The sequence below is a fragment of the Bombus pyrosoma genome, linkage group LG8 (genome assembly GCF_014825855.1).
Source record: "Bombus pyrosoma isolate SC7728 linkage group LG8, ASM1482585v1, whole genome shotgun sequence".
Classification (NCBI taxonomy): domain Eukaryota; kingdom Metazoa; phylum Arthropoda; class Insecta; order Hymenoptera; family Apidae; genus Bombus; species Bombus pyrosoma.
Window position 1 is genome coordinate 1,986,000 of NC_057777.1, and position 130,786 is coordinate 2,116,785.

At 35.9% G+C, this 130,786-nt stretch overlaps 8 protein-coding genes across 19 annotated transcripts; 4 read left to right on the forward strand and 4 right to left on the reverse strand.

The window, feature by feature from the left end:
- The first annotated feature begins 679 nt into the window (after positions 1-679).
- LOC122570349 lies at positions 680-25,516 on the forward strand. 3 transcript variants are annotated; one of them, XM_043732539.1, is made up of 6 exons: positions 680-1,083; positions 3,103-4,191; positions 20,747-20,890; positions 22,992-23,293; positions 23,599-23,855; positions 24,459-25,516. In XM_043732539.1, exons 2-6 carry the CDS (start codon positions 3,879-3,881, stop codon positions 25,207-25,209), a joined length of 1,767 nt encoding a protein of 588 aa, XP_043588474.1. In that variant the 5' UTR covers positions 680-1,083; positions 3,103-3,878; the 3' UTR covers positions 25,210-25,516. The 3 variants fall into 3 exon arrangements, with proteins under 3 accessions (XP_043588474.1, XP_043588475.1, XP_043588473.1); XM_043732540.1 differs by having other exon boundaries at positions 680-1,040; XM_043732538.1 differs by lacking the exon at positions 680-1,083 and having other exon boundaries at positions 1,879-4,191.
- Positions 25,517-25,570: 54 nt separating this feature from the next.
- Positions 25,571-28,975, reverse strand: LOC122570345 (ATP-dependent RNA helicase DDX24). 3 transcript variants are annotated; one of them, XM_043732528.1, is made up of 10 exons: positions 28,844-28,975; positions 28,476-28,681; positions 27,600-28,358; positions 27,370-27,515; positions 26,998-27,290; positions 26,704-26,926; positions 26,538-26,649; positions 26,275-26,392; positions 26,019-26,196; positions 25,571-25,935 (listed from the first exon to the last, which is right to left on the reverse strand). In XM_043732528.1, the coding sequence occupies exons 2-10, from the start codon at positions 28,659-28,661 to the stop codon at positions 25,638-25,640; spliced, it is 2,313 nt and encodes a 770-aa protein (XP_043588463.1). In that variant the 5' UTR covers positions 28,662-28,681; positions 28,844-28,975; the 3' UTR covers positions 25,571-25,637. The 3 variants fall into 3 exon arrangements, with proteins under 3 accessions (XP_043588463.1, XP_043588465.1, XP_043588464.1); XM_043732530.1 differs by having other exon boundaries at positions 28,840-28,936; XM_043732529.1 differs by having other exon boundaries at positions 28,768-28,898.
- A 741-nt stretch (positions 28,976-29,716) lies between these two features.
- LOC122570347 (conserved oligomeric Golgi complex subunit 8) lies at positions 29,717-32,810 on the reverse strand. Its single transcript, XM_043732531.1, has 10 exons — positions 32,484-32,810; positions 32,289-32,360; positions 32,094-32,218; positions 31,738-32,013; positions 31,460-31,673; positions 31,231-31,391; positions 30,888-31,163; positions 30,523-30,711; positions 30,281-30,436; positions 29,717-30,187 (listed from the first exon to the last, which is right to left on the reverse strand). The coding sequence occupies exons 1-10, from the start codon at positions 32,536-32,538 to the stop codon at positions 29,870-29,872; spliced, it is 1,842 nt and encodes a 613-aa protein (XP_043588466.1). The 5' UTR covers positions 32,539-32,810; the 3' UTR covers positions 29,717-29,869.
- Positions 32,811-32,925: 115 nt separating this feature from the next.
- LOC122570350 (39S ribosomal protein L48, mitochondrial) lies at positions 32,926-34,090 on the forward strand. Of its 2 annotated transcripts, none has more exons than XM_043732542.1 (4): positions 32,926-33,236; positions 33,321-33,372; positions 33,494-33,627; positions 33,709-34,090. In XM_043732542.1, the coding sequence occupies exons 2-4, from the start codon at positions 33,370-33,372 to the stop codon at positions 33,998-34,000; spliced, it is 429 nt and encodes a 142-aa protein (XP_043588477.1). In that variant the 5' UTR covers positions 32,926-33,236; positions 33,321-33,369; the 3' UTR covers positions 34,001-34,090. The 2 variants fall into 2 exon arrangements, with proteins under 2 accessions (XP_043588477.1, XP_043588476.1); XM_043732541.1 differs by having other exon boundaries at positions 32,927-33,236; positions 33,321-33,398.
- Positions 34,091-34,177: 87 nt separating this feature from the next.
- Positions 34,178-39,525, reverse strand: LOC122570351 (WD repeat-containing and planar cell polarity effector protein fritz). Of its 4 annotated transcripts, none has more exons than XM_043732543.1 (16): positions 39,395-39,525; positions 39,157-39,317; positions 38,837-38,966; positions 38,571-38,748; positions 38,298-38,491; positions 38,083-38,183; positions 37,834-37,948; positions 37,561-37,770; positions 37,308-37,471; positions 37,110-37,217; positions 36,828-37,036; positions 36,628-36,751; positions 36,392-36,561; positions 34,623-36,322; positions 34,414-34,546; positions 34,178-34,353 (listed from the first exon to the last, which is right to left on the reverse strand). In XM_043732543.1, the coding sequence occupies exons 2-16, from the start codon at positions 39,237-39,239 to the stop codon at positions 34,268-34,270; spliced, it is 3,705 nt and encodes a 1,234-aa protein (XP_043588478.1). In that variant the 5' UTR covers positions 39,240-39,317; positions 39,395-39,525; the 3' UTR covers positions 34,178-34,267. The 4 variants fall into 4 exon arrangements, with proteins under 4 accessions (XP_043588478.1, XP_043588479.1, XP_043588480.1 ...); XM_043732544.1 differs by having other exon boundaries at positions 39,407-39,497; XM_043732545.1 differs by having other exon boundaries at positions 39,430-39,448.
- Positions 39,526-42,600: 3,075 nt separating this feature from the next.
- Positions 42,601-58,083, forward strand: LOC122569895. Its single transcript, XM_043731530.1, has 3 exons — positions 42,601-42,860; positions 56,523-56,791; positions 57,652-58,083. Exons 1-3 carry the CDS (start codon positions 42,761-42,763, stop codon positions 57,703-57,705), a joined length of 423 nt encoding a protein of 140 aa, XP_043587465.1. The 5' UTR covers positions 42,601-42,760; the 3' UTR covers positions 57,706-58,083.
- Positions 58,084-59,017: 934 nt separating this feature from the next.
- LOC122570443 lies at positions 59,018-70,300 on the reverse strand. 2 transcript variants are annotated; one of them, XM_043732764.1, is made up of 6 exons: positions 70,147-70,300; positions 68,927-69,029; positions 60,577-60,612; positions 59,897-60,146; positions 59,290-59,432; positions 59,018-59,140 (listed from the first exon to the last, which is right to left on the reverse strand). In XM_043732764.1, the coding sequence occupies exons 2-6, from the start codon at positions 69,012-69,014 to the stop codon at positions 59,136-59,138; spliced, it is 522 nt and encodes a 173-aa protein (XP_043588699.1). In that variant the 5' UTR covers positions 69,015-69,029; positions 70,147-70,300; the 3' UTR covers positions 59,018-59,135. The 2 variants fall into 2 exon arrangements, with proteins under 2 accessions (XP_043588699.1, XP_043588698.1); XM_043732763.1 differs by having other exon boundaries at positions 59,252-59,432.
- Positions 70,301-85,557: 15,257 nt separating this feature from the next.
- On the forward strand, positions 85,558-129,730 carry LOC122570146 (calexcitin-2). Of its 3 annotated transcripts, none has more exons than XM_043732087.1 (7): positions 85,558-85,825; positions 122,820-122,886; positions 126,253-126,305; positions 126,503-126,622; positions 126,863-126,977; positions 127,832-127,929; positions 128,019-129,730. In XM_043732087.1, exons 2-7 carry the CDS (start codon positions 122,829-122,831, stop codon positions 128,124-128,126), a joined length of 552 nt encoding a protein of 183 aa, XP_043588022.1. In that variant the 5' UTR covers positions 85,558-85,825; positions 122,820-122,828; the 3' UTR covers positions 128,127-129,730. The 3 variants fall into 3 exon arrangements, with proteins under 3 accessions (XP_043588022.1, XP_043588024.1, XP_043588023.1); XM_043732089.1 differs by lacking the exon at positions 85,558-85,825 and adding an exon at positions 121,677-121,738; XM_043732088.1 differs by lacking the exon at positions 85,558-85,825 and adding an exon at positions 122,097-122,130.
- Positions 129,731-130,786: the final 1,056 nt, after the last annotated feature.

Consider the following 130,786-nt stretch of genomic DNA (forward strand, 5'->3'; position numbering starts at 1 on the left):
GTCGCTGCGTCGTTATCCGCTAGATTTGTAAACTAACCGTTCAATTAGCGCTCAAGCACTTGCCAACGGCACTGAATAAAATTCTATAATTTCTCGCCGTGCAACGTGCTCTCCCAAGTAAGACACGCGCTCCATGCCAAACTGCAAAGTGGAATAAAAGCGAAACGAAATCAAACAAGTAACACGCGGTAGACGCGCGTTACGAATACTCGCCAAATTTGGAGCTCGCTAGCACAGATTCAACCGTACGTACAACGTACGCTACACCTTGTTGCGCATGATGTCATCTGGAAATCGTAAAAAACCGAAAAAAGTAAAATCCCTGGTTGAAATGTTTTGTACTTTTTGCCCGCGGTGTCGTAATCAAGAAAGACGCTGCGTTTTGTCGCGCACTTTGGTTCGCACAATCTTTGGCGACGATCTGCGAGTCCGACTTAAACCTCTAATACCCCATTGTGAAACATCCAGCGAGATTACGTTTCAACCGGATTCTAACAATAAGCAAGTTCAATCAAAGAATTCATAAATTCGCGTGGATGTGACAACAGCCTCTAATGTGTTCCTATTACACAACCGTTCTTATCTGGCTGCTCCACGGTATTACAATTTCCTCCCTGTCCGTCAAGCAGAGAGAAGCGGTAGTGTAAGCACACGCACGACACCAGCAGGATATCTCGTTGCTCGGTGTGGCAACGATCTCTCGCTGTACTGTACGTCGTCGTTAGTCGTTACACGTCACGGCGCGCGCAATCGGCGAACAAAAGAGTGTGATTCTCCGTGATGGAGAGAGGAAGAAACTGAAAAAGACAGCGACGTAAAGAAAAAGATGGGAAAGGAGAGAAAAGAGGCATCGCGAAACGATCGTGCGAACTCATATCACTAGACGTGATGCAACGTGTACAAGCTTGTTATTCTTTCGCGAGGAGATTCGTTCGACAATGAAACTCAAGGTCGTTCCACTTTCCAAGCTTCCCAGGAACCATAGCCGTTCCATCGTGATTTTTATTATCTGTGGCGCGCATCGTTGAGCAACGAACGAGGTGAATAAAATGATATAATTAAATATACATCCACCGAGACCAGGTATGTATCATTTCCCTTTAGTGTCGGAGATAACTGTATAAGGAAAGGTATTACGGGTACGAGTTTACGGGCGAACGTAAAGTTTTACTTTGGACGATCTTTTATAAGGATCGGGCTGCCTCGCGTATATATTTGCTAGTGAGATTGCTTTTTAAGGCGTCGCAGTTAGAAACATCACAGTTGCAACGAGCCTGAGATTCCAATTAAAATAGATCAAAGTACTAATATTTCTCGAACGATGAAAAATCATATATGTACAATACAGCTTATTGGAGTGTAGCCAGAAAGTTACTCTACTCCAGAACGTTAATTTCTCGTCGCTTGTTCAAATACAATTCCATATCGTTGCTACAATTAAGTATCTAAAACCGAGATTAGAAAGATCGGAAGCTACGAATATTTATAAATAATTAACTTATTATAGATATTATAAATATCGTATAAGTTTTACGTAACCAAATTACATTACCGTTAAAACCTTGTGTCAGAGATATCTGGCGCAAATTTAGCATGGAATCTCTAGATAAGTAGTTATGTAACGCGTCCAACGTATCCAGGAAAATATCAATAGAAATCAAAGGAACGTTCTTACGATAACGGTACCAGTCAACCAGTACGTTACGCGGATAGAAACGTGAAAGAACAAAAAACAAATTGCGCCTAATCCACTTCTCTACTGACTAGTCGTCTTGACAGACCCCACGCAACGTTAATAAAACCATCGATTTCAACTGGAAATCAAACCGCTTGGTGAAGCACATCGAACCTCGGATCGGCGATCGGTACCAGCACGAAGTAATCCGGATCGATTCCGCTACGATGATTCGCTAGTAACGAATATCATCGTCTTGCTCGTACCCTGTCAAACTATTGATACTCGTACACGGAGACGCATACACGCAGCAACTCCACTTACCACGGCCGATTACGTTTCTAGAGAAACTATTAAGGGGCGGTTCGCTTCTGTCGGAGCGCAACAGTTCAGCTTCGATACAATAGAGGACCCCTATTGAATAAGCCCAGATCCTTCGTAGGTTGGCCGTGGTATAGCGTTCGTGGTATAGCGTCCGTGAGCCTGTGGTATAGCCATGTATTCTGTTAACCTGCACTTCCACCGAGACGACTTAGAGCGAAGTTCGCAAAGCGCTGCTGGTAGTACGGCCACTGACAGTGCTGCGTGTATTAGAGGCGGTACGACGAATCGTACGATACAACCAGTTGCGAGCGTGTTAGTGTCAGTGGGCCTCTTACGCTGGGCCTCAGTCACGCCGGGCGTCAGTGACTTCGCGTCCGCCGGTTCGATCGGTTCTTCTTCCTCCGAGGCTTGGGCAACGTCGCCTCGTCCCACCGTGAAAAGCGTCCAACGAATTTCGCGCTCGCGACATCCTCCATGATTCTTCCTTCGTCCTTAGGATGCGAGAAACTTTTTCAACAAGAAATAAAATTGAAGAAAAGCAGCGTGAATCTTTGCCGATCGTTGTGAATCGAACGGAGAAGGAAAGTTTGCACGTGCTCCTTGAAACGTTCTGCTCCAAGTATTCGATGGAGATTTGAATTTTGAGACTTTATCAAGCTGGTTTCTTGCCATCTTCCTTCGACGATAGATTCTCCTAAAGGCTACCAGGATGCGGTAGTTGAGCCTCGGTGATAGAGGAATCCGAGGGTGAGGATCGCCGAGGCTGCGATGCGATAAAACTAAAATACATGTTCCGAGGCACGTGAGAAGTTCCATTAAATCGTAAACGCGACGGGAATCGAGCCACAGGAGATGCGATTGCTCCAACGCAGCCGGAAAGAGTGGACAGCGGTTGACACGTCGGTCGATCGATCGGTTGATCTGTATCAACGTTTCGCGATTAGTAAATGGAGCGGAATTTTCGAAGCGAAGGAATGCCAATTCCGCGGGGCGAATGGCGTTTCCTGTGATCAGTGAGCTTTCAAGGAAATCGTGAAACCGATCCACGATCGATCGGACGACTCATCAGCTGTTTGGAAGAATGACGCAACGTTTTTTCCTAGCGATTGTCGTCGTCGTCGTTGAAAAGGAAGGGATCGTCAACCTTGGTGAGCAGTGCGATGTCGAAGATGGGTCATTCGCGAAGGACACGAAGGCATTCGAGAAGAGAATTTACACGGTGCTGAGTCAAGGGATCGGTAACGCGAAGGATTAAACGAATTATCCCCGGGTTTTGCAACAACGACCATCGGACCGTGATCGTTAATCTCACTGCGTGCTGTTGCTTGCGGTAACAGTTAGTGTCCAGTGAATGAATTCTCGGTCGCGCTCGATGACTGCAACGATCGGCTTTCAGCTTGATCGAGATCGATTCTGAAATCTTGCCCCGCCCGTTCACGAACCGTCTATCGTCGATCGTGGAAATAATTATCCGCTAGCGTCTCCGCGACGTTGAAGTGAAAAGTGACAGTGACGTCCAGATCCAAGTGACATAACCGAAGAAAGTGCCTGCTGAACCTGTTGCCGATTGACAGCCAGTTTCCGTCGACGTTCTCGAACTGACCAGATGACGCGGGGATAAAAATGCTGCCAAAAGTAAACGCGGGATTCGTTCTTTCACGACTACGATTCGATGACGTGCCGCTCTGGAAAGTTCTAAAGAAACGTCTCAAAGATTTTCTTCGTTGCCGATACGCGAATCTCTCGTGAAATTCCTAACTCTGTTCATGTTGTAACGATGCAGAATCGTGTCACCGATTGGCGAAGAACGAACGGAACCTAGTGTCTGCGCGATCGAGTTGAACGAGATCAGTGAAAAAATAATATATAGTGCGGAACAATGTCGTCGAACGGTGAGTTTTCCACGATGTCCAGCGAGGAGGTACCTTCGCTGCCAAAGTCCCTGCCTAGTTCGAGGGAAGCGACGGCCGAGGGTAGTTCCGGTTCCAGCGGCGGCTACATGCCCCTTCGAGAGTTCCTTGATCGATTCTCGTTACCGAGAGTGGTGAGGCTCGAAGGTACCGGCGGCAGGCCAGTGTTGCTGTACAAACAGCAACAGAGATCGCTTCGGGTTAGTGCAACCCTATTGATCCATCGTTATCGGCACGACGTTAAAGTAGGGCCGGAAATAGTCATTCCAGAGGGATATCCGGGTAAGTTTCACGTTCGTGAAAGTAGAGTACGTATCATCTTCGTGATAACACACGAATATCGTTGATTTCGTAGAAGAGATACTTATACGCGTTAATGCAGCAATTGCGATTTCATCACGTATCGTTTTTAATTTAGTCGATTCTATAGACACAATCGATCGTCTTTGACCTCCTTTACCTGTTTAGGATACCTAACGAGCATACTGCACACTCCCTCGTAATTAGACTCGAGGAGATTCGTTTGAACGTTGCGTCGGTTTCTTTCGCAAGAGGTTTGATTGCTCTCAGTTCCTTTTTTTTCTTTTTTTTTTTTTTTTTATTGAACGCAATTACTGTCATTTATGTTTGCATAATATATAATCAACATCTTGCATACTCTAAACTCGAAATGAAACTAATAAAGTATAGAAGCTCGGGATTACATCTATGCCCTTTTATTTCTCCTATCGTGCGTCACGTATTTTTCATGAATCTCTATTTCGTTCGCAAGATTCGACGCGATATAAGTTTCACTAACTTCCCATTCATCGTTTAACAATGTAAAATCAACGCCACTCTCCTTTCTGATTTTTCACCCGGGCAAATGAGTCAGAGCTCATGAAACCTGTTCAATGGTGAACGATCGAAAAAAAGAACAAACTATCAGAGAAAAGGAAAGAAAGGAAGGATGGAAAAATAAAAATGAAAGAAGACATCAGGGTTGGTTATAATTGATAGTGAACCATAATCGTCGGCAGCCAGCGGTTAGCTCTTAATGGGCCCGGTATCCGGTAGACATTTTCAGGAAAACGTAAATTATGCCCGGTAAAGCAAACGGGAACGGTTGTGATAACCAGCTTAGATCACTGAAACAGGTTATACTGTATGCTCCGCGAATGCGTCGACAACGTTTGAAAGAGGTCGCTAATGCTTCGCGGCGAGAACCCGGTTGCTCGCTATCAGAAGTACCAGAACTTGTCCTCTCCTCCTTTTCAATCGTAAACCACTTTGTAGCAATAAGTTTGCAAAACGGGCACAGAGACCACGACCACGATCACGACCATGGTCTCGACCTCTACAAGGTAGATTTCTTCCCCCGAGCCTTCTCCATATTGGTTTTCTGACATTTGCAACGGAAATTACGAGGTAATAAACCGGAGTAACGCGAACCTATTAGTTTCAACCGATAAGAATAAAGCAAGCAAAGTTTAAGATCAGGGTGGTTGCTTCTTCCAACCACTGTCCCCGTAACGACGTCGGGTTTCTCGAAAAAAAAAAAGAAAAAAAAAAATGATCGTGAAATAAATCGATTCTTTACCCTGCTGTTTCTTTTTCCTTGTTGCTTTAATCGCGCGTAGAGTTGCAAGTATATTTATCGGGTCGTACCATAAATAATACGTCTCTCTTATTTTCTACATTTACCCGTAAATAAAAACATTTTTACAAAAATGTCGAGATAACGCGTTTATTAGAATAATCATGTACGCGTACGTCCAAACGATTTCAAGCCTATTTTAACCCCAGTCGAAAGCGATTATCCGTCCTCGACCTCTTCGGACGATCTAATGAAAACGTCACGAGTGGGCAGTGGGCATGGTGGTTAGCATACCTGCCTTGTTACTCGATAGTTGCAACACGACAGAGTTATTGAAGCGACGCCTAACGGATTAACCTGTCGATTGCTGGTCGCGACGAAAGGAGGTTGCAGCGACGGTGACGTCAAGCGTCGAAGAAACCAGCTACGAATTTCGTTTTTATGTACGTGCGTCGCGTGCGGAGATCGTTGATTCATCGGGGAAAATTGCTACGCCGATTGCCACACTTTTACTATTGACGCCGACCGTGTTCGGCCCACGTTTCCAACGATCCGTCAATGAATCACTGTTTCCAGTTCTTTAAAACATAATCGAGAAATTACGCTTGGCTCTACACTGACCTTTCCATCTGGAGTAAACGTTGACGCATATGTATAACCAGAAGCACAAAACGTCGTTCGCTAATGAGACGATGGAAGAGCACAATTTGAAGCATTCGTCCCATATTATGAACCGAACGCTGACGTCTAAAATCCAGTTCGATCTGACGGATTGGAATTTGTACATTATACTTAATAATATATCGCATTTCGTACGAAGTAATTGCGATTTATTATACAGCATAATTGTTACGTGATATTATCGAGCTTAATCGTTGATTAGAATAGCAGACGCTTACAGAATTTTAATACAGAACCGAATCACGTTGCCTGATCTTCTAACGACACGTTAAATTGAAAATTTCAACGTACACGTACGAGATACGCTGCAAAAGACGTAATACATTTTCTCAAAAACAATAAGTCATCGCTGTAGACGCGTGCCACGAGAGGAAAAACGACCTTCCATATTGTCTGGGGACTTCTATACCGATACGGTAAATTATTTCAACGAAGGATCGTTATCGTCGACAATAAGGATGATCATTCCGTGGAACCGAGAGTTCGAAACAAATTGGTCTGCTCCAATTTATCGTAACAAATAGCGTAACGCACACGCCTAAGCGAGCTTTACAGTCCGATCGTAAATATGCGGTTCGTGCTGGCCAGCGCAGCTTATATCGAACAGGCACTAACAATAAATTGACTAAGGAAACATTATTTAACGCCTACGAATTCGCTATAAGTGCGGCACAATTCACGATGAGCCCCGTGAGCATGATAAAAACTCGACCTATGCCCACGTGACAACCATGCTTCCATTCGTCCTTCTCCGATCGTTTAACACGGTACTGTACACGGTGCAGTTCATAGTATTGCGATGTCGTGACATTATGTAACTGAATGGTTTGTCAAATGGAAAGTACGAACCATTTACTTAAAAAAAAAAAAGAAAGAAACAGATATTTCTTTATTCTATAAAAAGAAAATTCCTGTGGATAGCATTAGCTAAGTATTTTTATCGAATTTAATCGAAGAGGACGTTTATATTAATTTACGATATATTGAAATTGCTCGACGAAATTGATTTCTCTCCATAGAGAACTGAAGAAGACGGATCTCTTTAAATGGGAGAATCGGAATCGCGTTTCGTTCTAACCAGGTGGCTTCATTAGGCGAATCGATCTCGCGTCAGGTCAATCAGCCAGCAAAGACTCTTTGTGATTCGCGTGCAGCAAGAAATTCTCAGGTGCCATGGCGAACAGAGCTGTGCTCGCGGTCCCAGCTAACTGTTCCACCGGCCACCACTTTTCCTTCTGCGTCATCGTGGAATTTCAAGCGGCACGATCGGTTCCGTTCCGAGCGGACACTTTCGTCACCCGACTAATCCCATTTGTCCAACGCACGTGCATGAAATGCACGATCGGTACACGCTGCTACGGCAATCGAATCGAATTACAGTATTTACAGTCAGTTATGCGTTACTCGCTCGGACGATCCTTCGAAACCTTGTTACTGAAACGGTACGAATCGATTTTTCCACGTCAAGGTTGCTCGGTAACGATCCTTACCGAACAGGATAGTTTGATTATTACGGTGGAGTACCCCGCGATGACCGCGGAGAAATTTTCCCATTCTGCCTTAATTAGTTTAAAGTGAAACGTAAACCTTAACGAATCTATTGATCTTGTTTTAAGAGAATCCCGTTCCTGATGAAAAAATGGCGAGATGACGCTAGAAAATGATGAAACATAGAAGGTCGAATGCCACAACCGTAGAAAGTTACAAATGAAACTCTAGGGAAAACTGACTCACTGGGGCGACTCGACTGACAGCCCACGCGGTTTGCAATTTATGTTGAATTTTTTTTCATTATTAGCTAGGTAGCTATCAGATTATAAATTATTATAGCATATAGTTAGGTTAAACGTTATAAAAATACCATTATGTAAATACTATTCACGTGCTATTTAACGATGCGTTTGAAGGTAGTAATTCCTCACGCTTAATGATACACTAGGGTGTCGTTATATTAGAACGTGTATTTCAGTTAGTCTCATTGCTGCTGCGGGATCTTTTTGAACAAGTTTTTCGTCTGGTTTACGATATTAGTTAAATAAACCAGTTGTACCAGTTGTTTCATACAGCTAAATATTTAACATACATCAAGAAGAGATGCATTTAAACGATGTCAAATATTTAATAAGTTGCTAGTCGATGAACTCGGACTACGTTTGATCCAAAATCTTAATCGATAGTTAAAATACCGATAATGTACGCTGATGTATCGTTCGATCTTAAAATCGCTTTCTTATCAAAAAGAACGTTATATGTATACCGTGTCTTTTACGATCTATATCGTACGTTAGTTTACGCGTTTACCGTAAAAATGCAAATTGAATGAAATTCGATTTAGCCGTTAAAAATAGATTATAGGAGAAGAAAATTGAATAATGCAAAAACGCGTTAGCATTCATTGACCAATTATTAAAATTAGCTTCGTCCTATTCCCTATTTTATACTTTCTTTATAGGATCTATTTTACTTTCATTCGCGAGCAAGTTGAAAAAAAGAACGAGCGTAAAGCTGAATCTTAAATGCGTTACAACTTTTATCTAACGATGCTAGTAAAATAACAGAGGCCGTTCATAAGAAACGAATGGCTGCTAATTAGGAATATGGTTGTGAAGAAAGTTTATTATTTTGCGCGTTGTGTCATAAAACGACGGAGAATGTAGCCAAGATAAAACCTGAAAAGTAGTTTATGGCAGTAGAATGAGATGACTCGTAAAATAATTAGAAGTCAATATACAAGCTTTTTGCATACTACCATTTGTAAAACGCGTATAAACGCCAATCATGTCCAATTAAAGCAAGTGAAAATAATTGAGTCTTCAAATTTTACTGCAAGTTTATAAAACTCCTATCGTTAATACGATTCGATATTTGCCGCTTTAATTCATTTTATAGAACATTTATAAATTATCATTAGCCTTCCCGATAATTTCTAAAAGAAACGCAACTTTATCTTTATATCTATTGTCTTCGATGACATCGATTTCCTTCTAATCGTAATTATGATCATGATCGTCTCGATACTTTGATCGATGTCGCGGAAAACATTTCAGAAGGGTATTCGTTATAAAAAAATTTCCTTTCTACGCTTTTTACCGATATATGTTTATCATCGATAAAATATGTCACAATACGATGAAAGCTGTCCAAATTTTCCTGCAAAAATAAACGAATTACGAAACGTCCACCTGACGGTCCAATATAGACCGCAAAGTGCTGACGAGAAAGCAACAGGGAGGGAAAAAGTTGGGGATTGGATGCAAGAAATAATCCACTACGAAGCCTGCACCGAAAGCATGCTTCGCGTTCACCATAAATCATCGTAATCAGCTTACGACAGCGTGCAAAAAGCGGCGAGGATTTTTTCTAGGTTTTTCCTATGGACAGGCGGCGTAACCAGGGGAACGAAATGAAGACATTTGAGACGGACAAAAAGGGGCGTCGCGGTCTCCGGAACGTATCTCAAGTCCGGGAGGGTGCATCAAACTCCGATGAGAGTAGGAATATCCTGGTACACCGGTGCTGCCTCTCTACCCGTGGAAGCTGCTTATGAAATTGTAATGGCGCGCGCGGTCTCGAAGCTCCACGCCGATCAACAAGGACGAACGGTGTATCGATTTTAATTTCAGCAGATGGGAAAAACGACAATGCATCGATGCACCGAGGCAATTCCAACCCTACCCCTCCCCTCTCCTGCACTATCGAACGAAGCCTCCGTCCCATAGATTCCATAGACTATAGACGACCGTTGCCTCGATCCTCGCTTCGGAATCGGTAGTAAGGGGGAAATGGAATCTACGTCGAGGGAACTTGAACCTTCAACCGGGATAAAATTACTAGGGAAGATTCAACCGTGCATCCGATTCCAGGGGCTGATAGCGACGATGGACGATATCGCACAAATCACCGGCTCACTTAACTACTATTCGTGCAAACCCTCGGCTACGACTCCAGGCTCCAGTTTACAGTAATTTATTAGGCGTGTAAACCTCCAGCTCTGCACCGGGGTCGACGGCCTCGTCCCTCTCATCAGGAGACCTTCGGCTCCTTCCATTTTTTCCCCCCCTTGTGCTCGCGACGCTGCTCAAATGCTTCTCCACCAAGAATGCTTTAACTCCCCTTCGTGCTCCACGCTTTTTGCAACATCGAAAATCATCGGCCGCGCTCCTGTCATGAAATTTACATTCCACGGATATGGGGAAACCATGTGGATGGTAAGAATAACCATCCGTTGGACAACCTGTTCCTATACGGATCTTTCAACAGATTCCATGTACAAGCGGAAAGCAAAATTGAAATCCAACGGAAAAAGTTGCATCGGTATTTTTAGTTAAAGAAGAACAACATGTGCCTTAAATTCCTCATACCGTCGCTTAATACACGCCGCCTCTAAGAATTCTGTAGCCTCGAGTCACGCTGATTTAACGTTTTCATTAATAAACCGCTTCGCAAATGTGCTCCATTTGCGAACATTATAAATGATACAGCAACAGGTTCAATAAACTACAACAATGGGACTTTCGAATGACCCCTGGCCTGGAAATTTCTGGCGAATTAAATATGATTATGGAAGGTCGTTGCGAGTCTCCTCCATTCTCGTTTGTTCCTGCGCTAACGTTTTCTCAAACGTCTTATGATCGTTTCGCCTGAACAATACACGTTTTCCCACGTGGTTAATACACGAATCTAGGATTATATAAGGAGTTAAAAATCTACCGAATCGTACATTCCCATCGCATAAGATACTCGATATTATTTTAGAGGTTTAATGGGAAAGTGGCACGAGTCTATACTCTTTCTCGGCAATCTCTTCTTACTTACTTTGATACGTCCGCTTAAATTCATACGCGAACAACGTGCGTAAGAAATGGACTGTAAGCATTTTGAAAACAGCCACGAAAAGGGTTACGATAATCACAAGCCATTATCGCATTTAACCGCTATCCTTAATTACAAGTTAATTCTAACCGGAGTAACTCGGGAAAAAAATGAAACGCCTAAGGGATATATCTCGTTACGGCTATCTGTTCTACCTTCGTTAATCGAGAAGCGTAGATAAAATGCATAAAAATCGCAGGAGAAGCTTCCTACATAAATCGAAACTCGTTTTTCGGAACATGTTCGGTCAAAGGATGAATTGCAGAGGCGTATAAAATTTGATGTTCTTTCGATTGAGAGTAATCAACTTTAGTAATTCAACAGTTGCGGAAATTACGTTGATTTTAAGTAGGAAAAAAGCGAAACTAAAATCGACCAGCGATAATTTGTTGTTATAATCCTTCTCTTTTATCATTAACATAGCAGATAGTTATCGAGACTCGAATACTCGCTTGATCAAGATATTAAAGGAAGTAATCTAAGTTTTTGTCGTATAAAACAGCGGTACAATATAATATTTATACGTTAAAATGTGAAAAGGGGGAAACTTTAAATTGATAAGCCATTGATCGACGTTCGGTTTTAACGATACACGTTATTTACACATTTATTATATGTATTTACATATTTATCGGCAAATGATACTAGTAACACACAGGTTAACGAACCGAGATTACGTGCTCTCAGCTTGATCTTTCCTCGTTGTAGGAATTCTGGCCTCGCGCGTATATTTAAAAAAGAAAAACTATCTTATTTCCGAATAAATATCACAATTGACATTAGGTTCGTTGAATAGTCCAGAGAAAGGTAACTGAACGTGATACAAATGAAACTGTAAGCCGATGATAAGGATCAAGTTACTTTGTTGTACCGTTTCGCGGGCGTAAAACGCGTGTCTTACTAGTTCTGGTTGTTTGCGAAAGTAGCAGATCTTCGAGAACCGTGCGGTGAGACGTGGAAAAATTTGTATTTGAACCTTTGTCGAAAGGCAGACCTTCGAAACAGGCTAAAGCGCGAAGGGAAGAATTCTGCGACCACAAGTCACGCCAATTTAACCTGTCCACTGCAAGGTCTACGCTCTACGGCTTTGTTCGCTTGACTGCAAATCAAGCTAGTTTTCTCTACTACAATGGGCCTAGCCATTCAACACAATCGAGAATCGAAAAGCGAGCACAAGTTAGCTGATTAGAAATGAATTCTCCGTTACTTATCTTGGAATAGAAAACCGGATAGGAACAACACGAGAAAATAGTTTACAAACTGCTTGTAGAACTCACCGGATACGTGCTAATTCTAAACGAAATATTCATTAAGACAGTATTATAATAATATTTTAAAACTTTTTGAAAAAAAGAATTATAATTATAGCAATTATATGAATTATTGATTCCTTCCCATAGCATAATCGTGGCTTGATCGGTCAATGACCATTATATTTATCAAAAAGTTTGCCTCGATAGAGGAATTTACTGCACTGATCGAAACGTAAATTTATTTGTTATTTTGCAGTTTGTCGTACATGCTTCTAGAACACAAAGCGATCTTGGAAAAACATGTTTCATATTTCTGAATATCAAAGCTCGAATATCCTGTCGGCTACGTGCATTTATCGAAGCCGTTGCACAGGTTAGAACAAAGCCTTGGCCAGAAAAATATCCAATACGTTATTACGGTCTCTTGTAGGTTTTCTAAACATCGTTCTATACGAGCAAAGTTATTTTACCGATCGTGGCTTCGACGATAGCTATTCCCTGGATTTTTAAATAACAGTCATTATACCCTAGACATAGCCGTATATGGATTTCGTGAACCCACAGAAATGAACGACGATGAAGGAGCAAGGAACCATTCTCTTTCTTTCGATTCGTCTGTCTACGGTGAACCGTCCAATTTCTTTGAAAGGGTAGAATCTAGAAAAGGTAAGCTTCGAACGAATAAAGGCTGCTAGGATCGAATCATTGTTTGCGTATATCATTCCCTTCTCTAATCATTGGAACGATCACAATGTTACTGCCATTACGATTGCATATTTCCTGCTGAAATTATCGACTTATTTCTTATTCGTAGAAAAATACCTTTTATTTTGAAAGGCTCGTAATGCCATGTTCACGCCGACAAGAGATCGTTGCTCACTGACCATAACATTGCGAAATATAAAGTGTTCCGTACCTTGAAATAACGAGTAACATTATCGGTCGATCGAAATAATTATCATCGTCGATGTTTTACAATCGTTTCACGAAATTGCGTGTGAAAGCGTAATCGAGATCCCACATAATTAAAAAGTTATTCGATGAGGAAGTACTAACTCGTTTGCCCCATGTAAAAGACGTTTAGTCGCGCCACCTTCCCATATGTGTGTAATTATCATCTCAGGCTTATTCACTGGTTTAAGCACTTTCTGCCGTGATTAATGCGTAAACTACGTGTAGTATATAAACCAGTATGTTGTTGCATCGCCGATCAATTTTTTTTTTCCAACCGCCGGAGAAAATATTCGACCGTGATGAGCCAAGTTATTTACAACAACGATAATAAAATTTACGTATCTTGGATCGATTTCATCCGACCTATATCGTTATTTGTTTTAAGATACTACTAGGAAATGCTTAAGGATAGAAAAAACTGCGATAATATTGTTGTGCAAGGTTATTCCATAACGGTAAGAGCGTGCAACGATCACTGTCGCTGGCGTAAAAGAGGCCTAACGTTCTCTGGAAATCTATCAGCGACGGGGATGTAGAAATGGTTTCGAAGAAACTATTTCGAATTACAACCGGCATTCTGCTGAAACACAATGGTCCTTTGACAAGAAGTAAATGACAGGCGTTGAAAGGTAAGCAGGGCAAATATGAAATATCACGAGGATCCGGTTGAATATCGTGAAATTACGAAAAATCGGTAACATTATGAAATCAGGAAGACACGTAACGTATCAAGATGTATCGATTTTACGGCGCATCTTACGTATCATGAAGTACGAATCTTACGGTACTGTGCACCAAGAAATATAGATCTTACGGTGCATTGATGATTAACGACGATGATATGGGTTTTAATTGCAGGATGTTTCGATTCCACCGCATTGGTATCGAGTTGCTCGTAAATAAATGTTTATTTTCTCCCTATTTAAGTTTGAGAACGTTTCTGAAATTTCAAATGGACGATTTTCTTAAACGCGATAATACGTACGTATCGAATTCAGTCTTTCTAAAACTAACGTAGCTTGTACGGTAATTTATTCTCTCTGAGGCAAAATTGAATTTAGAGATATAAAACTTTGGGCCAAACATTTACAGGACGAACAGTTGCAAATACAATCAACGTGTTTGAACAACGTTGTCTCGACAATTTCTACGAGCTTCTCCCGATAAGCGGATATCTGGAGGCCGAATATCGCAAAAAGGGAGCGACGCTAATCGCTAGAACCGAAGGCAAACTCGGCGTGAAAGCATTCCTCCAGTGCATGGGCATACCGAGACGTTTAAAAGTATCCGATCGCAAAGAGAAGATAGCATCTGGAATCGCGTGGACCATTGTCGATTTCATTGAAAAGGCAGGGCTCCTCTCACGAGCCGAGGAAAAATCCCAATCAGAATTAATTCCTGAAGAGCGTTACAATGTGACGTGGACCTTGTAGGCGCACCTGGATCACGCGAACATCTGGTTCCTCGAGGGGTAACAACCTTAAGCATGGTTCCTTCGCTATTCTCCAGTCCACTCGCTACTTCAGTCCAGTTCCTAGAAAAGGGGAGGTTGCACGACACATAGCTTTATTCAACACCCGCGTTTTGAAAGTTGAACCTCGACACGTGCTGTAAATGGTTCTGCAATGCGCACTGTTTTGCAATGCATCGCCTCGTACCACGCGTGGACCGCTAATGTGTCACTTCTGATTACTCGAGCGAACGTGCAATAAAAATGTGGACAAAATGAGTCAGTTAGACTTACGATCTTTCGTGCAATGTTTTTAATTTATTGCAGAAACGAGAGTGAATCGTGTTACGCGTTATAAAACTGTTCGTTTACTCCTTAAAAATCATACTTACATTACTTTATCACCAATCATCGAATTATTCAGCAATTAAAATTAAAATACATACGTGTGTATTCGCGTCACTTATTATTATTGGCCATTAAAAATTTCCTTTCGTACTAACTTTTACTTTGACCGACGCTATCGATCTTCGTAGACGTCAAATCGTCGCTACTTATCCACACGACCTTCCAAACATTCGGAACAGTTTAATAGCCGTATAAACAGCTTTGTATAGAAATGTAAAAGTTCCGGAAACGATCTGCCCGATTAACGAATGCGGAATCGCCGAACAAAAAGCGAAGCATTATCTTGGGCTACGCTGACAATGACTTTGACACGGCTGTTCCGAGTGCTTTCTCAGAGGGAACATTATTCCCCTTGAATAATTAATCGAAAAGCTATGTAATTACACCATTAATTGCGTAACCGCGTGATAGCGTAGCATAATTAAGAAGTCAAGGAAGTCGATGCGAACGAAAGGAACTGCTACCGGGTTCGTGCGACTCCTCTTTTCCTCCTCGTTCGAGTTGGCTTTCCATTGGATTTTTCCAACGGATACAACGATCTCTTCGATAGTAATCTGAATGCAACACAAACGGCCAAGTCGCGTTAACTATGTCGGATGCGGGCGTGGAAATGGAAAGTGGAGGAAGCTCGCTTGTGCAATTCTCCGTTGATTACGAGAAGTACGCGTTTGCAATGTTTCTTTTCCGGAGTGAACACTCCCGAGTTTAGTATTATTCCGTGCTGACTGTGCACACTCGAGAACGATCACGCTCGATTTCTATCCGTTGAAATTTCCTTCAACCTATTTTACCTAGAGAATATTTTCTCTGCAGAAGAAATGAATTAGTCAGCAAGGCGAGTAGTCGCGCGCTTACTACTCCACCCGAACTATCGCCAATATCGAAGGAAACCTTTATCCTTGAATTCATTTACCTCGATAAATAATCTCGACTCGCAGCGCGTGTCTCTGATTCCGAAAAGGACCGCACTGTCCAAATGCGTTCTTCGTGTTCGCGTAGTCGTATCAAAAACAAACTCCACAGCAATTACAAGGGAAGAAAGAAGGAAGAAGAAGATGGGCCAAAGATTCAGATCTCCCCGTGGCTAGGGATAGCCGTGGTGGCATTCCAGGACGAACGATCAGCGAACGAAGGCAGTGCAGTGGCGCGCTACGCTGCGCTGGTGCGCTCACTCGCGAGCACACGGTCCTTAAAGGCCGGATTCGACGCGCAGCATGCGTGCATTCGCATCGTAGCGGCATTCTTAAATCAATTAGCGACGACCAAAAGAACCAGCCGACCTTCGATCAGCCGACCACTCGGCTACCGTGTCCCCGTTGCTGCGGATCGCTGCTATTACCGCCGCGGGGCGCGCGTCTATTCTATCGTCGTCCAACTTTCGAACGCTTTTTGCCGCCAAACCGAAACACGCCGCCGTGTATTTCCTTCCTACTAAATGGCTACATCCTTTCGTCCTTCTTCGGAAGACCACCGACCGCGAACACGACGGAACGCGAATCCCCGATTTATTTCAAGTCTCTAGGCCAGCTTTTTCCCCGCCTCCACCGGGGACTCCAACAGGTAACCTACGTTTCTAAGTAGGCTTGGATAAGGGGATATTGGGATACCTTCTACTCGATGATATTATTACGACTCGAATCAAAGGAAGATATCTCCGCTGTCTGGCGTTGATATCGAACGATACCTCGACGATTGGAAATATTTCAGTTTTGGTAAAAATTGACAGAGAATTTTTAGTTCCGTAGCTGATATAACGTACGTAAGACGGAGTAAACGGAGTAAAACGATTTAATTTACAACGTAACCCCATAACGAGTCAAAGGTTTGTGTCAACGTGATTCCGAACGAACGACGACACGGAACTCTCGTTAGAATTTAGAGGGTCGTAATTTTATTTTACAGGCCGAATGGCGCACGGTTCCACGTAATTCCTCCATCGAAGCGGAGTACGTTACTCCCCGTGGAAGTTCGTAAATTAACAACGATACTAGAAAGGTGTATTACGCGTGTTACTTACGATCCACAAAACGAAATGGAAAATACGAAACGCGGAAAGCGTAAAATTGCCGTTTGCCTGTAAATCGTACGTAAGTTGCGCACACCCACCGATTCGAACGTTGCTAACGTCGCGCGAGCACCAGTTCCCGAAGACGTAGCATGGAAGCCCGTTACGAATGACATAACGGCAACTTCGATCTTGCGCCAAGACGGAGAAAACGAGGCAAAACACGGATAATGCCGTGGACCGCGGCAATACCAGGAAGGGCAGTCGATATTTCGTTTCTTTGTCGGATCGTTGCGGTCGATTCCTAGATCAGCCAAGGGGACAAATCGAAACGAGAAACAAAACAAACGGTGCTGAGCATCAGGTAAAAGGCCTGAAGAGAAGGAACGGTCGCAATCGAGTCACAGTCACAGGAAAACAATCCTGCCCAACAAGGAAGAAACGCGGTGAAGAAACACGCAAACCCAAGTTACTTCGACGACGCATCGAGTAAACGGGGAAAAATGTTTATTACTTTAGGAATAAAATTGTTTTGCGTTCCGTTACACCGCTCCCCTGTCCAAACGATCGTTGCATATATATGTGTGGGTATCTACTTTTATAGATACTATAAAATATTATGTATTTCCACAAAGATAATTAACACTATGTATAAATATGTACATCCATAAGTCTGATTGTATGCCATATTCTTGCTAATTATTGGTTTCCGCGGTCTTACTTTACAAGCTATAAACGTCAATTGCGAACGCATTACGAAAGCCAATATTATACGCAATATTAAATACCTCTTCCACAATTGAAATCACTTAAATAGACCGTGTATACCCATCGATCTGGTAACCGTTTGTTAAATATGTATCTCTACGACTGTTTTAAGAACGAAGGATTCTATTACGTCGATCAGACGTAAAGCAGACTAAAAATTTGTCTTTCACGAACTTTGAAGGACGTCCTCTCTCTATTCAAAATGCCTGTCTATGCAAATGCGACGAGGGTTAGCTTAAAACTGACGTTCGAACTATTCGAACGCGTTAAACTTTAGCACGTCAGTTGGTAATAGAAAAAAAAAAAGGTAGAAGAAAGTGTATTGTCCCAAAGAATAAATGAAAAGAAAACGCAATAATCTGTCACATTCCGTGGTCGGCGGCTCTCGTAAGTGCAGCACCAAGGAATGCGACCAATTATAGCTAGAAGAAAACCGAACGGTTTCCGGCGTGTTCCATTGGAAATTACGCGAGGCATTCGCTAATTGCCGAGCAGAAGCGCGCGCGCGCATCGATTCCTTTCCCCCAAGTTGAACGCCGGCAGAAATCAAAAGACAGCGATCTCTCTGGCAACATTTTAGGTTCGGTTAAACTGTATCATAATTACCCGAATCGACGGCGTAACTCGCAGCGGCTGTAATAACAACGCGAGATAATTTTATATGCATAACGCATATCGGTTAGCGGATGATACGAGGCCACACACCGTATTCACCAACGCGGTTAACTATAATTTAAAAGCGTCTTGTTATATTTCTTCTCACGTTTCTCCTTACCCATCCTACAGTACACCGGGGCCGTTTTATACCCGTGCACAGTTCGGTATACAGCGACAGGGTAGTAGAAATCCTCGTGTGGTACACGTTCACGCGCTATCGCGAACCGAAGAAGAGCGTGCTCGCGCGCATGAGGGTGTAATATAATTCAGTGCCTCCATGGCGATGGCGTCTTTTCGTTCGACCGATATAACGCGCGAATTACTTGCACGTAATATACTGCGAAACAAAGCCCGTTAACGTCACGAAACGGTGAGCTGCAAGATATTTTGTTTAGTGTCCCGTAACTTATACTGTCCACGCACGACTTTGTAAGAGGCAGGGTAATTGAGTACTCGTACGAAACGACTGCTAATACGGCCGGCCGTTTTTACGCGCGCCAAACCTGAACGTAAATCTGTTCGTCCAGGGCGATATCTGAAAATGCCCTGGCTGATTTATGGGCCGGATCAGCTGCGCGAATATATCAGCCCAAGCAGCCAACAACGTACCGACCACCGCTAAACATAACGTGAAAACTCAATTTTTGCCAGACATTTTGTGTCCCGCCAGTATGTAATACATACTTGCCCGTACAAGTAGATGGAAAACGTTCGACTCGTGTAATTCCACCGATTAAGCTTGTTCGATCAGCGTGCTACTTTGCTTCTATTTGCAATCATCGTTATACGTATACTTGCAAGGATATTCAAATGGAGCGTGACTATCTTATTTTGTCAATGCTTTTCGTTGTAAAAATTGGAGCAATTGTACGATACGGAGAGAACGAAGAAAATTTGTCTAATAAGAAATATAATCAAAACTGAGGAAATAGTACATTCAACGTTGTTTACAAAATCGATAGTTAACGTGTCGCTATGGGTATACATTTTGCAAACTCTGCCATTATCAATAAAATATTATTATTTCTTTAGTTTGTTACGTTTCCATTTATCCGCTAGTCGTAGTTATATCAACTTTGATCGAATGTTATTTACATCAATATTTACTTCAACATTCTCTTTGTGCTTGAAATTATACGCTCGTAATTTAAGCTGCATCACCGAGCCAGATTGCCTCATTTCATTAGCATAATCTTCATAAATCTTGGATAATGCTTTTATCGCGCATGTACGTAAATGCTGATTCTCTACGTTTCACACATTTCTGTTTCATCCAACTATTATACGGAAAAAAACGAATATCGAAAAAAATCAGTTAACTTTAAAAGAAATAAACCCTCTCTAAATACTTTGTTCCATTGAATGAATAAAATAAACGTGCCTATGATTTTGTATAAATGTTATGTACAATTTCTAATTTTCTCGTGTCATTTTTACCAATACTCCTAGTTTTTATCCATAATTATTTGAATATTCGTTCACAATTTGCAGTTACTTTGACTCGATAATTTTATGTAAAATATATGTTGCAGAGTAGGATGATTCCTCTACTTTGTAGAAACTAATTTAGTCTACTATTTCATTACTGACATTATTGCTACCCGCTGCATCATCCATTATTCATAATGCAGCCCGGTGGACGATATATTTAACAAATTTTTCCAAGGAAAAAAGTTCCGCCACTCAACCTCGAAACATTTTTTATAGCGACGATAGAAGAGCTACGATTTAAGCGATCTGAATATTAAAGTGAAATGCAAAGGAAAATATCAAAGTTTGGTATCTCTATAAGACATAGAAGAATTAATCTGCAAGCGTATGGAAAAAATATCCAAGAATAATGAAACGTAAATGTCAGTTCTCTTATTAATAAATTACATTGGCACATTACGAACCATCATCAATGGTCGTTCCCGTGTCTGAATATCATTACTCTCGAAGCAATTGAGCAGTGAAATTTGCATTCAATCGTAGAAAGTATTATCCTACACGCCTAATGCTTCTACACAAACCTCTCCCCTGAAATATTATCATAGGAAGTATACGGTCTGACGACATTCCCCTTGCAATTCTCTTCGCAATTTTCAGTTTTTTTCAAACGAATATGATTAAGTATAAGATAGTTTTGTCGAAAGGCAACGAATGTAAGATTTATTATTTTCACAACTATACAAACACGTACAAAAATCAACTTCCATTCTCTTCGATTTCAGGATGGTTTTCTGTGATATCTGGCAACAATACAACGGGTAGTGCAAGAGTCTACAGAAGAGTGGATTCCTTAGTACGAGCAGGGGTACCAGCGTTTCTTTTGGCTGCACCTTTAAGGGCATATATTCTGACCCACTCGAAAATGGGTAAGTGAAAATATTGTGAATATGAAATACGCACTAAGCTCTAAATTCGTTCTTCTATTACACATACGCATCATTCTTTGAGGTAACTCGTTAATTGTATAAATTAACTACTTGGAATGTCGCGTTCGTATCCGTTCATTAGTATTATCTCTTTGGAAATTTAACTAAGCGTGTGAAGCGAGAGTACGAAAATATGAAAGAAAAAAACGAAGAAAATAGCGATAAGAGTGTTAAATAACAATACGTTGAAAACGTAAAAAAAGTCTATTAAATATTTAAGACAAAAGAGCAAAAGATTCAGAGTCTAACAGGATATAAAATGTAGCATAAATGGAGAAGAAAATAGGAGATAATCTTAGTACAGAAAGAAAGAAAGAAGTTAAACGCGAACGAAGAGAGTAAAGTGAATCAATAGCGTACAAAAAAGTGACAGAGAAGACAAAGAAAGCAAAACACAGAGAAAGGAGGAAAAAAAAGAGAAATAATAACACACATGAGTGTAATATCGTAATGACAAGCAGCAACGTTCTTGACCTAAATGCATATAAATATCAATGTTCGTACCCTGATCTGGTAAAAAGAGAAATATGGGGAATACGCAAATTATACGTTCCAAACGGTAGCAGAAAGTTAAATGCGGTAAATAGAATACATATATATGTGTGTGTGCGCGCGCGTGTGTGTGTATATAACGGCGGAAATACGCAAAGCAGTGATATAAGAGGCATACCGCGTGAGCATTAAAGTCTCTGTCTTTGACATACACTTAAAATTGTTGACATTATTTCTCAGAGGTACTCTATTATATTTTCTATTAAACAAGAAATTATATTGTCATCGAAAATTAATAGGTAGGTCAACAATATTCTTAACGTTAGTACCTCTGATAGTACTTTTCAAGACAAATTCAACAATCTTTCATGTGTATCACCGTTTTCAATTATTTATTGAGATAATGAACTTACTCTGGTGGCTTTTGAAGAAACTCCACTGGATTAGGAAAGAGGAACGATGGTCTTGCTCACGCCTGAAAAAAGAACGCGTGAGAGGTTATTTCATATTGTAATAATATTCAATAATATTAATAAATGAACGTATGTTAATTAGACAAACCTGAAGTAGCATAGGAAGACGATAAAATAGCAGAATATGTAAATGGGAATAATACACATAATAAATCACGCGAAATAAATTGATACGTCTTAACACTACAATTGTTGATATCTGAATATCGCTCCGCGCGGCAACTTCGTCTTACACGTTCCGTAGTGGTGGGGATGTCAACACGGCGGCAAGTCGAGCACGCTTGAATCGACGAATTCAGCAGTAAACACACCATATTTCATACAAAAAAAGGAAATACATTTAAGAGGTGGATATACAAGATGAATGTATTAGAAAAGAAATATTCGTTCACTACTTTAATTTAGTTAAATATATAAAACTCATTGATGAATAAAAGATGTATATGTGTATAATTAAATACAATGTCTTTTAGCATGAAATAAAGCTGTATTTGACGATATAATATAGAAATATATATTATCTATATGCTTATTTTTTATGAACTATTGCTTTTTATGATAATACTGACATGTATATACATATTATATACGCTAAAATTAATCATTATAACTCGTAGATTACATTGAATCACATTACTATGGTTATTATTATATATTATTTAATTATACATATTGTTATTAATAATTTCTATCAATAAAAATTTTGTTCAATTAAAAGAGCATTGTAGAGGAGATTGTTTTATATTTCAAAAGTTGACACGTATTGTAATTAATAGAAAAGGAATGAACAAAGTAATAATTGACGATTAATATGATTATTAACTTGATAATAATTAACTACTTTTAAAAAATTGTTTTTAAGGCTTATGTATATAAAATCATATCGAATCACTAACCATCGTAAAAATTATTTCTTTTATTATTTTTATAGTTTTATTTTGCACTTATATTTCCATATTTTCTTTTATTCGCATTAAATTAATGATTATGTACTTTTTATGTATCTCAATTTCGTCTCTGTAATATTTCTTAAGCACCAAAAACTTTGTAATTAAAAGTTCTTTATTTATTTGCAGAAAATGGCAATCTACGAGCTCACTACACAAAAACCACGATCAGAGCTGGGGAAATTCTACGATTAATAGCTGTTTTTCAAGACACAAGGAAATGTAGTACGGTTTCCTTCGGAATTTCCGGCAGCTCTTCCGAAAAGGATCAGTACGCTCAGTGTTTGGATCCACACGGTCGGGAAGTGTTTGCTCCCTTATCCGCAAGAGGCGAATTTTATGCTATATGTCAGAATGGAAGTATCGATACCGGAAGCGATGCAGTATTATACAAAGTGCATCACCTTGCGAGAAGACCATTGCCTCTCAGGGTAAGTTTATTCCATTGTTTTCTTCTATTCGTGTTTCTTTTCATCGTTGCTTTCCTTTCATAATGTTTTGTCCCCCGTATCTACTATGAGATCTTGTATATTTGAATATTTACAGAAATTTGTAAACTTATAAAAAATATAATGCTTGAAGTATATAAATAATCAGCGGGTAAGTACTATAACACAAACAATACCATTAATATTAATATAGAGACCAATGAATTGATAATGATATTAAAATTAAATTCGTCTTACCATTGCCGCTTGTTACTGAATTACATAATTAAAGATTTTGCCATTTTCAGGTCCGTTTGATAGCCGGTCCACTACCTGTACCATTGCCAAGGGAATATGGTGGCTTAATGCAACTGGAAAGTTCGACTCGAGGGCCAATTGTTTTAGGATGCATCGTACCGGAAAGACCAGTTCACAATCCTGAAATGCTTGAATTAGTTGTAACCGGAAATGGGGCGCCAAGAGTAAGAAGGGCTCGACTAGGTTATCCGTCAGAAGCTAGACTTTTGGCATCGCCGAAAATGCAACGATTATTATCTGCCTGCAGGTAAATTAATTTTACATTGATTATCGATTATTTATACTATGCATGTTTATGGTATATTATTTTTTCAAACTGCTAAGAATCAGATGCACGAGAAATTAAGCGCATTCTCATTATTAATTAATCGGATATAAAATTATTTGAATCATTCAAAGAATAAATACATGTTAACACAGAATATAAATGTGTCATGTTCGCACAATTTGATTTATGATATTACTATTTCCGTTGTTTGAACCTAGTTGTTTGCAATTTAATTGATTGGCCAAAGACTCAAGCAGAATATTAATTATGGACTATTATTAATGTACATCTGCTTAATGAATTTTTTTATTGTAATGTAATTAACTTTATATTTTATTTTATTCATAGTTTGCAATATCAATTTTTTATAGATCGATTGTTTCTAGACCGATGTATCAAGCGAAGATCGATTTCATGTACAATATGCGCACGTATATGTACTGATAGGTAAAAATACAATATATGCAATCACTGTTAGAAAATAATATACCGTACAACGTCCCGTATTACCGCGATATTCAAAGGATGCAAAACATTTGTAAATATATATTCTATGTGGCTTAACCTGTTCTTCCACTTTAGCCGGGCTGTCGGAGATCGTGCAACGGAACCAAGAGTGGCACCTCTGAAACTGCTTCCAGTCGGTGAAAATCTTAAAGAGATGCATTTGAAGAAAATCAAGCCGAAACCGGAAACGAAGCCAATTCTACAAAGCTTGAAAGACGGACTGGAACAGTTGAAGAAGAGCACCGTTAGGGAGAAAAGTCAAACTAGACAAAATTGTCGGAATGGATTTCTAGATCGAATTTCAAAATTCGCCCAAGGTGGTCGTAGCAGAAATCCTGCAAAAAAATCGGCTTCGTTTACGTTTGCAGTGAAACCAGAAATTGCGATGAGGTGTCAAGAGCGTTACTCCAGTTTGGAGCCAGAAACTACCTCCCATCCGAGTCATTCGAACTCTTCCAAGCAACCTGTACAAAGATCAGCGTCCACCAGTGTTTTAGAAATGCCGGCAAATGTTGAATTACAGCCCAATTATTCTCGTGTTAGAGATAGTCTTACACCAGTGCCATCCCTTCCCAAGTTAACCAGGACCAAAGCTGATGACATTTATGCAGAAATTTGTGAGAATGCGGCTGCACAGGTCGAGAAGTGTCCCGGAAGTCATGTGATGGCTAGGATCAAAATTATTGTTAAAGGTCGCGATTCGTCCACAGCTCTGCCAAACAAGATTGGCGATGACAGTAGATACGCAAACTCTATGGTAACGAACAATCAAATTGATTCGATTATCAGCACGGAAGACGAAGTTATTTACAACACGATATTCTGAAAATGAAGAATTTTACTATTATAAGCTAACCGGCTGTGTTTCATGATCGAGAACCCGTTGATTATTTTCATCAACGTACCATTAGAAATTGAAACTGTATCATATTATACAAAAAGCACTACGAAATAATATGTATGTAATATTAAAAAAATCGTAATAATTGCAGGTACATATGTTTGCCATACGTACTAACACTAATAACGAAAACGAATAAAATTTTAAGAATAAAAAGCTCATCTTTTTTCTAAGAAGAAAAGAAATTAATCGAACCGATGTAACATGTGCAGAAAAATACCTGACCAATTTTTCTTAAAATTTGTTTTACTGCAAGAAAGATAAGATGTACAAAATAAAACAAATATATGAGAAAAGTGTATGACATCTTTATTTACAATTCATTCCCTTTTATTTTAATAAAATAATTCATATTATACTTTATTTCTAATTTTTTTTCTTAGAACCTTGGTTTTAAAAGAACCTTTTTTTATATGAGGCTTTTTATTTTTTTCTTTCTTCTTCTTTGGAATTTCTTCTATAACCTTCTTCATTATATCAATGGCTTTCTGATTGTCATTGTTTAATTTAAGCTCAATATTCACATCAGGATACTTTCCAGAAAATCCTTTTGGAAATAGCGTTTTCGACATAAGCGATGCCAATTGATGCCTCTTTTTTTTTAACTGATACCTCAGGCTTGCCTTTTCTTCCATTTCCACTGCTAAATTTCTGAGAAATAAGATCGTTTTTGTCATAGAATAAAACATATAGTAACAATCATTATTGATGCTTTTAACTAAGTTATATCTTACTCTTCGTCCTCCTCTAAAACCAAATCCATTTCTTCAACTGCTTTACGTAACCAACCTTTTTTTGAATTATCTCTACGACATTTTAATTCCAACTTATCAATTTCTCGAGCAATCTCAACTCTCTCTTTAATTGCAATTAGCAATCTATCTACTACAGGAAACATAGGTATATCTTCCGCTAAATATAAAAAGATTGTATTCATATTAAAAGTTCAAATTATCAAACAGTATATCATTGTTTAGTTTATTCACTTACTACGACCAAGTGTTTTACACAATTTGCTATAATATTCCTTTTCAGATGGTTCCATCATAAGAACTGTTATACCATCTTTTTGTGCTCTTGCTGTTCTTCCACTTCTGTGTACATAACTCTAAATAATAATTACAAAATTAAGAGAAAAACTTGTATTTTAATCAGATATATTATAATGCGATGCAAGCGATTATTTCATCTATATTGCGCCGTAATGTTGCGTTTAATTAACGCTAATTTACTTCATATCCATTGACACATACCTCACTTGTTCTAGGAACTTGATAATGTATTACATGCTCAACATTTGGAATATCCAAACCTCTTGCAGCTACATCAGTAGCTATTAACAATCCGTTTTCATCAGCCTGAAATCTGATTTTCCTTATTATGTATCTCAAAGTTATATATGTGTTAAAGAAAATTTACCTTTCTAAATTTTTTAATCGCTGTCTCTGCTGCATACTTGCATGTAATGGTAAAGGTTTACAATCAAGTATCCCTAAAAGAGTAGCTAAGCGTTTTACACAACCAATACTATTGCAGAATACCAATGTTCTACCAGCATATCTTTTTAGGAAGTAATAAAGATAGTAATCTTTATGATCTATTGTACATGCTATTCTACATTCTGTCAAATTAGTTGCGGTACCTGATGAATAATTTTAGTTATATTATGCTAAATTCATTATCTTTCAGATACTTAACAAAAAAATTTGCAACCTGATTTTTTTGTAACATCAATAATTTTTGGGTTCTTTATTCCTACTAGTTCCATAATCTTTTGTAATTTTTGAGCAGGTGTAAGCTTTTGTATCTTGCTTTTAGTATTCTTCCTTTTTTTCTTTTCCAAATACTCTGGAATATCATGCACCATAGTTAATGTAGCAGAAAATACAAATGTTTGTCTTTCTTCCACTTTTTTTTCATTCATATTTATTTTTTCCAGTAGTTGCTGCAATTCTTGGAAATGTCCCTTCTCTAACATTCTATCTGTTTCGTCAATAGCCAAATACCTATTTTATATTGCATAATATGTATAAAGTAACATTGCAGATAATTATGAAACTACTTAATAAAGAGGAAAAAACTTACTTAATAGAATCCACTTTACTAAGATGTGGATTACCTTGTTGTATCAATTCCCATAATCTACCAGGTGTTGCAATTACAATCTCAGGTCCTTTACTTAATATTCTTTCTTGTTTAACTGCAGCCATTCCTCCTAATACTACAGCTACCTAAATAATATCAGTACTTAATATAATGAGTATTTAAACAATTCTCAAGACTTACTAATTAATAGTACTTATCAAAACAGTTACTTTAATGTCTGTATATTTGATTGCTTTAGTTAGGTGATCCTTAATTTGAATAGCTAATTCACGAGTTGGTGTCAATATTAATGCATACAGTGGCTTCGTACAATTCTGTGTTTTGCTCATTTTTACATTATTAATTACACGTACACAACCTATACCATTTTCATTAAGACCTTCAATATGTTCTTCACAATCAGATTCAGATGAGCTGTTATCATTTTCTACCATTTTATTTTCAGAACAAATCCAGCCTTTGTTCTTAATAATTCCAGTTATTTCTTTCCCAAATTCCATGTCTGACTGTTGGGATTGCTTATTTTTTAAATCCAAAATACCATTTATAATTGGAATTCCAAACGCCAATGTTTTTCCACTGCCTGTTTCAGCTGCACCTAGTATATCTCTATGTCCCAATATTGCTGGTGGCAAAGTTAATGCTTGAATAGGAGTTGGTTCATGAAATTGTTGATCTTTTAATGCCTTTATTACAGGCGTGGGTACACCTAACATATACCATCGTTGGGCATCAATGTCATATGCATCATTTTTATCCTCATTGCATTCATTAGAAAATTGATCATTATTATTAGGATTAATATCTAAACCATTTTTTGAAGACAGACATTTTGGTATCTTTTTAGCATTTCTTCCTTCTAACTTCTTTTCTGGAGATTTTATCTTCTTAGCTTTTTTTAATAATGGTTCATTAGCAACTATGTCATTTTTTGCCCATACATGGGAACGTTTACGCTTTGGTGATACCTAGAGATTAAATAATAAAATACAGAAATATACCAAAGTTTTGCTTTTAATGATAATGAGTATTATCATATTAATTTAAAATGGCAATATTATTGGAAAATATAATTTATAATTTACCTTAACTTCTTTGCTATTAGTTTCCACATTGTGGATTAAAATCTTTGTCTTGTTATTTTCTTTTGTTAATTTGTAATCAGTTAGTTCCTCAATGCCAATCAAATCTTCTACATTACCAGCAAATACAGAACCTTCCAATTCCAATGGTTTCCACCCACTTAAATTATCGTGTCTCTTTTTTGGCATAGCTATGATACTAACGCTCTCTATAATTAATAAATAATAATTAATGAATGGTAGCAATACTATTCTCAAATGTACATAACCATAAAACACGTGGAGAGTAACTCACTAGACACAACAATACTATATCCATATATGTATACAGTACATACTATCTGATACTATGTATATAGGTACATACATACATGTGTATAATGATCGTTCTCTATTCTGGATACTGGTTCTGGCTGAACACTTTTGGCGGCAGACAACAGAAAGGGTGACAGAGCAATAGAGCTTGCATCCTGCACTCAGAAGATGGCGCGGCGCACATAAGCACCTGTTTCTTAAGTCAACTACTACATCCGTTCTGGTCCGTCCGCTCATTGCTCATTCTTGCGGCTGGACCGCTAGTCGTCACATCGTATTGTAGTTAAGAAATCAGTATTTAATATTAATAAAATATTTAAATATTTTAAAACAATATACAACTTGACATAATTAGTCCCGTAACTAACAAATTAATTGTAGGACTCCAATAAGTATAAAGTAAAATGTTTTTAAGCGTACACAAACATCTGCAGAAAGAATACAATATCTATATGCCAAAGCAAAACGAGACTGTCATATGTTAAGGATGCGTTTGAAAGCACTACGAGAAAGACATTTACGGGAAAAAGAGGAGATAAAAAGATTACAAATTTATTTACAATGTTATTGCAAAAATTTCGAAGGTTATATTAATGAAATGTTTGAAGAATATTAAAAAAAAAAAAGTAAATTGCTTACGTTTTTAGTGGATGTAGAAAAAAGAAAGATGAAGAATATGAAAAATTACTTTTAGAAAAATTACTATTAGGAACATAAAAACAATTAAAGATGTATTGGATAATATTATATTATTTTAATTTCTGAAGATTGTTATGACATAATTTTGACAGATACGTGATGAATAAAAAGAATAATTCTAAAGGAGTTTCGAGTTTTCTATACAACATATGATATAGATATATGTTTAATACATAACTAAAAATTGATATGTTGTAAATACTTTGTAAAATATTATTTTCGTAATGTTATAATTTGGATATAAAAACGTCAATTATATAAAATGCACAACATTTACCACAACAGGAAATTGTTTTTACATTCATACAGTTAATCTAAAAAATTATTTTTTTATTTACAATATTTTTGTATACAATAATATGCAATGAAACAAAAATTTACAATTATCTATTTTGATTTTCACCATTACCAGTTGAATTATTTGTAAGAATGTTACTGTCTTCAATCGAATGTGTATTTCTTTCTTGTGAATCAGTAGATACAGTTTTCTGTTCTAAAAATAAATGTGACTGTGACATTTTTAATTTCTCCAATTGTGAAACAGTTCTATCTATTTCTGCAGTTTCAGGTAATGATGATATTTCAGAGGAAGTTCTTTGTAACAGTAGTGATTGTACGTCAGACACTGGCAAATTTTTCGAAATTGGTAATAAAGGAGCCAAAGGTTCCAAAATAACGTCTCTGTTTAAGTATGTTATTCCCTATAAAAAATGAAGATTATTCATTATATATACATATATATATATAGTGCTACTATGTGATTCATTTAAAAATAAATTTGCACATTTTCTTACCTCTGCTTGTAACAAATTTTCTGAAATGCCTAAGTGAATTGCACTTTGATTTGGTGGAAAAATAACATGAATGCAGTACTGTACATAAGGAACTAATTGTTCACTCAAACATTCTATAAATTTGAGCATGTTCTCCCTTTCTGAAGCTGCAAAAGCCTGAAAAAAAAATATGAATTGTATTAGATATATATCTATTTAATTTTAAACAATTGGTAAGATACAAGTTAAAAATATTAATTTACCTGCTGTTCTTGTTTATAAAAAAGTAATATTGATTTTGCTACATTATGTAAAGACTCTTGTAAAATCTTTGTACAAAAGACAGAAAGTGCTACTGGTGGACAAAGTCGTATTTCATTAAAAGCTGATATAAGTCCATTACAATATTCAGCTAACGGATAAAATTCAACCAATTGTTCTGGTGGATTCTCCTGCAAAATATGGTTTTCATTTGTATTATAAAGTGTAAATATGATACATAGATCCATTTCATTAGTTGAAGAGAATATGGAGTGTCACTGACTTATTTTTTCATATAGATTTACCTTCTTTTGACTTGTACCACCAATTCGGTGATACTCTGTATAATAAAAAGACAATTACTTACTGATTTAATTGTAGTAGTTATTTTAATAGTAGTCTTTTGTATTTTATTAATTAAGGTAAATGATTCCATATCATTCTCAAACTTTTTTGTTGTCTTGCGAATACTAGACTCAAATTTTTCCCCAATAACACGTACAAATATATCAGACATTCGACCTGTAAAATCAGCACCTACTCTACCAAATGATAAACCAAAATATGTACATTGACCCAAAATAGAATCTATTGATGTCACACCAGGTAAATCTTGTTCTAAAGTCGTTAAAAATTGGGATATCTAGAAAAAAATTAATTATACTGTATTGAAGATATATTGTCAAAAAATACATAAATATCCAATATACCTTTTCTTCAACCCAATGGTAAAATATAGCACACTCGTTTACAGTTAGATCTCTTCCTGGTGTTATTAGTTCATCATCATTAAACATAGCTTTATATTGTGTTATTATATTGAATAAATGTATTCTGGATAATTCTATAGTTTTTGTGATATGAAGATTAGCTAAATGGAAATAATATACATTATTAAATTGTCTATTTGATATAATGTATTATACGAAATCAACCTACGGTCTTCTTTGGGAATAGCATTCAGAAGACTTTGAAGCCAGCTATCACGTGCTTGTAGAAATTTAATACGTAATTCAGGTTCTGTAAAAGCATCCATTGATCGTAATAATCCAACAAGTTGTAGACATCTTGCGAGTGGTAAATCACCTCTTAGTGAACCAACAACTTGTCCCACCATGCCAGACCAACTGTTTTCAATTTCTGTCACTATGGACTAAATCATTAATAAACAACTTGGAATATATTTTGTTATATTCTGTAAGTATGTTAAATTATACCGATATAATTGGAATATCTCCATGTTTAGTTCCCAACTGACGTGCATATTGAGATAATTCTAATGCTTCATTATATTGATTACTCCTTAAACAAGATTCCATCAACTGAGGCATTTCAAGTACTTCAAGTAATTCTGCATTTCTTGTTAGTGTTAAACTGTTTATTCTTCTATGTGTATTTATGTCTTTTGATGTATCACAAAATGATTGGCACTTTTCCACAAATTTAGGTATCTCTTGTACAAGTCCATCAAGTCGATTTTCAGTCTCATTGAACTTGAAATTAAATAATATATTTTTATTAATGGATAGACCAATGAAACTATAAAAATTACTAAAGTCTGGAACATTATTACTTGTTTAAATATTTCTCTAGAACTTTCTGCTGTCTGAATAAATGTCTTATAATTTGCAAACACCAACTCTTGTGTAGTTTGCAATACTGAAGTTTTCTCATCATTCAAATGACCAGGCTCTTTATCTAAAAAGAAATAGATACTTTATAATCTGTTTTAAATTAAAGAATTACACATTAGGAAAAATTGCCTTACTGAGCTGATCAACATCGTAACCACCAAGTTTTGATAAGTATTGATAAAAATCTGGATTTTCCTTCCATAATTCTGTAAGAACGTATAACAATGTATAATTATAATTAAAGATTTACTTCAAACAGGTAGTTTAAATGCGATATATCAATATTGAGAAGTGAGTTTATTTCTACTGTAGAAGTAAAGATAAGTTACCTGGTATGCCACTTGGAAATACGAGATTTATTACATTTTCAGTTTCGATATCCATTGTTTATTTAAATAATACATTTGTACATACGACTGAAATACTTAAACTATTATTACGTACTGCATGTTGTATATATATCTATAGGTTACACGTCTAGAATATCGTTTCGTATCTTGACAGAATATCTCGATTGTAACAGTACAATTATTGGCTGTTCGTTGAATGAATAGTATACAGGTCCTACAAGGAAGATCCAATGAATTTAATTCTTGACTGGATTACTATTTGATGTATTAGTCCCAACTGTATGAAAGACTAAATTGTAACAAAAATAATTTATTCCAGAAATAAGAATGTATAAATAAAATATATTTAGAAACAGAGAGTTAAAATAAATTGAAATAGCTATATTAAAATAGAAATTTTATAAAGAGTTTCGATAAAATTTAATGATTATGTACCAATGTTACCGTTTATTTTTTATGCTTTTCAATAATAAATGACAATTTTAATAGATTTTATAAGATATTTTAATGTGAAGTAATGTTAAGTATATATATCATACAATAGTGTAATAGTACCACAGACATACTATTGTGTGGACATGTGTAATATCTGATATTATCTAGTTATTAGCTATGATACAATTTAGTTGAAATAAGTGATTATAGCTAAAATTATTTATACTGAAACATTACACAGTAACTTTCAATAATTTTTTCATTTAATACAAAATGATATTAAATGTTCTCAAACAGGTAAATACATCTCTTTTTCACTCAAAATAAGGTTATATAAATCTACCGTATTTGTAAAAATAATTATTTAATCAAATTATACAGGTTACAACATACTGTCGACGTCCTTTATTTAATGAGACAGTGAGATTATATGGTATATATGAACCGCCGTATTTAAAGGTTTTCTATGAATAGTTTATATTTATTCAATTATACTTTATATTAAATTTGTACTATGATTATGTTTAATATCTAATTTATTTGTACTATTATAGCAAAAAGAATATGAGATACCAATTTGTCCTGTTTTAAACATACAAATTAGAGGATACAATTATCCTATAATTGAGAGTTATCAAAGCTTTGTTCACAAAATATCAAGGGTATTTAATTTTACTATTGATCAAAGGTAATATTATAGCCATATTTTTTAATATAAAGAATTATTTGGTATTATACTATGTCATAATGATGTGTTCTGTTTTCATAGCTTTCCTTTACCACATAGAGAATATAAGATAAAAAGATATAAGAAAGGAGGTACTATAGTCGACGCTGAATATGATTTAAAAATTTATGAGAGAGATATACAAATATCAAATGTGTCATCTATAAAATATCCTATTCTTATTAGAATATTAGAAGCAACTTTACCGGAAGGTGTTTCATTACATGTTGATAAATATGATCCATCATTAGAAAGGAAACGTTTTATACCAAATAGGGACTTGATTGATACCAAGAAAGAATTAGAAGAATTAAATGAAAACAGAGGAAAATAAGAGTAATAATTATTAAAATATTATTAATTTATAAAAGAATAAAAAATTAATTTTGTGTTGTAACTGGAAAAAATATTGAAGCAAGTTTTATAATTTATATAGCAATAAATAAATAATTCGGTTATGTAATTTGAAAATAACTTTTATTGTGTAAAAATTATGTACAATATAAAAGTATACATGTGCTTATACAAGTTTTATATATATGTAAATATAGAAAATATATATACATATATATATTTTCGTATTTAAATTGAAATCTTCTTTTTATAATAGTCCAAAGTGTACAACTTTTATTTTTGAACCTTCTTCTTGTCTTGAAGATTCCTTTTCTTTGTCATTAATAGTTTCTTCTATAAAATATAATATTACATATTTGAACATTATTATAATTATTAAACTATATCACTTACTCGGTAATGGTTGAAAATCTTTAAGATAATCTTCATTTCCGAGGCACAATGGAAGACTTTCTGCTAACTCCCGTTTAGGATCAGTTAAATGTACTTGAGTAATTGTGGAACGTTTTTGTTTATGTGATTGACCCTAGAAATATAATAAAAAAAGCGAATACCACATATTTTTGATATCTGTAATACCTTACTTACGTTTATATACTTACTGTACCAGGTACTAAAATATGTGTAACAGTATCTGAAAATTTAACCTTTGGTTTTTCATTTGTTGTTAATGTTGTATCTGTGAAGGTAGGAAAGGAAGAACAGGACGTAGAACTAGAAGTAGATGGTGATATGATAGGCAGAGGTGGAATGTTGGAAGATATCTTAGATTCTTTACTAATATTAGTATTTGTACTGTTTTGTGATGATACTAATTTTGAATGTCTATCAAATCTGTTTTGTGCACCATAAGTAGAAGAAAATTGCGAATTACCCAGTCTCGTATTATTAGTAGAGGAATGCATATCAATGTTATCACAACTTCCATGAAGTGAAATGCAATCAAAGTCATAATTAAATCTGTACCTAGATTTAATATTGGTATATTTAGGTTGATCTTGTAAAATATTGGATGCAGAATTTTGTCTTTGTAATAAATGCGAGTTGACGTTTCTTGTTCTAATAGATGAAAATTTTTTAACAGATTCATCAATATCAGCTAATCCTGATGTACTTCTAGATAAAGGAAGATTTTTTTTTGGAAGACTTTGAAAATAATTCGTAAATGAATTTGTTAAAGAAGGTGGTGGTGGAATATTGAAATCTACTTGCTTTTTTCCCAGGAAAGGTTGCTGTAATTTCATAATACTAGGATTATCATCATTATTAAAATTATTTGAACTGCCATTGCATGAATCTTTTACTTGATTTTCAAGAAAACTAAATGAAGTAGATGCAAGATTACTGTGATTGTTATGTAAATTGCATGTTAATTTATTTGTTACAACAGAATCAGAAAGCGTTTTAGACACAAAATTACTGATTGTGACAGATGGCTTAATATTTTTTAAAGGAGATGAAACAGTATTTGAGTCAGATTTAGTAGTTACTAAATCATTAAAAGATTTATCATATGGATTTGAAATATCTGTACCAAGTGTACTAAATGATGTAGACATAATATTATTATCTATGTTATCTAATGAAGATTTTAATAGATTAGAAGAAACATCTGATGTAACTGATTCATGTGTCAGACTATTAAAAGGAGTAGACATAAAACTATTTTCTTGTACTAGATTCGTTGTTATTGTATCATTAGGTATATTATCAAGAGGCAACTGCATTTCACCACGTAGGACTTTCTTCAGTGTGGTATCTACAGAGTTCTCATTAATTCGATTAGATATTCCTGTTTTTCTTTCATTTAAAGACAGACTCCCAAATGAAGTTGTCATTAAATCATCAGAAATGTTATTTAAAGATTGTGAATTACTGGTAGAAGACATTGTAGATACTGATGTTGGATGTGCATGAATTTTATACAGTGGTTTGTTGAATGATGTTGATGTAAAAAATGTATTTGGAGGTGAAAGGTGAGATGAATGGTGGAAGGAGGTTGTGGTAAGAGTATTATTAGATATACTGAAAGATTTTGTTTCTAGATTACAGTCAGTTTTTTCATTAGGTGATATGTCGGTAAATGAAGTAGATAATAAATTTTTATGAAGATTATGTGGATGGAGAACTGGTAAGGGTGGAATTTGGTTGCTAGACTCTTTCTTATAATTGTGACTTTTTGATTTTATGTCAGTTTGATTCTCCTTTGAAAAATTGTCACTTTCGTCACTATAAGATACTTCTCCTTTATCACTTATTGAATCAGAACACAGTGAACAGGATGCTCTAGAGCATGTAGAATCTGAAAATTGTCTTTTATAGTATACTCCTTGAACTAAAATGTATAATAGGATATTTCATTTATTCTTACGTGAACTACTGCAACTATTTGATCTACTTAATATGCGTTCAGCATTTTCTTTTGCAGCAGTTGCCATTGCTGTATCATTTACAACTATTGCATAAAAGTGTATATCCATAAAAAGATCATGATCATTCAAGTCTATAGCAAGCCTAAAAGCCTTTTCAAACATATGATACCTACAATATCTAGAATTAGTTTTATGTGTTACACAAACGTTTTTGTAAAGTAAATATGTGTAATACCTTAATAAGTGATGGAAGAAACGTCTTGTTAAATCTCTTATTTCGTCTCCATATTCTTCTTCAATAGCCTGACTTATTGGTTTAATAGGTACATGAAAGCTGCCTAATGCATTTTGTATAAGATCTAGAGAGTCAAATTATATTATGTTTACATTATATTATCCATTACAAATCAATTAAACTACAGAAGTATATCTTACTTTCCCGTTCTGTCGTCAATGGTAGTTTAAACAAATAATTTACAATCTGATTTAATGCATGCATACATGCACGAGAATGAGTATCCCAATTCATAGCTAATAGTAAAGAAGTTGCTTGTTCAACTTGTGATAAAGATAAATATCTCTTGACTAATACATCACCAGTAAAAGAATTTCCTTCCAACATTTTAAGAACACCAAGGGGTCCTCTATAAATTTATTATATTAATACCAATTTTACTTGTTACTTATATTATAAAAAGAGCTTATATAACGTTATACCGTTGAAAAATTAACAATAATAAAGAATTTCCGTGATTATGTAAATTAATATAACAATTTAAATCAGTTTTTTTATTCCATTCCATGCGAAGTAATGCTGGTTGAATTCTACAATGTAAATAGATATTTTGTATTGTATTATATGTGTAGCAAGTGCTGCTATTATATCTTGGTAAGAAAGTAAAGTTAAAGTAATACCTGAAATACGAAGATAAGTCAAGTATATTGGCTTGTGCTGCTTCTTCGGTCAATGTTTGACTTTTAATACAGGATAAAGCAATGTCAAAATGTTGAAATTGACCTTTGTCATTTCCAACAACAAATATTATTCCATCACTATGCCACGATGCCAATGTAGGTATCTTAAATATATATACATATATATATATCATTTTGAGCATTTTAGAAATCATTGTTTTAGTACTGGACTTTACACATATGCATAGCTTACAAAAGCTGCTTTTACACTAGCAGTAGTAGCTCTAGTCTGGTCATAAATTATGATAGAACCATCTATACAACATAATAACAATAATTCTTGAGTTGGTGAAAATTTTACACAACTTGTATGTGTAGGCAATGATACAGAAACCATTGCTATTCTTTGAAGTTTATCTTGTTGAGAAACTTCATATGTACGCCACTCTATAGTTACTTCGCCCTATAAAGTACTCAATTGTATCTATTGTAACATTATAGGATATGAATGATACAATATTATTACCTTTCTTGAAACTTTTTGTTCTACAGAATGAATAATATTATCATTACATGCATCAAACATTATACATAAGGGATCAAATTCACTACGTATATAACAAATTAATTCTAATTTTACTCTGAAAATAAAAATACATTATCTATAAATTAAATTTGGAAGAAATTAATATTTTTATTAAACAGTGGATAGAGATAAAAGGACAGAATTAAAACAAATAAAATTAAAAACAAGGAAGAATCTCTTTTTGAATACCCTATTAAACGATAAAGATGTATGTTAGCACGATCATGTTCTTTTACAGCAGGACTCCAAGGATAAACTTCATTTATAGTAGATTTCCACCAAATTAAAATCTATAATTTTTAAAAGTTCATTACAAATTCAAGAAAAGATAACTGAGAAGTTATTAGTTACAATATAAAGATAAAAGATCTTAATTCGATAAAATTTTTTACAAATATATTTACCAGATCACCACATTTATTGGTCTGTACTTTTTTGTCCAATCTGCGGCCATTAGGGCCAAAGAGATCAATCGTAGATAATTTTGGTTCAAGTTTATTAATTTTATCGAAGACATGTCTTTTCGATCTTGTAAAATGTACAACAGAAACTTGATTGTCGTTATAGATGCAAAGAATATAATTTTTTGTGATTATCACTATAAATATAAATAATAAAATGTCTACAACTCTTTGAATAAACATATAAATGTAAATCATATAAAAGTATACAATTACCATCTGATATATGTTCCAACAGTTTTCCTATGAGATACTTATCAAAAGTTATTTTACATACATCACCAGTGGCAATATTAACTTGTATTTGTATTAATAACGCATTGTTTAACATTAATTGTAAAACACAGTCATCATACCACTGACAATGTACAATAGTATTATCCTTCAATTGTTCCTATAAGGATATAATTGTTCTTATATTATTCAATATATAGAACGCAAAACTAATTATATTTGCTCTTAGTATTTGATCAGAAGTTTACCTCTAAGTATTTGATAGAATCCTTTAATTTATTTCCTTTTTTATTTGTTGGTACATATATCATACCTCGTTTCTGACAATAAGATTTTTTTGCTTCTTCATGTAAATGATCAATACGTTTATCATGGTATCTATAATAGTAATATAAAATTTGTTCTCGTTATAATAATAAAAAGTATTGTATAAAAAAATTATTTATTTGTAAAACTATTACAATATTTTAGAATGCAAACGTTTTATACTACTATTTTGTACACAGTTTTATTTAACATGTTTCTTTATTAGTATAATTTATAATACGAATGAATTAATTTGTCTCACCGAAATGCACCAAAGTCTGTACTCTTTATATTAATATTGTCGTCAAAAGTCCATAAGTTTACTTCACCCAACAATGTAAACATTATAAAACATAAAACACTGCTACTCTAAAAGCATTGAATATTCATATCAAACTGTATATAAACAAAGTCACGTTGGATCTAAAAGGGTTATGTTGTGTTACATTAGAATCAAATATAGTTCATTCAAATATATATGATAAACACAAAAGGCACACTATTTTATTTACTATTACTGGAACTTGTTCTTCACCATTTTGTTATAGAGTACTGTATTACCGGTATGTCACTTTGACTGCAATTGCAATGTCATTCATAAATCATATGTATCACAAGTATAGGATCATAGACTTATAATATAAGTCCATGTATAGGATGGACTTAATGCACTTTTATGTCGAGAACTTTAGAGCCCGTTTACCATTTTAGTATCATTCTCAACGTTACCGATTCAGCATGCGTCAGGTGACCCTCTCAGCATTTCTGTATCACATGCGACATTATCGATTCATTATAGTACTGTGAATTAAAGCTACATGAATTTCCTATGAAATTCTATACTTGTAGAACATTTATTTATTTATTTTTATTATGAAATAATTGGCGATTCCGAATAGGCTCTATTATAGAATACAGTTGTTGAACATAATAGAAATTATTTTGACGAATAAAATCATATTTAGTAGAGAAGTAACATCATTTCATTGCATATTGTCAAAATTATTCCACCAGATCTGATACGATTTCACAAATGAAGCTTCAATCTAACTACGAGTCTCGAAATTAAGACTTAAAACTAAAAGTAAATTTTGCATCGTCCCACGTCGTCGGTCGATTGATAAACTTATTGTTCTTGAAGTTAGAACTTGAAATAGGGAGCATAAATTAAAGGAGCATAAAATAAATTTCAAAGAAACGATATATAGGGTGATTTTAACGATAATTGTTTAAATTACACTTCGTTTCGAGCTTGGAAACGAATCGAATTATGTATTAGGTAGTACTGTTTCGTGATTGCTGACGCAACTGATAAACCGATGATCTATCCAATAAATTGTGAGAATACACCATATGTCCAATAATAATACTTCGATTCGACACGGATAGTATACATATGATTACACTTGTTGCTACCATATCACGTAACAATATTAGATCTCGCATTTGCAGAAATAGAAAATTATATTTCAGTCATTTCGTTTTAAATTTCACTTCAGTTATATCTTCGTAAGTACATTTGGTGATTACTCGTAACGAATCAAAAATATTATCAAATGAAATTCTATATTACTTTCATTGCAATAAATAAATTAAATGTCGGAGAGTATTACAGTACGTAAAATGGTAAATCAGTTGTTAATTTTATAGAAACTGGAAATTAACGCGAGTAAAGTGCCCTTTTCAAATTTATATAATATTTACGCATGCCTCTATAGTTTTAATTTATATATATAATAATCACATGTAAAATTATTAATCCTTTTTTAAATACATGCCGTTCTCAATCTGTCGATAATATTTATACAATTCTATCTTTAGTGCGCCAAATAAAAAGAAAGTCAATAAATGCGATTAACGCAATAGTCGTTATAATAATAGAAAAACTACGACGACGTTTGACGCGGAAGATTCATCAGGCATCGAACTTGCTTTCGCAAGACTGATTTCTTGTTATCAGTTGTGTTTCATTTGCAAATAATCAGGCGAAAATATAGATTTCATCGATAAACTTTGTCTTATTTAGGCGAATAAATGCTATCGATACGCTAGTGAAATTATATCATTGTATAGATACTGATGCGAGGATTTGAATTGTTGTTGCGCGTGTTTAGACTGATTTATATATTATTTTCTTTATATGTTATTTTCCATTGTGAGTAGAATAGAACAGGGACAATGAGGATCATTTCCTGCGGGTGTACGATTAGAATTTCGATTTACCGAACCATTATTCATTGCATAATGAATAAGCTCTTTACATGAAACGTTTGTGTGCGACGAAACTTGTTTCGATACCATGTACATACATTTAAACTTCTTAGAAGTAAGTATTCTTGGCTAGGTACCAAAGATTTATCGTTTTAATTATTTACCGTTTCAGTTTCTACATCCATTGGAACAAAATATATTGCTTTTAACTCATATCGCGTTAAGTTGTAATTAAATTCTTAAAAATGTATAGAATTATCGTATCTCCGTCGTTAATTGCAAGTGTTGGGTAAAAAAGTAAACGAAGCTGTTGAATCCTTTAATTTGGAATTGAAAGTTGTATAAAGGAGGAGACTTACAATATTAGAAATTTTTGTATTAGAAATCTAGATTCCTTTGAAGTGATTTAAACGATGTAGAATTTTTATTTCGCAAACAGAGAAAGAGACAAAGGGATAATCAAATAGAAGTTACGCTCGTTTACATATTGCACTTTAGTCTATAGATCGATAGATATATAGAAAAAAGGTCATACAAACGATCGAAATTATAGAAAAATCTTACTTTTTCTTAGAACAGATTATTGGTTTTTGGAAAGTATATTTTTCGTTTTTTTTCACATATCTCTACAGAAAAAAAATTATATTTGTTCAGGATAGGCATCAAGATTAGTGATCAGCTTACACCTTCTTTTGTTGGTAACAAAGAGGGTTAATGTTCTTGCCGTAATAGCTTGATTATGAAAACTATATCCAAAGTCGTTGAATATCAGCTAAATAATATTCTTCTCTGCTCAAATACTTTCAAAATACATTTTTTATTTACTCTAGTTTCTAAATATAATAGAAAGTATACCATAGAAATATAGTCGTATGAAGATAATCAGTAGGTTACGTGGAATTACAGAAGTGCAAAAACACAAAATAAATTCTGTATTCGGTCGAAATTTGCAATGTAAAAGCAATTCCTGATAGTTGTATTAACCCTTGGAAATACGTTATTTATAGAGACAATAATAAAAAATCGGTATTGTATTAAAAGGTAGTTTTACGAAAAGGTTGAACAATTTCTTCGCAAAAATTTGAAGAGCTCTACTCGGCAGATTACACAAATACAAACGTGTAGTAAAAGTATAAGCAAACTATAAAGTAAAACTATAAGCAAAATCAACAAATTTTCAAGCTTAAACCCATGACATACGCTTAGAATCAAAATTGAGATCTGTACACCCTTTCTAACGAGTTCCATCAACCTTCAAAGTTACACGACCATATGTATATGCAACATGTATATGCGTACGAAGTACAAAGGAGTTCACTAACGAACGAGTTAAATGTCTCTGCGATTCGTGTCTCTCTCAATGAGTTTTATCAACCAGCATGTTCACGACATATCAACACCCTGTATATAACCAGTATTATATACCACCCACAGTGTCTGCGTAGTCAGCGTGCTCGACTCAGCAATGTTCGACTGCGCCACTCTGGTTTCCGCTCTCGTAAAAGAAGGACCGCGTAACGTCTCCTTCGTTCATTCACAACCACCTGCTCGTCGAGGAAGCATCGGATCTTTTGGTTCGTCTGCCAGTTGCCGATCAAGACATCGGGCCAGTCAACAGGAACGGCTTCCAGAGATACAACTTGCACAAGAAGAGAATGAAGAGCAACGCGACTTCCGGTCTTCCGCTGTCCATCTGTGTTTCGGTCTGCACTCTAGTGGTTCTACTGTCTGTCAGCGAGACAGCTTACGCTAAGCGTGAGTAATTGTTTATTTTACATTTGCGGCTGTTTTAGAAATTTCTTATTCGACGAAATACATTGTCGAAGAGTACCTTTCCCTCGTCGTTTCTTTGCGTTTATCGAAGATACAAAAAGTATCGCGATTCTTCTCTGTACGAGTACCTATCGGTCATTTTCGTATTAAATATTTCTTACTACGATTCGTAACATTCTTTTGTAGGCTATGTACCGCTGGTCGTCGCGTTTGTCAATTATAATTCTGTTTTATAAAACGATCATATGTTTTCCTGTTGCTTCCAACTTTCTTTTATTCGTCATTCCATGATCTTTTAAAGAGGAGGGTGAGTTACGAAATAGAAGATTTCGATTAGAACGATCTCGACGTTTACTTTGAGAGTTTAGATATTATCGGCAAACGTGTATCGTTCACCTTCGTAAATTTCTTTTCTCTTTTTTTTAACTCTGTCAAAGAAGAGAGCGAGGAGCTAGTGGTTTAAAGCGAAGCGAACGTTGTGGAACAAGATGCTCTCATGCGAATGGTTCAGACACTTTTGTTTTTGTAATGGAAGTACTCGGGTATTATTAAAGAATAAAACTTTCTTCTTCCATAAATTTCCTTGAATTCTGCGTTATACGAGAGTTTCAGGGGAGGGCTAAAGATTTTCTCATTTTAGAGAGTAAAGGTGATCATAAAATAAGGTACATCGATATTTATCGCTTGTTTCGAGTAGATAATTTGTTTTTTTAGACTAAACGAAGGAATGTTTTAAGCGAAGTATTTCGAGGATAGTAAGTTTAAGCTTAATGTTTTTATTGAAACGTAACGTAAAGGAATATTAAGACTTCGAGAGCGAAATACGAGAACGGAATATTATTTATTTTCCTAAAAATATAAAAGCAGGAAATTTCGGATCTACTCGAACAATTTTATCATCCATTTTATTAATAATATTAATTCCCATCGCGCACGCTATCAGGTACATTTTCATTTCGTACATCTCCCTCCTTATAACCTCCTAATTTTCCATCTTTACACCGCATATTATAATTAGACCTTGGCGAGTGTAATTCAATTTGTTCCGATCGAAGTTTAATAAAGATCTCGGTGGTTTCATGTTTCGTATCGTTTAACTCCCCGTTTCGCGAAGGATCGTGGCGTGAAACGGAGAAAAGAACGTTCTCTCGTTTTTTAAAAGAACGCGTCTGCCAGTAGGCAAACGTACAAGAAATATGACAGCAGCTGTTACAATTGTGAATGAGAATCTTTGATATTCGCTCTTTGTTGTTCGCAGAGAACCAACTTTATTTAAGAGGAACTTTACTCCGCGTTGTACCGCAGAAAAGCTACAGTGTTGTAGTTTAAGAGCAATCGAACGAATACTTAATTCTCGGTCGTTCGGCGTAACGTGAACTTAAATTAGTTTCATCGTGATAGCAAACAATGATTATTGGCTCAATGTTACGCGTTAATCCGAATGTTTCATTATAAACGAATTACTTTTTCCTTTAGTTTGTCGATACTTCATCCCCGTGATCGTTTCATTGCGTTAAGATGTGGAAAGAAAACTTTCATACGGCATGCCATACGCATAATCTTTCGATTTAACTTTAACGTTTATATCTCCAAACTAAATTGTACTCGGTAAATTAAGCGAAGATACACCGGATTATATGGTACGATAAAATTGCGAAGCAAATTGAATCGAATATTTATTTTTCTTGAAAATTTCCGCAAAACGTCTACAGAAAGATGATCAAAGAATAACGTAAGAATAATCACAGTTATATCCAATGTATTAGAGTTTTTCTTTTCTTTCTTTTTACGTATAACGCGAAGATTCGACCTAACATTATGAAACTTGTACGTTTTTTCTTTTTAATTGCAATGTTAGTAATCCTCTTTCAACTTCCTAATTGTTCAACGTTTTCTTTAATCCAGTAGTCGCAACTCCGTTGAATCTATGTCCGTTCGTCATTTTGTAAAATACTGAACATTTTGTAACATACTGAAAACACAGTTTAAGCTTACGTAACAATTGATCCGAGCGGTAAAGACACGAACGAGCGTGCACAGTTTCACATTATGCCTTGGTGTTCGCGCGTAATTGGATTTGTTCATATTTGTCGATACTTCCGTTGCTAATTAATCGTGCACTCCCTTCGATCAACTCGATTCTACATTTAAGTGAATCGCAACTAATGATCGCTTTAATCGACGTGACGCGAAACGGCTGCAAGGAAGTAAATATCTCGCGTTGCTGTGAATAAAACGATTTTTTTTTGTGACAAACTCCCCTCCCTTCGTAGGGGATAATTATGTAAACGGAGTAGAAAATATGGTTATAGAGAATCTTTCAAATTTTCTACTGATCGTGCGAATTATCGGAAGTTGGTATAGAAATTAGATCAATTTGCTGAAAAGCGATTTGTTTTCCGTCGAACGCTTGTTGAAACGGTTATCAGTTCTCGATGATCCTCTTGATAAAATAAGTTACGGTTAATTGTGAACGTGCTGTTGATTTTGATCTTTAGACCAGTCGAACACTTTTGTGTTTTTATAAGCAATTATGTGGCGTTACTCCTTTCAGTGAAAATGAAGAATATTTCACTGAATGGATTCAGGATACATCGAATTTACTTTGAAGTTGTAGTTTATTTGCTCGATATCCCTTTAATATTTTAAAACGAGACTTACGTTCCGATGAAATTAGACTTGATCCTGTAATCTTCGCAATTCTTTTTCGAACGAAGGAGCTTTTTCATACGTGACTGATTACACATCGGAAAATGATAATTATTATTATCGTTGCTTTTAATGGTGTCGTCGGATAGATTCCGTGAATTCACCGTAAATTATTTTGTAGACGGGCTATGCGAAATTGAACGATCGATTCTCCATTATTATGCAAAATCCCCTAACTCGCAGGTATTCGTACTCATCTGTTTAGTACACGTTTTCGTTTCTCAGTCACGCAATTGTTAGATCATTCGTCAGTTTCCATTGATAGCAGAAATCGAATTATATTCTTGAACGTTTCTTACCTGTTATTATCATAGGTGTAACTAGTACAATTACTAACATAACATACGACGAAACAGCGTTAGGCAGGCAAAGTAATATCCAAATAAGTAAATGTAATATGTAAATGTATCCAAAGTAAATGTTTTGCGACGTTTTACTTACGAGATGTAAATGCAAGCAAGAGAGATGGAAATTCGAACGTGTATAAAATGTCTAGACAAATGAATAGAGTTGCTTTTGTTAAATAATAAACATAAATAATAAACAATATAAATTCTATAAGGTTTATTTGTTTCACAAAAGTAAATCGTAGAAAATTTAACGAACGTAATTGTAAATCGAGTTTATTCACGATTTATTCGTGCAATTGTTTGAAATCTGTGGAATTAACGTATGCCGGAGAGTAAATACGAAACTGTAGATACAGATAAATTATTTTATTGCAAGGGTATGTAAATTATTTCGTAATTATTAGTTACAAGCTTTCAATGTTTCTTTGTCCCACTTTTTCTACTTGTTTTATCATATTTAATCGGTAGCTAACGAATCTGTTTAATTAGTTTTTAAATACATTCTTCGCAGTAGGTTAACGACAAAAGAATACAATCGAAAGCTTTAAAGACAATTCTCTTATATTTTTGTTTCGTAATAGCAAAAACCGATACACACATATAACTGAAATGTTAACATCTGACAGATGTACGGTGAGCGTATCGTGTCCGTACCGTATGACCGACCCACGTTTTATTTATCTTGTTTAGTTTTTTTGCAAGTACGTAGTCGAGATTGTAGTTGTTACATCACTTGGTTATCGGTGGCTAAAGAATAGTAGAAATTCTGATCTATCCTTTCAAAACAATTTTTTTTCTATGACGTGTAACACGATTTCTATGGTTAAAGTTAATCGAGTGTAATTTAAAGTGCCGTGCTCGATTCGTAAAATATCGTAACACGAAACGTAAAACCATCGAAGCTCCGTCGATCAGAATTTGTCCGATGATTCTAGAAAATGCTAGGTAATAAAATTTTACGGCGATTTGTTCAATTAGATCGCTCTAAATTGGCCGTAAATATACTTTATATTAAAAAGTTGACAAAAATAAAACTCTCACGACGTCAAGGGAGATACACGTATAATATGCTAACTAGTTTCTCGTAACTTTATGCTGTTATCGAGATGTGGAGATTGGTTTGGAATTTTTAAAACTGGTTCGGAATTTTTTGAATGCGACGTTCGACGTTCTCTTCTGGATATAAAACGGTATACGAAGTCGTGCAAGATGCTCGTATAGGAAACATGTAACATGTTTTACTTGTTATTAACAACGCGTCCAGAAATCCATAAATTTGTAAATCATTAATTCGTAAATGTAAACGTTATTCGTCGAGTTATCGCATTCTCTGACCGGTTTACTCGTCAAATTTAACGTTACTTAAATGGAGCTAAAGAGTTACTTCAAAACTTCGTAGATGGATAGGAAATTGGAAATTACTTAAGCATCTTGTATATTGGTAAAGTAATTTATAAATATTTAATAACAAATACTGCCAGCATTTTTCTTTTCAATGGAAAAGAATAGCTTAGTGGGAGTGGTTCTTACGTTCATAAGTACGTAGTTGCGTGATCCTGGTTTTAGTTCACTGAAGATGCACAGGATATTTTATAATACACGAGACATAAATAACAAAAGGCAGAGAAGTGATAAAAGTTCATGCAAGTACGAGTTCTATTCGTAATCATTTTCGCGTTCGAACAATACGCAGCTGCTTATCGCATTGCAGCGATTGGTCTAATGAGCATTATGATTTCAATGTAAACCTGTGGTTTTCGTATTATAAGCGTGTCATACGTTAAAAAAATCCCAAGTATTCCATTTATATCCTAAATAATAGCGAGTAATTTTCTAGAAATTATGTTATACTTCGTACCACTCTGAACAAGAAGGTTTTAATTAATTTTTAACGAAGAAATTACATTTCTAAAGAAACAAAAAGTTATTAACGTAGAAAATGTGTTTCAATTATATTTCCATTAAACTTTACGATTCTTTTATCGAAAGGAAATATATATCCTAAAATTGAAAAACATTTATATTTTATGCATATTCTTATTTCTAAGTACGCTCGAGTACAGGAATATTTTATCGCAATTATAAAGAATTTTACCTCCTTACATTGGTTCTATTATTATGTACCTTTAATCGTCTTACTCGTTGCAGTTCCATCCGATCTAAATCTTATTACTCACGATAATTCGATGTATGGAAAATATGATGGGTATGGATTTTACTTACCAAGAACTCAAAAGTATCGTGTACCACCTCAATAACGTCGATGATATATCGGCTTATAATACATATCTATATATATAATCTAGCCCTTTACCACAGTATGGAAAAGTATCAATATCTGATTAAGTATGAATCGATTCAAATAAGAAAAGTAAAAGAACTATCTTTGAATACAATCTTCTTTTTTTCTTCGTCTATAATCGTAATAAATACGATTACGATTTAACGACACGATTTATCAAGATAAATACGTGTAATATTGCATAAATATTGTACAAATAAATGAGTGAGTAGTATTCCATTGAAAGTGAATTAACAGAGTACGCGATTATATCAAATGATTTTTTACGAGTTAGCATAAAGATCGATCAACGAAGGCAGGCAGGCATTCTTCTACAAAGATTTTCACGAATCGACAGCTATTTTACTCGAACGAGTTAATCTTGTCCCATCTGTGTATAGCATAAAGTATATTGTCCGCGTAAAACGATTTTCACAAATGAGAAATTCGTTGTTAAGTCTATCTATAATCCTACATTTTCTATAATTTTAAACCAAAGACGTTTCAAAGAAGATCGATTAATTATGTCATTCCGGAACTTCCGATTCATTCGCCAATCGTATCTTTAATTTAGGAATTATTTTAAACAGACGTTCATAAATTATGCCAGGAGATGCATTGTTTGGACGCGTTTCTCCAAATTTCAAAAATCAATGGATGCAATAGGCTTTTCCTTTTATGGTTCTTCTATTTAGAAATCTTAACCAACGGATTAAAGCACGTTTCTCGTTACTTCGGATGTACTGTTATCCCCCGAGCATCTGGTTCATTAACAATCGCTTTTGTTAGTAGTTCGTGAGTAACTAACGCGAAAGCATTGTTGCAGCCAGGTGCGGTACGATCGAACTTTCATTTGCCCTCTACCTTTAATTGGGTGAGCGTTACGTCTTTCGTTAGAACGATTAGGATTGTATCGAAGGTAACCTACGATTCAATTTTTCCAACAATTGGCTTATTAGTAGAGCTCTGAACATACCGAGACGCGATTATCCGAACAATATCTGGCGTCGCGTAATTTCGATAAAACCTGCATATTTTTTTACAAATAAATGGAGGCTCTAACAATATATATATATGTATATATGTATTTAATATTGAATACAAGCGGATATAATATCGTAAAAATAATTAGCGTGATAAAAGATTATTCAGTAGGGTGGAGAATGTATGCTTCGTTTGATTCATTTTCTAACTAGTTAGTTTGCAAACGGTAAACTAAGGGGAATTTGTAAAATATTTATAAAACATTAATAACACACGGGTATATGGGCAAAAACGGCGGTGTAAATCGATATTCGACAAAGTATAGTGATTAACAAGAATTTGATTTTATTTACATACGTAAGTCGATTATAAGTATTTTCTTGATATAATTACTACGAGAAAGATCAATTATCTATCGACTAATTTTCTGTTTTATTATTACACGTAATTTTCACGTGTATTAACAGAATTATAAAATGATTAGCAAATATATAATAAAGTCAACGAAGTTACGGCTTAATTACGTTAACGGTACTCGTTCCCCATCAATTGAAGTTCAAAGTAATTTATAATGTATGCATGGGTAATATGAAAGAATCTACGTAAATCGACCATTCAAGAAACAAAGGAAGAATGAAATCGTTTTAACGAAACAGTTTTTCATGCGGTGAATTACATTCGAAAGAAAAATTACCTACTTTCTCGGTTACATTAAAAGGCTTACCAAACGATTTCCAACGAAACGTAAAAATAACATATATGCATCGTCTTGTATCGTCTCCATTATATTTTCCAACCTCGATTATTTATTCAAACGGACGAGCATCGATGTCGGACAGCGGGGCATTCTCGCGATGAGGAAGAGACGGTTTCCGCGAACTTGCAAGAATTTTGAAATTTCGCGAAATTCTGGAAAGCAACGTAATACACTCTCGTTGCGCAATAAACGATAACAACCATTAGATCTCTAGAAGAATGCGAATGCTCTGCATCAGCGTGTTCGTTATCATCGTTATTTAGTAACGTGATATTGTTTCACTCATTACAAACTGACAATGAGTACTTACGGTCGATCGTAAAATTAATGAACAAGTGCGTCGTGTTTTTCCAATAACGTCGTTGCGTAACGTACGTGTAGGTAAGATGATTTTTTTTTTTTAGCGAAGGTATGTACTTGTTTTTTGATTTGATATTTTAGAAAGAAAAAAGAAAAAAAGGCAGATTAAAAGGAGAATGCACGCAGCTAAAACAGCTTTGGAAAGTCAAATAGTGGACGACACGTATAAATATAGCAGGACACAGTTGTAAAATTAAACAAAAGTAGGTAATAGAATATTCCTTTTGATCGTTCCGATGTAGCGATTCGAAAATGTATAAAAATTGGATAAAATACAAAGTATTCAGCGTGCTTTAAACGCGAAAGGCAGATTTCTACGGAGACGAATCGCTTTTATTAAATCACTTGATCCTAGAAATAACGACGTTTCTACCTACAACGAGGTCGGCAAGTTGCTCCTCTTTTACTGTTGCCTTTCAAGAACGATGTTTCATCTTACCTGCGTTGACACTGTGACTCTGGGAGGTGAAGATCACTTTGAAAATTCAGTACGCGTCATGGAAATGTTTCGCATTGTTATTCGGGACAATATTATCCTCGACTGCCCAATTATTTTTGGAGATAAGGAACGAATCTCGCGCTCGTTTCACGAAAAAGAATCGAACGCGTTTTTATGTCGATAAATCGTCATGCCTGCATTTTGCAAAAGTATTTTACAGCGATTTTCCTTTTTAATGAATGCACGAATTTTATTATTTATAGAGAACCGAAGCGGATTTTATTTTGTTTGAGTGCAATTTAAGTTAAAATTTGCGTTACACGCGAACGAAGCAAATAGTATTGAGCCAATTTCGATTTTTATCCTATGTAGCGTCGTGGTATTTGTAAAAATTTGTAGGCAGTTTTGTAAATATTTGGGGAACTTTATTTTGCAAATATTCATAACGAACGAGCTAGTGTTTGCTTCGTTTTTCCCTTAATCTGTGGATTAAAGTTGGAGCGAAGTTAAAATGAAAGAAACCGAATCGATTCAAGTTTCGTTCTGTATAAAGACTCGCGGTATTTGTTTTACTTGCTACATAACGATCGGAGACTACGGTTTAAAGTTGAAATTAATCGCACGATCGAAAGGTACAGCTACGTTAGACGTATTCTATGAAATTCAGCTACGAACGAGATCAATTTGTTTCGTTCAAATTGATGTAACTTTTTTATATCGTAAAGAAGTTTCGAAAATTTGTACATTTACGGGCGAACCAAAATTCGTTGACATTCGTTGTATAAAATGCAATCAAGTTTTCACCAATTGTTTCCGCTAGAAAATGTTCACGGTTAATATAATTGTTTTCCTTTTGTCATCCATTCGTATGATACCGCATGCGCGCGCTCGCGTGTGTGTGTATGTATGTGTAAATCTATAAAATTTCTATCATTCTGGCTGTCACAGTATTTCAGTTGTTGGCTTTAGCATCTAAGTAGGAGCAGCTTTTGATGGACTTCAACGTTTCGTTTCGTTTCAAAATTTGATAGAAATTCATAGAAAATAATCCTCTTCCTTCGACAAATACAGAACAGAATAATCGTTTGTTAAAGACTGGAGACTCGTCGATCGATTCAATAATACTTAATACGAAAAACATGGTAAAAATACGCCAACCTTTTCTAAAAGTTAAACATTCGTACGATCGCTCGAACGCCGATGTTTGGTTACAGAGCACTTTCCAACACATTCAACTGCATTAAAAGCGAACATTAACAGTGCTTGGAAAACAGCGGAACAAGCTTTAACAGCATGGCGATTTTATCACGAATAAATACTGCCACGATAAATCAAGGTACAAATAGTAATAAAAACAGGCTACCACGTGTCATTACATTTTGACGCATCCGTAACCGGAGACAATGAAATCATGCAGGCTGCCAACCTCGTTTACGCTCGTGTTCGTACGTGCAATTGCAGTTGCAGTCAGCAGAATAGGCTGTCCAGTCGTAGAATGCATTTTCTCGACGATCGTAAACACAAAGTGCGAATGAATCGTTCGTCGAGATCGCGTCGCCCGCAAATATTTCTATTTTCCTCGGCTCCAGTAAAAGCGATTTATCGCGAGAATGTACATATACGCGAGATATATTTGTACAGAACTCGAAAGGACGTTGTTCGTGCCTCTCGTTTTCGACTTTTCAACGGCCTGCTTTTGCTCACCGATGTTCAAAAAAGAATACGTCGTACGATGTACATTAGAAATATAAGCAAACGACTTTTACTTTTTTCTTTTTTTTTTTTTTTTTGAGAAGTCAGTAGCGTGAAAAAGATTTTGAAAAAATGGCAGCTGATCGGAATTTGCGAAGGAAATAGTAAAGGTCGCTTCCCGCAACTCTTTCATGTGAAGTAAAAATTTAAAAAATACGCTCTGTAGATTTGCGCGATCTGAAAATTTTGTCGAAATCGGTTAACGCGGCTATTAGTTACGAACGATTAAAAATGATAAAAGTCGCAGTTTTCTACGGCTTTCGGCCTACAACTGTAACAAACCTATATATTTCTATATATTTCATTTTCGATGCCTGTTGCCTGTTTCTGTAACCGATTCCGATGCAATTTTAACGTAGATCTACAGAGTGTACTTTTAAAATTTTCATTACAGATAAATGATTTTTACGTAAAAAGTGACCTTTACCATTTTCTTCGTGTTTCCGACCAACTGCAAAACATTTCAACTTCTTCCTTCACACGTCCATCCAGTAAACTAATCCTTTTAACTCGTCAGAAAAATTCAAGTCGTTTAGTCCAATTCTAAAAAGCTTTTTCCATTTTGAAGATACTTATTCTTCTAACTGTACATGTACAGTATGTATTTGTCTGTTTGATTTTTTGAAGGATTCATGCTCTTCGTCAGAATAAAACGTCTTGGTCGATGATCGTAAGAATGTTTGCCATACGACCGCGATGGGGGACCCAAATGTCTATAAAATGTCGCTGTCCCTTTCCTGTTCTTTCTTTCTGAAAAGATATTTTTACGTGTGCGTAGGTAAGCTAAATTAAAAGACATACGTGGTGATGCTCGCCTCGCTACACTTGCTCAGTTTATCTAGACACGCATTTACGTAGATAAAAGCTGTTCTTCGATAATTTTATGACTTTGCTGTATCTCCTCCACGAATAGCAAGCGCGCACAAGTTTAAACATACGGCTGCCTCTGATGTCCAGTATCATGGCGCAGTTCCAGCTATATCAAATACAAAAATTTTCCAGTTGTTGGACATAAAAAGGTGGGCGTGTTGAATTTTCATTCACATCATCCGATCTAATACGTGTAGGTTGTTTCTTCTCTTATCGAGGATACTTAGAAAAGCGAAGTTTATCAAGAAGAATGTTCAAAATGTGTTAATCAACCCTTTCCACAAATATTCGTGTGAACAGCTTGAACTTTATCTATTCCTTATCGAAAACTTTGATATATGTTAGCAATAGGAACTGTCAGAAGCGTAGTTAAATTAATCTAGCGAGAAACTGAATATCTCCCTTATTAATTTCACCGGTTTTATAACGAAACAACCGGTTGACGTTGTACTCTGTTTCCTAAAAAATGAGTAATTTCTGTAAATTTAATGTAAATTTAAATTTAATGTAAAGGAGCTAACTACGCAAGCCATAATTGCATATAACAGTTACTGCACTTTATGTATTATCAATTTTTAATATCCACTCGATGTACTTTTATTCCTTACCTCGTTATCAACGTTATCTCATCGTTTATTTTCTTCTAAACCCTCTCACAGCCTTCATATTCATATTTTCATTTTTAAACGAGAATTTTATTTCATTTAAATTCTTATAATTTCAATCTATATAATAGTAGATATTATGTTCTTCGTGAAAATGGAATGTCTAAAATCTAAATTAACCTTCCATCCTACTTCAACTAATATCTTTTTTTTTGGAACATTTTATTATTTAGCGCGTCTGTAACGCACGTTTAGCAACAACGAAAAGAAACGAGCGTTAGTGAACCATCGCTTGCCGCTACAGACAGTACAGTCTTGTTTGTATGATCGAAGAAGAGAATTCCAATTACTTTCGCGTTTTCGTTTGAATCTACTCGACTTTCAACGCTCTATTCGATCCCTCGACTCTTTCACGTTGTTTAAAAAAAGTATTCATATTTTATATCATACACTATATGTAGCTATTAAAAAAGCTACGAGCCAAACGATAAACGATCGAGCTTTTTTTATATAGAAGAACGTAGATGCCCTCTTACAAAAATAATTCCTATATAATTTTTCTATTCGCCTTCCCTTTTGTTGTAGCTAACTAAAAACGAAGGAAAAGCAAGAGGAATCATTTTTGCGATCCGTGTAGTTTGCCATTCACAGAGTAACCTTTGTGCAGGAAAAAAAGAAAATCCTTGTTGGCAACGAGCTCTCTGGCGATCGAGTCCCTTTAAAGAGCTTTCGAAGCTTTTAAAACGCGCGAACAGGACGCGGTAGGGGAAAGAAGCTCGAAACCGTTGATCGATTAGAGCCAGCCTTCATTTAAGATAATAATTGAGTGAACAAGTTCGAGCCCTCGTTCGATTCGTTTGATTTTTCACTTCTTCTGCGGATCACGTACGGCCAATCACGTCTCGTGTCACGCTTTTTAGTTTGTCATTTAGTTTGCTCTCTCGCGCGATACATTCTTTTTTCTTTCTTTTCTGTTCTCCTCCTTTTCCTATTCCGCTCGATTTATGATTTACTTTCAGGAGATTCGATTGATTCATGCCGCGTAGGTACATTCAACTTTAAATTATTTAAGGACCACGTTTTATTTCGTCGTAACATGGAATACGTTTTATATTCGTGAATAGGTTGCGAACGGCAGAAACGAGCGTGTAAATGGTGATACAATTTCGTTTATGATTTCTTATTCCTGTTTTAGTTTTGTTCCTGTTTTGTATTTATATTAAAATTGGTAAACTTTATAAGGCAAATTAAATAAGAATATACTATACGACGTGTGAAATACACTGGTTTACGACTGAAATATTGAGAGTAAATTTCACTCATTATGTAATCAGAAAACGAAAAACTTAAGTAGCATGCAAATTTTGGCTTGGTTAAGGGGCAATAGATTGCTCAAAATATTTTAATGATTCGTGTAATTGTTAATTAAATTGTACAACCTATTGACAGATTCTCTGCGTTTAAATCGAGGTGTATATTGTAATAATACAAGATGTACGTACACATATACATGTATGCACATATTCGCGTATATCACATTTTATATCGCGAAATCGTTCGGTCTTTGCTAAAACGTTTATCTCAGAATAGCATTTTTCTAGTTCTTCGTGTAACATTTTTTGCTTACGGGTTGAAAACGTGTTATTCATCTCGTTCCCTTTCTCTTAATGGTCGATCTGCTTAAAAGATGGCACTGCACATTCGAATTTATGGGATTATGTCTCTTGCAGAGCCATTATTTTTCAAATTTTACATCGTCTAAGAAATATTAATTACTAAAATGGATCATATAGCTATATACGTTCTATAAAGTATAAAATCTTTCCTGTTCTACGTTCTATAGAATCAATTTCGAGGGTTCCATATTACGAATTCCCGTTCGTGATCCGTTAAAAGCATTTATTTTTTCCACTTCGTATCACGAAAGGGGAAAAGTAAATTTGAAAGTGAAATTAGATTTTACGCTTCCGTTTATCAGCCTCTAATAGTTTGACATTCCGTACGATATGCGTTTTCTTTTATTTTGCGAATGAGTTGCCTTAAATTTAACGAAATTTTTATATCGGAAAATAAGCCGAGATACAAATTATGTTTCTATGATGCTTGTCGATGGTTTGACACATTGTCTAATAAAAAGTTTGCTCTTGTTAGCGAAAGATATAAACCTGGATACCAGAGATATAAACCTGGATATCCGAAATAGTTATAAAATAGTAAAATACGGCCGAGTATTTTCAAATTGAACGATAGTTAAATGGTCTGTTACGGGTTAGAGAAGTACCGCAGCTATTTTCTACCGTTAAATCGAACGAACGTACGTTAGAATTCTAGTAACTGTATATCATACTCTAAAAGTAACGTTTATATTTCTATACATTTATGAAAACTACAAGGAGTAGACTGTAATGGTAAGCAATATTTTATGACGAATGTCTTTCATTATAAATGTATTTGATTTAATCATTTCTTCTCTTAGATTGGTTCAATTGTTGTTAAATGCCATAATTCTAAAACTAATCTCGTTTCTATTTTAACAGGTGGTTGTTCCGCGTTCGGACATTCCTGTTTCGGTGGACACGGCAAGAGGTTCGATCCTCATATGCAGGGCAACGTTCTTCAAGAGAATCAAATAGACGCGGCTACCAGTGACAAGCATCAAGAAATGGAACCTCTACGCCTGCGTAACGAGTTCGTTATTCCTGGGAGGAAGTTCGAAGGACAAGAAGAGATGCTTCTTCCTCAGACGCGTAGGCAGGATTCTACGAGATTCGACCCTTTCACTTTGTCGTTCATCGTTCGGCAATGGGTATGCAAATATTTGATTTCATGAAAAAGCAAAAACGAATGAATAGAATCGTCTATCAGTAACTTCAACAATGCAGGTACTATCGAGTTGCGGAACTTGGTTAAAACGCGAATCTTTTATCTCAAGATCTTCCGTTGTAAAACTATACCTTCACCTGTACCCATCAGTAACTTAAGTATTTTAAGTTCTATCGTTATGCGAAACCTCATTAAAAAGTTAACTTTCTTCGGCACCTTCCTTTGTAACTTTCATACCGTCTATAGTGGTTTTGTATGCTAATTAGGCGCAGGATTGGATCAGAGTATCAAGCTTCTCCCTAAGTCACACTTCTATTTCCGTTTATGTCCTTCCTTCCTTCCTTGTTCGTCTTTCTCTCTTTTTCTCATTTAAATTACAAACGTTCTTTATATAAACGTTAGTTTCGCGTTATTCTAGTAAATACTACTAAAGGTACTGTTTCTTAGAATAATTAAACGAACGAATTATGGGTTCGACGGATAAATGGAGAAGCATAATAAGCTGAATTCTTCGTTGTCCGAAAATCTATTTATGTAAAACGTCTTGCCATGCATGCGGTATATTTCTTTCATTATTTGGTATGAAATTAGCGCACGCATTAGTAATCTTGTATAACGACGATAGGGAATATAATGACCAACGCATAATGCATATAATATCAATTTCATATCGTAACTATCGTAACTTAAGCGTAGGATGAACTTGTTAAAAGATGAATTGTTAGATGTTACGAAAGTATCAAGTTTATAGAACGAATCGTTCATTCGTTTTCACGCTTTATTCGTAAGGAACTAAGGAACTCGATTAATCGGTGATACTAACGATTCAATTAATAATTGCAGTTGACGTCGCAACATCGCCTTCATCAGCCGGACGTGGAGCTTAATAACAAATAAACGGATAGGCGTTTCTATTATACTTTGAATTCGAAACGAAGAATTTGGAAAATATTAGATATCAAAAATATGTGAAATTGACAAGTGAAAATATTTTAACGAAGTATCTTGGCTGTTATCGTATTATAATTTTACCAATTATTTATGTTACGTCTTTTTATATTTCACAAGTAAGATGAATTTTATTTAAACGATTCGTTAATATGTAGCATGTGTGTATTTTATTTTTGTTTGCATCGAACGAAAATAATAAATAGAAACTATTGTACGTTAGTATTTCCACGTATATTCGCAGATTTTTCTTTTAACATTAAATTATTTAATATAATTGTTGACGTTCGAATTGAATTATATGTAAGCATAAAGTAGAACGAATAAAATGTTATTCCTTAAAATGATTGTTTATTTTATTCAATGTATTCTAAGGCGATGTGAATCTCAAATCTCTCCAATCTTAAAATCTCTCTATAATACTACGCGACTTGAAAGTTACATACATACATGTTCATATTGTATTTTGTCAATTTTATTTCAACCATTTATTACTGCGCTGTTCTCTACCTTATACATTGTATATTACACGTGTTGCTATTCCGATATCGAACGATTTATTTATAACAATTGGGTATCAGTTTTCATCTTCTCTTTCCACAGTCTGTTGTTCCTAACACTTGTTGTGAATTAATTTATCAAGAATTTTGACACGAATGTCGTAGAAGTTGGTTAGACTGTTTCGTAATTAATATCAACTTGTTGATTTTCAAACGAATATGTGTATATTGGTATACATGCGTCAAGGAGTTGAATTATTTTGAGAAAAACATAATGATAAATGAATGCGACTGAATCAACTGTGCAGTAGCAATTAAGTTGTATCGATTAATCAATATGTCCGTAATTTATGGAAGATTTTGTCGTTTGTTTGTTTCATTTTTATTATTTTCTAAGAATTGTCAATATTCTGTCTCAATTTTCGTAGCGACCGCAAAGAAAAATGTTACGAAATAAACAGATTTATTATCAGCATTTATTTTATTCGTTATTATTTACGTTTCTACTTTTTACAGACAATAAATGAAAATTATTACAAAATAATTAAGCTGAAAACAATGATTTATTTATCCTATTTAATTGCAATTCAAATTCTGACATTTAATTTATCATTGAATAATAGGAAAATTATTTTTGCTTGCATTTTGATTAGGATTGGAATTAATTACATATGCGTTTAAAAGATAAAATTAAGGTTTATACGTTAAGTTATATAGGACAGTCGTTTGATCTTTATTCGAGAAACAGAATGTCTAATAAATTAGCTTAAACGATATTCTTATTAGTCCAGTTACAATACGATTATGACAATTTTCTATTTTACATTATATGTATTTTATAGTAATGCTCGGTTGTTTTATTCGAAATCACCGTTTGTATCACTCTGCAAATGAAAATAATGTAATTAATTATGCATAATAATACGTCGAGTGCTGTGTTACAGTTACGTAGAATTTGATATATCATAGAGGTTCACGACAGCGAATCAATTCACCAGAAACTTGAACAACTCTACGTTCTGTGGTTTACTACCATGTTGATTGTCCTCGTTATTCGATATCAATAGTATCTCAGGAATTTCCCTCCTTTCGCCGTTGGTATTTCCAGTTATATCTTGCATGCTGTTGCTTTGTTTCCTTTTTCCCAGATTCATGTCTTCGTTATTATTCTGATCCCTGTGAACGTTAACGCAATCGGATAAATCAAGGCGAAAGAACTTTCAAGTAATAGATAAGAAGTTACAATGTTTTGTAACACGAATAATTGTAATTTACGCTACTTACCAGTAATCTGCGACCTATATGTATATTACAATTATCATAATCACGATTAACATATCGAAAGTAACTAGCGTAAGGAAATTCTCGATGAGACTATTTGTTTATTTTCATCTCTTTCGGTTGAAAATTTGTATATCACTCTAGTGATAAATATTTCCAATATTTATCGCATAAGATACAAGCTAGCCGAATTGCAAGAAGATACTCTAAAATTTATAGCAACTGAACTCGAAATATCATAAGCAACTTATGATTCAAAACTGTCATTTGGAAGTTAAGAATTAAAGGACCAAAGATTCTCTTCTTCGCGTACTAAATCGTTACAGTTATATGTCTACCTTTACGTATATTTTCCTTACCGACTGGGTTCATCGCTAATAAGTTGTGCGTTAAACGCATCACCGTCCCAACTCTCTGGAAAACTAGTTTTTAGTTTGAGAAGTCTGTCCCATCTTGCTTTGTATTTATTAGGTATCGATGGTCGATCAATCAAACGGGAAAGTATGAATTGTTCTTTTGCAAGCGACGGTATCTCTTGTTGTATTTCATTCGATGTTTTTGACGGTACTAAATATGCATTGCTATGCCCTCCGCTTCGTTTCCCATGACCTGCAATCACGGAAAAAGAAAGTTAAATAGCGCGGCAATACGTTCGAGCAGTATATTAAATTAATATATAGTTGAAATTGGTGAATACTTAATAAAAGATCGTAGACCACGATCTAAACTACGAATCGTGATACAGGCAAAAGGGTTTTATCGCTTTAGACAATAAACGGCGTTATAAAAAAGTATAAATATTTTACTTCGTGGAAATCGTTGTATCAAGAACGCAGAAGGAAGCTCGTTTACTTCCATAAATTGAAATGTAAATTTTATTCATCTGTCTGATGAATTTGTGTAAAATACGGTTTCTATGGAACGAAATCGTGATGCTACTTCGTAAATTCGTATATTGTCAGAAATATCAAAAGACTAGCGAAGACTTTATTCTAATGAAAATGTCCTTGTAATTGAATAAAGATGAGCGAAGACATACCTCCCCAACACGAATGTCCATACTCTAAACAAGATCCTGTAACAAATATTTTATGATTAATTTATAATGCAGAGTTTCTTTCGATTATGCTTATATCCGTAGATTAAGTTTTTACATTAAGCTGGTGAAATGTCGTTGTTTGTTAAACTAAGAGAGTCATGTGTCGTTTTCAGGACCAAAAAGTGAATTTCTTTCGTACAAGGTTCTATGTATTTCGATCTCGCTTTTTGAAATTCTGTACCTCGGAAATCGCTTAAACATTGGCTCGAAAGAAAGTGCGTTATTAAAGACACTTTTATATCTCAAATAGAATTTTGTCGAATTTGAAAAATTCTTCGACAGCGTATTTCGTATTCGAAGTTGAAGATACATACATATAAATACATGTAATGATAAGATATATTTAAAAACGCAACAAACACGTAAAGGTTTCGTTAATCGCGTAGAATCGATTAATTATTCACCAGATGGATCGAGCAAGCAAACAAAAGGAATACAAATAGTTTCGATGAAATCTATGGAAACCAGTAAAACTATGCGTATATATTGCGTACGTGTAATAAATGTACGATATGATATACGATATAATAAGATAATCTTTATCTTGTGTTTCATTCTGAACGATAATCTTAGGTGGGCGACTCGATCTCATTAGGATATTCTAAATTAACGTTAGAATAGCGCGAGTGTAGTGATGGTATCTACAGGATGAACTGGGTTAATTAAAAATTCAACAGCGCGTCTGAGTAGCTTCTACATGTACGGAAATGAAAAGCCTCAGAGATATGATTCGACCCTATTGAAAATGCGACATGCGAACGAATCTATATTCTTAAACATCAATAAAATCGCTGCGTGCGTAACATTTTATCTTTCTGCGCATACTTTGATGGAACTTTCTTTTACTTCGATTTATAATTTGCAGGTATTAATGAGATAATTAGTGCACCCGTGTATAATAATGTATCGTTTGAAGCGATACTTGGTTCACGTTAAGTAATTAATAAAAGATTATAATATCACGAAACCGTTGCCCTTAAGCATTTATCGTGAAAAAAGAGCACAGAAAAATGAATGAAAAAAGAGAAATAAGAACGTAACAGCGCGGTATTTATAAGAAAATAATTATGATAAGGTAACTGGTTACCAGAATTTGACGATGAAGTAACTATACAAAGATGTAGCATAAAAAACTAATTAATTCAACATAGTTCCTTATTAAGCACACGAGGCGAAAAGCATTTTACGCATAGAAAAGAATTTTCTTCTTTCTTTCTTCTTCACAATAACCTACATTCGTTTCAACTTTCATCGCATGTATTTCCATCGCACAATTCCCGAAAGGATGAAAAGGTGAGGCTACAAAGGACTAAATAGTTTGAACACCAAGTAGAACTCCAAGTAAATGTACTAAAAAGTAATTCTTAAATATCGATTTTAATAAAACGGCAACTTATAAGAAGAGTACTTAATGGTGTAGACTTTCGACGCAAATCATAAGAACGTCCACTCGGAACCTTAGGAAATCCTGTACTTTTCTTTCGTGTTTCTAATGTCGAACATTTCCGATTCTTTCACTCGTCTCTATAATGTAAAAATACCTTAAACACGTTTCCATAATATATTAGTATAAATCACAACAGTATCATAACAAATTGAAACGTGTTTAAATTCATCAAACATTTTCGAATGATAAATTCATTATTCATAGCCCACAGAAGATAATATCGTAAAAGTTCCGTGTATAATAACAATTTCCCAATGGTAACAAAACGTCCTCTGGTATATGTCTCTGGTGTGCCTTTAACGAACCTCTGTTTTATTATTTTAAACGCGTGTTGCCGACTATTGCGTTCAGTACGATGGATATCGTACTATTCTATTAAGTTGGCATTTCTAATATTACGAATTTTAATTAAGATCAAATAATTTTACATTAATAAAAACAACGACTATGGCGCAACTTGTGCATTTCGAAAAGAACACCGGCCAAATATTTGGCATTATCTCTTGATTGTATTCGAATACAAATTCGGGTGTCGTGTGTAAAAGCCTTAACTGCTGTGAATGCTCTGGCTTCATTTTCCAGCAAGCATTCATTTCTTTATATCTCTTTTCCTCAAAACATTTTCCATAAAGATGAACAAATTCAGTCAAAAATAGTTTACGATTGAATATCAATAAATTAAAAAATCGTATCCACTATAGATAGCAGATCTCTATTTTTTAATCTAAACTTTACTTGAAAATTACGAGAGTACTATAATTATATTAAAAAATATTAGAACAGAAGGACGATGGAAATGAAAGGCCGATAATAAAACAGAAGAACGAAAGAAGAAATTCTATTTCAATTCACACACCTATTGAGATTTAATATTTACTCAAAAATATTGAATCGGTGAAAAAATTCGTAATCTCCTACACCACGACAATTTGATCCCTGATTTTTAAACGATAACATATTCAACGAGTAATGAATCAAGCCCGGAATATCTAATTGACATACCAATACCGATCTAATGAAACGCATATGTAGCTACACGAGACACACGGATTGAACTCGATATTATACGAAATACATCGAACTGACACAATATGTAATTCGAATACATGTGCAGAAGAAGGTCGCGAGCGATAACATCCATTTCCATATCTAGTTGCATCGGCCAGCTGACAAAGGCAGCAATTGGTTTTCACATTTCACCGTTCACAAACGGATCATCGTCGTTTCTTTTCTTTCTCGTGCACTTTCTTACCGTCTTTGCACCGGGCATGTACATCTCTCGCAGGCAGAAACGATACATTCCCTTTATTCTATCAAAGATATTCGCCGGACATGTAAAAAGATATTAGAACGCACAGGACACGTTGCAAAAGAAAGAACCAATCAGCCTGGTTTCGCTCTGTGCTGAAACCAATTTACCAGGTGTATTCTGCAAACTTTTTAAAGATTTCGTTGATACGTTGGTTCAATTTTGTCTAACAAGTTTTAACATCCGACCGCGTCTTCAAAGTATATATCAAAATTAAGGGAATATCGCTTTTCGGTGTTCAGATTATGTCGGTCGTTATCCGTATTACACGCGACTACAGCGACCTACGACTCCACCATCGACTTTGCATTAACCTACCACGCAAGCAATTTAAACACCATATTCACAGCTTATATCTTTAAAAGCACTGGCAATCCTAAATGTTAACGTGACGCGAACGCGTTTTCTACGCACTGTTCTGATATATTTCGTATTTCATATTTCATATAATTATTTGCGCAAATCTTATCGAAGAGCTTTATGTAAATGTTAAGACGTAGTTAAACGTTAATTCGTGAAATTGAACTGGCGGCTCTCCATTAGGAAATGGGCACGAAAATACTACCGGTAATAAATTTTCAAGAGATATTACTGGAAATAATCCAACAGAAATAACACTTGAAACAAATAGGAAAGTAATAGGAGATGGATAAATGGATTTCGCATGAGTTGAGGGATACCTACGTAAAAGTTTGTTGGACGAATGCGAAAAGCCATGTTGCTACTTCAAAGGACTAAAGAGGGATTCGTTTTTTAAAAATGTATACTGTTCATTGCAACGCATAGGGAATCTTGTACGATAGTCGAAAACGATCGAAAACTCAAGATTTAATCTTTTAATCAGTTAGCCGTTGCGACTTCCTTGAAAACTAAATGTGTCGCAAATAGCAGACAACGACGAGTATACTCGTCAAACGTAGAGTATGTGAGGCTGTTATAACGTAGAATTAAGTTGCAACGAAACGACTGTCTTATTTTTTAATCCTATTACCGACAAGGCTCGTCGTAACAAAATTTTGCCGTTTCTTCGTGACTTTGCGAGTGTGAGCGTAAAGAACACCTAACTGGTTAATCGGCGAATAATTTTAATTTATAGAAGATTATGTCCAACAGTTTTTCTTATTTCATTCCGCAAAGTATCGGGTATCTACTGGAATATCGATCAACAAACTCGCGAGGCAACAAAACCTCGGCTCCCGAGGATTAGCTGCAACAGGTTACCACCACGAAACTGCTGGAACGCGTGAAGTTGTTAATCTTATAACCTGTAAATGCGGATTTTCTCTATATATAATTAAAATTTAACGCTGCCCGATGGAAACGAGGATCGCTAAACTACAGATGATCCCATTATCGAAGTTGCACCAACTTTGTTATTATTGTTCGTGCCAGATCTTCTTAAGCCATCCTTTCTCTTGTACGTTCGTTTTGCATTTAATAACGGTCTCTTTCTCTCGACTGGAAATTTCAATCACGATTAATAATATTCAGAAACTTGTACAAAGCGTCCCACATTCATTTTCGTTATTTATGTTCTTCGATGTTGAAATAAGCTCACAGTACAAAATTCTTGTTTATTTTTTCGAGTTACGATGGTAATATTTACGGAATACAGGCACGATAAGAATTACGTTTCCTGTTATTTTCTTTTTTTTTTTTTTTATAAAGAAGAAATTTTAAGCAAGACACTCTCGATTCTATATTACTAAAAAAAAAAAAAAGCAAAAAAGAAAATAAAATAGAAATATACTTTACAAAAGCCTGTTTTATTATTAGCGTATGCTGATAATCGACTTCTACTCATCAACGTAAGCATCGATTGTCTGTAAACACTTGTCGTAACGAGGTGCCAATTTACGCTTGAAAAATTTACGTTCAATTTGCCCCGAGTATTTCGAAGTTGCTTTCTTCGTTTCGTTATTTGTGCTAAAATATTTTCCAGCTACATCATTTTATACTAATCGTTAGCCAGAAGCACGGACATTTCATCAAACTCTCTATGAATCGTTCACTGGTTATGATTCTTTGATCATCAAAATTGGACGTATTTTTTGTGCGGTGTTCCATATTTAACATACCGTAATATACGACTGACTGATGCAAACGAGTGGGAGAACGTACTTCGCATTAATAACCACGATTTATCCGGGTAGCTCCGAACTTAATTATCGACTAACTTAGGTTTAATCTTCATTGTATTTCGGTGGTAAATTCTACGAACTCGGGAAGAAACAAAGTTGGAAAAAGGGAAACCATCTCAATTGCCAAGCAAATTAATTACAACGGAAGTATAATTAAAGGTAGCGGCAAGGAATGATTTTAAAAGACGAATAACAAGCCGTATAATAATTCCAATGTAAATTGAACTGGAATTTTCAGATAAAAGTTGAAGGAGTCCCGCTAGATTATTTTAATAACGTGCAATCAAAATTGTAGTTCGTACTTACTGAAATATGTGGTTCAATATTGAATTGTTAAAAGTACGAAGCTGTATTATCACCAACTACAAAGGTGCGTTCATTAAGTCAATTAATTAATCCTGCGATATTAAATATCGAACAGTGAAACCTACAAATTAAATTTGTTGCTCTACAGAAAAATATGGCAGCTTCTTAAAGACCCGTATAATAAGCGACGAATATAGTGTAAAACCCACGTAGTAAACGTTACAATCGTAATTGCACGTGATCGAAGAATCGTCTTGTTTAACTCGTAGAATGTAAACAGTTTATTTGTCTCTTGCGTAAATCAATAACCTCAATTAAAATATTTCAGTTTGTTTGCGCGTGAATCAATATCATAATTAAACGTAGATTTATAAACGCAGAAAACGTGTGATTCTTCGTCTCAAATAATTTCTACGTCGGGCCAAATATAAAACGTGAAACAACGAACAGCTAACGTATTTCACAACGTCATTCATCGTCAGGATTCTGGATGATCTACGAACGCTATCCCGAAAATAGGTCACTATTGTGCAGTTTGTAATTAATGCGATTTTCTATTTACGAGTGTTCTGTAATATATACAAGATTTTTGGCAACGTGTTAAGCATAAATAAATTTGAAAAATGGAAATAAAAAATTCGAGGGAAAAAATATCGTTACCGATATTAGCAAAGAAATTATGTTATCTCACTGAGGAACATCATTATCCCTGCGAGAATCCAATTTTGTCATATGTGTATTTTTTTCGTTTATAGATATAAAACATTCACGGATGTGAAATATAAACTGACCTACATTTTTAAATATTCCAGGCATGCCTTGTATTGCGTTTTTATTTCTTAGTATAATTCTTGTTTCATTACTTATCAAGCTGGCATATTCCCGGAATGATTTGTTTATCGCGTTCGACGTATAGTTAAAACTCTTACCGTACTATCACTTGTAGATAGGAAATTACATTTCACACTGAAACAAACGAATTTATGACCTCGTTAATTAAAACGTCTTTCCTTTATGCAAATACTGTAGCTACGGTATTATGAGTAACGCATTTTGCTAAGCACGAATAAAACTTTGTTAATTGATTGGAGACGTGACTCTTATTATTGCAAGCAGACGGTATCGGATAAACATATTCTTGAAAATCGAAGAAAACGATATGTTCAATCGAAGAATCAAAGACTAGAAAAACCTTTTGAGAGAAGATCGAGAATCATATAACTTTTTCATTTGTGCATCTTGTTTTTCCTTTCGTGGATCAAAGTGTTAGTTTGTTTTCGTAATTTTTTGGTAAAACTTGTGCAATCCATGGCGTGTTTAATAAGCTTACACTAGAGGAAAGGCAAGACTGGGGTGTGCCTTTCGTTCTTGTAATTACTTCCTACGTCGGAAATAGGATTAATTGCGAGAACTTTTTCTGTTGAATGTTTCATTTCGATATAATGTTAGCGAGTACTAGACAAAGTTTTTTTTTATCGTGTCACACAGTGCGATCTTTGCAATTTCATTGCAGAGATCTTGGCGATCTTTGCGCGTGTATAACAACTATCGTTTAAATAAAATATCTCGTTGTTGTAAACATTCCACAGACTTTGAACAAATTTTTAACACACGGTAAAGATATACAGGTTTCCTTCGTCGCTGCACGGAACATTTTGCAGCGCGTTAACGAAAACCAGAATTCGTGTACATACAATCTTAAGTCCTTTAGCTTTGAAAAAAAGTGACAGTTCGAAATGACGAAGTGGCTCTTAATGATCACGAGCGATCGATTGATTTGCGACATAGAATAATTCGCTATACAAGAGTTGTCGATTACATCAAAGTTTGTTCGCGTTAATCTCTGACCGTTAGGAAGCTTCTCTGACCGTTTTATCATAGCAACGAAACAGTGAAGTGCAATAAACTCGAATCGTTATTACTTCATCCAGTGTTATTCTTGCAATAAACTGAATAAATTGCACTAATCGTTTACAGACGATATTCAAAATTATATTTTGTTTCGGGTGACGAAGTAAAATACGTTATTGACGTTTGCTCGAATTGAAAATGTTTCAATTTCTGTTTCCACCACACGAGTCATACGGAACTGTGCCTTTTCCATAAAATTAATAATTTAAAAGATAATTGTATCAAGCGTTTCAAACATTCATAGATATTGTGACATATTCCTAAAGTGAATCTCGAAATATAATAAATTTTTTAAAATGTTATACGCAAATAATTAAAAGCTTTAAACGCCCATTGCCGATAGAAAATTTACAACATTTTTCGACAGCGTCATTTAATCTAAAATTTCAACGCCATTGTGTCTCGCGATGATGCTCAACGAAGGTCAGGTTTGATTTTGATCTGTTTAAAACGCGATACAGCGTGGCTTTTAAAATAATAAGGCACAGCGTTAAAAACACAGCTGGCAATTTATAAACTTAATTCCTCGGATTACTATAATACGATGTAACTATGTTCTCTGTTATATATCTATAGTACCTACTTCTGTTCCATGTGTTCTGTCACTTTCTCAAGCGTCATCATAAGAAAACGCTTCCAACATATTAAAACAATTCGCAGTTATGCGCATCTTTAAATATAATGGCATTTATCTTACGATCACCAACATCAGAGAGAAGCTACTAGAACAAGTACGTAATAACGAAACATGGATTTAAAAAATACGAAAAATCGACGATACTTTCGAAACAGTCGAACTTGTGTTCAAATATCGATATCCTGCTTGTTCCTATGCAAGTAAACATCCGGTGTTTCGAATTCGATTAAAATAAAAGGTACCTATCCTCGATTGTGATCTTCGGCAATACGCTTTTTCCGATATAGCAAAAAAGAAAAAAGAAAAAAAAAAAAAAAAGAAAATGTTTAATTACTTGAACGAAAAATAGTCGGTAATAAGGACTCTAATCTTTTGTTCAAGCCTTCCATCTGTCCTGCGTCATCTCCCCGAGGAATAAGACAATATTAAGGAATCAAATTGGATGTCTGATAATTTTAGACAATGAATATCAACTATGATATTTCCTATAGTATTAACTATAAACGAAAAATGTGATACATATAGAGGTTCATACATACCAGCTGCATAGCCCGCGAAACAAAAGATTATCATGAAGGTCCAAGTGCGTATAAGAACCGCCACTGAGTTTTCGGAACCGATCGCCATGTGACCAGTGGTGTTCTACATTAGCGAGATAAAGAAACAGGTAATTAAATGTTATGTAGATTTATAATTTTATGTATGAAGAAGCTGAAGATACCATGAACCGTGTCGTATATTTTCGAACGTGTATGACGGTCCACGATAAATGCGCAGAAATTTTCGCTCGATTCGCTTTTGTTGTTTGTTCGTTCATGATTTCGTGTAAATTGAAAAATAATAGAAATTATTCTACGCATTTTGAGCAACGACAAATGTCATCTTATGCGCATAATAGAAGTTATATACATATTTTCAATTTAGAAAAAACCGTTTCGTGTAACCAGATTCGAAGGCAAAAAAGGAAAGGATGAGTGAAAAAAATAAAAGCTTGAAATTGTTTAATACGCAAAAGGGAGGAAAATTTTTAATTAATTTAATAAAATTTTTTTGATTAAAATCGTCCGCGTTAAAACAAGGTGTAAAATATTAATAACAATTTGTCGGTTATGTGCGATAAAAATTTAAAATTAACTTTGGAGGAACAATTCGGCACGTCTCTTTAAAATAAAGTCAACGAAATTAATTGAATATAAATAAAACTTATGATGCACATTGCTATCCGTTCGCGAGATTTTCTATTCATCACTTTTCTTCCAATTCCTTCGTTTCTCACTCTCCCAAAATTAACTCTCTCCGCTTGGAAAATACAAAAGATGAAAATTATTTAAATAATCAAGCACTTGTTTGTATCGCGTTTGATTCAAAGCTCGTTCAAACGTAAGCGAGAACAAAGGATCAATTAAGACGATCGGAAGAAAATGCGACACAAATGACAAAATCTTTAATTTAAATTTTCAAAAAACTGACAATACAATTGAACTCCGATACAGAAATCCGTATACTTTACCGTACGATAAACATGTTACTATACGTCGTGATAAATGTTTGAAAAAGTATAACGAAACGATATTATTTATCGTTTGCCGTACTTATCTCGATTCTTAAAAAAGAAAACAAAAACTACACTTGTACCACTTTTCCACTGCGTCTCTCCTCCTCAATCGACAGAAAAGCAACTTTCCCCAAACCGATTATTCCCTGTTTATCAGCCCGTTTGTTACTCATGTATATGTATATGTATTGCCAGTCTTTTCACCTTCGATTCGGAAACGGAAAAAGACAGGAAGTCCGACGGGAAACGTGCTTCCAAGAAACCGGTCCGCTCGCACAGGTTCACCAAAATGACCGAATGTTTGATCCGTGCAGGATCCCGATCGAAGAGCTCGCCGAGTTAACTCGAAGCCAGCAGGTCGTACGATGAGGGCTTTTATACACGGTGTGTGGCATCACGGTGGAGCATGGTGGTGCATGGTGGAGGGGTTAACTCACCGCGCGCCTTCGAAGCGCGCACCTGCGTTGGCGGATAGGGATGTTCTTTCCTCCGGGATCAGCCACTACCGCCGTGTGTATACGTACGTAAGAATTACGGATTCGTGTATTCTAAATTACGTGGCAACCATGTTACTCCAATAGGGAAAATCAAATATTTCGTGAGTCGATGCAATGACAAAGAAGATAAGAAATGCGAAATGGCTTGGACTGATTTTACGGATTATGCGTTGATACGATTATCGACGAACGAACTATGTTAACGGATCATTTTTCATATATTTTCGCGGGCGAATGTTTATTTTTGGATTATCGTACAAGATGTATTTTTGAAATTTCCTGATTTTATCCTACGTCCCATGTTCGCGCCTGTATCACGCTACTGCCTGCATCGGGGACGCGCGCGATGGATGCGTTAGTCTTGAGTTTAGTTAAGTTTAAGTCGCGCGAAGATTATCTCGTAAGAGCCAGCGGTGATTCAACATTTTAATTAAGCGCGAAATTTTTAGGAGCTTACGGCTAACTCTTGTTCCGTTCTGCAGAATAAAATGAAAGTGTAGTAAGAAACAGTAAACAAAAAGGGCACGTGTACGTGCTACAGTTTGTATCAGTAGTGCGGAATATATGTTATTTTACGTTGAAATAAAACGACCGTTTGGCCTTCTTCCTCATTTATGTAATTTCTGGTGAAAAGGTTAAACAAGAAGAGAGAGGTTGATATATATATGTTTAAGGAAATTCAATAATTTCTTCGCTCTAAGAAATATCTTTACCGTTGTTTTATTTACTTAGAAACTAGAAAATCGTTTCGTTATTCTCGGTATTGTTTAAACCTTTAATTCTCCGGTTTCAAGCATCATTTTTGTACGATGAAACGTCTTGGATCGAATAGAAAGAAGAATTTCCTGCGTTATAGAAGCGTGAAGTGACGGTATGTAGAGCATGGATGAGTATAAGCAGTGTTTCATTAAAATTGAAGCATTCGTTCCTGATTAAAGGTCTTCAATGATCGTACACGAGGATAGATATTTGTACGGAAATATACAGGAAATATCACTCGAATTTACACACGTCAGGAATTTTGCAAGTTCAAAGATGCGAATATTAAACTTTCATACGCGTTTCTGCTTTAGCTATTTAACGTAGATGTTAATGAATTTTGATCCATAATTCGTCTCATACTTTATCTAATCTCGTAACGTGTTCCCCGTATCGCAGAATATCACGCAATTATTTTATACTCCGAAAGTTTCAAAAGGGCAGATTCAAAGATCGACTGGACAGTGCAAACAGATCGAATAAATCGGGTTATTTCTACATTAAATTGATTAAATGTTTCAAGATTCACCTTCGCTTTGAATAAGATTTATAGGTAGAGTATGCTTGGAAAAATTTGATTAGTAGATAGATAATGATGCATCTATTAGGCGAAAAGTTGCAAGTTCGTTGAATTGAAGTTTTACGAGCAGTACAGTGCAGCACACCGAGGAAGTGAGAAAGTTACGTGCAGGAAACGCCTGCGAAGATGCGTGAAGTTACTTTTAAAGTAGAGCTATTATCGGATAAGTCTATTAGGATGATTGTTTTCAAAGTTAATGTTTGATGCAAGGAACGTTTAACAATTACTTTGCTGGACCGTAGTTCATGGGATTGTTAATAAAATAGAATTATGCAAGTGCATGGGCGTGGAATTTCTTAACACGAACTAAAAATATCGTCACAGTCATCTTCTCTTTTTCCAAATACAACGACCTGTTACAAAATAGTTGCAAAAAGAAAAGAAATTTGCCGATAGAACGCGTGTTTAACGATACCGACAATAAATACTAATAGAATAGATTATTCCCTGGGTTCTATCGACAAAGAAAATTTTCGCATGTCTCATACGAATTCCGCTCGGATGTATTCCAATTAAAATATGGTACGAATTCGCTGAAGCTATAACGCACGAACGGGATGAAATTTAATTACGCGAACAGAGTAGGTCTATCGTCGCTCTTAAACTGAGCGTAATAAAGGAAAATCTGTATGACGCGTGTCATCCTTGATGAAACTATGAAACACACATTCCCCGTACACCAAATTAAATCGCACGTGTTGGTCGAGGCTTGAAGAAGTATCTTCGCAGTTTCGTGCCTGAGAAACAGAAATCAAATCTCGCTAGGATTAATTCCTCGAACCCATTAGTGTTACGTCTAAGAACGCGGCACGAGGAACCAGAAGTTCTTCGAAATGATTAATTTGAAAAATTTGCTGTTCGCGAACGAGATGGAAAGTCGTTGCCACCACACACACACACACACACACAGACACTTACACAAACAAAAATGAAAAAGATAGGAAGCATAGAATGGGGAAAATCATCGAGGAATATCTTAATACGCGTTGAGCGAGTTGATAAACGTAGTTACATAAAAAGGGAAAATGTCATACGAACATACAAAATGAGGTATAGCTCGTATTGGGGAAGAAGAAGTTTTATAGAATTATCTTCTCCTTCGAGAAGGTCGTTTGAAAATTTCCAGAAATATAGCACGTCCATTCGACTAATTGTAACTTTCGACAGACGCACCTGCTGCATCCCTTCTATTTAATTTTGTCTTTCGAGGCATCGTCGCGGAACTTTTCAAAATTATGAACATTAAACATACATTTTTTTTTTCCCTGTCGTAAACGGAGTTTAAACGCGAGCTATTAGTCATTTTCGTTAAGCGAGGTAAAAGATAATTGTTGTAAAAAAATTCTTACTTGGTAAAAGTTTGTAATTAACCAAGTACGGGAAGGAGCATGGCTAGCTTCGTAAACTTTTGTCGATGAACCTATCCCTTAATCAAGCACGATAAATAACGAAAACCGTTACTATCAACGTTTGTAAGATTAAAGGTGTTGCCGTGTTATTTATTTGGACCACGAGTTACAAAAATTCATCATCGTTAACGGCGATAATGAATCGCCGACATCCCTTAACGTCAACCTTCAGTTTACTCCTGTGTTATAATACTTAAAGCGTCTATGGCCACGGTAATTGTGATTTCTTACTGAGATTGAAGCGGTCTTGTCACTAGGTGTCGTTCTTGCTTCATTTCTCGCGGATGATTGAACATTTTTTACATTAAAGATTACGTAGTTATTATCATCGATGTTATTATTGGGTCACAGCGCATCAAATTGCCGATGTTAAATTGTATCATTAAATTATAAAATAGATTTCATTCGATGGCTACTCGTACATAATCGTTGTGTATTTACGTAAAATTCTGTTTTCTATCGAAACGTGAATTTGCCTTGTAAACAACACGAATTCAAGGAAAAACATCGATAAACACGATCGAGATGGATTACACGAATTTGTAATTTTCATTTCATTCTGGTTAGAATACGCTTTATTCGGAGAACGAGTAAGTGGTAGAGGTTTCGTTCGACTCGGCCATGTGGTTCTAAGTAGTAACGGCGGTTCACAGTCCGACCGCGTGACATAAAGTCGCGTAGTTGCACACCTGGAGCCAGTTATTTTAAGCAAAGATCGTTACATCCATGTGGATCATAAATCTCTCTTATTAATATTTCATCTGGTTTTATCCAAGTGTGTCATCCTCGTATTCACTGTAATTTAACAATGAAAAATGGCGATACTGTTGCGACACATTCGTTTAAATAAGATGAATCGGTATTTAATGTACGATAGAAACGCTGTTTGCTTTCCATTTATAGCAATTGCAGCTATCTGTGATAGGATTTCTCTCTACTGATATTTCTCGATTTCCAAGAATACTGAAGGAACTTTCTATTTTATTCAAAATCTTTTAACTCGCAGTCTTGCAGCAGAGAAAATTTCAGCTTATAAATTAATTATATCGATCATCGTATCGATAAATAAAATATGACTCAAAATTCCGGTTAGAGCGATAAAGTATCGTACTGTTGCTATTGTGTCGTCAATTTTTGATTAGATCTGGAAGTTGGTTCTGCAACGACTTTTGTAACGATTGTGTAGGACATAGTAACGTTACACACGACGTTCTGCAGCAGCTTTGGCTCCGGTTAAAAACCGCTTAAAACCGGCAAAGTAATTAGATGGTTTTCGTTTCTCGTTTTATTCTCTCGAGTAAGAAATATTTATTTCACCGAATCAACATTCTTACACCGCGTTAAATTATAGTTCGCCGAGAATTAGCATTTTGCCAAAGTTTGAGATTTTATCATTTTCTTGTTTGATCCTTGGATTTTAGAACTTCTAAATTTTGAACTTTCAAACTTTAAGTAGGTGGGAATCAGCACCTAGAATCAAGCGACCGTCCAAATACGTAGAAATTTTGCCGCTTCGATAACATATGCAGAATATGTTAGAAAGTTGCGATGCGATGTAGCGCTTTTACAGCGCGAACCTGAACCTGAAAATTATAATTTGTGAAATATGAATAGCCGTACCCGTTGGTTGTATGAATATAAACTGCCGTGCGAAATTAAAGGAACGTCCAATTTACGCCGAAAAGTTGTAAATATTTTAACTGTTATAACTTTGTAACAAATGAAAAATATATATATATATATATATGCACAACGATTATTTTAGGTTCGTTTCAAAGTGTCAAATCTCTACTCTCAGAATTCTTAGTTAATTTTTCGCACAGAGATTCCTGCACCGTCCTCGATCGCAATTTTCGAATCTGTGGTGATTTTAGTCTTTGGAAAAATTGTTTGATGCCCGTAGAATCGGTTGAATTTGTAAAATTTTCGAAACGAGAAAGAATTGCGAGAATAGAGGCTCTACGCTCGAAGATGAGCCCGTAATGATCGTTGTACGTTTTCTTGTTACAAAGTTATAGCAGGCTAAATGTTGGCAATTTTACGACGAAAATTTTCCCCTTCAATTTTCTACGCTACAGATTTCTGCGCATATGTTACACATTTTACCAACATACGTTCTAAACCATACGTGCAGTTTACTTGGCGAAATATTAGCGAAAGAAGAATTTCTTTTTAGAGAAGCTTCGCAATAACTATACATCGATTGCCTCTAGCTAAATAATATCGCAGGGAAGAGAATATGAAGTAAAATTTCAAACAATCGTCGAATAAGCTATTATACGATGTATATGCGCTTGTATGTCCTCGATATTTTCTTCGTTCTTCTGCACGAATAGAAGAAGAACGAATAATTTGAAGGAACATCGTAATTGGTAAAGCGAAAGTTATTGAAAATAAAAACGAACAGGACACCGTTATAACGTCATATTTTCGCACTGTAAAAATTTGGCAAAGAACAGACCAGAACGAGTGTAAGAGATTCTCATCACGCGAAAAACGCTGTCAACAAGGTTTTATCGTAGAGCACATTCTCGTGATAGTCGTAAAACCTAAGTCATCAGAAGGAGGAAGAGCAGCAGCTTCACTTTCGTCCTCAATTACTTCGTCACTCGTGAACAACGCAATAAGGAATGGCGTTCTTTTCGTTTAATCTCTTTCGAAAGATATTTTAGGAGTCGATATGACGAGCGTAATTTCTACCTCTATGGCAATTGTGTATTTATTTAGCACGTCTGAAAGAAGATTACTTTGGAATTAAGAATTCGGAGAAGTAATTCAGAATTGAATTTCTTTTCTTTTCCTCCGTGTCAATGTTATATGAAACTAGCAAATATGACGCTTATAAGTGGGAGTGTACGTCTGTTAAAAAACGTTCGACATTGGAACGAAGCGGAGCGTGTTCCCTGAGAAACGAGCGTAATATGTAAGTCGTGTTAAAGGGAGGAAGTGTTCTAATTGGCCGAGATACGTTGCCCTCCGGTATATTTCTCCACTACTTCTGAATCGATGCGATAACGAATACCATTCGTTTAGTCCGGAGATTGCGAGCCGATAATTGGAAATTCAACTTGAATCCACAAAATGAAATCATATAAATGTTTCTTCGATCATTATACCCACGATTAACGGCTATTGCTTTCCTTTTGTCATTCTCGTCGGATAATCTTTTCGCGCCCGGTCATGTCCCATCAACGATCGAACACGTAAAAGCCAGCTTTCGTTTCGACGTTATCGAAGAATTTTTCACGCGAGAATCTGCATTTCTTTCAAACGCGAAAGATTACCGCCGGGACAAACGATCCACGAAAAGCATACAAGCTATGGAACAGCTTCGAATCATTTACGACGTCTTATTGGAAGAACTTTTCGTTTAAAAGTTACTTATACTTAGGACAACAACCGTACACTTCACCATCTTCGTTTCGATTATCTTCCGATCGAATCGTCAATTTTCCTTTCGCTGTCTTCTAATCCCGAATCAACCAAGAGTTAATCTCAAGTTTATGATCCTACTGACCCAGTACAAACATAGAACACGGGGGAACACAATGGGATGGAGGCGACGCGGGTGAAGAGGCGGGGAATTTCGTGGAAGCGTCGGACCACGCGCTTTCGGCGCATTACAAGCCATTGCACCGCAACGTTCGATATGCATTTGCAATAAAAAAGGGAGAGAAACGAGGCGCGTGAAACGTCGCAACGCGTCAATCACCGTCGTGGGCGGTGTTTCGCGCCGTTGCTCTTTTATTTTTACAAATGTACAGGATTAAATGGGCTTCTTCGTTCGCGTGAATTCGACTTTGTGCGACTGATCGCGCGGACGGGCCACGTTTTGCATAAATTTATCGTTCGAAATCGCTGCAAAATGACCGAGAACATGAATATTCAACTTAACACGTATCATTTAACGCGATAAGCTTGTCATCGTTCCAACGAGAGATAGCTTTATCGGTCTCTCACCGATTAACTGAATATGCGTGTCCTCTAGTTCCTTTTTTTTTTTTTTTTATTCCGCGTCCTTATCATGTTGAATGACAATGAGCTAAAGTTATTCCTACGAATTTTCAATTGGATTCTCCTACGTTTGATTTCTTGATTAACGTCCGAAGCACATGTCGCTAGTAAGATATAACATGGTAGACTTCTCCGTCCAACAATGATCGATCATCCGATCATCGATCAGAAGGAGAGTTAATTTGATGCTCGAATTCCTCAGCGCATACGCATGAACGCTATTAATTTTATGCAAGATAACTATCGCATCTCCGCGTCTTTTATTTCGATTATTTTATTGGATTTTATTTGAATTACCTTTGGAAAATAAAATAAAATAGGAAAGACGAAAAGTTCTGTAGGGAAGAGATTGAAAAAGGTATAACAATACGAAACGACGGCAATTTCCAGATATATAGTTTCCAAGAGAAAGCTTCATAAATTAATCATCTATGCTTATCGAAGTAATATTCTATGAAAGTTTAAAGAGAACAGATCCCTTATCACGTTTCACTGACAGGGATAACTTTTTGTCTCAAAGCAACGAGCACGATTGCGCATTAACATTGTAAATTATCGTCTGAATAAGAAACGTCTTCGTCAGATTCGAAGTATCAAAGGGAGAAAGTTGGCCGTTACTTTTTTAATGAAATACTCATGTTTTTATATCTAGATCAGGTTCGGACATAAAACTCGTTTGGTATTGGCAATAAGAATATAACACCGTTTAAATTCTTCTATTATTCGGAAAGTAAAAATATTATACCGAGAAATTGTACAAAAATTTGCGTAATATCCGAGTTAAAGGCCCTCGAATTCTTAATTAACGATTAAACAAAAAAAAAAAAAAAAGAAAAAAGAAAAAAAGAAAAGGGAATTCAGATACTATTCGGGTATTGCTTCCTATTACTTTCGCCAGATTGCAGAGATTTTTGCATCTTTTAAACATCGCAGAGGCATCATAAAAGACAACAAGCCAGCGCGCAGAGTCGATCGTACTTATTCAAATTTTGCGAATACGTAGAATGTGAAATCAGCCATGGTGAGTGAAAAGTGATGTCAAAAGCCTTTCTCGCGATTTCATTCGGCTACATATTCCGAATGACAATCTGGCAATGAAAATACGTGACCTGTTATTAACTACGCCCATCCTTTTCACTGATCTATTTCAGGAAACGGCATTCTACGTTTTCAATTTTTAGCAACGGATATGTCATTTTCGTCTGACTCTTACTCGGCGTAAAATCTTGTTGACTCTCGATATAACGATTTCTGTGTAACATTGCTAAGTACTTCGTATAGAACTTGTGATATTCTTATGAATGCCAATAAATATTATAAAAGAAGAGTAAGAATTAACGTTAAAAGATACTTCACAGGTTACCATTTTAATCACAGATTGCTTTTAGACTAATAAGGTTCGTATTATACGTGTGCTCTTTTAATCGCTTTGTGCACAGTTTAAAATTAGAGCACTGTATCTGTGGATGAATATAACCGAAAAGGAAAGTCTAGTATTAATAACGACGATTTTAGTTGCATAGATTCTGCCACTCGATAGATTTTCTTCTCATTTTTCGTCAAATTATAAGTATTCAAAAAGCAACGTCGGTATTTTCTAAAGTTGCAAATGTAAAGAACAGAGTTTCAGATTTTGATCTTGCTACTGGCCGAATACGTATTCATTGTCTAAATTCACTTGTTGACGCTGCAGTAGCTCAGCTCAATGCTAAAGACAGCACCAGTATGCAGTAGTATAACCCGCGATTAACAATACACGATATCTTTGCTATTTTACTGCTCGGTTAGTAAAAATCTTCTGTTTGTACATAATTCTTATTTAGTTACCAACGACCGTAGAGCAATCGAATTTATCGGCAGACGATATGCGAAACGTGAGGTTCGCAGGTGAGTAACGTTATCGACACGTATAATAGACGTTTGAATTTCCTATGTCTGCCGTAAGAAATCGCAGAGGGCGTAAGGAACACTCCGAATCTTTTCGACGTCGGTATTTCAGAACTTGAGTCACGAAGTCCTATATCTATACCGTCTATCCTATATTTAGTCAATGGTTAAATCTCTTGCTAAACCATCGAAGCTTCTGAAGTGCAAAATGCTGCTGTACAAGCGATTCATATAGTATTAGATATTATCGTAGCGAATTAGAATTCAAATAGATACAAGATACATCAGAAAGTTTAATCAGTCCGATATAAAACAAGCGAGAAAAACATCGAATGATAGTTTGAAAGGGAAAGATTGTTACTCCACTTGCAACTTTACCATCAATTTTCTACAAAAATGTGTATCTCTAAATAGAATAAAAAAGATTGCATCCTGTCTCGTATCTAATCGTCCTATATTCCACACGAATTTATTCGATTTAATGTGGTTGAAGCATTGAGAGAGCCAGCGGATCTCTAATTTGTAATTCGCATTTGTATTACCACCGGTGGTAAATGTTCGTGACACGTTCTCCACAAATTGATTCATGGCGTGACGCTTGTTCTATAAAAGCTACGAAAATCCTATATAACAGATAATTCAGGATGAAAGGCGAAATCCTATAGTTGCATATTCCGTCGCTAAATACGAGGTGGCGATCGTTCGAGCGATGATCCAGAACAAGGAACGGAAAAAAACATAGCGTGACGTTCGCGCTTACTGTCGTGAAATATCGATATAAAGAAGGGAATGAAGTCCGTTATATCCCGGAGGCGACTATATAAGGGGGGTGACGTTACGATGGAAAGTTGTGAGCCAAGCAATTTTGTTCTTAGGAGTCTGTATTACAGCGCTGAATAAATCTTGAGTCCCAGCTACCCGCACCTTACTTTACTCCGCGAACCTGCTTAGAGATTATTATCAGTTACGATACGTGACAAAGTGCAAACTATATTCCTCTTTACCAAACTTCCTATAAAGGCAAACTGCACTCTGCGAAATACATTGCTCAGAGCAGTTTGAAGTTCGCCTGTACGAGACGAGGCAAATATCTGCGACGAAGTAACCATCTTATATTATACTGGCAAGAAAGTTATTAACGGCGAACCTGTTATCATCCGGACAGAATCTTTTATTCGATTTGTGATATTCTATCAAATTAGTTAGACGTTTCCTCCTTTTTTCTATCTAATTACGCAGAATGCAAATACTTATCTGAATATCCGAGCACGAAGTAAAATGAAAATCGATCGTTCGGACCGATATGACCGAAGATGTAGCGATCGAGCAGCTTTGTATCTTAACTTTTTAAACGAACTTTTTAAACGAGAAAGACATTATAAAATGTCTATATTACGTCTTTTCATATTCGCAGCTACCTTGCTTTCCAAAATTCGTTCGTCAACGATGACGCGATACACCGATATTATGCAGAGATTGGCGGGGTGGTTACAGTCGTCTGAAATTATTAGACGATCGATGCTTCATCGCAGAAACGTTAACAAAGCAGAACCGGGCATTAATCTTTTGCCAAATACAATCAACAAACTCTATTTCTGTTTTCATATTTCCATGTTAAATCGATCGTTCAAGTATTTTCCTAGCATATCGTACGATCTTTTACGATTCCTAAACACGGTACGAAATGAACGAAGAATAAATGCGAAAAAGTTGCGCTCCAATTCTCCTCTACTTCTACGTAACGTTCTTGTTGTCGGAAAAACAAGCAATAACAAAAAGCTTCACCCTTTATCCTAAAACCATCAGCACTCGAAAGGTGAATCTCCTCGTAGGCCGGAAGAGAGCGTTCGAGGAAGAAGCAAGCAAAAGACCGCGATAAAAGATCGGTCGGATGAAAAAAAAAGGAAAAGAAGAAAGAAAAAGGAAGGAAAGTTGCTTACGTAATTTAAGGTGAAGGGGTCGGAAGCTAGTTCTACTGCAGGTTGTCGACAAGCGTGATACGATCAGCTGTTCGCTGAGACGAAAGCCGCTGGTCAGGAGGAATTCTACAGTTTGGAAATATCGTTGACGTGCGCGACTGCTGACTCGACGACGACGATGCGACGAAACGTAAAGCAATTTCGAGGTCGCGAAGTAGGCTGGAGTACTAACAGCCGATCCTTGATCCAATCCCACGATTTCACGCCTGTCGTTCCAATGCTGATTTGTCAGATCTTCCTTAGCTGTTCCAGATCTATAGCAACCAAAAATAATTTGCATGCGACGTCCCGATAGGAAATATGCAACGATGAATTTATGCGAACATAGAAGATCGTTGTAGAGAATTATCTGGAAGGAAAAATCGTATTTTATTCGCTTGTTGGCCACTTTCTTGCGTTGTATCACGTTCGGGATCGTCCATCGTCACAAAATTATATCGCGCGGCTCTAATTAATAGATCTTGGCATTACGTACACGGATCTGTCGCGACGATCGCGATTTATACCTCTTATAAATCAAGTTAACTCGACGTGCACCGAAACCCATGAAATCCGCGATCGAAGGTGGTAGGTAAGTTGCGGTTTGATTGACGGAAGCCAGCAAACCAGAGCATCGCTTCCCGCAGATGTCATACACAGGCTTGAAACCTAGATCGGTCCAAGTTTCCTCTGCCAATGCCTTTTTTTTCTAATCGGGATTTTCTTTTCTTTTTACGACAATATCTGCGAAAACGATAGAACCTTTCACGATGGTATTCTATTTTCGTTTTACAACGATCGTATTCTCATTGGCATAATGAATGGTCTTGCGTCCGTTCGACCAGTACATCCATACAGGCAGAGTTTCGTCATTTTTCACAGATGACAATGGAACGTGCAAATAAATTAACAATTAACAGCGGACTATTCGGACTATGCGACTATTTCTACGTTACGGCATAATTATTCCTGCGCTATTATAAAATTCATACAGCGAATTTAACTGTTTTCTGTGTTTTTATTCCGGTCGAAGAATCGAGACGTATTTTCAGGGGATTTTCGATCAATGATAAATTACAATACTTCGTTTCTTCGTATTATCAAAGTAGAGCCGTTCGTCTGAAAACGGAGATTTTCTCTTGATCCTCGGTAAGCTGCCTCGTATTACGTTTCCAGCTTAAAATAAGTTTGGCTAATTGCTTCTATGAAGATTCTGCAATATGTAGATTCTCAAATGACTATTAACAGCATTATAATACGCTGTATCTGTAAAGGAGAGTTCGGCTCCTCGATATTCGTTATTTTTAAATTCTTCGTTAATTAAAAGTTCTTAAACTTTCGACTTTCGTTTTCATATAGCATGCGCTATCCGAGTACCTCGCGCAATAAGAAGAAATCGCTGTACAGGTTCCGGTAAAAAATAGTACGGTCGAAACGTTTATAATTTGTTGTGGAATATTTAACTTTATTCGATAAGAATTTAGCGTATTCGAAGTTAGGAGAACAATTTCCGGTGAATTGTTCTGTACAGCAGACAGACAGACAGACAGAGAAAAATTCTCATAGTTGTTCTTACTTTGAAGTATTTCTATGCGGCACATATTTGAATCTGACGACAAAAAGTGGAAGGAATAAAATGCAACGGAGAAATTGTTATATGAAAAATGTCGTGCAATCAAATTTTCTTCCTTTCATTTATTGTTTTCCCCGACAAGGAGCGTATTAACTACGATGTTGAGCTTCTAACTGGAAAAAGAAGAATTAACTCGTTGCTGGAGTTATCGCATAATTTAATAACAGCCATATCAAGCTATTTGTATTAGCTTCGTGTACATTCGCTTTCTTAAGTGAAATTACGAGTGAAATTTATGTTCTTGACAAGTGCCTGTTCACTTGTATTTACAGCGTGTGTTATGAATTTATAATATATGGAGAATCTTGACTCTTCCTTCGTTATGGATCGTTTACAAATTAATGCACTTTTATACTCGAAAAATATTAAATCAGAATCGGCAAATTTCATTCGCGATTAACCTTTTGCCTTATAATGTCGCACACCTGGCGTGGATTATGATCTCGATTATACATAAACAAGAAAGTTTAGTTTAAACTGCAACTTTAGTTTCAATTTTGTAGTTTGAGAATTATATTCAGGGGAAAATAAATCGGAAATTATAAACGTCTGCCACGAGAAAAGAGGAATATCCATGGCTGACGCGTGAGAACACTTCAAACGTGCTGCGTTTCTGCGAATATCTTTTCTACCGATCGGCAAATTTTTAGCCATTCGAACGACCTCGTTATGATATCAATTAGTTTGTTTAATTGACGTTTCATTGTACATCTGTCAACGTATCAATCAACGTATCAGCGGCAATGCATAACCGATCGATCCTCCATCTGGTTCCATTGTTCTCGATACGCGATTTCAGTTACACAGCTCTTTCTTAACAAACATTTCTATCCTGACATCGTAACTTGTTAACGTGGCTCCGTTCCAACTTGTTCGTCCTTTCTCGCCAATCTTTTGTCGCTTTTTTAATTCTAGCCAGTCAATATGGTCACCGTATTTGACACAGAAGACGCTCTTACGTAATGTTAATTGAGTTCCTTTCTTTCTCCTGCCTTCACATCCGCAGGAAGGAATTAACTGAAAAACTGATATAGACGCAGCAACGATAACGAGAGAGCTGCATTTGCAATTGCTCTGAATAATTCCGGAGAAGATGATTTAACATCTTCGCGCAATCTAAACGGTAACTGAAAATTACAATGTTTTAAATATCATTCGCAAGTAAAATTGGAATGAAATTTAGAAGAGGACGAGCTATCGAAAGCGCACCGTTTGAAAATAAACGAAGCAATTACGGCAGATTTTTAATAACGCGATATACAGCTCAACTATGTTAATTACTGCGAAGATAAATATCGTGTATTTTGCTTTAATTTTAAATTTTAGTCGATCTTCGGGGTGTCGCGAATCTATAGCCAGCTCGCATTATTTATTCACTCGGTGTATTAATTTGGAATGAGGCCAAAAAGGGTCTACGAGAATGTAGCCTTAAAATTACAAAATAAATTCTTTATTTCGCGCTATGCTGCAATCTGATACAGCATAAATATTTAGCGAACGAGTATCTCGAGCGATAAAATGGCTTTTGATAAAAAGAGAAACTTCAAAGTTGCCGCTTCGTCGCCTCTTAGCTTTTACACGGAATAATACGTTCGGATGAAAAAATTGGATATTTTAGGTATATTCGATGTATCTGAACGCGTTGAAATTAGGATAAAAAGAACTGTTGCCAGAGGGGATTTATTAATATTTACCGCGAGCGGCGCTAATTTGGAATAAATGAAAGAATAATTTCTATGATAGTCTACTTTGAGCGTGAAATACGTGTTCTCGCGTGCAGCCATCGCGTCTCTGCTTAAAATCTTAAACAGCTTTGCGTTGTTCAAAGGGCTATGTTTTATTCGGTGTTTAGAATTTTAGAGTCGGCGAGACGTTTATATATTCTGTGTGAGCGTAATCGAAAATATGTGTGGTGGTACGGTGTGCAAGAAGCCGCTATTAAACAACAGACTGGAAATTATGTGCGTATCGTGGCACACGTTGCCTAAAACTGGGTCCTTGGCTAATTGCCCATCCTGGTCCGCGAGGTCAACGCAAAGAAATAAAAAGGAAAAGGTAGAGACAAAAAAAAAAAAAAAAAAATTCCAATTATTCATAAACTTAGCCACAAATTGCCAAACACAAGCTACGATTACTTCCACCTACTTATCTAATTAATTTTTGGATTTTATCCAAATATTATCTCGTTACTCGAAGAATTTATCGAAGCGGATATCGATCGCACCGAACATAGTACTTCATACATCTCGTAGTAATTTATGCGTGTAAAAAGATTTACTTCGACTCGTTCGGATATGTTTCTTAAAATTTCCATTTTATTTTACCCCGTTCGCCTCGTCGTCGTGAAGAGACCATCGGTGGAAAGATAAAATTCCATTATTTTCTCTAATTTCCTTTGTTATTGATTTATCAACGTATAGGTTGAAACTTGCGCCGAACTCCACACATTATCCAGCAAAACTTTTCGATTACCATGCGATCCTTGCTTCTCTAAACCGATCACTTTACTTTCTTAGTCGCTTAATTCCAGCCTCCCTTTGTCATCAAAGTTCGCTCAAATATATAGAAAAGTCAAACAGCTACTCGTGGAAGAATGGAGAGCACTGGAAAGCAGAGAGAGAGAGAGAAGCAACGCGAGGCTGAAAGATGGGGCGCCGTGCAGTGGTCGGTGGTAAATGTTGAAGCGAGAATCGCGGAATCGTTGAAAAGCGTGAAAGATTCGATTTGAAATATCCACGAGGCATCGATGCACAGCGCGTTTAGTAAAGCACGTGGTGGCCCGTGCCGAACGGACGAAGAAACCGAGTGGACGAAGCTTAAGAGGCCGATCTGCGCAAGCACAGGTGCAAGTTCGAGGGTATAAAGAGGAGAAGCTGGAGCTCGCTGCGCGCACTTTGTGCTTCATCTGTCCGTCAATCGCGTCGTGCGCTCGTTCGCTGTTTGTTCACGGTGATCAGCCCGCTCGATTCGTCTTTTTTTTCTCTTCCACTCGATCGCGAATCGGCCAAGTTGCAGCTTCTCCTCGTTGTCTTTGTCATCGTCGCAGTATCGCCTTGTCGTCGTTGTCGCCCTCGTGTGTTGACTCCTTCGTTTCATCGCGTTTACTTCGCGACTTCCACTTCGACGATCCAGCTCGGCTCATCCAGGTAGGTGCAGAGAATACTTTTATCAAAGCTTTTAAGGGACGTTCGTTCGATGCTTTTGCGTGGAAATCGCGCAAACCTGCGACGATTGTTCTCACGCGTCCGACGATTCGAATTTCGAGACATTTGAAATCGTACACGGCTCAGTGATTTTGTGGTTCCGAGTGATACAACGGGGAAAATAGGTTTATCCTAGTTTCGCACGATCGGAGGAGAGAGTGACGTTGAAGAAATCGAGGAAGTGGAGGGATTATAGTCGGGGAAAGATTTCTCGAACGGTTTTAACGTGGTGGTACGTTTGTTGGTAAAGAATGGAAGCTAGTTTTATCTTTTGTTGAACGCAGCGGAATTAATTTGATTTATTAACCAGCTCGTTTTGAAACGAAAGGTGAGAATAGCGTTAGGATAGCTGTAGAAATGGACGTTGAGTAGCGAGCAAAGACAGGAAGATATTTGAAAAGCGTTTAGAATAACGGACGGATATGTTCTTGTGTTATATTCGATCGAGACGGGGTAAACTTTTAATAAGTCTTATCCTACTGTTTCTTACATATTACATACGCGCCGATGAATTATTACTTTGATATTTAAATGGTTCTTTACCCTACTTGAAGTAATTGTATACGTTTTCGATGCGAGCGAGTATACTCGTCGAACATAGTTGAGTGCTCTTGAGATTACTTTATCGCGAAGAAAATGTTAGAACCCTGCAACGTTAAAGCGCATTCCAGACAATTTAACCTTGCAATTGGTTAATTAGCTAGTTTATTAAGTCAAGAAATCATGTTTGCTACGTGACGGTAGTTTCGTTTAAAAATCCTGGTGTACCTACTTTAAGGAAAGAGTCTTTTGGAAGGATTGAAGGATTTTTAAATTCAAGAAGCGTAGTTTCTTGATACAAAAATTTATTGAAATTAAACGAATCGGTGGCATTTGACGATATCGACGTAACGATAAAATTAGACGATTCTAAACTTTGTTTGGAAACACGAAAATTCGCTATCGTCGCTGAAGGCTTTTACGCTTCTAGGGAGCCACGTAACTTCCATATTTTGTCAAAAATTTTGCGATCCTTTCACCCTTCCACGCGTATGACGTTACTAGAACACCTGAAACCACCAAAGCCACTTATCGCCTTTGCCATTTCGAACCTTCGATTATGGCAAATACTGCAGTTCGAAAGTTGTCTTAGGGCGGCGAAATATTGGAGCAAGTTAACGCGTTTGAAAATTCTGCATACTTCAAGCTAATGGTCGTCTTTGCCGGAGTTGCGCCGCAATGAGCACAGCGATCGCTTCCGGTGATTCTTTTCCGGTCATCGGGAAAGTCTCGTACTATTCGAAGTTATCGTGGTAAACGAAGCGTTGATTTTCTGATTATCAGATTTAGTTTCATCGGTTTTCCAACGACTGCACAGTCGATTAGCTTCACTGTCTTTCTTTAAATCGAAGAATTACAGTCGTCAAGATGAGAACGTTCGTTAGTCCAGGGTTTCTGAGACGATTAATTTTACCGTGTTTTATATCTTCCTTTCTTCCCCTTGAATAAATTTTATTCTTACGAACGAGAAGCTGAATCTTGAAATTTAAGCTGAAACTTTCATTTAACTGGAAAGGGTTTCACATTTATTTCATAACTTATGGGCCATTTAGAGTCTTGAACATCGTATACCGCAACTTAATAGTTAACGATTTATTGTCCATGTATAAAGTTTGAATCGCTTTGGAAAATTGTTAATAATAAACGTGTTTATTTTCTATAAAATATAAACGCAAAATATAAACGTTTGATATTCAAAACTTATTGACTTTATCAAGCTATCGATCGCCATCGATGGCAATATTTTTCAAGTACATAGGATTATTTCCTTGCGATATCTCAGCGAGAATCCATTTCCAGTTTTTCAATAAATGTTGTTTCTATTACGTTTGATGATACGGTACTATCGTGCGTGTGGATAATAACGAACAGAGAACAATGGAACGCGTTTTTGCAATCGCACTTATTAAAGCATGATTGTCAATAAATATCAAACGGTGATATTCTATTATGAGATGTGTATTATCCAGTTACGTCGCAGTAGTGGATCAAAGAGATACAATTTTCTACGACGTTCAGTGATGAGACAGTTGCGCTATTAATTTTTATCGAAGCTATAATTTTCTCGTGTTATCAAAAAGATATTTGCTTGGTATTTATTAAAAATAGATTATCAGAATTTTCTATTAGAAGCGTTGTGTTAATGACGTTAGAAATTTATAATATGGAAAGATGCATTTTCCTGCGACGTCTAACCGAAGAAAAAGGTGCTGAAGTAACAAGATTGAAGCGTCATAGTGAATTCTAGTCAGGTAGTAACAATGTAATAGTTGAGAAAGTAGCTTCAACGGAAAAAGAAAGAAAAAAAAAAAAAAAGAAATAGGACAGCATCGAATTAACATATTTATTATTAGCAAAATTTCATGTTTAGTTGTAATAAAGTTGTGCATATCACTCAAGATAATTGGAGATTAGGCTGAATTCATGAACTGGATAAAGTATAAAGTACTAAATATAGAAGGTAAATATATAATATTATTAAAATTTCATTTTTTAGAAGCATCTGGCTTACGTAACGCAACTTTCAAAATATTGGACATCTCGTTTATGCGGATGATGATATAGTTATTTTAAATAGCGCATAAGTTTATGTAACGCAAGGATGCACTTTCCCGTGACATTTAATAAAGAGCGAAGATGGCGAAGCGGAAGTATTCTTGTTAATTTTAGTAAAACTATAGGCAGTCTATGAGAAAAATAGCTGATTCGAATATTCTTTTGATTTCAACAAAAGCAGGTTAAATCTTTGTAGAAACGGGGTCATCGTGAAATATGAATATTTAGAAGGAAAAATAATCGTAAATTCGTAGGCTAAACTGCTCTTAGGCCAAAGTGTACGTACTGCTGTATCTCCGGCGGATCATAATTATGCTTACATTATAGAGCTTTCTTATAGAAGCGGCCTAGAAAGATAAGAAGAATATATCGTAGATAATATAGTAAATACGTTATTTTCAATTTTTCCACGTTTTTTGATACGGCCGTAGTAATTTTAATTCGCGTTATCCGTTATCCAATAAAACACACGACAGTTCGATAAGCATGATGTACGCACAAACTGATACTTTATTTTTCGCGGAAGTCGTTAAAACTGTGATCAATATAAACGTAGAATTAATTCACGTAATTTCTAATATAATTTCGATAAAACGATAATGACGTTTAACAATCGGATAACAGATTTAATTAAACCGATTCATCGCAATCTCCAAACAGCGAATATAAATATTCCCACTACTAAAATTTCATTAATTTAATCGTCATTATATTTTGTGTCTATAGTCGTTTTAAACAAATCTACACAAATATTTCGAACAACGGATAATTATATTATTTCGGCAGTTTCTATCGCGATCATGCAAATATTCTGTTAAAATTTTGTAAAATTACTAACGAAATCGCATCTAGCTCGCGTATTTATCGTGCCGAACACTTGGCGAACACGAAAGTAACATGGTCGATCTCCGTGACGATAATCTTGGCCGAGATATAAAAGTTCGATAAGGGAACGCCACTTTGACGTTGTCTGTTATGCAGCTTATCAATTTAATCTTACTTAATTCTTTCTCCCCGCTTTTTTTCTGCTGGCTCTGCCCCGTTCTCCTCGCCACGATGCACAATATCGCGAAGGTATAAATGGCCGATGGTTGGACGTCATGCGCTGCGTTCTTTGTTTCCACCCCTTCCATCGTTCTGCAGCTTTTCCAAGTTTCATTGAGCGCGTGGCTCAGGTACAGTGGGGTTTATTCCCCGACTTCCGTTGCAAAATAATAATTTAACTCCCCGGATGCATTTGCGTCTGGCTGCAGCGAATAAAAAGTGAAATTCGGCGGCAAAGTGTGAGCACGGACGCGGAGTCCCCCGCGGCACCAACCGACAGAATTACTCCGGTCCGTGGAACAGTCGACCATCGGAGAAACCTCGGCCGCTGTAAATCAACTCTGCCCGACATACAACCGAGAAATTTTTTCCGCGAATGGAAAATCTATCCGAGTGGCGAAATTAAAGGCAGTATCCCTTTGGTTAACGTGCGAATTTCGAGGATTTTTCGAGCGATCTCACGAGATTTTTTGTAACCTTTCAACGTTTAACAACAGCAAATTGCGATATTTCCGTGGCATGTAGTTGCCTTGCCGCTCGTTTCGAATCCGTTTAGTGCAACGTCGATGTTGCGGTTCGTTCTAAAAAATGAAAGCGGAATTGGTGTTAAGTTCTTGTTTTTGATCACGGAAATTTCTTGATATTCGTTGCGTGGTTCATCCCTTTTGAATTGAAGAAGACATACCGTGGTGGGTCTTAAAAGATCAGAATTTCTATTATCATCCATCTCTTCTTCCAGCGGAAGCAGAATTTGAATCGAGCGAAGTAGGTCGTAGAGAAGGAAATTTTGTAGCAAGTTGTTTGAAGTTTTTTCCAATATACTATTTCGATTTAATTCGAGTTACACCTTCCTGGATGTGGAATACGAGCTCGATGTATATTTCTTCTTGACGTGACAAAACGAAAACTCACGTCTACGCTAAACAGCTAACAATATAAAAATATCAATAATTTTTCAATTATTATTTCAATATCTTTTATATTTTAATCTTCGACCACGAGTAATATCAACCTGAGTTGTTGATTCTATATCTGTAAAGTAAATTTGCAACCTAAATACACTTTGGATTCCAAATCTTCGAGTTTCATCAATATCTCTCAATGTCCACATTACAGATCATACATATTTTTCAATTTAATGAATCGTTTTTCAATTCTTATTAAATAAAGCGTAATACACAAACGATCTGTTCGTTTATTCATTCGTACGTATTGTTAGAGGAACGACGATTATACAATATTGTTTCGTTAATTAGTAGACTACTTTCTAACGTGTGTAACATGTATAAGAGTATCTAGAACGAAGCGTGTCTTTGTATATTACAAGCTGGACACTTTTTCCCACGACGTAATACTTCATTATGGATAGAATACTCTATTACCTGAACATTGTTATCTAAATTTGTTAGACCATTATTTAAACACGTTTTTTCTCTTATAGTAGAAGACACGGTACATTGTATTCTCTGGATTATACACATAATATATATTTTACTCGGTGTCTCTGGAAAAGATGATGCGAATGAGTAATAAAATAAAGTGAAAAATGATTCCATAAACATAACGCAATAAATGTACACGTACGGAAACCGATGTAATTTTATAAAATGCTATTACATCTGACAAGAGCGATATATTGCAGAACAGACGACTATTACCAAAGTGTTAAATAGGTCATTAATATTCTAAATTTTCTTTTGTCCATTACATACTGCAGTTAACTCTGTAGATAAACGTGACTAATATTATCTGGTAATGATATTCGAATTCCCGTGAATTTTACGATCGCCACAGGTACAGCTCATTCCCTGTGCATAAATTCGAATTGGTCGCGGAAATAATGATCCAGTGAAACGAAGCAATCGTTTTACGCAAACATGCTCGAAAATCGAAAGGGACCGTGGTATTCTGTAGTAGCTGCATGTAACGCTGTCGCTTCAATTGTGTTAAAAGTGTTACGTTAATTACTTTCGTATTATACTATGCGTCGCTATGCTAAATCTCTTTTGTAACAGACATATCGAGTAGGTGAAATATTTACTCTCTTTCCACAATTTCGTTTACTTTACTCATTTAATATTCGAATTGTTTCTCTAAAAGAAAATCAATCTTTCCGACGATTAATTGTGAAAATAATTGCAAAATGTATTAGTAAATTGTTGCTTGTAGATATTGAAATAAAAAAACGTTTGGAATAAATTTTTATTAAAATATTATTCTTGTAATAGGTATTCTGAGCGTAATTGCTGAATGCTGTTAAATGGAAATAATTTTGAAAAATTAAACTTCGGATACTGCTGTTTTATCGATGACTCGGAAAACATAACGCGGGGAAACGAGAATATCGATACCCGAGTGTATCATATTCCAGAACAGTCTGGAATTCAATCACAATATTGAATGAAAATATAAAAAATATATTTGTCAGAAAGAAGAAGGTAAACTCATAATTTATGTCTTTCGTTTTCAGGTGGATTTATAATTTTAATATTAGTCATCTCTTTGTGAGGAAAGATTAATATAATACTTAATAGGTTTTTATCTTTTCTCCAGCTAACAATTGCAGAAAGATTGAGAACGAAACCCTATATTTGCTACGGGTTTTTTAAAAATGCCTCCTCTGTTCTCCGTCTTCTTATTTTAAAAATCCTATTAATGACATGACTGTGCGACGAGAATGCAAAAGTTCTTCTCTTAGTGAGCAACTTCTTCCGTTTTATGACGATTATTCCTACTTGCCGATGATCATTGTTAAATACTTACTAAAAGTAAGACTTTGAGTACATAATCGGATAACTTTTAAATGGCGCGGTTTCTATACGACCAGCGATTTGTATGTTCGACGATATGCCAAAGTACCTTCCAGACGTATTTTCTTTGCCATGATGTTTCGAATCCGCAGTACTTTGAGGATTCAGACAAGATGAGATCCGAGGCTTTTGTAAATTTCTTCATTCTAAAATTTCATTAAAATTCTTATTTCTTTTATTTTTGTTATTTTTATTAAAACTTCGAGATATCTACAATATTTTACGAACGTCAACTTGCTTAATTATCTCGCCGTAATTATTCGATATTATACAACGATTATAATTTAATACGATACAATTGAATAAATCTAAATTTAATAAATCATCAAATTCAAATAATAAATATATTGTTAAAGTAAGATGCAGTTATTCCTCCGTTTTAATTATGAAGCTTGTATCCGTTGAGTTTTCCCGACGAGACTGCGGAAAATTTCAAGCGATCATTTCTTGTATACGTTCTAACAATTGTTCCGTTGTGTCTGGTTTAGTTAAACGATACACACAGTGTCGTTCAATTAACTCGGGACGATAGAATCCATAGAATTTAAGTGAGAGAAGCGAAAGAGAGAGGCGACGTGTCATGCTAATGTTCAGACGTTCTCTACAACTACCGAGGATCAGCATAAGCCGATATAACGTTGCTCGTTCAAAATTGACACGATTCGCTAACTATACGCGTCCAAGTTTTCACGCGTTCTACGTAGAAGACTAAACAGTTGTCTCGTTCATAACTACGTATGAATTTCATTCTGGTTTTCGACTGGATCGAATGTAGCTGTGTGAATTGCAAAGTGTTACGATGGCCGAAGGAGGTTTATGCAACGAATTGTGCGAAATGTACTCTCGAGTGAGCAACGCAATTTGATCGAGCTTTTGCGCCTGAATTTCAAAAATTAAGCGTTAGTCTGGAACGATAGTGAAATTGTTAACCCTTTCGGAAGAGATTGGTTTTATGCCATATATCAACATCGACGAAGTATTTAAAGTGATAAAGCATGTTCCCAGCTTGAACAGGTTTTCGGTTCTTCCGTGAAGATCGCGAATAAATAATGTAAGAGTAATGTTGGAAAGCGGAATACCGATGGTAAGCATAAAATATTTGGAGCTCTGTGTACCTTGGTCCGAGTAACAACTATTCTCTAGAAATCCAAATTAAGAAGAGGACATTACCGTTATCTCTTCCATCCCTTTATTAACACACGTATGTGCATAACTGTTATGCGAACGTATATCATATCAAAAGAACATACAGGATTTACGTTAATTTAAGGATCGAATTGGTCTCGTTTTAAATTAAACGTATAGTTCGACTTTAACATTTGCATACGCGACAAGGCAATTAGAAATTTGATATTAATAATTAATATTAGAATTTTAATCATTTGAAAATCAGGGATAATAAGTTTGCGGCGTATAGTGGATTTTATCGATGACAACTGCAATTACAGAACTATCGGATCACAAAGGGTTGCAGAGCAGAAATATCTATGTCGTATCAGGTCATCCTTCACTGCAACGAAACAAGGAATGACCTCATTCTACCTGCCTCTACTATTTCTGATTGGTGTATGTTTACGTTACAGTATCGATAACAAGGCTGGATCTAAATAAAATTTAACTAAAATGGATTATAATAATGTAAAATAATTCTTTTGTTCCCAATGAACTTGATATCATTGACGATACCGTTAAATTCACCGAATCTTGTTTCTTTATCGGTAGATTAAAGTATTAATATTTCATTTTCGTAATAAAACTGACTTTGATGATACACCCTGTTCTCTTCATATAATGTTATCCGTTTTACGAATTTACAACGAGATCAATTCCACGGTAGTACACGCCATGAAAGTCAAGACCAATTTTTTTTCGCCTCTTTCGAATGGAAATTCGAGCCCACCTGCGAAGGTGGCTATAACCAGGATGGCTAAAGTTTCCTTCAATTTGCCGAAACGGCGATTACAGCCTGGCACGGTGTCGTTTAGCCGCTACGATCAGTTGAACTACACACTGATTGCACGTACAAATATACAATTAAGGGTTCATTTGAGAGGCGAGGCCCGCGAGATTCGGCTGAACATTTTGTTAATTGACTATTGGACCGACCAGAATGGGCAAGGTTAACGGGAAAATATCGAGGAGAAGTTCGTTCGAGTCGTGACTGCGTCGAGCCGAATCCGACTCGAGAAGCTGGATATTAAATTGGGTGTCGTGGTAGGTAGATTGTTGCGTTTAACACGTTTAAAGGCTTCAACACGCTTTTATTTCGCTTCAACTTTTATTTACTTAACTGCTCGAATGTTCTCTTTTTGCCATCTTCTGTATCTTCGCCTCCTTCGTACATTTTGTCACGTTAATCATCAGATTACATAAATTATCGCGCCGCTTATTTGCCATAATTCCAAAGTCAATTCTCACCGAATTGTGAACAAAAAAAGAAAGAAAAAGATAAATATCTTAGACCATAAAAGGCTGAAAGAAATTCTATTCCACGTTTTTATTAGGCTATCCTGATAATCATATCATTGTTATTGCGCATTAACTTCTGATACACTAAACCCGATTCTCCGGTAGTGTAACCTATTGCTTTTCTTCCTCGTGTGGGGTTGCGGTGGGTAGGTCGACACGACGTGACGAGACATCTGTCCCGATGCCTCCGGGATGATTTATCCGCAGGAAGGCCAGATCAGCCCTCGAGGATATATCTCGGTAAGACGGATGGCTTGATCGCCATAAATGTTGGATTACAATGAAGGACTTAGTGTAAATAAACCCTGGCCGATATAACGTGATTATTTCTTTTCTCAATTAACGAGAAAATGTTAGCTTCGATTTAGATTCTATCACGTAACTCCAGATGAAATTTAAGCTCATGAAAATTTTTAATGATTTCGATGTATCGGTAAGAAACTTCCTTACGAAACTTCCTTAGTGTACGATATTTCATTCATAAATTAGAAAATATTTCATTAGCGTAGATCGATATCTGTAACATACGATGTCTCTAATTATCATCGATCTGATACTTCGAATATTCCGCCATAATTTCCATCCTACCGCTTATATCGAACTTCTAGTTGTTAATTTAATCGCAATTTGGATAGAAATTTCATTAAGAACGAATTAACTTACTACGTTTACTCCGCAAAAGCAAGTTTCCTTGAAATTATAAAAATGGATCGCATACTTTAAATATAATTATTCGTCCAGAAATAATCTAAGAATGTTGGAAAAATCGGTTGTCGCCAGCGACAGAAGAAACCGAAAATTCATGCTTATTTGACGCGTATTAATAAATGGAAATAAATTATAATCCAAGAAGTTATAAACGAGAAAGAATCTTGGCTGCAGGGACGGTTCAAAAGTGATTTCGAATATTATCTCACCACGGAACTAGCTAGCTAGCTAAATTCTAACGCATGAGCAATTTCGTAACCGAGCGTCTCCACGTACCAAAGCATTTTGGAAGAAGTCTCGAAGTTTCATAAATCTTGCCGCGAAAGTTGTGAAAGTTCGCTCTTTAAATCTAGACCGGGTAATTTTTTAAATAGAGATTCCTTTGGCGGAGTGTTCTTCGCTTTAAAAAATGCCCGACATTTTTATCTGTATCCTCTAGTCACATTCTTTTGCCACAATTTAACGTTACGAGGATCGATTGATAATAAGAGGTTTTACCTGGACGATAGGATCGTGTCGAAAAATGCGTACGTGTCATAGGCAGAAGATATACGAATCTAGATAAATGATAATGCGTCCACTAAAAATGTTTGGATTTTAAAAAGTGTCAACAAAAGTTTAAGAAGCGTGAAAATCGCCAGAGAGAGGAGAAACCATTATAAAAACTTTAGACGTGCATCGGACGACAAACAACAAACGCTATAACCAACATTTTGCAACAGTGGTGAAATCTGCTACACCTGACACCGAGTGGTAGCATCCTTTGCGTTCTACGTGATATATTACGAAGCCGGCAAGAGATCGAACCGTTTGTATCCGCCATAAATTACCGGCGGTTTGCTCTCCAAGTTTTCTAACAGATGCAAGCTACTTGAGAAATCTTTGTCGAAACTCGTTCTTTACACGCGTGACGATAGCCGATGCTATTAATATTGGGTAATATGAGCAATAATATGTCGCCCTTTTCAATTCTATTTCCGCGAAACTATAACAGCTATGTTTGTGAACGCGTTAACTGGAAGGGGAGCGATATCGAATAAACCGCGGAAGTTGTAAAAGAAGTAAAGTGAGAGAATTTGTACGGTTCCATTTTGGTCGTTTATCACTCTGTATTTATAAAATCATGAATCATGTTTATACATAGTGAATCGTGTAAACGCGTCACAGCTAATATCGTGCTAAACTAATTGCGATTAAGGCTTATCTATCAAACTAATTTTCATTCCATAGTCATCTCGTCTGTTAATTTACTTTAATTTAGTATCCACCCTGGTTTGCAATTCGCGCCGTATTGAAATTTCATCGTAGGTCCAGGTATATACGGAAACCTTTGACTGAATATAAATGGCCAGAGGGAATAGAGTGCTCACTGAATGGGACCCTGGCTGGTCGTTAAAGCGTAGCCGTTTCTAAACAGCGAAACTCGTCGAGTTGTGATTAGAGAGACGACTCAGGATTCCAGTCAACTGCAGGCGAAGAGCATAATTGCGTTATCTTTTTTGCCAATTTTTTCAATGGCCCGTTTTTCTCCTCTCATTGTCAGACGACGCCCTTAAGGAGGACCACCGTTCTCGTGCGAATATTGCTGCTTGCAGCTGTTTCGTGCGATTGCTACTTGTCTCGAACTCGGTTGCTACAAAGTTGAACGAAGTTAATTGTATCGGGATTACGCGGCGATGCGCTTGCCGTTTCGTAGCGCATTCTTCTTTGGCATTTCAATGTGTTTGTGCATTTAGTACATCTGACGACGATATCGGTGGTGAAAATTGGCCATTGTTTAGTAAACGACGATAGTAATATTTATGCGATTTAATTTGGTTAATAAGCTCCTTCGTAATTGAACATCGGTGGGATAAAATTCGATGCCTATAATATTAGTCTGCTAATATTCTAATTTTGTAGGAGATCCAATATTTACGTATGCACGTTTCAGAGGATTTACCGATTCAGAAAGTTTATTCGTTGTAGATTCACGACGACGCTTTTCGTAGTTCGTAAAACAAAGCTTCATTTAAAAAAGCGAAAATCTCATTTCTTGCAGCCTAAAATAACGAAGAGGTCACAGTTGATTTTAGCTATCTTTATAATTCATACTTCTTTCCATATTATGATGCAGAATATTTCAAATTGACCTATAAACGCACCGAATCATAAAACGCGTGAATAACATGAAACGACAATTTTATTAAAATATGCGATATAATTTTATAAAAATATTCTTTAGTTTCTTTATTAAATTAAAAAAAAAAGGAGGATAGAAACCTGCAAACAAAGAAATTGTATTTCAATCAAATTACAGTCTCATTTTTTCCCTTTCTCTTTTTTCGGATTCTCTAATGGATATTCAATCGATCCGGTTTTCATCTTTCAATATACATGTCTCCTCCCAGTTAGATCAAAACTGCAACTCGCATTTACTCAGTCAATTGTCATCAATTACATTCAATTATCTGCAATAATTAATAATTATATACCTAAATGAACCACAGTAACACGTTACTATTGCTGTACCTATGTGCGTGTATTCTCGTTTCAATTTCGAAACTAAATTATTATATGCATTTTTTAAAATAGAAGGGCTATTATATAGATTTGTATTAATTATGCACATAACTCAATATGTATGGTAGTGTGAGTTATAGAACTGATTTCACTGGGAAATGACGTATAATAGAGAAATTCATAAGGTTTCACGTTTATTATGATGAAAATGACGAGATGAATGTATTCACCTATACATATATATATATCTATAGATATATCGTTTATAATATATTAAATTTGGCAAATAAATTGACTCGGAATAAGATTACAAATTTCATCGTAACTTTAGCCAGCAAATAAAACAACAATGCGCTATTGTTACGCGATAATGTAAAATTTCCTACGCAAACTAGAATTCATAAAATTCCGAAAGTTTTCAGTAGAAAGGTTCAGTGTCGATCAAAATATATTTCACGGATAAAATTCTTTCACAATTTAATTATCGATGATTCGCAAGATCGTCTTTAATCTTAAGATCCTACGTTGAATGTACCCGGTGCAAATTTTTTTTCAGTTAAAAAAAGAAAAAGTTGCCGAGTGATTTTCTAAAGTATCGATGACCTCGAAGTAACTCCTTGCCGGGTTGCTAACCTGCGCTTTATCACTTTCACTTTGCTCTACAAACTTTCCTAAATCTCCTCAATATCGAAATCTATGAACTTTAAGTTGAAAACTTCCGACGATTTTCCATTACCCGGCATCAACAACCTTAGAAATTATTTTCTTCAACTTGCATCATACTGAAAAAGAAACGCTTCCCTTTACTTTTAATTTATTTTATTCGCCGTTACTAAGCTGCAGAAGCACGTTCTTCAAACCAGGTACGTCTTTATTTGAAGTAATATTTTTTATATACGACTATATCATCGTTCATTTATTCGTGACATATGTATCCTGAAGATCACACGGCAGGCAATTCATCTGGTTCTTTAAAATACGTTAACAGTTTGCTTGTACTTTATTCAGCTCGATAAGATAGAAGCAGCGAGCGCAACACGTGTTCCATTATACCCCTTTATCTAGGGGATGCATATAAGCCACCATACTAGATAAATACCATCAGTCACTTGTGGTGAATGTAATTTAGGTATTGAAAAACAATGATTGATCGTCAGCTTTCCCACAGAGAAAATAAGCTTCTGTCAGCGGAGAAAGAACGATTTCAACTTCAACAGAATCTCCCTGTGACGTTATTTCTGTATGGTAGTTACATTATTAAACTTTTATGTTCCTCCTTATATAAAACAATTTCTTTTCGTGAAAATTGAGTTTCTCCTTTACATAGAGAGATCGATTTGTTTCATACATTTGGCAACAATTTTTCTACTAAATGTAGCAGGATCAGCTTCTAACGCTAACAGTTTGTGCTGCGCTTACTATATGTAACGTTGCATTATACGAGATAACGTTATCATTGCTTATTGTCATACCTTATGCGTCGTGCTATCATGTACTTCGTCAGAACGTTATTTATTATCTTTAAACTCAACGTTTCTTTGGCGATTATTATCGATTGACAGAGAAAAGCGAAACTTCAACTGTAATCATGCTTCATCCGACATGGTCCCGACATGGAATTACAAATGTTTGACCGAAATAATCCAAACGGAATTTCATTAATAATTTCCATGTTATCGAAACCTGTCCGGTTTATCATTTTCTCTAATGCTACGTGCAGTGACACAAATAACCTGTTTCTCAGAGTTCGTGTCCAGTCAATTCCATTAATTGCTGTAACTAATGAAGGCTTGCTTCCTGTTTAGCACGTTTCGAAACGGAATTAGAACGCAGCGACTTCGCCAAATACGTTTGCCAGTGAAATGACAATTTGAGGATCTGGCTGATGAAACGACGTTAATTGCGTCGCGATATGTGTTTGTAGGATTTTTACCTTTAGAGGCGGTTATGAATCGTTCTGTGATTACGCTTGTCGAGGTACTTTTTCGAGGATTCGATACAATATTCTTGATACAAGTAATATTGTAGCAAATGACAGGGACAAGATAATAGCCGATGATGTTATTTGATCTGAACTAATCAAACTCCGCAAATCTCCAGCTCTAAGGAGCGTCTAGGGAATTCGAATTTTGGCATTGTTAGTTCACTCAGCTTCCCTGTGATTTGTATGATTTCACGGTTGGCATTTTGTAGTTATCGAATCAATTGTGTTCGATAGCTGTATCTGTTTGAATGAATTCTATTATCTCGTAATCATGGCTATTAATTATCCAATGATCACAAGCATCATTCATTGCACAAATTATTTTATAATCGTAGTCGTTAATTATTAATCACATTGAATTCTGCTTAATCATATCGAGCATTATGCGTATATGTATTTGAGATTTAGTAAAATAAAAGTATTACTTCGGATAAATACTTAATTAATTGTCATTAAATGTTATTTAACGCTAGCAAAGGAAAAGTCCACATAAAGGGAAGGGAAAAGAAATGGAAGAAGGAATTCTTTTAATCGATATATTTGGTAATCTAATTATCCAAAATTAAAATAATTGGCATTTTTTGAACAGCATTTTTGAAGGAGTTGGCTAGATTATAATAGAATACAAATGAAATTTACGAAGATGGTAGAACCTACTCGATACAGTCCATTTTGGTACAAATGAATAATGACCGGTAGATGTGAAATTCACAATGGCTTTTCGCGGGTACCCTGGTTTCATAAGCTTTTACCATAAAAATTGAAAATTCCTTTCTGTGTATTATGTACACTTTTACCATAACGACACCTTTTAAGCGGCACTTTATGGGCATTAAGCAACACTTTGCTCATAGCATTTAGATAGATCATCGATAAAATATCGCAGTATATATGCCACAAAGGTAGACTTATTTTATCAAGATAAAGTGCGTGAAATAAATGGAACAAGGGATGAACATTTTCCGATTTCGCAATTTTATTATCTCTTTTAACGCAACAACAACGGTTCACGTTGTTAAGAGGGAGAAAGAGAGATCTGAACGGTATCGATGTTTCACACTTCACGGTTTCAGATAGCCAGCGACGGTGAAAAGTTTATACTGCATTAATGACTTGGCGCACATCGTAGTTAAAAATAATTAAACACCACGATCGATAAAGCGAGCCAACGTGTAATAAATGCACGGGCGGCCATCAAAATTCTTGGACCTATTTAAAATACAGCACAATATCGAGGTTTAACATAGCCACGGTCCTCGATATGCCGGATACGCTTAATTTCGCTAATTAACGACGTATGTACAAGCTGATTAATTTCTCCACGGTGTTGTCCGGACTGTCTGGTTTTAAAACAATTATGTCTAATTATTCCGGCAATTATCGTATCGCGTACATACGATATTTCAACGGCGGACGTTTTATTGGATTACTCGGATTAGTTCTCGATTCTTTGGAAAATGTGAGAATTTCTTGTAATATCTGCTTCACGATAAGAGAATAATTTCTTTCGTAACACGAAACAACAAACGAACGATTTCTGAAAAAAAGTATTTTCCCAAAACGGTGTTAAAAATTTAAATATGCATCGTAGACTGTTAAACAAGTATAAGGGGAGCGACTAAATCAGGATAAAATCATGCCATTCCGCTTTAAACGAAGTCATGGTTTAATGAAACTGTTCAAGCCCTAAGGTGGAAAACAATAATTGTAGCCGAATCGCATTCAACCATTAAACGTAATTACCCTTGCTGTTTTTTTTTTTATCGTTCAAAGTGGAAGTTTCAATAGCGTTTTAGAAGTTTAACCGAGATAACAGTTGTATCAACAGGTTTCCGCGTTGCTTTCAGCACTTTCGTCTCCCATACCTATGTTGTATCATGTAAATGGCGAGTAGTTTAAATCATTCTGATTTTAATAGAATACAACACGAAGATAAATTTGAAAAGATTCTTAAATCGTATAAAAAAGTATGAATAGTTAATATTTTATACAGCTACATATAAGAGTTTGTAGTACATTACTTTTGATGATGTTAAGCGTTCTCAATACCTAATGCCAGGAAAATGTGACCAAGCATCATCCTACATAAATCATGTCTACGTTTTACGAACGTAAAGAAAGTGTTGTAGGAGTATCTATAAAATTTTTGTGAAGCATTTTAGGAGGCGTGTTTGCAAAAGCCATTTTCATCTGTTGAGTTCTCCCAACGTATTACGTCATATATTTTGGACGTACATTTTATAGTTATTTTACGTGTCGTTTTATCCTTTTATTATTCGTTATGAAAGTTTAGCGAGAAAAACTAGGCTATGGAACGCAGAAGCCAATGAATTCGGGTAAACAAGCATAAACAAATTTTCATCAACTTGCTATCGCTTGGTCGCAATCTAACAGCGTCTGCTCTCTACTGATTTGAATATGAAACGTTTAATTCTAAATATTTGACTTGCTTTTGACGATTTTACTTGTTTGCCAACAAAAACAAAAGCGAAATAAAGTACTTTGGATTAAAGGAAAATAAATCGCGTTTTTTGATAATTAGAGGTTTCAGAATTTCCATAAAATGACGGAATAAATACGATCTTCTCGTGTAACACAAATTTTCTGCGTTATATCTGTCAATTCCATTTGTGAATTATTAAGCAAAACAAAATTATTCCGAGGAAGATAAAATATTGCGAAAAAATTACTTTTCTTTAATATAATCTATTTTTCATCGAGCACGAAACCCAACTATATCGCAGCCCGTGTTTTTCTTTTAAATGGAATTATGAGAGAAATCAATTTTGTTTATTTTTCGTTATATAACGTAAAAGTATAAAAGTACGTTTATTACACGCATGTTCCAGTTTATTAAAATCGTGTAGAGAAATCAGCATGGTTTGAAGCACACACTGAGAATTCTTGGAAAAATATGAAGCTTACCATGGGGAAATGCAATTATATATCATTGATTTAAGAATGTATTAAATATATTAAACTTTGTCACACACGTTCTACTTTACATTACATTTACTCTACATTCACATTGCATTTGAATTGAAAGGTAATATCCTGTACTATTTTCATGGTTTTTGGGATTCATATACGAAATGCAGTTATGCGTGAAATAATTTCGCCTCTATGCAAAATTCGAAACCAGTGCGTCACAAATGCTTCAGGCTAGAATTTCGAAAGAGACATTTTAATTTTATCGACATGTCAATTTTTATAAGTCTGATATTTTTTTCCACGCTCGTGCCATTATTTTATATTCTTGAAAATCCACTGTTATAACCGGCAGTAGAATATAATAATTTTTCATATTGAAAATCTTAAGGATAAAATTTTTTATAAAAATAATTACGACTAAAAATACATGTGACGACCCCCTGGAAAAAGCTCTGCGACCCCTTTGAGGATCGTGACTCTCAGGTTGCGAATCCAGGTTATATGGAAACCAATCTTTCTATACACATTCCTTTCATCGTTTATGGTATTTGCTCGTATAAATTTTTTGAATAAAAATGTAACCGCCAGAGCTTTCATTGAAATACTATGGATATTATAAAACACGTATCGCCTTAATAACGTAGAAGACGTCTCGTTAAAATGTCGAATATTATAAATAATTAAATTAATTACTTTAAGGCGGTAAAAGTATTTGCGGTATTGCAGCATCTACCTTTTGAAAGGATAATAGACGAATTCAGCACAGAATTTGTATGAAAATCTTGGGACCTTTGAATATAGATATTCGAAGATGGAATATCATGACAAAGTAATGACCAGAGTGGAATTAGAGGCCGTGAATTCCGCGAGTACTTTAAATTCCTTCAATATATGACATTTTTGCTTTCGACAAAATTCGATCCTCTAGTCAATTTGACGAAATTTTCACGAAGTTGTAGAAGCGAAGTTAAAGTTCTCAATTTTCGTAAAATTGTAAATAGAGATCACGATCGTCCGTTAACACGTCATTTTTCTTAAAATGTTAAAATCCAATTCGAAGAGGTAAACGGCGGTTCATTTAAATATATAATTAAATTTGACTGATCTTTACTGAACATTTTTTTCAAAGATTGCTTTGTAATCTCCGTTTTGCGCAACGCTGAACTTTGTATTCTGTTCATCCTTAAAAATTAACTTCTTTTACAATTTCTTTTTACGTCGGTCATTCTACATCGTAAAAAGACGGATACTCGTCTCAACGAGCATCAAACATGGCGTCGCTCTCCTTTAAAAATAACAAAAGCGACGTGGAAAATAAGATTCTGGTCGCGTTTCTGAAAGCATCGTTCAATAACAGAGCCAAGGCACAATTGATTGTTATAACAGAGGCTACAGTATAACATTAACTTCGTTAGATGCTGCACAATTGTAATGCAATCTATGTAACTCCTATGTCAAACGATCACGAACATTGAATTGATAATAAGCTCTTAAGCCTGTCTAATATTAGATTAAAAGCAATCGAGAGATGGCGCAACGTGCTTCGTGCATCTTTATTGCACTCTAGCTCCACAATAAAGAGGAAAACGTAGGTTGCAGAATGAATGCAACGTAAAAAGGTATACAAGTGGTATTCTTAATTATTCAATTGATGGTTGCGCTCCATCTCTCAATTGAAATCTTTGTCCATGAAATGGAAAGTTGTTGTACAATCAAACGGGTACAATTTACATGTACGTATGTACAATCTGTTAGATTATTGTTCATGAACGGAATGTTCGTCGGGGAATTTGTACAACAGGAGGAGATTCAGTTTTATGCATATTGTCATTGGCATATCTAAAAAACGAGAATAAAAATCAGTAGTTTGCGACAGTTGTATTCGAAGTCACACTGTTGTCTATTTTTAAGCGATGTTGTAGAACTGACCAACATTTTCTCTGTCGTTCTGAGCGTATAAAAAAATATCGGTCAAATAAAAGCAGTCAATCAAATCGACGAACGTTGCGAACTGCGAGCTGCAGTGAAATAGAAAAATAAAAGAACCTATGACACGAACTCGAGTGACCGATCGTTCTTTCATTTTAATTTGTTTATTACGATGAATATTTCATATCGAAGCTGCACGACAAACGTACGCATCTTTATTTTGCGTAATAGACCGGTAGGGATGAAAGTTCTACGCAGAAGTTTTAAATCGATCTTCAAGTTTAGCTTTCCTATGTGATTATCGACAAATTATTTTGCTACGAACTTTTGACACACTTTTCTGGCTGGGAAATTTACAAGGTAAAACAGATTTAAACCGTTCTGACTAAAAATGCTTTCAGTCCTGAATATAGAATGATGTTAGTGATTCACCCACAAAGGGTGGAAAAGTTAAAAAAAAAATAGTAGACAAATCTGATAACTGATTAGGGGAAGTTATGATTCGAACGAACATTTTTTAAACTTCAAGTTCCATCGGTAGACGTGTACGTATTTTAGAACATTAAGGGTAAACGAACTGTTATTTTTATAAAAAGAAGTGACTTTAAGTAAAAAATTTATGTCTGCAAATCATCCACTCTGTCCACTGATCGCTGTACGCAATCAAAACATTGCATCGTAATTTTCTCCTCGAAGAGAACTCCGGAGAGTTAATGGTTCGTGGAAACTAACAGATTTGTTCGAGAACTTACCATTTTAGCATAATCAATCTTAATCTTCGCTTTATCTCTACAAAACAAAAAACCATTCCAATTTTTCCCCGTTTTAATTAAGATATCCTTTGTGCTCCGTCTTTTCAACTTTTCTTTATCAATCGCACTTAGTCACATTTCAGTATGACTCTTTCAACTTCCAAGATACTCTTTACAAACAATTTTCAATTTCTTCGTCCTTCTGCGCCTGGCTCTGTCGCGTTTTCCCAAACCAGAGAAATACTTAATTAAACATTTCCAACTATAATCAGATCATCTGTATATTCTTATTATTGTAAATTATTTGAGAAGAAGATCCCATCGGGACGCTTTATAATTTTATTGGAATAAAACGGCATGTTTTTGAGGGGGTAAAACCATTCTTACGATAGCGTTTTCGTACACTTCAATTTCTTGTTATACGTGAAATTGAACAACGTTTAAGAAATTACGATAATTTCTAACACGGGCCCCTGACAAAATGATAGCCTTTTTCACACTGGACAGACTAACTGCAAGAACATCTAAAGGCCTCTGTAATTACAGAAGCGAGCCGCGGAAGCGAGGAGTTAGAATACCGGCAGAGATTCATCCTTTTTGTCCCGTGAGCGAATTGTTCGGAGGTCGTGGGGAAATTGTACGCTTTGCATCTGACAAGAAGAGATCTCGACGTATACATAACGACCGCGTTTAAACGAGTTTTAGCACGGCATTAAAGCTTGGAAATAAGAAAGAAAGCTAGTAATGTTTGCTTCTCAAAAACAAACAGCGATCGATTTATGAGACGCTTGTGTTAAAGATTTCGGTAGTCTTTATTCTTTCCTCGTATAAACTTCCTTTTAAACGACGTTCCCTTGACGTATATGATCCAGGCGACTCCAAGACTACTAAAATTAACGAACGTGATAGGATGGTGAAAAAGAAAAATATACCAGTCCATATCGACTGCAAGTATTCTTTTTATTCCGAAAAAAAAAAAAAAAAAAAAAAAAAAACGATATTTGGCAGCCTCCAACCAGTCGATAATTATTTCATAAAATGACAGACGAATTATAAGAACCTCGGCATCGTTGTTTTTATTCTGGAACGTGCGAACAAAGTAGCGGTGGACGCCTTAGAGGTTGGAGAAACGCCACAGTGTCCCCGTGTTGTATCGGAGACATGGCCTGGGTCAATGAAGGTACAAAGGACAAGGCAGTTACTCTTTGAAGGTTGCCGACTAATTTAACGGTCGAACCTCGTCGAGATATACCTCGATCGATCATTAGGTGCAGAGACCGCCGTTTGTTGCGAGAGTCGTGGTTCGTTTGTGCAACAATGCACAATGTAGACCAACGTTCTGACCATTCCTGGTCGGCAGACGTTACAGCATAGTTTCAATTGCTTAGAAATCCTCTCTGGGATTTCAATGGACAACGGAAGCTTAGAAACTTGTTCCCGTTAGGATACCATCCCGAGCAAGACACCCGTGACAGCGCCAATAATTAATTTCGAGCGTTGCGTTCGAACAATGACACTTCCGCTTTGCCAAAGAACTTTCGATGCTGCCAATAAAACATGTCTCCCGTCATTGTCTCTGGTTGTAGGTAGAGGTTCGCTTGTCTCATTTTTGCTGCGGGATAGAGTATGTGCTGTTCGTTGAGTATTTTCGAGATAATTTTTTCTTTTTAACAGAGAACAGATGGTTTTGCAAAAGATGGAAAGATGAAAAGACTCGTCACTTTTGTATCGAATGATAAATGGTAGAAATTTCTTCGAATAGAACTTGCCAAACTCGAACCGCGAACTGAAACGATCCACGTAGAATTTTCTGCTGCCACTTTTAAATTTTAAATCTTCAAACGATGGAAACGTTAAATGTAACATACGTTCCATGCAAATCAAACGTATGGTTATAATTCCGGGAAATTCGGAACTCTAGGCTTTTGTGCTCAACTTTTAACTAGGTTCTTAACCAAAGCGTTCCTGTTTAGAAATTTCACAGAAATTTTACGGTTCCTCGCCTTTATTTCCTGTGTGACGCTAGCTAATTCGCCTGTGTCATGGCTCTGCGAATCGTGATTAATAGCGCTGACTGCTTTATCTCCATAATCGCGATTAGCATAATTATCTGCGCGGCAGAATGTTCACGCGCTAGATTTTCGTGCAAATCTGATCGACCAACTGTGTCAGTCACGTGCATAGCATCTGTATCTCGGATATGTTCTTGCCCCATCATCGGTAAATGACTTAGAACGTTCGTTGTCTTGTAGTTCTCTTTCGGAATAATAATCGATAAGAAAGTACAATGTCCAGATAAGTGATTAGTGCAAAATTAAACCGAAGATAAGGGAATGATGGAAGAGCGTGTACTTCTCTAGAATTAGGTTTAGCATAATTCCTATTTGTATCGCTTAGGACCGTGACAAGGTTCGTTTCATAGTCACTCGGTTAAAGTATTTTTGGGATATGATACGTAATACCATAGACAAAGGATGTCGTATGAATGTTGGTTCACAAACTAATCTCATTCGGGTAAAAGCCATAGCAATGCTCCATTGTGTAAATGATTTTAATTCATTCCTATTATTCGAAACAAAATACTATTGTAACTAGTAAAATAACATTTCTATCGTGCCTGTATTTTCGTAAAGTATCGTATCTTGAAATTGGATTTAATCGTATTATTCTTATGTCGTGTGTTTCGTTTCGATTATTTGTAATTCTTATTTGCTTGTAAATCGACGTTGTTGAAAGCTTCCTGTTTCCACAGGGACAGTATTGATTTTATTTTGCATTAATAAATATTCGATGTGTCATATACTGTAATTTCCATTTTCTTGATAGAGTTTTAACAAAATAACTTTAACGGGAATTTTTTAGCGATATCTGCCAACAAATTCGCGCGACTAGTGAATTTTCGTACATCCATGATGCTTAAATCATAGGTAAACAAGGTTAAAAAGGCTTCTATCGTTATTTTAGAAATCGAGGGCTTAGACTTCCTTTAAACTGTATTTGACAGCGTTGAGGAGAAAAATGCGGTAAAGTGCTTGAGCTGCGAGATATTAAACATTTCTGTCTAACAGAGATTTCCAGAAAAGTTATATAAATGCTTAAGGTAAGAGCAAACTGGCTCTCAAAAATAGCTTCTTTGAACTAAGCCTTTGTTTGAATTATACCCGGGACTGGGTTTGACAGAACTGATTTGTGACCTCCTATGTTTAGGATCTTTTTATTCGTATTTAAAAATTTACCGTCTAAGGAGCACTTTTTATTATCATGTTTTAAATATAACTTGAAATAGCATCGTACGATAAAAAGTCATAATAATTTTAAACGATTAACAAAATGTCCCCGAAACTGAATAAATACTTGGAACATTTAGCCTCTTACTTCTTTCGAATATTTTCATTTTACGATATTCGATTAAGCACATTTTTTATGTTGAAGATATTTTTTCCTTTAAATCGTTTGAACAATATGGTTTACAATGTGATCCCCAGGGATGAAATCGAAATATTTTACAGTAAGGATTATTTATTATTCGCATCATTTGGCGATTCAATACGCCAGAGAAGTAAGCATTTAAATTTAGCCCAGAATCAACCTATTGATTTTTACTTTTTGTGTTATAAAGTTTTTTATATTATACTATACGGATGTAACAATATAGTTCATAAAGTTATTGGCATTTTATTATTTCACCTCAAAAATTGGATATCGTTTTTCGTTTAATCGTTCACTGTTCAAATAACAACGACCATCGCTCAAATAAAGAAGGTATAAAATATACGTGCGATTGGAATTTACTGGAATTCGAATAATCGCCAGTGATGCTATGTCGTACAAAGGATTCGGCGTTGCATTGCAAACAGTACACGTCAAGTTTTCTAATATTTTTACCAATTTTTATTGATCGATGGTGTCGTTTGACGCAAATATGAACAATAATGCACTTTTGCAAACGTGCCATTGAATAAATTACCGGGAAATTGATAGTCAGGAGCGAACGCGTGGATTATGTGCCGCAATGGATTTTCCGCCCCTCAGAGGGAATTTTATTCTTTTCAATCCTTACTGAAATCCACGTGAATATTCTTGGATCATGATTGCTTTGAAATTTAAATAACATTAAGAGCTCTATCTATGAAAACATCTTTTTTCTCGTGTATGGTTCGCCAATAAATCGAACGCGTAGAATAGAATCTTTTTCGTGTCCAACTTCCCTTTCGAGGAAATCGATTTTAAACATACAAACGCGCGCACTCTGTCAGAATTCAGTGGATTTTGCCACAGCTGTCTACCATGCAAAAGAAACAGCTTGCAAGTAGCAAAGAGTGCCATATATCTTTTCTTATTTTTTTTTTTTTTTTTGAGAAAGTACTAAGGTATACAAATTTGTTCTTTATATAAAAAAAAATAAAATTGTTAAATTGCATTAATCGTAATATAATTCGATAAGTTTACAATCGCCGTGGCAAACAGGAGTGTGCACCAACCGATAAGATTGATGAAAGAATACAGTGGAACTCAATGCACAGATCTGCTTCATTAAGAAGGTATCAGGTCCGTGGAAGTTCCATTTTTCCAATATTTTCAAAAGATAGCACCCGCTAAGTGATAATACCTACGTATTCAGCGTGGAAGAAAGAACGAAAGAATATTAGAAAATTGGAAAACTATAGAATTAAAAGCGGCGCAACGAACGTGTCATCTCAACGGCGTACAAACTTTATAAGAGTAGTTCGATGTAATTTGATACGGTTGTTCAATCAAGTTTAGCTTCGCGATGAAAGCGAGCTTATTCTTTTCTAGCGGGAGTGCGAAAGCTTCGCTTATATTTCCTTATAAAACGAATATTAAACTATTTATTATCATCGTTTATGTAACAAAGTATTATATAACGTAAGAACTGCACATACAAATGCGAATGTAAATGATCGGACGAAGGAAACAATTCTCTATTTTGCGAACAACATCGCAACACGATGGCCGTAAGGTGCGAAACTTTTCTGCTTTCTTCTACGGTTTGAATGAATAATTAAATCGATCTGCGTGCCAACGGATCTTTGGCGGTGCTATCACGTAAGTTTTCGGAAAGTTAGATTGCAAGCTTTAAATTGAAAGTGTATCGGTTGCAGAGCGACGAAGACGAAACGCAATCGGCCGAAATAATTAAATAAGGCGGTCGTTCTTCACTCGTACTTGGTGCGCGCAACGAAACTCCGCTCGAGCGCCGACTGGTTAATTTCTGGATAATTAATTTCTTCCAGCGACGACAACGAGTTCGAAACGCGTTTCGCTAATTAGTATCTTGCTTTAGACTTTCTCGATTATCGTTTGTAAATCAACAGTTTTCTCGAGCCTGTAACTGATCGATCAGCCGGGCCGTGTAATTTACCTTTTCTTCCCAGGTGTGTTAAAGTTAAATTTTGTAACTTTGTTACCGTCTTGTTTAAAAGTTGGGAAGCTAATCTTTAGTCAAACCTTCTCGTTGAAGTATTATTTCGTCGTTAAACTGTAAATTAGTAATGTCTCGTAACAGGTCTAAAATAAGATAATTTCCCTTTCATTTTCGATCATAATGCTGTCTTTTTATATCTTGAGTAGAAAATAAACTTACATTTCTAACCCTCGACAAGTACCGTTCAGTCATAAACGACCGCCACGGTTCATTTTATTTAAATTTGTATTTTTCGCTTCGGACGACGAAGATCATTGATAGTCATCGTTATATAGAGTATAAAATATAAGATAAAACTAGATATCCTATAATGTAGTAACGTAATTGAAGCTACTAGGTGATCGCCAATAACGACAAGCTAGAGTTAAGGTAGATTTTTAGGATTACAGTTGCGAGTGACGTGTAAGTGAAACATACTTTCCAGTAGCAAAGTATTAATTTTTATTTAACACGTTAGCAATGTAAAATCTTAAAAATCACTTGTTACTGAGATACGAGTGATTGCCTTGCACTTTATTTAATGTTACATTGTTATTTTAGCTCATTCAAAAGTAATATGCTGTGCTGTTATCAACTTCTCTGGTAAGATCCCGGCATAAATTTTCTTTATCAGATGACCTCGTAAAACAGAAATCTAAGGCCATTAAATTAGGTGCCGTTGTCGGGAAATTAAAAGGCCTGTTCCATCGAACGACCTATAAAAAATGCCACTGTAATATGTATGTTCCTAATCCATAGCACGTAATGCATTCATCGTAGTTGATATTCATTTCGTACACTAAGAAAATGTTACGATATAAATGGTCATTAGCGTGTATAGATTATGTAAACGAGGCTTCATAGTGCGAAGAAATGATACTTTCCACCTTAATTAATCACTGTAACTTCATGTAAGAAAACATTTTTCCTAGGTATATCTTCGATATATTTTTTTCATCAAGAATCATCACTCTCTTCTCATTTATGTCACCGGTTTCAGTATTGCAGCATGCTTTGTATATCATATATATATTTCGAGACACTTTCTCCACTCGGAATTATAATTTTTCGAGTAAAAATTTTCAGATAGCTATATACGTTTACCCTATTTAGGAAATTGCTTCTTTCCGGTTTAAGTCCAAATCACTGTCCTTATATTTATGAACACTCTTGCGCGTAACGTAAATATACATTCAAGGGAGGATAGAAATATATATCCTACGTTATTGTTACTCGCGTCGCGTCAAGGGAACCATAATTTTTATACAACTATAAATTTACATTCTTGAGTTTCACTCATGACGCTTTTCCCAAAGGGCGATGTATTTTTACACCATCTGTTTCTGAATGAAGAAATATGATTGAATTGCCTCTTGATCGGTCAATTTCATGTACATATTTTCTGTGTATTTTACTGTAGGTTATAACCTTGTCCTTGTTGATTTGATGAATATTTATTTACATAGTAATACGTCTTCGCACGTATGGTAATACGTTCCTCCTATCAACTATCGAAGTAGTTATGTAACACTAATTCGTCCTACAAAATTCGATCGTATATCATCATTAGCCGCGAAAGTGAGGTTTATCTCCTCGGAGGTAACACGAATTACGATACACGTAGCCAAACGTAATAACTTATTTACACAGTATATCGTACACTTGTAATATTCCTTAATAGATACATACATAGAACCAATTAACGTTATACGTTAAATTATTTATAAATAAATGTATACTATCTGCGACACGATTAAAAACATTTACTGGAACAGCGTCTATATTGGGTTAAGGGTAGCATCAACGACGAAATAATTTTTTAAATCTCAGAATGAACGATCAACCGCAGCATGAAAACTGCATGGCACGTACAAATTCCCGTTCATCATCGAGCTGCAGTATAAACGGCAATCCCATTTCTTACCGCCTCTGGAACATCGTGGAAGGAGAATCGGGGGAAGTTTGGTAGGGTAGCTTCACGGTCGGGGGCGAAACAGCCGAAATCGTTAGCTCTCGTTTGCACGTAAATCTCGTGCAGCTGTCGCCTGGTTGCCAGTGAAAAGAGAGCCCTTAACGCAGATTCGCAGTTATCCTTCGACACTTGGTGATGCCGTAGCGCTGTGCCAGCGAGACACGGTCGCCCCCGGATAAACGCAGCGAATCGCAGGGCCATAATTTAGTAAGCTTCTTAACTCAGAGCCAAGGAGCACGTGCACTTTATTCACCGTCGCGTCGTTGCCAGCTCGGCTGGTGACCGATAAACACGGCACGATTCAAATGAAACTTCCGGCTTCGTTTGTGTAGAACGACAACGATTGGGCTCGTGCTCTCTCGGTCGCTCCATTTAAGGCCAATCGCTATTCCTGCGACGCTTTAATACCCTCAATGAGAGCTAATACCATTCCGCGAAACGAAAAATGCTTCCCTCTCTCGAGGTTACGCCTCGAGGACGATGAATACGCGTGCGTTGTTTCAGGATTTTTGTTCCCTTGTTTTCGCTGATGCCATTTTTTAGAACGACCGTACGGATTATACGGGCTTCTAGAAACAAGAAATTCTAGATTTGAACGACAGATTCCTTTATCGTCCGGAATTCGTCGTTCAGAATTTGACAAGCTGGTTGGAAAAATCGTTCGTTGTACAAATTATAGTAGGAATTGTTCATCGACGATGATCAATGAAGGAAACATTGACGATGTTGATTGTACGAATACTTTGTTGTTTGAAAGATCGTACTGAATTGTCACGAATCGATGAAAAGTTTGCGAATCGCGTTCAAGGTATAATTTTTATACAGTTTCATCTTTTTTTTCTTTTATCGGAACGCCAAAACAGATAGGTTTCATAGTTCTCGCTTTTTAAACAGCACATCATTAGCTGTTAATAGCTTTTGCGGAAACTAGTGATTGCAAAGTTTCACCATCTTCGTATTTTGTAACTGTCAGCTGCCAATATCACGACCGCCTCGTGTAAACAACTTTCAATTCTTTTATCGCTCAAGGGATTTCTTTAGCCGAGAAGCAATCCCTATAAAATTGTTTATGAGGCCACAATGGGAGAGCGATATCTAAAAAAATATCGTATGTAATTTTTATTATGTTGTTAAATAAATCATAATAATAATCTTGGAAGGTGCACACCTCCTCCGGCTTTCCTCCACAGAACGGATTTGCGAAAATAAAACAGATATAATTTTTATTCTCCTATAGCAGACCTATGATGCTTCAATAACTGTGATATTTATCGGCAATGGTGTTAGAGTAACGCATTAAAAAGTCAAACTAATTTTTCTTCCGCTAGGATCGAAGGTGCAGTATATTGAAACCACTGGAGATTTGCTTTGAAATATTGTTTTCATGCGAGAAACCAGCGGATACTTCGAGCTAAGACATTCTTCTACATGAAGAGAAAATGAAGTTCTATCATTCACATAAATGTGTTGATAAAGACTTTCATCGCTTCACTGTCTGCAGATTCTTTTAATAACTAGAATATGAGCTCTTCACTTGGCATATTTATGAAGACATATAACGTGGAAATTTATTCAAAAATATTACTTTTTCGCGACTACGTATTAGCTCGTTCACATTTATACATACATCTATCTATTCCTATGAAATTTATAATAAAATGCGATCAATCGTACGCAATCAAACCAATGCCATATCACTGGGAGTATGACTCGTGATCTTACGAATTTCTGCCATCTACATACTTTCGAAATTGTCCGATTATTTTTAAACTCTGATTTTCAATATTCGTCTCGATAATTTAACTTCTCCATTTTACCAATCACATACGAGACGTAGAAACGTTCCATATCGCGGGATATGTTTGAAACGAGAAAGGAGTATAAATTCACGTTGTCATTTGACCATGTAGACAAATCATAAAACGTTCGTTAACGCAATCCAAACTGGAAATGAAATTGCTCGGGACGTTTTGCTTATTTTGTTTGTCGAGTATTAATGGCCGTCGGTGATTTATTCGACACGCTATGGAATCCAGTTCTCATAAGGATCGTCTTGCGACCCCTTTCGTGTTCCTTTTCGCTTTTCCAGTTTATAAGGTACCTGTTTGAAGAAGAAAGAACCTACGACGCAAAGCTATTTTATTAACGACAACGTTTCTTCCTCTAAGAATAAGTTTCCATCTTATTCCAATTGTAATAATCAGTAGGATAGGGGAGAACCGTAGCTCGACGAGACTTTCATATTTTTTATCGTCTGCAAGAGACGCAATTTAATTTGCACTTTCATTCCTTTGCGAGCGTTAGTAAGACGTAGCATGGAATAAGAGGCTTTCTCGTTTGAAATTTTTCATTTGTCGCTCGAACTGGAGGCACGATCGTGAAAACTGTCCTGCCGAACACAACGGAAAGTGTAGGTAGCTCCATGAAAATTCTACGAAATGCTCTTTCTCCTTACACGCACAACGATTATCGTCGGGAAAATTGAAATTCTAATAGTCTCGTCGCGACAAATATCCGCGTCGTACCTAAGTATCGACGCGAGATTTTCGTTTTAAGAGGCATTGCAAAGTTCCTAGCTCGCGCGCAGTGCGAGATTAAATTGCTGAAATTGATTACCATCGACGAGATTGAAAGTTCCAGGGAATTCGTTCCGTATAAACGAAGATTTGCGCGGTTTTAATGCAAATGTAATGGAAAAGTTTTCGCTTCGTATACCACACTAGCAATTATTTGTATCGTGCAATTATCGCCAGAAAAAATTCAAATATAACAATTTTGTTTCGTATCGATGAAAGTTTATGACGTACTAACTATTAATGCATAATTTTGATTTTAACTTTTACAGAAACGAGAAGTTTTTAATTTGCGTACTGCGATTAAGCAGCTTATATCGGGGTTGTCGCTAAGGATAATTAAAACGTAATACGCAGCTCGAACATTAAAAACGCATTTGATTTAATCGATGGTATTTATATATAAAATTAATTGTGTATGAAATTTTGTTTTTATCGCCAGCATATAAAAAGAGCGTGGAAATTATTAAATATGATATTTTAAAAGGAACTATTACAAACTATTACAATCCTTTATCAAAAAGGCTTTCGAAAGAAGAAATGATCAAATTAATTTTTTAAACCAATGTACATTAAAGTTACGTATAAGTATATAAACGTTTATTTTATAAATGCAAAGAAGAAAAAGTTCCATTAAATTTGGAAGCGATGAAAAATATTAGGTTCAAATAAAACTCTTTTTATTTCCTTTACTCAAGTAAACTCACTGTTAATGAAAAACAAATTGATCCGGATTTCCTAGTTTTCCCATTAAATCGTATTTATCGACATTTCGCGGTAAACTAGCGATATCTGTGACGTTAATTTTAGAACGAAAACATTAAACATATCCACGCGCTCCATACTTGTGTGTTTTATGAAAATTTTGTTATACCGAGTCCACAGTCGTACACGAAGTCGAAGGATGAAAGAGATTAAAAATGGATAAAACAAGTGCACCTGTAATTTCCATGTGTTTGCGATAAAAATTAAATCACATTAATAACTCAGTAGCATAAGAAAATTAGACTTCCCGTCTTGTATTTTATTATTTTTCAGCGATTTCGCATATGCCTTTGGATTTTCCGCATGACGCGACGAAACTATAGAGACAATACGATCATTCTAGTGATAACAGCCACGCATTCTACACTAAATTGAACACGATTTTAATTAAACACTGAAAGCGACTGACGAAAGAAATAGATTATGCGTTATGCATCTCTTGCTAGATACGGACACAATTAATAAAGAGGACAGGAAACATATTTTAATATTTTCTATCCGAATCCATACGGTAAAATTTTATTTCTTCTCACTTGTTTTTTGATATCTAAAAAAGAAAAAAGAAGGAAGTAAAAAGGAAATAACAAAATAACCTTTACGTTGTATCGCTCTACTTTAATTTCTACAACGTCATCCAATATGTATAACCGTCTAACCGTTTGCTTTGATCGACATTACAAGCCGCACGCATTATCGTTTTTCCGTTTCGCGGACATTGCGTTAGAAAATCCATAACACAGTTCGACCTTTATAGCTCTAACTCTCTCGACCCGCTTATATCTTTCATTGCTCGTTATAATATCCATACAGGTGGCGTGATACACCTTGCGAGCGAATCATCATGCGACTTTTGATCGGTAAAATTTTATTTCTCCGAGATATTTTATTCCCTGAGATATGTAAATCGTATTACTAGTAGCACAGAAATACGTGTACGTATATTTACGTATTTGCGCCTCTCGTCCAGTTTCGACGGTTCGTACGGTGATCGAGGAAAGAAGTTGGAAGTGGAAGAAATTGGAATCTTTATTCACATAAGGATTTCTTTGAGAGAAATACTATTGTAAATCCTACGTCATAGAACTTGTGGTAATAAAGAAAGAATGTTAAAAAGTAATCCCGAGATATATGGCTCGTTTGAAAATTTCTTGGAACCAAGTATAGCAGTAACAGCACCTCTGGATTTTTTAGTGCAACGGATATTCATTTGCCGTATGAACCGCTCCGGTGGTAGATTCTTCACACGAAAACGATAAAAAGAAGTTCATGTAGAACTATTTCATCCTGTTTCCGAGTTATGGCGAGTTTCTTCTTGAACAAACTGTATCTGCATACCTACACAAGAGGTATTCGAAATGACCTCTTTTGCATCCGAACACGAGACAAGATTGGAGACGTTTTATCAATGTGTTAGACTCTCCATTTCTCCACGTATTGTTCGTTAGATATTGAATTCTATTTGTAAATGAGTAGGTGAAATTATTTCAACTATTTCCACCTTTCGATAGAATTATTCCGATATAAAACTCGCTGTAACTCGCAAACAGGATCAAACAGAGTACACGTTTCTACGAACGTTTTCTTATTGTTTTCGTGTCCAGAATCCATCGCCGAATCGGTTACCCGATGATGCTGTGGGACACTCTGTATATGTATATTAAACAGCAAATAATTTCACCAAGTTTAGCAAAGAGAAACGTCATCTTCTATCAAGATAATGCATACCCTTATAGAGGTGTCATATCTTAAAATACAATTTATTATCTCAGCAACGTTATTTGCCAGATTTATATACTTATCGCTGATTCCCATCTATTCTCAGAATTGAAAAAATTCCTGCGGGAAGAAATTCTTGTCAAGAGGGATTATTATTATTTACTATTAGTATTGTTTACTATTAGAGATATATTATACACTATTAATTAGAATTTTACGACGACGATAATATTAGAAAATCAAAAAATAGTTTACAAATAATATTAACATTTGCAAGCTTTCTGACTCTGGTATTAAATATTTGTATATAAAAATGTTCCGCCATGTATAATGTGTCATTTGCTTTTATTCAAAATAACAGGGTAGTATGTTTACTTTTTGGTTGCAATAATACTGAAATTAATAATAACGCGAACTCCCATTTGGTAATCACGAGTTTCTGCTAACTTGGACCATAATTATACCGGGATTAGGTACTTTTGCCCTCCACCGAGAAATATTTTAATCCAGAGATTTGAATAACGAGTCGTACAGCTAATTTGAAACTGAATTTTTATATCAATCGTTGTACAGCAACGTAAGTAGTCGTAGTCGTTGCGTTTTCTACTTAGAAAATTATCTATATCTACCTTTATCGTAACTTATCTATTATATTTCTCTTTCGATTGATGACACAGTATGTTCCTGCGTTACTTTATCTTGTAATTGCTCCACCAATAAAATTCCATATCCAGTGGGCTAAAAATAAACTATACCCTTTCAATCTTTCACGGTCGCGTCTTTATTTAGCGATAAAGGTTTACGATATGCAGATTTAATACCTAGTTTGTCAAATCGTAAAGGAGCCTTCGATATTAATTATAATATTAATTATACGTATCGACGTATGATGCAGGCTTCCATTGAAAATACGCACAAACAAGCTCTTTTGATAACTTACCTTTCAACAAGTTTATAATCGATATCGTACCATTTCACTCATATCCATTCGATGCTCTAAAATATTTTATCCGATGCATCAGTTTCAGTAACGAGAGAGCAGCAAATAAAAAGCGAATAAATGAACGAAAAAAAAAAAAAGGTGTATAAAATAGTTCGATATAGTAGCCAAGTTATATAGTACAACCCACGAGAATCATTGAGATGGTTTTTTATTGGAGATCCACGTATATACATGTATATCTCATCAAATCTGTACAATATTTAGCGTATTGACAGGTTGATATATTGGCAGCAGCAGATAACAAGACAGCAACGTAGGAGCTGGTTTCACGTATATTTTACGTTGCTAGAGAATCGAGGTTGTTCATAGTGTTAGTGGAAACAATGGACTTAAAGCTTACTCTGGATCTTTGTGTTGCATCGCCATATTGTCTGACTGCCTTATCTTGCAGACGTCGCCGAATTTCAAGCACAACAATTTATCGGCTTATTATCTCTTTTACTTCACGCTTCATTTTTTGCTTATAACGTGTATTGAAAGCTTTTATCGATTTGCGATAATTATAATTATTAAAAGTTTTCTCTTTTCTCTCCATGTTTTTATTTTTTATTTGTTTTTTTTTTCTTTTTTTTTTTTTTTTTTGGTGGAAAGACTTTCACATTGTTATCAAGTTATTGATCACAATTGACTGGAAGTGCAGTACAGGATAATAGCTTGACTGAAAACATTTTTTCACGAAGTAATTTTTTTCAATTAAATTTCTGCATGGCTGTTGGAGGATCGAGAATAAAAAAACAAAAATTGTTTCAAAGTATCTGTTATTTTACACACGGTATAAACGGAAGAAGACTTCGACTATACAAGTGCGCTTACGTTCAAGCAAATTGATTATCTACGATTTTAATTGACCCTCCATAATACGCGCGAACAAACTACGCTATTTACCGACTTGTTAATTAATCAATTCGGAAAAAAAACTTACGTACAGGAATCGACGCAAACTATTTCAGTTTACAGTCAAGTTCAATCAATGGGGAAATTGCTTACAAGTTAACCAGTTTCAAGTCGTGGCGAGCTGTTTGCAAACCAGCAACACTTGCACGGCCAATAATGGCGACTAGAAGTTGCCATTAAACTATTCGAACGATGGCAGAAATTCGCTAACCGTTCGACTTCAACAAAGTTCGCGGTCAATTTACTTATTATGAAATTAGAAGATAATGTATCGTACACCATCAACGGTGAAAGGAGCTCTTAGGTCGTAAAATCTTCGCTAGTGTTGATTGGAAAATTGATAAACGACGAGTTACATGGAAACGTTCACGAGCACGGACATTTTCAAATGAAAAGATTACCGTGCAACGTTAATCACTTTAAAGATTGACGTCAACATTCACCTTGACGCGATACCACCTTCTAATGATATACAGTTATACACGATTACAATGTTGGCTGTAGCTACTTTCTTGCGGCTCTTTTCAATAGATAGCTATCAGAGCTGATTACTCGTTATTATTTTTTATTTATTACAAATCATACGACGATTAATGATACTCGTATCGTGCAGAAAGATCGTTGCTCGGATTTTCTAGCGCAAGTTAACCACGAACGTCCTTATTATATAATAGGTGGTAATTGGATTACGAGGTTAATTGATCTCTGCTTTCTCTAAACTGAATATCACACGTGCAAATTACAGTGAACGATGATTGAACATTACGAGAAAATGGTAATAAGAAAGAGCAGAAGAAAAACCAATAGAGAAAGAAAGAAGTTTTCATTCTTAAAATAGCGGATTTATGGCTTACGCTTTAAAGCGTAAATGTAGAATTGATCTGATTTTGATCAATGTCAAAGATTCTAATTTTATCTTGATAAATTCTAAAATATCTTACTATAGAAATTATTATCGATACTCGCATACTTCCTACGTATAACGAATTAAGACGCTATAAGTCATGAATGAAAGATGAATACGATAAATATCGTAGAAGCTATTTCGACAAGTTTATTATCATAAACTACCAGATATTCACTGAAGGAGCTGGAGAAAATAGTCAATGAAATATGTATACGTGAGATTCAAGGAAGCCGGTAACCATAAACGCAACAAATTTATTCAGCACACGTGATAACTCGACAGATGATGAAAATTATGTTTCGCAACCAGGCAGTAGATTTTTCCCTAATTGCTTAATATGTTTACGACAAAGCATTCAGATATACTTCGATTCTTCTTAAATACGTCAGAGGTTGATTAAATATTCGATAAAGGAGAATTACCATTGTATTTTACGTAGGAATGCATAATCGCCGTAGGCACATAAGAGTTTCCGAACCTCGATGGAATCGTTATTAATACGGTTAATATTATACCGCAAGTAAAATTCGATGGTCGATGGTACCAGGTACATACGATTCGACGAAAAGGGAAAGAACAGGCTCCGAGCGATGTTTCGTTCCGTGTGAATCACTTGAGCATAATTTACGTCACGTTACGGTCAATAATACATTTCTGATGTTTGCAGATATCTTAAATTACATCTACAGTATTATTGTGGCATTATAGCGAAATGTACGTCATTAAACGCTCAAATAGACACGTTATCTTCGGCAAGGAAAGGCTTTTAAATCTTATTATATAAAGGGTTGCCTTCTGTGAGTATGTCAGTCATTTCAGTTTGGGGCAAAAGGAAGGACCAGCAGCTTTTTTTCCAAAATTTCTCCACCGAATAAACGTAAGACCACGTCTCGTAAAATAAGAGTTCAATAATTTGTAAACTCCTCGTTAAAGTTCTCATATCTCGCTTCAAATAATCAGGAGACAATTCGATTTTTCTTTTTTCTTGAATAAACATGTTCGATGCTTTCGTTGTAAAGGTATCGCTGCCTCGCTTTGACAGTGGCACAACTCAGAAAAGTTCATATCTGCTTTCAGCGAAAAGAACAATTCTACCTTGTGCTTCTACTTTTATCATGTAAAACGATGTATCTGTAATTGCATTAGTTCCGCGTCAGGGGGAAAAACGATTACTTATGCCGCCATCAATCTGGCTTTAGTTTTGCTCCAAGGCCAGTAAGTAACAACACTGGCACATCTTCAGTTGTTTCGTGACGCTGCAAGTGGAAGGTATCGTTTTCGCGAATAATGGCCTATCTTGTGTTAAGTCAGTCTTATAATATCGTTGAAATGACTCGCGAAGATCTCTTCCTAAATCTTTAAACGCGTTCGCTCTAGACTTTATATTTTTTGAGTTGTGTCATTGTTAAATCAAAGCAGCCATATACGAGCATAAATTAGACGCTTTACATATCAGGGAAATTATTTGCAATTATTTCAATTCCTTTATTAGTAGAGTATACCAGCACCACGACAGTGGATAATTGTGGAATATCGAATATGAATATTTTAGTAACAATGAATAATTTTCTCAATTACAAATTCAAAGTCTGAAGAATTCTCATTATTAGTTGAAGTAGGTCGCATGTCTAAGAAGGCTCGTTAGCGAATCGGAGGATCGTCACGAAAATAAGATTCGAAAGTTTTTAATTATTGTCCAGATATCGGAAAACACCTGTCGATGTACCTGAATTAAGCTGACTTTGTGTCTTCACGACGGCCTTGTAAATATCGAGGCGTTGTACAAAGCAGCTCGATAAAAAGCAAGCCGCGGTTACTTTTTACTGACGAGATAAAATAAGGGTCGGTCGCTCGAGACAATCGACCCTGATCGTCATTCGATCGGAGAATGAATATTAACATGACACACACGAACGTACGGACACGCTTAACAACTCCCTTGTTCCTCTCTGTTGCAGATTGACAAGATGCCACTGTCAGAGTTCCGTAAAACGAAATTGCTCTACGTTTTCAACACCTTTTTCGGTGAGTACACTACGTTTTGTCTTGATAGCCTTCGCACTTTGCGTCGATTTTATAAAATCTTAATTTTCCACAGCGTCAATTTGAAAGATCCACGTCAATTATCCTCGCAGTTGAGTTTTATTCTGTTTTATGCTTATCGCTGTATTATCTTCGCCTATCGTTGAACCGTCCCATTGACATCGAGCAATTTATTTACAAAAGAAGCTCTTGGCTCTTTGCGTTAGAATGACAAATTTTAATTAATTTGTTGCGTCCCGTACTGTGCGTACAGTCTGACGTAAAACCTGATCGACAATCTAGCAAGACGTTTGCTTTCAAAATTTCAAAGCAATTTATTTCAAAGCCACGTTTAAAATTCATTTTCATTTACATTCCCTCCGAGGTGATCGCCGTCTAGTACAAAGAACAAATCAATAGGTTCCACGTTTCTTTAACACCAAAGCAAATTTATCAGATAACAGCTTTAATTGGATTTTTCCCCAACTAGAAACACTAAAAAAAGAAAAAAAAAAGAGAGAGCAAAGATAGGGGAAAAATCCGTTTAAACGAATTCGTTCCACGCATTCCACGTTCAAAGCTTTCCTCGATATCAAACATGATCGTTAAGCTCCCGAGTAATCCGATTTCATGCCGATCATCACGCATCCCTAACGGCACCTAATTGTGCCAAGAAAATTTCATGGCCACCTTATCAGAACCAACGTTCACGACCATCAACCACGAGACTGGTATAGTTAAGCTTTCGTCGCGAATCGGTTACGATTTTTCCCCAAGAAGCGTCGTCGGTTGCCTGGTAACGAAATAACAAAACCGATTGTCGTTCCCTGGATCTTAACGCGTTTCTCGTAGCTCTTCTACGAATCGAGTCGGGTCAGCTAACAATCTTCTTCCATTGGTGGCCCCTTTCGGGGCTATCGCGGAGAGCAGCGCGAACATTCACGCTGCTTCCAGCGAAATGAAATACGGTCCGGAAAGGTTGGAGGAGGAAGAGTAGACGACATCCTCTCGAGGGTATTTTTGGGGGCTGAAAACGGAATCAAGGCTATACAGGGCCGTTTTGTTCGGTCTCTCTATGGCACCTATGTGTTGGCGTGGTTGAGCAAAAGTGAGTCAGACTGGACACCTATTTATGGTATGAACAGGAGCAGATAAACAATGGACGCGGTTAAGGGGGATGTCTTGTCGCGTTGAAATTACACGTTCACCGTATACGCCTATCGTACCGGAGCAATGTTTCTATGTTCGTCGTGTGTGTAGCGCGCGGGCAATCATTCATACGACTTATTCGCAGTTCTGTGTATTTTCGAGAAAGGCCATTCACGTAGACGCATACAAGCGCCAAAATTTCTGGCAGGGTATCTTCCAGCGTTAAAGTTTTGAAAGTACCTTTGCATGTGTATATAACGCAGAGATACTTCTCACGGATGATGACAGTGTGGCGGATGCGAATAATAGACTGACGTAAATTTCACGCGTAATTAGAGAACGAAACTTGCGAATAGAATCGGTAAGTGTGGTTACGTGCGCATCGGGAACTGCGTTAGCACGATCAGTCGCGCTATGCGATGATGAGGCTGGCTGCCTGCCTGTGTGGAGCGTGTGGAGGTCACAGGCGTGTACACGCTTCGTGGCCCTCATTAGCCCCTTACTTTCTTCCCTTCTTTGACCGTCGATCGGCTGCTAAACATATCCTGCGGGGCTGTTCTTCGTTGTCGATACGGTATTTCACCGTGACCCAGAGAAGCCGTGAACGGTGCGATGAATTGCGAATCTTCGTTTGAAAACTAGTGGTTTATACGTATGGAGCCGAGTCGCCTGATTTTGCCGCGATTGATTTGATTTGATCGTGACAATAAATATATTAATTCGACAGGCTGCTTTGGAATAATAAATTTTTACGTAATTTACGACTCCCCCGTGTTTCGTGAAATAATTCTCTCTGGATTTTTCCAGTTATCGAGGTAAAAATTTAGATATATCCTTCCTTGAGAGTGAAACTGTTGTTTCGTGTGCGATTCGGTAGAATTGTCTTTTTGTAAACTTCGTACAGTCGCTGTAGATTAAACTATATATTTCAAATTCTACGTTATTTGTTAAAATACAAAGCAACAAAATAATAACGAAAGGTTGACGAGAATTATTCCACGATATTCCGATACTAGGTCAAAATGTAGCGTAGAAGCTATATTAGACAGATACACGTGCCTCCTAATCAATTTAACATCGGATAAAAGATCCCCATAGTTTAGCGTCGTACGGAACCACCAGATATCTAGCGTGTTCCCAATCGTTCGTTCTGCTAAATTATTTCATCGTGACCTCGGTAAAAATTGACTGCCGCCGGGTTTCGGAATTGTATATTTTACATCGTTGAATTGTAATCACTATTTGATAAGACGATCGAGGCAAAACCACGCAGAGGAGGATATAAACAAAGAGCAGGAAAAATAGAAGAAAGCGAGAAAAAGAAGAAGAAAAATGGAGACGGGAAGGAACAGTAGGCGAAATAAGTAGAAAAGCATCGGAAGAGAAAGGGTTCACTCGGCAAAATTGGAATTAATAAACGGGATGAATCCCGGAGGAATCTAAGGATAGTAGGTGACACCTGAAAAGGGGCAGAAAAGTCGACTTGCGAAATTGGGTCGACTTTGCGAAAACTAATGACGTCCGATTCAAACGTCGCGAGAACGACAACGACCTTGTTCTGAGCGATGAATGGCACGATCGACGAGAGACCGTCCTTTCCACCGGTCTAACGTCAGATCTTGCACACAGCTCTTGCTGGATACAGGCCAAAATACCATCCCTCTGGCTACCCTTATCTTATTCATGCCCATATTTCATTACATCGATTCCTTGTCACGTGTTCTGCCTACGTGATCGAGCCCCTTTTCCCCTGTGAAAAGTTTTCAACGAGGCACGGCAAGGTTTTGTTTCGATCATCGACGCGTGCGAAACGATAAGCTGATGAGGCCAACGCTACCTCAAACGGCCGGTGTCGACTTAATGCGGCGATGCCTTTGACACTATCCTGACATAAACGTTGAACGTTCCGCTATCCTTTTTTCCCCTTGGTCTCGTGCCAAATACCAACTTCTTTCTCACCTTGTCCTTCCCTTCTGTCTGCCCAATCTCTGAGAAGATTCAGTCATGTCGTATATCGAGGATAGTAATGGCTCGCGCCGACTGTACCAGTCGTACGAACTACGAGCCACGTTGTGGTTGTTCACGATAGCTTCGAGCTATCATTGATTAAAGGTTAATGGAATGGACAGAGCCGGATCGGAAGGGAATTTTCGCTATTTTGTTATCTTACTTGCTACTAAAAATAACATTTATATCTATGCTTTCTTTTTATGTTCCTAGATTTCAATCAAAGTGGTGCGATTGATAAGAAGGATCTAGATCTTGCTATACAAGTAAGCATTCGATATTTTATTATTTAGTGATTTTCAGCTTTGACCGTCGAAGAACCGATACAGATAGTTAAAGAGTAATGTCGAAATATAGTAACAAATATTCAACTCTTTCGTAGAGACAGGAGCCATTACATTTTTCAAACTTATTTCGTATTTTAGAAAACGATATTTACACGATTCTTTTCACTTTGTTTTAGCGAATCAATGAGAACAGAGGTTGGTCTGCCGATAATCCCAAAGCTCAAAGTATAAGGGATACTTTGCTTAAAATGTGGGATAATTTAAGGCAAGGAGCTGATACAGATCAAGACGGTCAGGTAAACGGATTTCTATCGAATATAACATTTACTATAGTTGTACTGATCTTCTATCTCAATTATATTTTAAGGATTTAATTACACGTGCTTCGTTTCGTTTCGTCGAGTGATGTAAAATTGTTGAAATTCCAGCGGTACTTTGCTGTACATATCCGAAAGAAACGACTCAAAGCTGCTTTTGTTGGAAGATCTGAGCTGAAACATCTGACTCATACTTTCCGTTTCTCCTGTTTATTTCAGGTTAGTCGAGATGAATGGTTTTCACTGTGGGAAGAATACGCAAAAAATCCATCGAACCCATCCGAATGGCAACAAGCGTACATGTCTGTGACGTTCCAGTTGTTCGATGCATCTGGTAAGTTTATGGTGCTTCGAGTTCCCAGAATCATGAAAAAAAATTCGGATACACTTTTTCCAATATCTTCGGAAATTTCGTTAAATATTTATGAAAGAATTTCGCAACCACGCCATACAGAAACTTTCAAAATAATAAATGATGATCAATACAAAAATATTCGGAGCTTGTTTACCAAGTCCCGCGATATTGAATTTCAGAAATACCTTCGCCTCTTACATACGAGTATACTCGTATATACTTATAGTGATTTCATTTTATATATTTATTTACAAATGATAGAGCAGAAAACTATGATTATTTAACTGGAACTTATTTCTTAATAAATTAATGTATTACAACTGGAGCAACTAAATCAACTCGTAACGACTAACGACAACAACAACCTCTTCCAACAAAACGTCCCTTTTTAACGATTTCCGTACTCCCATCACACGCGACGTTTTTACAGTCGTCCAGGACCAAATATGGTCACGTTGACCTATCCAGGTACCCCTTTTCCGAAAGGGCCACGGGCATGTCTCTGGATCTGATGATCCATGAGGATTTCCCATCTCTTCTGACCCGTCAGCACTTTCCTCTTTCATTTGCACTGTACTCCGTAGTCCTTACGAGTTGATCAAGTTTTACGTGATTATTTCACGATACTACTTTTATATTGATCTATCCACTTGAAAAAAAATCTGGCGCAAGTAAAGATATTCTTATTTGAAGAGCGTTCTAAGAAAGTTCCACGTAGCTATAAGGTGTTCGTCGCTTAGAAATAAACGAGTCTTGTAACGTTACTTTAATGTCACTTTCAATGCGGAAAATTGACGACTAACCAAAAGAATGTGGCGTTTTCTGTTGATCAGGTGACAAATCGATCGACGAGAACGAATTCTGTAACGTGTGCAGATACCACGGTGTCGCAGAGGCTGAGGCCAGGGAGGCTTTCAAAAAATTAGGAGTCGTAAGTGAAAATCACGCGACAGATTCGTACAAAGGATAGGACGCTCAGGGCGGAACATTAATTCCATTGAATCGTTTCTCTTTGTACAGGGTCAGGAAATTACCTGGGATAAATTCACCAACCTCTGGAAGCAATATTTCTCCTCGGACGAGCCGACCGCAGCCGGAAACTTTATTTTCGGAAAAACTTCCTTCTAACTCGCTTTGCCTCGCGGAAAACCGACCGACGTACATAAATATATACTATACTCCCTTGCGTCGCATTCTACTCTTCATTCAACTGATTTCTCACGGTCAATTTACTCGAGCCCCAGATTACGAGACAAGCCAAGCTCTTTTTGTTCGACAACGAATAATAAAATGCAAATATTTAATTTCTTAAAAACCATTCGTAGGATTACCATCATCTGCACAGATCGATTGTTCTTTCATTTCCTTCCTTCTTCTTTTGACGATTGTAAATAATCGTCCGCGCGATTCCAGTTCACGAATCATGCGTGATGCGTTTGACAAATAAATATCATTTCGTTCGCGCAACAGCGAAACTCCTTTTGCCGCGCGCGATACGCTCGCGGTAATTAAAATGTAATCTCATTGTATGTTTGTATCTGTAGCGTATTTAAATGTAAGAAAAACGAACTATAATGATCGTGACCTGTGCAAGTCTCCTTCACGTCCAGTGACAAGATCGTTGTGCTTTCGAAGTGGTGAAAAATCGAACGATCGATTTTCGTTCGACTCTGGCAAACAAAATATCTCCCTCCATTGTTAAACAGACGGTATTTTCAGAGTTTAAAAACGAAATTTGTTCAGAACAAAAGATACCCGCATATATATATATATGTATAAAAATATAAAATAGTTCCAGCGTTTTTGTGTAACGTTGAAGAAGAGATCGACGTGGAACAGTGTTAAAAATAATTAAAAATGTCTTCTTGTAATCATCGGCAGAAATAAACTAGAGACGGATTGATCAAACAAATGTTGGCTTAATTATCGTGTAAGGAATATCACTGAGATGAAGTATTATATTTTAAACGAGTTTCAATATTGCCCTAAATGTGTCTTGTATAGACATTATATACGCTGTTATACCGAGGAATAAAAGATACACACGTATATCAACAGGAATATACACAGATATATATATACATATATATGTGTATGTATATATGTGTATATATATTTGAATGACAGAGTTTTCAATAAATCATGATTAAAGAGGTTTTTAAAGTTTAATCGATGTTGACTCGACGATGCAGAATCGAAGAATTAAACAATACCGGTACGTATTTCAGTTTTAAGCCATTTAGTCTTCTATTGCCCGATACTTTGACATTATGTTATTGTACAGTTTTCTCTGTATTACCTTTAATTCCTTAAATAACATTTCCATAGTCGATGTTATTGAAGAAACGTTAAGAAGAAAAAATATTCGACATATGCAACAAAATAATAGCTATAATATTAATAATAATTTGATGGGCACTAGGAGTTTAACGAATTTGAGTAAAATTTAAAATATTCGCCTTCGTATTTGTACACATGCTTTAACTACGAATTTGATATTTTCATATTTTCTATCTGAATTAACAGTTCGTCGGAATCTTTTATTTAAGCGAAATTGTGAAAATAAAAAAAAAAAAAGACACGAACGTGTATATGAATACGATTGTGAGACGTTTAGTTATATCTTTGAAAACTTTCTTGTGCTTGAAAGTATTGAACAGCAACGTTGTTCCGCGACTTAATATAGTCTGTCATGTAACTCTGAATGTACAATAAAAGAAAGTTGAAAACGATAACACGGCGATTGATTTCCTCGATTTTTAGTCAACACGAAATAGATACAATGAATAGCATATTATTAAACCTTATCGTTGTTAGTTATTAATGTAACGTAATTTATTTTTTTTTTTTCTTGGAATATTTAAAATATGATTTAGCCGATATATACGTAAAATTTCTTATAAATGAAGCTGTAATCGGTAAAGAGATAATTTTTCATGACAAAATAAACAGAATGCAAATCACATATATTTTTTTTCAAAATTTCAAGAAGGAAAAAGGCAATAAATTGGGCGAAAAAGATAAACAATTTAAAGGAACGAAGATACGTCACATAATCTGCATCGAATGTGTTAATGACTCGTCTGACACTTTATCAACAAGTGTACAAGCACGCCTTAAAGCCGGTTCACTCGAAGATGAAGATTCCAATAATCATCTTCTGTTTATTGTGCCATTAATTAAAACCGATTCCCGATACATCGCATTACAATAAACGTTATTGTTATTGAAACGCTATTTGTTATAGACTAATCGTACCAAGAATGAGTCGAGACGTTGCAAGAAGGTCCAAATTGCCTCGGAGGTGATTTAAATTGTACGGGAGAGTGAAGGTTGTGAGTTACAGGAGCGACAGAACGAATGTTCTATTCGTATGCGTGTCGCTGTAAAATTTTCAAATACTCGTTATAAATTTCACCGTAGAAGGCATGACGGTATTGTAAAATTCGCTTTGGCGCTTGCTTTCATTATCAGTCACTGCCCGTTGAAAATACGCGTGCAAATACACGCGTCGAAGTGTTGTGAACATATAGAGTCGAGCATAATCTGTTACAGGCAACCGCACTATACACGACGATAAATCCTGACCTATTGTTTAATATAACGATTGTTCTGACGAAAGAGAATAATCGACGAAAAAAGACAAAAGCCGTCGTTAGATTTTTTGTCACGAATTTTATTAGACAAACGATAATTATGACAGCCGATTGTCGCCAACACGTGTGATGCTGTTGTTCGACATATAGCTTATATGTAGATATTAATGGTGTTACTGACTGTCTGTGAAA

Coding starts and splice junctions, on each gene's coding strand:
- LOC122570146 (XM_043732087.1), top strand. CDS start 122,829: ATGCCACTGTCAGAGTTCCGTAAAACGAAATTGCTCTACGTTTTCAAC. Junction 126,978..127,831: donor CCAGTTGTTCGATGCATCTG/GTAAGTTTATGG, acceptor TCTGTTGATCAG/GTGACAAATCGATCGACGAG. Junction 127,930..128,018: donor CTTTCAAAAAATTAGGAGTC/GTAAGTGAAAAT, acceptor CTCTTTGTACAG/GGTCAGGAAATTACCTGGGA.
- LOC122570351 (XM_043732543.1), bottom strand. CDS start 39,239: ATGTTTACATTGTTGGGTGAAGTAAACTTATGGACTTTTGACGACAAT. Junction 38,967..39,156: donor ACAGACTTTGGTGCATTTCG/GTGAGACAAATT, acceptor TTACTATTATAG/ATACCATGATAAACGTATTG. Junction 36,562..36,627: donor TTCTTCCATCACTTATTAAG/GTATTACACATA, acceptor TAGATATTGTAG/GTATCATATGTTTGAAAAGG.
- LOC122570345 (XM_043732528.1), bottom strand. CDS start 28,661: ATGCCAAAAAAGAGACACGATAATTTAAGTGGGTGGAAACCATTGGAA. Junction 27,516..27,599: donor TCAAATATACAGACATTAAA/GTAACTGTTTTG, acceptor GATATTATTTAG/GTAGCTGTAGTATTAGGAGG. Junction 27,291..27,369: donor AGTAAAGTGGATTCTATTAA/GTAAGTTTTTTC, acceptor AATATAAAATAG/GTATTTGGCTATTGACGAAA.
- LOC122570349 (XM_043732539.1), top strand. CDS start 3,879: ATGTCGTCGAACGGTGAGTTTTCCACGATGTCCAGCGAGGAGGTACCT. Junction 4,192..20,746: donor CATTCCAGAGGGATATCCGG/GTAAGTTTCACG, acceptor CTTCGATTTCAG/GATGGTTTTCTGTGATATCT. Junction 23,856..24,458: donor CGATTATTATCTGCCTGCAG/GTAAATTAATTT, acceptor CTTCCACTTTAG/CCGGGCTGTCGGAGATCGTG.
- LOC122570347 (XM_043732531.1), bottom strand. CDS start 32,538: ATGGATATCGAAACTGAAAATGTAATAAATCTCGTATTTCCAAGTGGC. Junction 32,014..32,093: donor CTAGAGAAATATTTAAACAA/GTAATAATGTTC, acceptor TTTAATTTCAAG/TTCAATGAGACTGAAAATCG. Junction 30,437..30,522: donor TTTATAAACAAGAACAGCAG/GTAAATTAATAT, acceptor TTTTTTTTTCAG/GCTTTTGCAGCTTCAGAAAG.
- LOC122569895 (XM_043731530.1), top strand. CDS start 42,761: ATGAAGAGCAACGCGACTTCCGGTCTTCCGCTGTCCATCTGTGTTTCG. Junction 42,861..56,522: donor CGAGACAGCTTACGCTAAGC/GTGAGTAATTGT, acceptor CTATTTTAACAG/GTGGTTGTTCCGCGTTCGGA. Junction 56,792..57,651: donor CGTTCATCGTTCGGCAATGG/GTATGCAAATAT, acceptor TAATAATTGCAG/TTGACGTCGCAACATCGCCT.
- LOC122570350 (XM_043732541.1), top strand. CDS start 33,213: ATGATATTAAATGTTCTCAAACAG. Junction 33,399..33,493: donor ATGAACCGCCGTATTTAAAG/GTTTTCTATGAA, acceptor GTACTATTATAG/CAAAAAGAATATGAGATACC. Junction 33,628..33,708: donor AATTTTACTATTGATCAAAG/GTAATATTATAG, acceptor CTGTTTTCATAG/CTTTCCTTTACCACATAGAG.
- LOC122570443 (XM_043732763.1), bottom strand. CDS start 69,014: ATGGCGATCGGTTCCGAAAACTCAGTGGCGGTTCTTATACGCACTTGG. Junction 59,433..59,896: donor ATTAGCGATGAACCCAGTCG/GTAAGGAAAATA, acceptor TAACGTTCACAG/GGATCAGAATAATAACGAAG. Junction 59,141..59,251: donor TAGAGTTGTTCAAGTTTCTG/GTGAATTGATTC, acceptor TTTCATTTGCAG/AGTGATACAAACGGTGATTT.